The sequence below is a fragment of the Drosophila ficusphila genome, unplaced genomic scaffold (assembly GCF_018152265.1).
Source record: "Drosophila ficusphila isolate 14025-0441.05 unplaced genomic scaffold, ASM1815226v1 contig_47, whole genome shotgun sequence".
NCBI classification, from domain to species: Eukaryota; Metazoa; Arthropoda; class Insecta; order Diptera; family Drosophilidae; genus Drosophila; species Drosophila ficusphila.
The window spans coordinates 73,692-217,870 of NW_025064388.1; the positions used below are offsets into that span (position 1 = coordinate 73,692).

The following is a 144,179-nucleotide window of genomic DNA, read 5'->3' on the forward strand; positions in this document are numbered from 1 at the left end:
TCCGCCGCGGTACCGTTAATTCACGGTCTCTCCTCTTTGCGCGGGTCCGAAGTCCGCAGCCTTGCTGTTGTTGGGTCCAAAGTCTGCAGACTCACCGCAGCATTGAGTCCAAAGTCCTGGGAGCCGTTATTTCCCTATTTCCCACTGCACACAGCGTTCACAGAGTTTTACAACTCCTTACATCTCCCCCTTCCTTCGGAAACTTTTGAAAGCTTCGGGCTCCGGAACTTCCTGGGGAAAACGTCCTCGAATCGCCTCCTTCCCACGTCGACCTCCAACTCCTGAGTGCGGCCAAGGGCCTCTTGGATCTCAGCCGGACAGCCTCAGCCTATTGGACCCTACCTGGTTGTTCAGCATCTCGACTGTGGCATCTTGACCCCCATGGCTCCTTGCGCACACGTCCTTCCTCGAGCCTTGTGGCCGCTGCCACTCCCTCGTCGACCTCCTCCCGCCACGCCTGAGAGCTCCTCTAATCTCAGCACCTAAGTCTCAGCTTATGTAGACTTCCCGTTGTTGGGCTTCTTGACTAGGGCATCTTGATTGTCGAAAACTCCCAGCACGCGACTCCTTCCGATCCTCGTTCGAATTCGAACCGTTTTCCGCGTAGTTTTTCCCCGCGCACAATCGATAACTCGTTTCGATCGATCGTGGCGTTGCCACTCCTCAGGGCTGCAGTCATAACCAGTGTGACCGGCCAGCGATGTTTCCAGTATATTTTGCTCCCATCGATCGCATTATCGATCGACCGCCGTTGTCGTGGCGACCCCATTCCCAATTACAGCTGGCCTCGTTTGTTTGTTTTGGTAAGTTAGAAAATTTTTAAATTCCCATTTTCTTCGTTTTACCATTCTCCTTCTCTTTCAGCCTGTCGCGCTGCCGATGCCTCCTTAATGTTCATGCGCCGGGGCGCCAACCCTGGCCCAGCGCGTCCCGGCAGGCATCTCTCCTGGGCAGCTGACCTTCTCTTCTCCACTTCCACCGCATGCCAGGCCGGCGACGGGGACCACGGCACCAGCGGGGACGCCAGTAGCTGGAGGACCGGCGACAAGCGCCGGAGCCCCCACTTCGCCCCTGGCTGTTCCGCTGGCCGGGGCCTTCCGCCTCGGCCTGAATTGTTGCCGCTGCTGTAGTTGTGCTTGCTGCTGGTTGCTGCTGCTGCTGCTACTGAACTCTCCTGCTGCTGCTGAAGTGTCCGGACTTTTTTTTCTCTGCCACGGCTTGTGTATACATATACCCTCCTCTAACCCGCTTTCGCGCTCCAAAGTACCCTCCTCTGACCCGCTTCTCGCGCTCCTGCGCTCGCGCTCCAAGTACGTGTGTGTGGGAGGCACTGCATCGATACTCCGTATCGTCCTCTCCCTTCCTCGCGAAACACAGGTACAGTGTGCCCCCGCAATGACGGCCGTTACTCATTGTTTCCCCTCAGATGTGCCTGGTTTTAACTCACTAACCCGTCATATTTGGGGGCCAATTTCGCCGCGAAGCCTTCCACTGCTTTTGACATGTGGTGCTCCTTGGCCCAGACCTTATCGCCAATCCTTGGGGTCCATGGTCTCCTCCGCAGGTTGTAATGGCGCGCCTGATCCTGCGCCGCCTTTTCCATATTACGCCTTACTAACTCAAAAATTTCTGACAATTTTTGTGCGTTTTCACTTGGTGTTTGCGTGGCTTTGCAGGTCCCGATCGTGTGTTCATCATATAGCGCCTTCGGGAGTCGGGGTTCTCGACCTTGGGTGACGAATGCTGGCGAGTACCCAGTGGACTCCGCCACACTGGTATTAACCGCCAGCTGTAACTCTGGCCATTTTTCGTCCCACGTCCTTTGGTCGGCCCCTGCAAACTGGGCGATCATCGTCTTCACGGTCCTATTTGCCCTTTCTGTTGGATTTTCCTGGGGTGTATACGGCGCAGTAAACTGGTGTCGCACCCCCAAGTCTTCGAGGAATTTTTTGAAGGACCTACTGGTAAACTGCACCCCGTTATCCGTGATCAGGATTTTCGGGACGCCATACCTCGAGACGATTCTCTCCCTTATCGCCTTTTGCAGCGATTCTGTGGTCGCCTTCCGCATCGGCACCAACTCTGTCCATTTCGAGAATCGGTCCACCAGCACGAGCAGTGGCCTGACAAAATCGGCACACACTGTCGCCCACGGCTCCTCGGGAATCTGCGTCAACATTTTGCCTGCCGCCTGCAGCTGGCTCGGCTTGTACTTCATGCAGCACTCACAGCTACGTACGTAGGCTCTGATGTCCCTATGCATGCCCGGCCAGTGGTACCTCGCAGCCACTCTTGCGATTGTTTTCCTGCTGCCCAAGTGACCGGCTGTTGGCGCGTCGTGGTTTTCCGCTATTACCCTCTGTCTCGATCCTCTGGGTACGCATAGCTTCCACGCGACCACGTCCTCGTTCCCCGCCCTGTGGGGTATGTGGCGATACATTTGATCGCCCTCCAGTCTGCAATCCGGGTATTTCGGTGGGTTTTGCGCCACCTTGCTTCTCATTTCCGCTATCCAGTCGCGTTCCGCAGTCTTCGGGCCTGTCTTTGCCGTCTTAACTCTGCGACATTTCGCTGGCAGTGGCTGTCTCGACAGGGCGTCTGCCACGACATTGAGCTGGCCTTTCCGGTAGGATATTTCGAAGTCATAATGCTGGAGTTCCAACGCCCATCTCACAATCCTTCCCGACGGGCTCTCGATACTGTTGAGCCACTTCAGTGCCATATGATCCGTGACTTTGAAATGATATCCCTCCAGGTACGGTCGCAATTTCCTTATGGTCCATACAATCGCCAAGCATTCCTTTTCAGTTGCGGAGTAATTTCTTTCCGCTCCATTTAGGGAGCGACTTGAATACGAGATTACTCTCTCGCCTTGATCTGAATGCTGCGTGAGTATGGCGCCAAGCCCGTAGTCGCTGGCGTCTGTCTGCAGGACGAACGTTTTCGTGAAGTCTGGGCAGGCCAGGATTGGGTCTGCGACCAGCCTGGCCTTGACCGCCTCGAATGCCTTCTGGTGGTCGTCGGTCCACTCCCATTTCACCTTCTTCCGGAGTAGGACATTAAGTGGCTGGACTAGTGTGGCGAAATCGGGTACAAAGCGTCGGTACCATGATGCCACTCCCAGGTATTGCCTCAGCTCCTTAACGTTGGCTGGGGGTTCCAGCAACGCTATCGCCGCTACCTTCTTCGGATCAGTTCCAATTCCTTAGTCGGTGATGCGATGTCCCAAGTACTGCAGCTCCTTTCTGAAGAACTTGCACTTCTCCACATTCACCTTCAGGTTCGCTGCTCGCAGTCTTCGGAACACTTCCCTCAGGTTTCTTTTATGCTCCTCCAGCGTCCGTCCGATGACGATAATATCGTCCTGGTACGCAAAGGCGTGCGGCATCATCTCAGGCCCTATGACCTGATCGAGCGCCCTTTGGAACGTTGCGGACGCTGAGTGCAGCCCGAATGGCATAACCTTCCACTGGAACAGACCCTTTCCTAGGACGGTGAACGCGGTATATTGCCTGCTCTTCTCTTCCAGCAGTATTTGCCAGTATCCATCCTTTAAGTCCAGGCTGCTAATGTATCGTGCCTCCCTTAATTGATCCAGGATCTTGTGGACGGCTATGTTTGATGCTCCGCTTGACTCTTCTAGGGCTTTCAGCTCCTCCTTCAGGAATTTGGAATGTCCTCTTCCGAAAACTGTTCTGGTGTTTCTACCACTGCCACCGACAGTCTTTCTTCCAGCATCCATATCTTCCCGCATCTCCAACAGAATGCGATTCTTCTGTTGCGGCATTCTTTCGCCCAGTGGTCTTGGCTTCCGCATCTCCGGCATGCCTGGGATGGATTATTCACATACCCCGGCCGTGCGTTACGCTCGTCTGACTCCTCCTGACAGCGCCTGCACGTTGCTGCTGATTCCCTCCTCGTGGCCGGCGCATGGTATCGGGTTTTTGTGACATTTTCTTGCTCGAACCGTTCCCTCTGCTGGTCGAGCTTCTCAAATTCGTCCGCTAGTGCCATCAGGGTATCCAGGTTCTGGCACCTGTAGGGGCGGATAAACAGCCGTAGTGTCGGGGTGCTGTTTTCCTTAATCCGCTCCAAGATTTCGTCCTTGTTCAAGCCCAGGGGTCGCATCAGTGTCTGCATGTCTACCATGTAGTCCTTGAAGCTTTCGCCGTAGTTCTGCTTCCTCTGCCTGACCTGATCTGCGAGTTTGTTCATGAATCCCCTGGGCAAGAAGAACTTCTGGAAGCTCTGGCTAAATCCGACCCAGGTCTCCCAGAACCTGTTGTTGGCGATGAACCATTTGAGCGTTCTGCCCTGAAGCAGTTCCGGCATCGCCCTCGGAATTTGGTTGATGTCTAACCCGAATGTCATGGCCGACCACTCCACTTGTTCGAGGAACTCCAGGGGCTTCTCATTCCCGTCGTAACGGAAACTCCACTCCCTGACTTGTTTTGCGATCTTGGCATAATCCTGTCCGGGTCTGCCATTCTCCGCACGTTGTTCGCGGTTGTCGCTCTTCCTCTCTCTGCTGCTCTCTCGTCGGTCGCGGCTGCTGCTCCTGCCGGCGTTCTGCATGCTGCTCACGTCCAGGCTGCGCACCAGGCCCTCGGCTCCGGTGACTTTCAGGCCGACCGACGGGAACTTGGCGTAATCCCTCTCCAGGGCCGCCAGAATTGCCAGCGCTTCATGATCATGCTCGGAAAGGTCGATGAATTCGGCCAGAGTCCGCCTCATGTCCTCTACAAGGCCCTCTAGCTCGATGCCTAGGGCGCTTGCGATCGCCGGGAAATCGTCCTTTTTAAGGTTGTATAACCAGGACTTCCCCATTCTAAACCTATTTTCTGGTCTCTTTGGTCTGAGTATCACGCTTGGGCGCCAGATGTAACGAACTGCTATTTATGTCTCCGCTCGCTACGTAAACGTGCGGCTAGCTCAGTTGAGTTTGTGTGTTCCCGAGACCAAAGAAGAACGCAGAATTAGGTTAGATTTAGAATATGTGTTGGGTTTATTGCTTGTGGCTTTACAATAACGTATTCGTGGTTCGGGCTCCGATCGCTGATGAATATTACGCCCCCGCTGACGCCGGTAGTGGTTCCCACGTCGACTCCTACGGCGGCACGCCTGTCGTGCGTCCTCTGCCTTGCCGAGTCTTTCGGGCACCGGTCGCGTACTAGGCTCGCTACGAGTCTCTCACAACTTGGCGGATATTGAGCAGAAAACCTTACTGGAGGGCTAAGCAGCGCTGCTGCAGTCAACACTCCACGCTCCACCCTGAAGTCGGTCGGGATTTCGTCGGCTGGGCCTCGGCAGGTCCTCACTCTCGTGTGGACCGACTCCGGGCACCTCGTCGGCTGGCCCTCAGCAGGTTCTCAATCTCTCATGCGAACCGACGCTGGGTACCTCTCGCACAACATCCACTAGATCTTCGTCAGCTGGCCCTCAGCAGGTTCTCAATCTCTCATGCGAACCGACGCTGGGTACCTTTCGCACAACATCCACTTACTCGGACTCCACCAATATCGTCGTTTTCGAGACTCGTAGACGCACCCTACAACTTACCTTGTACCCTCGGGATCTCAGCTTGGCAGTCTCAGCTTATGTAGACGTGACCGTCGTTGGGCTTCTCGACTCGGCGATCTTGATTCCTGGTATCCTGGCACTTGTTGTTCACTTGGGCATTCACTCGCGTTGGTACGGTCTCTTGCACGACTTTCACTTGACTGTCCAGAAATGTGCGCGCTTTCTCCTTTTATACGCCATCCTGGTCCCGCAATTTCCCTTCCTTGGTGGCGTGATCGGGTCCAAAGTGCAGGACAAGTGGCGTGATCAGGTCAAAAGTGCAGGACCAGTCCCGTTAGTTCACGGTCCTTCCCTTTTGTGCTGGTCCAAAGTCCGCCGACTTCACCGTTATACGGGTGCAAAGTCCAGGACTTCACCGTTATAACGGGTACAAAGTCCGCCGCGGTACCGTTAATTCACGGTCTCTCCTCTTTGCGCGGGTCCGAAGTCCGCAGCCTTGCTGTTGTTGGGTCCAAAGTCTGCAGACTCACCGCAGCATTGAGTTCAAAGTCCTGGGAGCCGTTATTTCCCTATTTCCCGCTGCACACAGCGCATCCCGCTGTTGCCATGCAGCTCCGCTGCACTCAAAATTGTAAGGAGTTTTACAACTCCTTACACACGAGGACCGCAGAGTAACTGTTAAGACCAAATCTGGGAAACTTTTGCACAAATCCCACCTCAAAAACTAATACCAAATGCCATGAAAACGTTTTACGCCCACAAAATCCATTATCACAAATAAAATAAGAACAAAAATATAAAACAAAAACAAAAAAAACTAATACATAAAACAAACAAACACAAAAAACAAACAAACTTGTAATACACAAAATTAGAACAATAAGTAATAAATTTTCTCCAAGAATCGCGATCGTTCACATCGCAACAACTCTCCACATCTTCCAATATGATTCACCGGTCGTCCCACTACAACGAGGCGTGGTATGGCGCGTAAATGGAATGTTCAAACTGGCACACGTAATCGATCTGAAGCAAATACAACAGATGATCGACAGGACCACCAATGACGCGCTACTGATCACCGATAACAGAATTGGATCGCTGTTGAACCATTACCTGGAGAAAGCTACAGATGGCATTGCTAAGATGACCACCACACACCGTAGGCCCCGTTCAATCGAGTGGCTAGGGTCTGCCTGGAAGTGGGTCGCTGGGTCACCCGATGCCTCGGACCGGAACACAATCCTTCAGTCACAGGATAACGTGGTCCGAAACAACAACCAGCAAATCAAAATAAACACGAGGCTGTTCGACGCAACGCATGACGCATTGCAAAAACTAGACGACATAATGGCTCGAGTGAACGCCATCGACGGAGACGTTCATGTAGCCATGGTACTGATGCAAAAGGCCATGATCCTCGCGAGCCTGGTCGACGAAATCACGAGGGCTTGCCAACTAGCGAAGACATCAGTGGTAAACACCAACCTGCTGGACCAAAAAGAAGTGGAAACCTTGTTGGCAGAAACGAGCAGCCTACCCTACCAAAATGTATGAGAAGCAGTGGAATTCGCACAGCCATCGATTTTAACCAATGGAACCTCTCTATTATACGTTCTGTCAATGCCCAAGATCGTCAATAAAAAATACCGATTGATGATTCTGTACCCAACAATCAATACTGGGAAGCTGGTGGTATTAGAATTTAATAAATTAGTAATCGATCCCCTAGAAACCTATGCAGTGTTGGGAAACTGCCTCTCCATTAAAAATACGACGGTTTGTCAGGAGAAAGACATTGGACGAGACAAGCTGCATTCCTAGACTGCGAAAAGGAGGCCACGCCCTTTGTGACTACCTAAGAAACGACCAGGAGGTGGTAGAATTGGTGGACGACGGCACCCTGTTCCTGACCAACTTCAACGGTACAATCATCGCGGACTCTGGAAAACTGCTTGGCTCATTTATAAACCAATACGATATTGAGACCGTGAGCATCGGCAGCTATATGTCAACTCGCGATGGCCATGCCGGCCGTTTTAACCAATCGGCCGGGCGTACAAGCTTTCCCTGAAATACGTTCATGACTTTAGCCTTCAAGACTATCGACTTTATCTAATAATTTTTTATTTTCAATTTTAACAGAAGCAGCAATGATCTTCATTGTGGTCGCTCTACTGAATGTCGTGTGGCGGAAGATAACATCTACCAAAGGCATTCCGTCGCATCGGGGCATAGACGACCTGGAAGCATACTGTGCCAGTTCCACCCCCCCCCCCCCGAAAGACCACTGATCTGCAGGACGCAGATATTTGAAGGGGGAGGAATTAACAGTGCAGTTATCTCCCCTACCTACGCCTAGCCGCGGCGATGAGCTAAAAATGCACACACGCATCCGGTTACACCCCCACGTTCACATGCACCCTGCGCCGAGTCAGCGCTCTCAGGTGCCGCCGACGCAGCGTTCCCGTATTCGCTGCCCTGTTGCCCAATATCAGCAAGTTCGAGGCCAGCGACGTTTCTCGGGTGCCGTTGACTTGGCTGGAGCCGCGGCACAACAACAGCCCGCTGAGCCAGCGGTCCGATATCCGCTGCCCCGTTACCCAACACCAGCAAGTTTGGGGCCAGCGACCCAACAACACACAGCGGTCAAGAATTGCAATGCCTGCAATTCGGCCGCTGCCGGTGAGCTGAGGCTTGATAAAGAATGGAACGAGCAGACAGGGGCACTCCTTACTGGACTGGAGAACTGGAGAGTTAATTGACATTATTATTTAGTTACTTTAAGTAATACAAATACAATACATTTATAACGATTATTCAAATCGAATCTCTTAACTTGGGAAAGCGGATCTTAACTTAGGAGAACGGAGCAGAGCTACGAATCTCCAGGCGAGAACCTTCAAGAAACCTGGACATGCTTAGGTAATATCTCAAGTCCTGCACGCGTCGGGATGTGCAGGGACTTAACTAATATATACAGGGTGGGCCATTTTAATTTGACCCATTTGGCAACCCTGTAACTTTTGACAGCGTCGACAGATCGTCAAATGTCATACCACGTTGGAAGCGTCAGTCGAAGACAATTGATACCATGGAACAATACACTCCAAAGGAACGCGCTCAAATTGTTCAGCTCTACATTGAAAATAAATTCTCAATTGTGTTAACCCAACGTGCGTTTCGTAAAATGAATAAAGTTAAAAGTGCTCCAGTTAAAAACACAATTAAGTCTTTGTACGCAAAAATTTATAAACACCGGTAATCTAAGTAATGCCAGTCATGTATCCAGGCAACGAACAAGACGTGAAAATATCGAAGCTGTACGAGCTAGTATTGATGAGACTCCTACGACATCGACTTATCGACGATCTCAGGAATTAGGCATCGCTCGCACTACTCTCCGACGCATAATTCATAGCGATTTGAAGATGTTTGCTTACAAAATTCAAATGGCACATAAGATTAACCCAGCTGTGTATCCAAGACGCCTCAATTTTGCCAATTTTCGAAAAGTGGTGATTTTGACTGGCCCCCAACATCACCAGATTTGACGGCACCAGACTTTTATTTGTGGGGTTATTTGAAATCCAAGGTATACGCTAATAAACCAAAAACCTTAAGTCAACTAAAAGACAACATTAGACGTGCAATAGCCGCCATATCGTCTGAAACATTGACCAAAGTCATGGAAAATGTTGAAAAAAGAATGCATTCGGCTGTCGGAGCTAAAGGTGCCCATTTACGTGATATCATTTTTATACCCTTGCAGAGCAAAGGGTATTATAATTTTGGCCAGAAGTTTGCAACGCAGTGAAGGAGACACCTTAGACCCCATAAAGTATATATATTCAGCATCACCATCTGAATCGAAATACGTCTGTACGTCTGTCCGTCTGTCTGTCTGTCCGTCTGTCCGTCTGTCCGTCTGTCCGTCTGTCCTCCTGTCCGTTTCTGCCCAAACTAGTCTCTCATTTTTAAAGCTATCTTGCTGAAACTTTCCCAAAAGGTGTGTAGCTATTGCACGCAGTATATAAGTCGGAACGGGCAAGATCGGGCGACTATATAGGATAGCTCCCATACAAGGGATTGAAATACAAAATTCTAACGCCGTTGTTTTTGATCAGATCGACTTGATTTCTTCCACATGGCGTTTTCTAGTTACTATTGAATTTCGGGTTAAATTTGATCGAAATCGGATAACTTGATCATATAGCTGCCATAGGAGAGATCAAAAAATATATATAGAATTAATGGAAATTAATTGATAAGGTGATTGTTTTTCATCACACGACTATGATTTTTTGAGTATCAAGTTTTTTAACTAGTCTTGGTTCATAAAAAAATGTTCATTAAAATCGGACAACTATATCATATAGCTGTCATATGAACAATAGTCAAAAATATAAAAAATTAATAGAAAAGTCGTCGTTGCTTCGTTGTTGTTTAGCCTTTGTGTATTCTGTTCGAAATATTTGATGACTGCAAGGGTATATAAGCTTCGGTTTGCCGAAGCTAGCTTCCTTTCTTGTTAATAGTAATTTGTAAAAAATCTCCTTGGACCAAAATAAATGATTTTTGGAATAAAAAAAAAATTGTCCACTTTTTTTGTTTTTGTTTTAAGAATCAAGTGGTCAACTTTAAATGGCCCACCCTGTATTGTATATATATCTATATATATAAAAGCAAGTTGTGTTAGTTACACCACTTATAACTTAAGAACGGCTGAACAGATTTGGCTGAAAATTGGTAGGAAGGTAGCTTAGAGCCCGGAATAGGACTTAGGGTACTTTTTATTCCGTTCGACATACCAAAAATCGCATATAAACTGAGTTATTACCTCATCACACTGACAAGCACACACTACCATAGCATTTTAACTCAATTTTTTTGAAGTGAATTGAAGTTATTTGTAATTTTGGTGAATTGAAGTGAAGTGAAGTTTTTCGTGCTTTTTGTGAATTGAAGTGAAGGGAAGTTTAATTAATAATGCCGCGACCAAGACGATTGAATCTTTCCCGACAAAGCCGTAATGCAAGAAGACTACGGAATACTGCAAATGGAAGGTCTGAAGAAGAACAAAACATTGAACGTGAACAGAACCGCGTTAGTATGGGTCGACTTCGTGCTTCTCAATCAGCAGAGCAAAGAGAGGCAATCCGTAATACGGCTCGGTTGACAATGCAGAATTGTCGAACTTACAACAGAGGTCAAGAAATAGATCATTTGGGACGCAGAAGAAATTTATCAAGTGCTGATTTGAATCGAGCAGCGTTTCAATACGATTGCATCACTGATTACAGCTTGCATCCTAGCGTTTGCATTGGGCAAATGGACGTTGTTTGCGAGTATTGCGGTGCACTGAAGTTTTCCGGAGAAACGCCTGGATTATGCTGCTTTAATTTACATTCTTTTACTCCACCCGGGAGCTTAGAGCCTCTACAATTTCTTGCAGAGGATTTATTATCATAGGTTTTCGATCGTACCGGTGATAAGCCAGTAGCGACTTATCCTAGCGGTGGGGTTGCCACCTGGCGCCATCTAGGAGTGACGAAAGTTTTATTGTTGGGTCCATAGTAACGCGGACGAGGGGGTGTGAGGGTCCGGGGAGCCGAAATTTTGTTACTAATGTTAAGTGAGCGATAGAGCATAGAAGTGGTGGAGATTTGGAAAAAGAGACCGTTTCTTTTTCTCGGGGAGCCTGGGGCTCGACTCGAACCCGGGCCTTCCGGACCGGTGGCCAGCGCTCTACCTGCTGGGCCACCGTCCCCCCAATGCTAAAGTTAAATTGCCATTGTTGACTCTGCCACCTGAGCCATTGTATTCGTTGCTTTGTGGTGAAACACAAGAATCACGCCACTTTCTTGCAAATACCCGAAAATACAATGGTTGTTTCCAAATGACGTCATTTGGGGCAGATATTACCGAAGAACGAGGATTTAATCCGACATTTAAGGTTTTTTTTTTGTTTGTATTACATAGAATATAGTTAAAGAATAACTTACTTTATCTTAGATACAAGGGCAGATTCACCATCGAATTGGATCATTACTACCTTTCGAAGATACACAAAAAAAATTTTTACAAATATATTTCATGGGCAACATGGAAGAACAACTTGATCGACGTCTAGCGATCAATGAAGGGATGAAGCGAGCAATTCTTCAATACTTGCAGTGTCTGCTTCATGAACATCATGCGATGGTCAGGTTGTTTAAGAGTGCTTTAGAGCGCATGCCAAATGATGACTATAAAGTTTGATTTAAGGGGGGGGTAAGGTTTTAAAGGCCAAAAAAAGGGACATGTTTGATTTTTTTTTGCGGCGAAATGAGTAAGTTTATATTATTGAGCTCAATTACATGTTATTGTTTAACTTTTGAAGAGTATTAGAAAAAAAAAATTATTAAAAAATATTAAGAAATACGCCTGTGGCGGTTAATCTTCCGAAGCGCCTAAAGAAAAAGTTGTTTTGCGGTGAACATCATAGGGCGTTAACGGATCATCTTAAAAATAAAATGTGATATGCGTTGTAAAGATAATGAATTTCCCGAGGTAAATTAATTTTTTGTCTATTTTTGGGAGCACTTGAAAGTGAAAAGTGCGATTTTAGCTTAAAAAATTGCTGTTAATTTATTTTTTAAAAATAGAGAAAAATTAAAAATTAAAAAAACTCTTCCTGATTACCTGCGTATTTATGTTGAGAATTTGTGTTAAAAATTTGAAAAGGATCGGTTCAGTAGATTTTGAGTTCTGATGTTCACCGACTTTCAAAATAGCGTCTTCGGCAAAATCGATTCAAAGTATTTTTATACGTGAAAATACGTCCAAATACGGTTGTTTAAAACGCTGTAACTCCGTTAATTTGACTTTAATTGACTCAAAATTTGTACACAATGTTCTCGACGTATTGGCCATTCAGAAAAAAAAAAAAAAAAAAATGTAAAAAAAAAAATTTTTAAAACCTTACCCCCCCCTTAAAGCAGATAAACGACCATCTGGAACACACGAAAGGACATTTAATGCTCCAACAATAGACGAAGTCGCCATCCTGATTGTTGGTGAACAATTTGGAAACCGCGATATTGTGCTTAAACGTCGCGATACTGGGCAACTGCAACAAATATCTGAAACTCATCGATCTTATGACGCGTTGCAATACCCGCTAATGTTTTGGCAAGGAGAAGATGGATATAATTTTAATATTAAAATGATTAATCCATTGAATGGTGAGTATTAGTATCATAATTTATCTCATTTATTTCTAAAAGACACTGATTTTAAATAATGCTTATTAAAAAAAATGGCTAATGTCTGTATTCTTTGCCTTTAAAATTTGCATTTGAAATGGTTAATTATAAAATTTTTAATTTCAGGTGAAAAAACTACAAAGAAAGTTAGCTCAATGAATTATTACGCATATCGTTTGATGATTCGTCAAAATACTGACAACTATTTGCTGCGGTTTCGTCGATTGTTTCAGCAGTACTGCGTTGACATGTATGTAAAAATAGAAACTGAACGTATAACATTCATTAGGTTGAACCAATCCAAACTGCGTTCAGAGGAGTACATCCATTTACGTGATGCAGTTAGTACTGAAGAAAATGCAGCTAATATTGGACGACAAACTATTCTGCCAGCGACGTACATTGGTAGTCCACGTCGGGTGCATGGCATAACGCCCAATGTCATAGCGCCCACGGGCGCTATGACACAAACAATTGTGTCATAGCGCCCGCGGGCGTTCCGTCACTTTTTTGAAAGTGTCATATCGCCCGCGGGCGCTATGTCATTTTTCTTGTGGGCCTTATGACACTATGAGAAGTGCATTAACGCCCGAACCTTATAATAATGAAATACCTGGTATAAATGGGTGCATGTAAGTGCGGATCAGAAGAGATCCAAGAGCCGGGTACAGAGTCAATCGACTCAGGAGGGAGCAGCCCGAACCTAATAGTAATAAAATACCTGGTATAAATAGCCGCCCAGCATAATTTATCGTGAGAATCGAGTGCTCAATAGCGTAAGAAGCGCCGCAGGCAAAATTTTTTTACATAAAAATCGCGCGATTTTTATGTAAAACAATTTTTGCTTGCGCTTTTAAAAAAGTAAACTTAAATACAAAATTGTGTTAACATGTCATTTATTTCATTTAAACATTATTGATAAACTTTGATTTGGCTGTCTACTATTTGCCTGCAATATGGGCAGAGCAATAGAGACTTCGCCGCTTTCATTTTCATCACTTTGTAGCACTCAAAACATATTTTGAAGTGGCTACAAGGTAATAGTACCACATCACGCGGAGTGTCAAGGCAAATTATACATTTAAGAACTTCAACCATTTGACTGAAGTGTAAAGTATTGTCCTCATCTTCATCTTCAGTATTATCTAAGCATGACTGCTCTTCAAATGTGGTGTCCCACCTAATCAAATCATTTTTTTGATTAATTAGGCTGCCAAAAAACTCGTTTTGCAAGTTTTAAGAAATTGAGGGCGTTATGACACAGGTTGCAAATGTCAAAAGGCCCACGGGCGCTGTGACATTTTCGGTGCGGGCGATATGACACTTTTAGAAGTGTCAGAACGCCCGCGGGCGCTATGACACAATTGTTTGTGTCATAGTGCCCGTGGGCGCTATGACACTGGGCGTTATGACATGCACCCGTCCACGTCATATGCATGAATATGCACAAGATGCAATGACATATGTTCGTCATAACGGTCGGCCAGATCTTTTTATTACTTTTATCTGTAATCCAAAATGGATAGAAATTACTCAATTGCTGCTTCCCGGACAAACATCAAATGATAGACCCGACATCACAACACGTATATTCAGGCAAAAAATTCGGTCCCTGAAGAACTTTATTGTTAAACAACGCGTCTTTGGAGATACTCGATGCTGGATGTATTCAATCGAATGGCAAAAGCGAGGCCTGCCGCACGCACACATTCTTATTTGGTTAGTGGAAAGAATTCAACCTGACCAAATAGATGATATTATATGTGCCGAGATTCCTGATTATGAAGTCGATCCAGACCTACATGACGTTATTACTACAAATATGATTCATGGACCATGTGGTGCCATCAATCCCCAATCGCCTTGCATGGTCAATGGTAAGTGCTCTAAACGATATCCACGGAAATTAACGGCGGAGACTGTCACTGGCAGTGATGGTTATCCGCTGTATCGGCGTCGATCACCAGATGACAACGGTCGAATTGTCACAACGAAAGTGAAAAGAATGGATTTCGTTGTCGACAACAGTTGGATTGTTCCATATTCGCCACTTATTTCTAAAACGTTCAAGACACATTGCAACGTTGAATACTGCAATTCAGTTAAGTCCATAAAATATATTTGCAAATATGTCACGAAAGGCGTGATATGGCGGTTTTTGGAAAAAATTACAAAAATAATCAAAAACCTACATTAATAATTAATTTTTGTTTCTGTATTTTGGTACATAGGCGTCGATCAAGTTTTTCTTCCATGTTTCATATCTTAATGATACATCTGCTGAAGATTTCTCGAAGCAATTGCTGACTATCGGCAATGGTCAAGTACCTGTCGATGAATCGAGCGGATTAATATCATTTCCAAATAATTTTTGTAATTTTGTCTCATCAAAAGAGGAACTTATCAACAATGTATTTCCAAACATTATTTCTAACTACAAAAATAAGGAATGGTTGAGTGACAGAGCAATTTTAGCGGCTAAGAATAAAGATGTTGACGACCTGAACAACATAATTCAAAATAAGATCATTGGAACAATGCATTCATTCAAATCTATTGACTGCGTCACAAATGAAGATGAAGCCACCAACTATCCAATTGAATTTTTAAACTCTTTGGACGTGCCTGGCTTACCACCGCATAATTTACGTCTAAAGGTTGGATCCGTAGTAATCATGCTTCGAAACATAAACCAACCAAAACTGTGCAAAAACAAAGTACTATCGAAGCTATAAATCCAACCAAGTTTCTGGGTTTGTGGGCCTTAATGTGGGAGTAGGTTTTTCACCTAAACACTTATATTAACGTGTTGATTCCCAATATTCTAGCTGAAAAACTTTTTCAGATATTTACACAGTCCCAATATTCTAGCTCTTAAAGTTCCCAAGACCTCGACGTTCATACGGACGAACTAGAAAAATAAAAAGATTAAATTTTAAAACTATAATTTTTATTAAAAAGCAATTTGGATACAGAATTATGGAAGCACTAATCTTTTAGAACATGAAGTACTTTTGTAAAAAATGTTTTCTTATCAGGAAAGTCTAATAAAAGTGCAAGGGCACTTTCTACTAGAGTGTAATTAAGCTCGCTTTGTTTTTGTGATATTTGTTGAACTGCCTTTTCCGAACGAACTATTTTCTGTTGCGATTTTAAATGATTTAATTTTCGGTAAGCTTTCGCCCTCATCTGCTTTCGAATTATTTGCTCCAAATTAGCGTGTTTAGCTAAAACACCTTCTTCTATTCGATCTTGAATGTTGGCATCGTCTTTTATTATGTTATTAAGATCCGTTTGAATTCTGCGCAACATATAAATAATGCGCTCAATTTTGTTTACATCATCGATTAATTGCTTTTCTGACAAAAACTTTATTTCATTTCGGATAAGTTTTGTCCTGTTATGAACTTCATCTAGTTTTACCTGTATTTGAGAAACATTTTTTGATTTTTTTATTTTTGTTTGCATGTGTTCTTGAACTGATGCATTTACAAAAATTTGTTCGCGATGCATAACGCAATGTTCGAGATCAAGAACTAGTCTTTCTTGTGCTCGTTTAAGCTGACTATATCTTATGTTCATACGATGTATTTCGGTTTTCATTACACCAATTTCACCATGCACAGATTTTTCTAATTTGATCCATTGAATAGTTTCTTCGACCAATTTATATTTGGTTTCCCACGATAGTGTTTCCCTATGATTATCCATAACCAAATCTTTATGAAGTTCGATTTCGCTTTGAAGCTCTTTAATGGTGTCTTCAAGTTTCAATATTCCAAGCTCTGCGGCCTAAAATAAAAAGGGGTTTTAAAAAATAAATGGGTAAGGGGGGAGTTTACCTTAAGCTTTTGAGTGTGGTCAGACTGCTCGTGCTCGAACTCTGTCTCTTCAAAATCGTGAAACATTCTCTTTTTGTATATTTTGTCATTAAGTAGTTCTAATTTCGATGTAAATTTTTGAATAAATAGCTGTAGGTCCTTGTTTTTTTTTTGGGAGACTTCCAGCTCTTGATCAATTTTAAGCGACTTCTGCTTTATAATGGATAGCTCTGAAAGTATAATTTAAATATAATATCATATAATATTTCTTGGGAAAATAAAGTTTGTAATGATACTGCTATAAACGTATTAAATCAGCAGGCCCGTCGAGAAGGAATTTCGGGACCGGGGGGTACAACTCACGGGCCCCTATATAATAAGAAATATTTTCGAAAATAACGAAAGTTTCAAATATATTTTATTTCTACTACTACTCGAATAATAAAGATCAATATAAAAATTAGAGTGTAATGTGAAATTTTATTTTCTGACAAAAATAAATTGTTGCGAAGTGGACACAATATTCGAGAATGGCGTGAACACAAAAGGCAAGGACTTGTAACATGACGGTTATAAAAAAAGGACTAATTTTCAAGTTATCGTCGCTATCACGGTTAGTTTTTATCCACTTAAATTCGCTTTTCGCGCTTTTGCAGAGGCAAAGGGGTAAAATTGCGCTTTAGCGGCTTTTGCTAAAAATGGTCTAGGATTTTTTTTTTTTTTTAATGGATACCTTGGGGCCTAAACATTGATAAAAAAGTGGCGGAAAGCTTAAATTTTAATTATTTATGTGTTAAAATTGCAATTATTACTGCCGCGAGGCAACCCGTTTTAGAACATTGCCATGTTTTTCTAGCGAAAAACTTTACCGTTGAGAATGTGTTGTGGATGAAGAGTGCTGCAATTGTGTGAAAATTTAAAAACAAAAGAAATTTAACAATTTTACCATGTCAGGCACTGCCAATTTTACTACTGAACGCTGTAAAGGTTGCGAAATGACTCAGAGTGATTTTATAGTACTGAGTGAATACCCAGAAAAGCTATGGCCAGTTGCTTTTTTGCTATTTTTACAAATAAATACTTAGAAATCAAGCTTTCCGCCACTTTTTTATTAATGTTTAGGCCCCAAGGTATCCATTAAAAAAAAAAAAAAAATTCCTAGACCATTTTTAGCAAAAGCCGCTAAAGCGCAATTTTACCGGCAAAGGAATCGATTATTACGCTGAAATCCAACTGCCTTGCTAACTCCGCCTCCAAACATAAAATCGCCAGACCAGTTAGACGCTCTTGTGTAGAACAAGTTCTGTGAAAGTTTTTAACTCGCGATAAAACACTGAAGGAGCGTTCTCCACTAGCGACACTGACAGGGAGAGTACAAAAAATTCTCAAAGCAACACAGACATTTGGGAAAAGATTCTGAAGATTTTTTGAGTACAGAGCGTTCAGCAATGCAAATGGAGGAAGGTTTTTTTCAATATTATCTACATATATATGTTTGAGGTGGACGATTTCATCTTTCAACTCTTCGGAAACATCAGCTACCTACTTCTTCGTGAATTCTACGACAGACGTCTGAAGAGTATCTTCATCCAACGTGGTGAATTTCTATAAAAACGAGAACACTTCGTTCAAATTTTTTACTGCTTTGAATCTTTTTGTCATTCCTGCAATGACCGAATCGATGATGGTGAAGAAAATGGTGGTCTTGAATTTTTCTTCTTCAGAAGTGATGTCGGTTTCTGGACTTGCGTCACCATCATTCAAAAAAACTTTCGCACGTTTTCTTTTTCGAATTGTTGGTAAAGTTTCAGGAATGTTCCACCCTCTTGCAACAAGTTTACATTCACTCAGAATGAGGTCCCATCGATTTCGTATGAACTGCAAATCTGAAAGGAGACCCTTCAGATTGTCAACTTCAACGTCTATAGTAGCTCCTCTTGCTTGAAGGACGACGATATCAAGATACATTCGAACGAATTCATATATTTTTGAATACCGTTGATGTCCCGGAGAGTCTCTGCAGTCAAATTGAGTTCCTTCACTTCGTCAAGTGCTTCTTGTATTCCAGAAAGGTGTTTCGCGAAAGGTTTAACGGCGTCAAGTCTGCACAAGTTGCCTGACGTACACAAATTAGTTGCTTGTGCTGGTCGTTGTCGTAATCAACAAATCGTTGGTTATGGTGTAAGTATCGGGGGATGGGAATTGGGCACTCCACGGCTGTTATTATGTTGTGCTGCTGGGACATAATAAGGCGGGAGAGAGCGATCAAAGAGCTTTCCGAGCAGTGGCCTGCGGCCATATGTAGCGCCCACATGCAGGAGCCGCTTTATTGGCGTCGTTTCGAGCGTCGATCGAAATGGTTACGCTTGGTTACGTGCGAAAAATTCACGCAGAAGGATGACTTAAGATGCGACGATGAACTTCACTTCACTGAAGGTGAAAATGCTTCGTTGCTATAAACGAGGTCCATGAAAAGGTACAAGGACTGAAGTGGAGAGCCGGAGATGATGAGAACGACGAAACACGAGCTTCAAGGGCCTGAGTCGCGCCTCTCCAAACCGCTAGCGGTGGTACTGGGATTGCGGTTATCCAAATCTGTGGAAGACGAGATGACCATTTATATCATTTGGAGAGTTTTTCGGACAGACTTAAAAAACGTTTTGTGCTGGATTCGCTTTGATGCTCGAAAGTTCAATTAATTCGTAGCACTAAAAGTTGGAGAAGTATAAAAGAATTATGAGGTGGCTGCTTGATGGTGGGTGCCCTCGGCTAAAAACGTTTTCGAATAGAGTACTTAATAGGTTCGAGATCCAAGCTTGGACGGCTCTACAAGTTGGTTCGTCGGCCCGGTATTTCAACATAAAAATTAAGACCAGTAGGCCGCCATGAAATATACCACCCATGAAGGCAGCGATTGTTATGCACCATAAGAAGTCAAACAAGAATCATCGGCGGTGGCCCTCAATTCTACAGTATCCTCAACGTTTCACCAAACACAAGTTAGCGTTATTCTACGTTAAGCACCCAAGTCGTTAATGGATCGCTTATTCAAATTTGGCATGATCGCTATGTCCAAATCAAGCTAAACTAAACCCATAAGCAACGATGAAAACCAGCGTGCCGATAATAATAAAAACAGTTGAAAAGTCTTAGGTAAAGAACACACTGGAAAATAACAGATTTGCGATTCTTTGTAATCAGGATGACAACAATAATAATGACGATCTTCACCCACACTAACCGAAACACGCCAGCACCACTGCATCGAACTGGTTAAAAACTTAACTGTCAAAATTGGCGCAAACACATTCTATGTAATGCCTATAATAAGGGGAAATCATAAATGAAATAAAGAAACAAGTCATCAATAAAGACACATAGCGATCTAAAGAAAGCTACCTCGATAATGGATTAATGAAATACTATACTTATCCACTAAAAAGCAGCAAAGGTCTAAGTGGTAATAAAGGGAATAGAACCAGCTGTTACACCGAGCGAGATAAAAGATGCACTCAAAGATAAGGGTTTTGATGCCAAAATGGCTATGAACATAATAAACAGAAACAAAGTACCAATATTCAAAATAGAATTATTACCCGGCAGCATGGCTATAAAAAATTTGAAGTCCATCCAATATATAATCTACAGATCCTACTGCATCGTAGAATAACTGTTGAGGAAACGCAGAAGCGGAATGGCCTTATTCAATGTACAAATTGCCAAGAGTACGGGCATACGAAAGCACACTACGCGCAGTATGTGTTGTTTGCGGATACCTGCATCTCAAAGAGGGGCCATATCCAATCCCTGCAGTAGTGCAATGTGCAATCATTTAAGCCGACAGTTCAATAAGGACAGGGCACTACTCAGTCAGTGAACGCTCTTAAATTCTTCTGAGATGCCTTGTAAGTTGGAGGCAATGCTGGTAACGCTCACAAGTGCAATGACTTCTATATAGAAAACGCTCCAGCAGCTCGTGCGGAATCAACCTCTTCTTCTAGAGTTTATGATTAAACAGAAATCTGTTTAAATGTCCCGCCTAAACATACGTTTCTGGATTGCAAATGGCATTTTTCTCAGCACAGACTCAAACTATCGGAGTTGCTTGCTCAACATGACAAACAACTAAAAAAAAAATTTCCATATAAACGAATAAATATTTTATCAAACAAATCACCTTTATATGCTACAAATTACTTTAAGTCAACAACAATACAAGTTGGAGGAAACGCGGTTGCATCAACCTAACCGCGGTTTACTGCCCACCACGCTTTTTTAAATTAATTATTAGATCACTTCATAGCAGCTGGTGACAACTATACAACTCATTAATTACTCCACAATATAAGCTTGACATTATTTCAACGGCAAGCCTACATATTGGCCAACTGATCCAAAGAAACAACCAGATCTGATTAACTTTGCAATTACAAGAAGGGTTTCCCATACCCAAATGATTGCGGAGAGCTTTGTTAGAACGATCATATTTTCTATATTCCATTAAAACTGTTTGTACAATTATTAACTCAGAAGACAGCATAGATAACTCAGTAGAAGCACAATCATCTGTAATGTCGCTGAATGTAAAGCACTCAAACCTAACAGCAGAACCTAAAAAGTGCACAACAATTAATGTTCAACTGTATATCGTACACATGAAGGAGTTGCTGCGAGAAGAAAAAGCTTCGTCGAGATTTGTAGGCCAGGGGCTCTTTGCTCAAAGGAGAGGTTAAAACTAGCCAAAGACTACGAATGGCCTTTAAAAAAAGAGAAAAAAAACTGCATATAGTCTGAACATATGGCTCTGAACTATAGGCAAACGCCAGCAGCAGTAACATTGAGTTAATTGAAAGATCTCAATCCAAAAAATTAAGAATCAAAACTTATTGTTAGTGTCTAACACGATAAGATCTTCAAAAGCCCGAGATGAGCTAATAAATGTTGCGCTGCTCTTATGGGGCACTTAGATCGACTTAGAATGGCAGTATCACCAGCAAATCTTGAGGTTGTTGTGAGGCTGGTTGGTGTGTAAATTATATACAGCGTTGGTCCAAGTACGTTACCTTGAGCTCCTCCGACTTCAATTGGATGGTATTCAGAGAGGAAATTTTTATATCCGACTGCGAATCGTCTATGCACATGATATGACTCCAGTATTTTATAGATGTTCTGTGAAAGCAATGTTTTAATTTTACTAAACTAAGGTTCCGTGTTTTTCGCGGAAACCATATTTTGGATGGCATTATACGATTCAGGAGCAGCTTCTCAAATATCTTTGATAGGCAGGGCAGAAGACTGGGTGGCCTATATGATAAAGGCTTGGACTTGTCCTTTCCGACTTTATGGATAGTGATGACACTTTTTCCATTGTTGTGGATAATAGCCCCATTTCATCATACTATTGAATAGTTCATTCCATTTTATCATTTTGGGAGAGATTAAATCGTGTCCTGCCGCTTTCTTTTTTCTTAAACCTCAGTCACTCTTAAAGTTTTAAAAAATGTTTGTTTCCATTTTTTTTTTAAATTTTTTTCCTTAAAGACCAATATGTTGAAAATAGTGTGTAAAAATTTTGATCAATTAGAGTCAAACTAACCAAGTTACAGCGTTTTAAACGACCGAATTTCGACGTATTCTTATGTATAAAAGTACTTTGAATCGAATTTCCCGAATTCGTTATTTTGAAAGTCGGTGAACATCAGAACTCTAAATCTACTGAACCAATCCTTTTCAAATTTTTAACACAAATGCTCCACATAAATGCAGGTAATCAGGAAGAGTGTTTTTTTAATTTTTAATTTTTTTTTGTATTTTTAAAAAATTAATTAACAGCGATTTATTGAGCTAAAATTAGAAAAAAAATTTAAATAAAAACTCTTCCTGATTATCTTGAGAAACTCATTATCTTTACAACGCATTTTTTTTACGCACTTTTATTTTTAAGATGATCCGTCAAACGCCCTATGATGTTCACCGCAAAACAACTTTTTTTTTGGCGCTTCGGAAGATTAACCGCCACAGGCTTATTTCTAAATGTTAAAAAAAAATTATTTATTTCGCCGCAAAAAAAAAATTAAACATAGCCTTTTTGTTGGCCTTTAAAACCCCCCTCTTAAGCGGCCGTCCATAAACCTCGTGACGCTCCTAGGGGGTGGGGGGTTCTTCAGAGAGTCACGCTTTGTTGTAAGGAGGTTGTAAGTTGTATTTGTGATGCGTCACATAGGGGGGAGGGGGTCAAAAAAGCCAAAAATTAGCGTCACGAGGTTTATGGACGGCCCCTAAGACAATCTATTTTACTGTGGATGATCGTAGAGATGAAAAGAATTGGGTGAGTGATCCGATGAGACATCCATTAAGTGTTTGTTAAAAGTGAACATGAGCTCTAGGCAATCTTCTTCTGACGGCCAGAGATAAGGCGAAGCATTTTTCGTGGTGCTATTATAGCGTTGTTAAACTATCTTCCTTTGGGGTTGGTGAGTCGAGAGCCCCAATGTGTATGTTTTGCGTTGCAGTCACCAGCCGTAAAATAACGATCGGCTAATAGGTCAAAGAATTGTACAAATTTATCTTCGGAAATGGAAAAGTGTTGTGGGCAGCATACAGCGTATAGGTTTTGGAAACCGCTTTAAGTATCAATCTATATTGATGTAGCTTGCATATACTATAGGCTGTTGCAAATGATGGTAACTCAAAGTGCCTGATGCATTTCTCGATTAGTATACCAGTACTTCCATTCCTTGTCAACAGAATGGTTTAATTCAAAAAATTTATTAATTAAAAATTGTATTATAAAAAATTGTATTATAAAAATTGTGTTATAAAAATTGTATAAGCTCTTTTTTTCATTTTTATTTAGACAACCAGCGGTGGTTTTGTTTTTAAATTTAAATATTTCGTTTTCTTATTGCACTTGAATTTCGAAACCGTTAGCTTAGCGACTGATTACACTGTGCGACAAAAAAATGTTTAAGTTGATTTTTTCTTATTTTTCACTTCTACTAATAAAAAAATAAGAATATAAGTTTTTGGATTTGTTAATATCAATAGCCAATCAGCTTCTACGCACACTCAAATGTCCCAAAAACGCGTGTTTTTGCATATTTCACAGCCTTATATTCACATATTGGGAAAATATTTTTTCACCGTTATAAGCGTTTTATGCAAGTTCAATATCTATTAATTAAAATGTATGAAGCAAATATACCGTTAGGCTTTTATAACAATGCTTTAAAAATTTTTTCTCCCAGCTCTATACTCTGGGCGACTACGTATGAAACTTGTTACGCGAGGATACCTCTGAAAGAGCCAAAAAAAATCTGGAAAAAAATTCACTTTAAAAAAAAATAATAGTTTATTGGAAGTAAAAAAAATAATATTTTGTGTTAATTATTTTCATAATAATAATTTCATAAAATTTATCATAAAAAAAGAAATCCTATCTCTTAGAAGGTGGCATAGATATTTTTGTGCATAATTTATGCATCTTAACCGAAAACAATCAAAAAAGTAACTTAAACAAACATTTCGTTAAATTTTGTCGCACAGTGTTATTTGAGCATTTAGCTTAAATATTAATATGTAATTTGATTTTTCTTCTTTTTGATTTTTTTGTGATTCATCCGTGTACGGTAGTGCTGTTTTTGGAAGTGTATGCACATTAACTGTCCCGCTCTCAAGCTTTTTTTCTTTATTTTTTTGTACTAACAAACTTGAAAGTTCTAAGCGTGCAATTTACACGCTCTTGCGGTACATTTGAATTGCTCGCTTACAAATTTCGATTGACTTTCTCTTGGCACAGTGGGGCGTATTAGCTAATATACGAGTATATACGTATATTTTCTGCTCAAAAAAAAAAACTTGCTGTCAGGTAATTATGCCTAAACAAACCAAACTTATTTGTTGGCTTTGTGGCAAGATGGTGCACACTAAGTACGCTCGATTCACAGGGCGAACAAGTGATGACCTTAGTAAAGGCCTTGGCTTGCAGCTCTGCTGTGAAGCTAATCGCAAAATTGAGAATGAGATGGAATCTTTCATGCGCCAAACTAAAGGGACTGGTCACTAGTATTGGCATAGCTATACTCTCAGCAGCCGTCTTTAGCAACCCCTCAATCACAGTGCAGCGTGTGCGACCAATGCCAATAAAAAGATCTGATTTGTCTGAGGACGGTTCTTAGCCTGTAATTCCACCTAACCAGCTAAGTATACATCTACAAGAGGCTTCTGAGACCTGACTACCGTCCAAATTGTCACTGCAGGTCTACAGCCTGCAGTACCAAAACCTCTTATAGGGATTCCACAAATGAGACAAATATTTGTTTCTCGGCTACTATCTGATCTCACATCATTTGATGTCTCTTCTTATATTCAAGACCAAATAATGATCAGATGCTCGAGTGATTTTTGTCGCGCTTAAATGGAGGAGTTCGTAGCTAAAATAAAAAGAAAGGCTCGGTGGGACTAACATCCATCTGTGCTCCTCCCTCAAAATTCCCTCAAAAACCTAACCACTTATTTTCTAATTAGCTATCAGAATACAAGAGGTTTGCGTATCAAGCTAAACAAATTATTTACTAATAGCTTTTCGTTTGCATCCCAAGTTATTGTGTTCACAGAAACCTGGTTAAAGCCGGAGGTCTTTAGCTCCGAAGTTGTTCCCGGTAATTACACAATATAAAGGCATGACCGTCACTCTAGACGGGGAGGGGGCGTACTTATAGCAGTGGACGCTAACCTCATGTCAGAAGTGGTATTGAAAAAGATTTTTTTCAACTTGGAATTAAAATTTTTGATTGTTTAAAACTGTTCGCCTCTGGCAGGTTAATTTTTATTACCCCATACCTCCTTCGTCCGATCTTACGGACTATTTAAGACACCTATCAGTTATAAAGTCAATTTCGAGTTCTTTGTCTGATATGGATCAGTTAGTATACCTGGAACTAGGTGGTCCTCGGATGATAATTCCAATTCTTTGCAACCCATAGGCCACAATGAATTCATTGACGGTCTACTTGATCTCTGTGTGTAACTCTGTGTTTTGTGCCTTGTCTCAAATCCTAAAAGTGTATTTCTCACGAAAGCAACACCATTTACGCTGGCTAAAGATCCATATCATCCTGATTTAAGAAAATGCTATAACGGCAGTTAAGCGAATTCATTGTTTTCGCAGGGCCAACTTTCTAAGACTAAATGACTGGTCCGATCTCCACTCCTTCAGGACCAATGAGATAACTAACGATCCTACGTAAAAGATCAGTTGCTCTTTAGCGGCTTTTGCTAAAAATGGGCTAGGAATTTTTTTTTTTTAAGGGATACCTTGGGGCCTAAACATTAATAAAAAATTGGCGGAAAGCGTAAATTTAAGTTATGTATGTGTAAAAATAGCAATTATCACTGCCCGTTTTAGAACATTGCCTTGTTTTTCAAGCGAAAAACTTTACCGGAAAGAATGTACATACACAGTGCGTCCATTAAGTTTCGAGACATGAACCATATCTCAGCAAATAGTAGCGCCATCTAGGTATTCGAAGGTGCATTTTAAAGCTTAAACCTTTTTCTATTGACGTGTCAAACTTCATTACATTTGCTTGACAAATAACAAGGATATGACAGTTTTCCCTAAACAGTTTTTGATCTGATGTTGAAATTCCAACATGGAACAAAGAGCAAAGATCATTGCAGAGAAGTCGTTGCAGCCGCCAGAAATGATCCAAACTTTCTGAAATCAATTGTTACTGGCGACGAAACATGGTGCTTTCAGTATGATCCAGAAACTAAGCGCCAAATGGTGTCTGTTGCACGACAATGCGCCGAGTCACAAATCAATCATTGTTCGTCAGTTTTTGGCCCGAAATCAAGTCTGTGTGTTGGACCACCCACCGTATTCACCTGATTTGGCGCCGTGTGACGTCTCCTTGTTTCCAAAGTTGAAGTTGAAGTTGAAAGGATGCTTTTTTGAAGATGTTGAGACCATTAAAACGGCTTCGACATGAGCATTGGAGGCTATTCCACAAAATGAGCTGAAGCACGCATTTGAATCACTATTGAATCGCTGTGAGAAGTGTATTAAAGCGAAGGGAGAATACTTCGAATAATAAATTTGAAAAACTTGAAATATCTTGTTTATTTTGCGATTTATGGAATCAGTCTCGAAACTTAATGGACGCACCGTGTATTGTGGATGAAAAGTGCTGCAATTGTGTGAAAATTTAAAAACAAAAGATATTAAACAATTTCACCATGTCAGACACTGCCAATTTTAATACTGAACGCTGTAAAGGTTGCGAAATGACTCAGAGTGATTTTATGGTACTGAGTGAATATCCAGAAAAGCTATGGCCAGTTGTTTTTTTTGCATTTTTACAAATAAATAATTAGAAATCAAGCTTTCCGCCACTTTTTTATTAATGTTTAGGCCCCAAGGTATCCCTTAAACAAAAAAAAATTCATAGCCCATTTTTAACAAAAGCCGCTAAAGCGCAACTTTACCAAAAATCAGCTGGAAACCCTATCATGTTAAGATTTCAAATGAATAGGAAGTGATTTACAGAGGTTTTTAAAGACATTTGGCTCTAAGGACGTGAGCTTAAAATGATTCGTTATAGTAGACTTATGCTTCATAAATCCGTGTTGGGATGGAGATATGACTCATATACAAAGGCGCTGCGAGTGGGCATTTATAGCTTGTTCGAAAAGCTTTGGAATTGCTGACCATTTAGAAATACCTCTATAATTGCTTGGATCCGACTTGTTTTCCTTTTTGTGAAGGAAAATAACAAATGAATTCTTCTAAACAAGGGGAGACTGTTAAATTAGGGATACGGTAATTAGATTAAGAACTGGTTTTTTCAATGCAATAGCACAGTGTTTAAGAACACACCCAAGAATTCTGTCAGGACCTGGGGAGTAAACTGGTGTAACACTTTGAAGATCCAAAAGTAGGGAGCTTTCGTTCAAAGTGGGACTTAAAAGTAGGTTCAACTTAGGTATGGCAAACCTGTTGAAACCTAGTGAGATGTTCTAGAGGGGGCTAAGCTGAGGCTCAGGTTGCTGATAGCGAACGTTACGAATAAGTGCAAGCTAATGACCGTCTTCAAAATTGTAGCCTCACACACCCCTCTTTCCTCACGACTACCAACCTACTTCCCTCCCCTTTAAGGTGGACTAAGGACTAAGGTGTCATCCAACCCGTGCCGATAGTCATCCTTGTTGAGGGCCCGGACTAACAAATAGCCCAGTCTCTCAGGGAGGGTTCAGGCCAGTGGCGACCACCTGCCCTAAATATGCCTTATCTGGGTATGACGGATCTCTGCCTTGGTGGACCATACATTTTCCGCAACTCCACGAGAACATGAAGAACATGTCGCAAGACACTTCGAGAACCGACTCCTTGACGGAGAGCGACCCCTGGTGAGACCAGCCCACCCAGGAGCGCAGCCACCGCCATCAGGAGTGCATCACGGACGAAGAATGTGGGACAGACCCCACAATGGTCAACTGTTTCAGTCCGGGAACGTGGGCTACCAGGCGGACCATCCCGACCGGTTTTCCCACACCCCGCGGCTGGACAGAAGACCAGGCCTGCCAAGAAGGAGGACGTCCTCCCAGCAAGAGGACAATAAGGAAGCCTAGACGACCCAACAGGAGAGGACTTCCGGGGTCAGAGGTCAAATGGTACCTCAGATACCACCAGTAGGGCATGACCCCTGGCGAGGCACTGAGGAAAGCAAAGGAGCCACGACCACCGGCCCAAAGCAGTGCACCTGCCAGCAAGCGGGCAAAAATCACCCTAACCCCTTTGACGGACTCCCCCAAAAGGTCGAAATCAGAGGGCAACAAAGAGCGGCACCTCCCTCCCGTCCGCCAAGGCCTGATGAGCCATGCACATCGAAAACGGAGGCGACAAGGAGACCCGCCTAAGCCATCTGCTGGGTTACCCATCGTGCCGAAGGCAGAAGAAAAGAGTGCGAAACAGCCACCCTCCACCTCCACAGCCCCTCTCACCGGCACACACACCTCCTATGCGGAGGCCGCTGAAGAGTTAGAATGGCGGTGTACTACCTGAGGACTACCCACATGTGTATCTGGGCCCTGAAGAGCTGTCCGATTTGGAGGCATGGCACACGGCAGTCGCATTTCGAGGTATTCACTTCAGGGTCGGATACCTCTTAATCGACTGTCTGTACCAAGACTCAGCGGACTGGCTGAAGGCCGTGGTACCCCAGCTATGAACTATATGAGGAACTCCTCATTTTGCTAGGGTGCCAGAACAGGCTGGAGTCGGATGCCTGGAAGGTGATTTCCCGGAAGAACGATGGAGGCGGGGCACTCCTCGTTATCGGGATCGACCAGCTCACCCGATACGAGATCGTTTCTAAGGGGCATCAGCTCAATTTTAGATTCGGGACCGTCTCGGTGAGCGGTCTCAGGAGAGCGGCGAAGAAGGCCGCGTCAGACAAAGCGTCCTCTGACCCTACAGTTGGCAAAGTGGAGGTCGAGGATTCCCTTGACGAGCCACAAGAGCCTATGGGATCAGAGAAGAGCTCAATCACGGACATGGATGGGAGGAGTGAGGATGAGGAGCATCCCATGCCCTTTCAGGAGATGGCCCAGGATTCCCCCCTGGACGCCAGCTGTGGGATAGAGGCCGACGTCACACTCACGGAAGGCAGTGAAGGGGAATTCCCGCCCCCTTCACCAACGTTGAAGCATCTGCTCCAATGATGGCTGCATACAGCAGCACAAAGCTAGCCCAGGTGAACTTACACCGGGCCAAGGCGACATCAGCTGTCCAGGCTGTTCACGACTCAACGTCTCAGGCTAGCCCTCATACAGGAGCTTTGGTGTAACCAGGGCATTAAGGCCTGCACACCAAGGAATCAAAGGTAATATGCGACCAACGGGGTGTACACCCAAGAGCATGCATTTTAATAAGGAAATATATAAATGAAAAGGTATTATTCAGAATTTCTAAGCAGTGACTGTGTCACGCTGAGTGGCACAGGCACAATACCAGCAATAGCGTCGACTTACTTTGCTACGGATACAGCATGCCCACCACTGGAAATTATCGGACTTGTGGAGTGCTGCAGGAAGAAGATGATGCCCTTGATCATAGGATGTGATGCTCATGTTCATCATGTGAAATTCTGCAGCTACGAGATACGAAAGCGGTGACGTCATTAATCCGTTAAGGTATCCAGGGGTGCATCAACAAGGACGACGGGAAAGAAGCAGTGCGCAAGTATAAACTCTTTGACGACTTGTGACCTTTATTTAATTTTCTATATAACTTATTTTATTCCAACGCTAACTATATATTATTCCCATTTAAATTGTTTTTTAGTTTTAAGAGAAAAGAATTCAAAAAATATTAATAGTCGAAATAGTGTTTTCAGAGTTAGATTTCAGTAAGAAGAATATTTATGTTGAAGAGATCACACGATTTTGTGTTGCAGAGCTTAGAGATGAAAAGAATTGAATTTGAAAAGTTCAGGGAACAAACCAGAGTTACAGCAGAGACTAGTATCCTATTTTGAGGGAAATAATATAGACCCAGAGGAAACTTAAGAGCTTTCAGAAGACTCATCAGTGTATGAAGAATCACACACACTTATTACTCCTTCAACCATGGCGTTTACACTAAATGACATTAAAGGTTCCCTTTCTGCATTTACTGGAAGCGGTTCCCCCAATATCGATGAATGGCTGACAGATTTTGAACTAAATTCCATTACAGTTGGGTGGACTGATCTTCAAAAATTTATTTGAGGCAGGCAGTTAGTTAAGGGAGCTGCGAAGTTATTCTTAGGCAGCCAACCAGGAATAAATGATTGGAATTCATTGAAAGAAGCCCTAAGAAATGAGTTTGGAGAAAAGCTTACAGCAAAACAGATCCACAAGTTGCTGGAAAACAGGAAGAAGTCTCAAAAAGAGAGTTTAATTGAATATTTCTACAGCATGACTGCTTTGGCTAATCAGTCCAAGTTGGATGAGGAAAGCATCATCGATTACATCATAGAGGGTATTCCAGACTCAAGGCAAAATAAGAGCTGCTTATACCAAGCTTCTAATCTTAAGGAGTTCCGTGAGATACTTAAAATTTATGAGAAGATAAGTGCGAGTCAGAGCAATAAGCAGAAGCCAAGGTTTGAAATTCCATTAAACGAAGCAAATTAAAACGCTGTTTTAAGTGTGGCGTCTCATTTGCTACTGTCAATGAGAACAGACGTGTTTTTATATCGCTCCGCCGTGTAATTAAAAATACATCGTAAATAGCCGAATTCCATTTCGCGAAAAGACGCTGAGGTAACGCATGGGTACATGTACTCGTGTTGCCTATGGAAGTATTTCAAGTTGTGTTTAAATAACGAAAAAAAACAATAATACAGCTGATCATAAACAAAGCCAACGTTTAAGAGCACCAGCTCTGTAACGAAGAGCGATAATGAGCAAGGCTCGGCAACAACAACAAGATGAACGTCGGCTCTCGTCAATTAGGAACAACGCTTACTTTTCCATAAGAGCGGAAGAGTTAGAACCGACAACAACTGCAACACTAAAAGTGAGTACGGAGAGAGCACGCTCGCTCTCTCCCGCCTTATTAGTGGAGTGCCCAATGCCCGTCCCCCGACCCCTACAACATTACCAACGATCTGCTGATAACAACAACGACCAGCACAATGCCATCGTTTAAGACGGTGACATTGACACTAGCGGCGACAACAACCACTACAACAACCACATCAACTGCAGTTTCTGTTTCGTCAGCCCTTACTGACAAGCTAGCCAATACCCAACCCAAAAATAACAAAAATGTTAATGGATCGTCGTTAATTCAAACAGGAATCGATCGGTACGTGCAAATAAAAGAAAATTAAGCCCACAAGCAGCCAAAAAAACAAATGCATCAAAAGTCACGAAGAAAGTTGAAGCCACTGTTCCAAACAATGCGCTAACAAGAAATCGATTTTCTATTTTAAGTGACCCAAAAGAAGATAATACCGCTCAAAAACCTCAGACCAAGCAACTTAGGCCACCACCAATCTTTGTACGCCAGGCAAATTGTTCTGAATTGATCAAAAAAATAACTGACCAAATAGGAGCAAACAATTTCTACGTTAAATCCTTAAAATGTGGTAATATAAATGAAACAAAAATACAAGTGGACAACGAACAAGACTATCGATCTGTTGCCAAACACCTTGACAACGGAAAAATAAATTACTACACCTACCAACTTAAAAGTTGCAAAGGACTACAAGTAGTAATAAAAGGTATCGAAGCAACAGTCCCTATTTATGAGATCATAGCTGGACTTAAAGTAAAGGGCTTTAATGTCAAACAGACTATGAATATATTAAATAAAAACAAAGTTCCGCAGACAATGTTCGAGGTAGAGTTGGAGCCGGAAACTATGAAACTAAAAAATAATGAAGTCAACCCAATACATAAGCTTCAATATCTTCTGCACCTTAGGATCACCGTTGATGAACCCCACAAGCGAAATGGGCCCATGCAGTGTATGAATTGTCAGGAATAGGGTCATACGAAGACTTACTGCACTCTACGTGCAGTCTGCGTTGCCTGCGGAGATGCACACTCAACTGAGGCCTGCCCAATTCTGCCATAAAATGTAGTAATTGTGGGGGAAACCACACTGCAAATTACAGAGGTTGTCCTGTCTTCAAAGAGTTGAAAAGTCGACTAGGCCAACACATAACTTCAGCTCGAAATCCTGTAACCCGAAACAGTTCTCTATTTATATCAACGACCACGATCCCGGGAGTCTCTTTTGTTGTTACTTAACAACGGGACGAACGCCTCAGTATCTAAGGTGACAGTTCAGCAAACCACTGCTGATACAGTGTGGCAACAAACCCTGAACCAGATTTCAGATACTACTGGCCAACATTCGAATGCAAATATACAATTGCCTAATGGCGTAGAAGCAATGTTGGTAACTATAACCAACACAATGGTAGCAATACAGCAAACGCTGCAGAAACTTACGCGCTCTCAAAAATCGGTTTCGATAGTTTCCTTAAAAATATGTTTCTGGAATGCGAATGGCATTTCTCAGCACAAATATGAGCTGTTGCAGTTCCTAGATTGGTATGACATTGACGCCATGCTTATATCAGAGACTAACTAACAAAAACTACTTTCAATGTAACGATGCTTCTCAGGCCGGGATTGACTTCAGTCGTGCCAAAGATCCTTACAAGAAATTTGTAATTTACAGGGGAACTTGTTTATGAAAGGAATTGTCGAGCGCGGGTTTTGGATCAATGGGACTCCGGCTTTGGGCACACTGCGTACGCTCTAGCGGACTCTGCGCTGTTAGCTAGAGGAGAAAGGAGCGGGAGCGGGAGCTCCCACGTGCCTGTGAGGCACCTGGCTGTACCGGAACTAATGCTTGGTACGTAAGAGTAGGGATCGCGTGAGTGTGTCTGGGAGGGCCCAGGAATACTAGTTACGGCTACGGGCACGGGATATGAATACAACAGGTGTACGCTGATGTTCTCTGGATTAACCAGGAAATGTCGTGGCCTCGCCTGAGGGATCGCTAACTACTGGCCGGGATCGAGGTATAAATCCAACAAGGGGCACGCCGACGTTTTCTGTGTCAACCAGGAATGAGGGATCACTAGAATTAGTGTTAGTTTCTAGAAACACTACGAAATCAAGAAATGCACTGGATTTAAACGATCGGAATGTAAGAATTCACTTTATTGTTACTTGTCCTGACTTGTTTCCCTGTTGCTGCACCGATATCTTATTATTTAAGCCGCGGTGACTGTAGCGCCCGTTGGTTCTCGACACGTGTGATTCGGTTTACCTGGTTGCGGAGCGTATGTCTGCTCTCTGCGGCTGACCGGTGGCCGAAAAAGCTCGGGTTGTGGAGCGCACGTCAACTCGCTACGGCAGCCCGCAAAGGAAAAGATCGAGTTACCAGCGTTTGACAGCGTCGCGATCTGGCAAGGTCTTGCGATCTGGCAACGTGTCAACCGTCAGCGTATTGATCGACAGTGCCGTAAATGGCAACGTTATTTAAGTTTTAGATTTAAATCTTATTTATATAATGATTACCCAGGTTTTACTTAGAACTACAATAACAGAATACTTCATTGGTTTTTCTCTTACACGACTAAAGAAATAAAACTAAGAACAATAACAATAAGAATAAGAAAAGAAAGGAAAGAATGTGTGCCTTGTTGAACGAGGCGTCACATCACTTAAATGGCTATTCATTTTATAAAACAAACCATCCTGATGGCAAGGCTCATGGCGGCACTGGCATACTGATCAAGAAACGCATCAGGCATTATGAGATGCCATCATTCGCAACAACCTTTCTACAAGCTACATTAATACACATCGATACCCAAAGCGGTTTCTTAAACCTATCCGCTGTATACTGCCCACCACGCTTCTGCATTTCCGAAGAGGAATTTGTACAGTTCTTTTACCTATTAGGTGACCGTTTTATAGCGGCTGGTGATTACAATGCGAGACATCCCCATTGGGTCTCTCGACTCACCAATCTGAAAAGAAGACATCTGTACAACGCTATAATAACACCAAGAAACAAGCTTGACCTTATCTTTCCAGGTAAGCCTACACATATTGTCCAACATATCCTAATAAGATCTGATGGCTTTTGTCGTCACAAGAAGAGTGCCTAGAGGTCATGATCATGTGGAACACTTATCAGATCTTTCATCGGATCACTCGCCCATTTTATTTCTTCTCTACGACCATCCACAGCTTTCTAAACGAACACATCTTCTAACTTCCAGTAAAACAGATTGGCTTAAATACAGAAAGTATGTAAGTACCCATATTGATGGCTTCCCTAACATGTACCAAAAAGAAGAGATTGACAGCTCAGTTGGAGCACTAGTGTCTGTTATGTCACTAGCTGCTCAACACTCCACACCTATTATATCGGCTTGTAATTAAACTGTTTTATTTAGGTCACCCTAGGGTCAAAATTAGAAATTGAAATTTAATTTTGGTACACACCTTCAGTTCCGATGACAATACAATATAGTAATGTCAATAACATTGTAAATTCATGATGGCGGCCGCAAAATGGCGGATAACGTAGGTTCTATCAATCCCATCAATATGGGTATCAAATGAAAGGTCTCAACAAGTAGAATACAATGACTATATAAAATTAAAATTTAAGATGGCGGCCTCTGCAAAATGGCGGATAACTTAGGTTTTATCAATCCCATCAACATGGGTATCATTGTCACTGTCAAACACATCAGATTAATTCAGATCAATCTGACAACAAACGGGGTAAGCTAAATCTTATATATAAAAATGAATCGCAAAATGTGTTGGTAAGCGCATAACTCAACAACGCCTGGACCGATTTTGATGCAATTTTTTGTGTGTATTCCAGGGGGTTTGAGGATGGTTTAGAATTACAATATGTTAAAATAATATTTATTATTTTATAAAGCAAAACGAGCTAAAGAAAGTGAAGTTGATAGAAACAAAACTGGAGGTTTACCAGCAGAACTGGAAATATTTGTGGGGGCAAAAGTCATGCTACGGTCCAATTTTGACGTTTCGGAGGGATTAGTAAATGGCGCTATAGGCTACATCAACGAAATCGTTTGGCTTCAATTTCGTCGAACTCAGATGTATGCAACAGATGTACCTTCCGTCCGAATTGATTTCGAAAAAGACGGAGTACATCTTATACACCCGAAAGCCATACAGTTTCCAGCTAAGTACAATTACGGGACGGAAGCATGGGCTTCTACAATACATAAAATGCAGGGCAGCACTGTGGATCACGCAGTCGTATACTTAGGTGCGAAACTGTTTGAAGAAGGTCAAGCTTACGTGGCCCTTAGTAGAGTAAGATCTTTGCAGGGACTACGTATAGCGAAGTTGGACTGCAACAAACTAACGGGCAAGAAACCATGCAATAATGAAGCACTAAATGAATTAAACAGAATACGAATTAAAAACTAATAAAAACTTAATCAAATTTGTTAAAAAAAACTTTTTAATTTTTAACCATTTTTATGTTAACCATACATTGCAATGTTTAAGATAAATGTACTTATTATTGGACCTCTGGGGGCGTCGACCGTTTAAATGACTATTACTCGTGGGAACAAAATGGTAAAAAAAAATATAAATAAAAATGCGAAATAAAAACTAAAAACTAGAAAATAAAAAAAGGTAAAAAAATTTTTAAGTTAAACCGTTTTATGTAAAACATGTACTAAATGTACTAAAAGCCTAAAAATAATATAAAATAGATACAGACGTGGGAATTATAAACATATGCTTAGACTAGACTAAAATAAAACCGTGGGGCAAGTCAATTGTGTACAATCGTTGATTAAAATGTTTGTTTGCCCCACGGTTTTATTTTAGTCTAGTCAAAGCATATGTTTATAATTCCCACGTCTGTATCTATTTTATATTATTTTTTAGGCTTTTAGTACATTTAGTACATGTTTTACATAAAACGGTTTAACTTAAAAAATTTTTTTACCTTTTTTATTTTAATTCTAATTCTAGCAGAAGTCGAGCTTTTGGGCATATCAACGAAATATGACAGGGATTCGGAGGGAGTGGCAAGCTCATAGACCGCCTGCCTCGAAGGAGCGACTTAAAACAGCCAACTATCTTCTACGCATAGCCCTGGAAAATAAACATAATCGATTTCAATGCAATCTGTCCCCAAACAGCAGACGATATCCACTGTGGAAAGCTAAACGAAGAGAGGGCAAATGTATTTGCTGTGTATCTAGAAAACGCCTTCAAGCCACTCCATCAACAAATATCTTTGTGCTCCCAACAAACATCACACCAGAGGCTACCCTGCCTACCATATTCAAATCAAGAGAAGTGATAAGACTGATAGAGGCTCAAGAAAAAAAAAAAAGGGGTGTGTCCAGCCTACGCACGACAGAAGTGAAACTTCTAGTATTCCTCTCTCTCTCTCTTGTCATTTCATTATCTCATATTTTCTGTCTTATGTTAGTTTGAAGATTAGAGGTTAATTAATTCAAGGACAAAGCATGCATTTTTGTATCTAATATGATATGTATAGTTCCAAAAATGTTCAGTTTATTTACAAGTATACAATATTACATAAATAATAATATTATAATTAAAAAAAGCCTTTTTAGACGCTTAAATTCAGAGGTCTCGAAATGTGTTGCAGCGCACAGCTGACGACTCTCAAAAGTAAACAAACCGATCGAGAAGAAGAAGAAGACAAATTAAATATTTTAATTTCTAGACAATCAAAAATAGTTAATGCATACTTCAGCTGTAATAAGCTAATACATCAATTAAACTGTTAATATCTGTATGCAACCTGTTCAATTAGAATTTCTTTTGAATTTCGGCTTAAAAATCGTCTTCTCGCTCAAGTAAGCATACATACGCGCTTTCTTGTTCTCACACACGCAACCGCATTCTATTTTTAGATTTTTACGCTCTCAACATTGTGCGAGCGCGCTGAGAGCGAGAAAGGATAGAGGAGGATAGAGGAGAATAGAGTCATCGTGCGTCAGCGGTTAGAAAGGGATGGGGATCCTCGCTTTTTCGTGACGGTCATGAATCGGTTTTACTCCGTCCCCGAAAATCCATAACGCGCCTAAAGAAGTTTTACTTTAAAAAAGCGCCGAAAGAATAGTGGAAACGTTCTTTTTTATTCGGGGTGACCTGCTAATTAAATTAGAAAAGCGAAACACTTTTTTTGTTTTAATACATATAAAAAAGAGCGGCAAATTTGATTCTTTCACGAATAATTAACGGTAAATTCTTGTAAAAAATTTGAGAAAAGTTGAAAAAGTTTAGTTTTAGTGTGTTGTACTGCTAACTTGATATCAACTTAGCAGAACATCAAGGTTTTTTTAAAATAAAAAATCTAAAAATTGAGCGGCAAATTTGATTCTTTCACGAATAATTTACGGATAATTAACGGCAAATTATGAGAAAGAAAAGTTGTTCTGCTAACTTGATGCACATCAGTAAATCTTCTCACCAGGATATTCAACATCATGATTAAATAGGGCTATTATCCACAACAATGGAAAAAGTCTGTCATCACTATGATCCATAAAGCTGGAAAGGACAAGTCCCAGCCTTCATCATATAGGTCAATCAGTCTGCCGTGCCTATCAAAGATATTTGAAAAGCTGCTCCTGAATCGTTTAAAGGAACACCTACAGTCCCATAATGCCATCCCAAGCCACCAATTTGGTTTCCGCGAAAATCACGGAACCATTGAACAAGTAAACCGAATAATTTCCGAAATGCGAAATACATTTGAAAGTCGAGAGTATTGTTCCGCAGTCTTTCTGGATGTCGCCCAGGCCTTTGACCGCGTTTGGTTGGACGGTTTGATTTATAAAATTAAAAATTTGCTACCACAGAACACCCATACAATACTGGAGTTATATCTTGTGCATAGAAGTTTCGCAGTACGATGTAAAGGTTTCCTCTCTGAATACCATCCAATTGAAGCTGGAATACCTCAAGGAAGCGTGCGTACAACGTTGTATATAATCTACACAGCAGACCTTCCGACAACTAGTCTTACAATAACTTCAACATTTGCTGATGATACTACCATTCTAAGTCGATCTAAATGCCCCATGAGAGCAACGCAATATTTATCAGCTCATCTTGGGCTTTTGGAAAAATGGCTTGCAGATTGGCGCATAAAGGTTAACGAGCTATAGTGCCAACACGTTACTTTTACCCTTAATAGACAAACTTGCCCCCCACCATCTCTGAACAACATCCATATTCCACAAACAACGGAAGCAACGTAACTTGATAGACGGCTTACCTGAAGAAGGCACATCGAAGCCAAGAGAACACAACTAAAATTAAAAGCAAGAAGCCTACACTGGTTAATAAATGCTCGCTCTCCGCTTAAATTGGAGTACAAGGTACTGATGTACAATGTAGTTCTCAAACCAATTTGGAAGTATGGCTCCAAGCTATGGGGGAACGCATGCGTTAGTAACCTAGAAGTGATCCAGAGCGCGCAATCAAAGATACTTAGAACAATAACGGGTGCACCGTGGTACATACGAAATGAAAATATTCACAAAGATTTAAACGTGGGATCTGTTAAAGAGGAAATCGACAAAGTAAAAGCAAAGTATACGATCAAGCTACAGGCTCATCCAAACAGGCTGGCGCGGTCTTTAACGTTATAATTGAGTAATTATACTAATTATAGTCCGATATTATATTTGGGTATGTTCGTTATAGAATTCTGTACGACACCAGAAAAGAATTTGTTTACATTTCTTGCCCCACGGTACCGTTTTACAACGTCAAAGGTGAATAAAAATGTTAAAAATTTGATTTTATTGAACAATATTTTCTACACTTTTGGCCATAACTCACGAGAGCATTAAGCTAGAAAATGTCAAATGAGCTAAAATTGTAAGCAGGTCGGAGTAATTTTTCGGTATTTTGTGAAAAAACAAGCAATTTTTTTGAAATTTCAACGGCTAACTAACCCTTTTTTTTTATTTTTTTGCAGTCTTTCGTCACCCCAACACAAAAAATACATCTATATTTTTATAAATGTTGCTGGTATGCTTATGAGATCACATAACACGCCTGTGGGCTTTGGGACAAAAGTATTTATTGTGGCCGAGTTCCTGACAGCGACGAGGGGGCTCTATTTTACCAATTGCGTTAACAACATGCTTAACTCTGTATACATCTTCATTCTTATTGTTGGGCTAAATGTCTAATAGAGCAAATATATTGGTTCCCAAGTTGTAGCTAGTGTTCTTGTTTAATTAAAATAATATCTGTTGAGAAATTTCTTAAATAGGACTTAATGCTTTATAATGTATAAGCTGATAAGAGTTTTAACTGGAGACATATATTCTTCAATAGACTTAACTGTAATTCTTACCCCACCATGTAAAAATTATCTTTTTTAAATCAATAGCTTAGATATGCTAGCATTCTACGTGTATCACTAGATTATGATCCCAAGATAAATGGTGGCAGGCTCATTTATGTTAAATTTAGTTATATTATGCTTATCTGACGAAAAACAACGATGTTATCAGTTTTTCCGTTAATTTCCGTTAGTTCTATATAAATTTTTCTATGGCAGCAGCTGCCAGGCAGCTATATGACATTGTTTCCCGATTTTTATGAAATTTTTCTCTCGATTCAAGTTAAAAAAGTCGGTGTTCTAAAAATCATGCACGTGGAATAAAAACAACGACGTTATCATTTTATTTGCCACTATTTCTATATATATTTTTCGATCTTTCCTATGGCAGCTATGTAATATAGATGTTCAATTTTTATGAAACTTAATTCGCAATTCGATAGAAGTTAAAACACCATCTGAAAAAAATCAAGTCGATATGATCAAAAACAACGGGGTGATATTTTTTTTTCGATCTCTCGTATGGGATGTATCCGATATAGTTTCCCAATCCGACCCGTTCCAACTTATATATTGAGGGCAATAACTACACGACTTTTAATAAAGTTTCAACAAGTTAGCTTTAAAACTGAGAGACAACTTTACATAGAAACAGAATATATCGACGCATTTCCGCGACTGTATCGTATGTAGAAAAATCAAATTTTACAGGAGAAGCTTTTTCTTTATTTTTGTATTTCGGTATTTTTGTGCGATTACAGTATTTCCATGCAAATTTGTATGGACATACGATAATTTCGCGCGCACATTGTAACATACGATAAAATTGAAACTTAATTTATATCGGAACTATGGGGCTTTCAGTTATAATATTTCACAGGGTAGTGGGACATTAGGTGCCTAACAACTTTGCATTAAAATCTCAATTTCGAAAAAAAGCGACATACGATACAGTCGCGGAAATGCGTCGATGTATTGTTTATGGGGTCTGAGGTGCCTCCTTCACTGTGTTGACTGCAATTATAATACTCTCTGCAAGGGTATACAAATTTTTTCGACCATCTCAAGTGACCTCTATTAAGAACACCCATCGGCAAATGGGCTTGCAGTAACATCGAGAAGGCAAATACTTTTGCTACCCATCTCGAAAAAATTTTTAAGGCACACCCAGCAACCCAGCATGGTTTATCTCTTTCACCCGCCAACAACATGGAAACCAACACAAAAGATTGGCATCCTTTTCAAATAGGAGAAGTGTAGAAGTCATTAAAGACCAATCCATAAAGCAAAGCCAGCCTCTGGGACATGATCTAATTACTAATAAAATGATTACTGAATTTCCGAACTGTTTTTGAACAAGTGCTACTCAAACGGATTAGGAAACATCTACTACATAATACCAATGAAATCCCAATGCTCCAATTTGGATTTTGTGAAAAACATAGCACCTTTGAACTCAGAACTAAAGTGCAGCATACACATAGGCGTTAGGTAGAAGACAGAAAAGGAATTATTAATGGATTGCGAGCCGTGGCCCTGGCCCGGTAAGCAGTATTAAGCAGGCGCCCCAGGGCAAGGCTGAAAGCGCAATAGCTAAAAACATTGTGCGCCGGAAGCTGACCCCTTCAGGAAGAGCAGTAAAATGGGGAGATCACCGACAAAGGAGGCAACATCACCTGCAGTAGACCAGGAACAGCCGGAAACGGCGCATGCTGGAGGTCCCACAGAAACTGGGGTCTTCCACTTCAGCGCAATTTCCGAGCAGGGACTGGCTTCGCTTATCTCCGTCCTGGAGACGGCTCCTATGAATCCCAGTGAGCAAATGCCCACTCCTAAGAGGCAACGAGAGAGCCCTAGAGCCAGTAAGCTCTCTGCGCCAAAAAAGGCAGAAACCGAAAAAGCAGCAGCCAAAAAAGCACAGCACAGACGCACTAGTCGTCAAGTGTGGCGAGGGTATGCAGTAGCCGAAGTCTTGAAGTTGGTAAAAAATAACCTAACTTTGCAGCAACACAAAGATTGCGTTAAAGGCATTCGGATGACTGGTAGGGGCGAGCTCCTCATCGAGATGATGAAAACAGCCGATCCAGGCTACAGAAGGCAATGCAGGAGACTCTGTCTGATAAGGTAGAGGGTAAAGAACTGAAGGAGCTAGTCGAGGTGGAGATTAGGGATATAGACGAGTTTTCGTCAAAGGACGACATTATTAAGGCGGTTTTCGCCAATTATGAAGGCGATATTCCACCAGCGGCCATCCTTTTTCAAGGAAGACGTCCGGGGGCACGCTTATAGCCAAGCTGAGCATCCCGCCCGTTTTTGCGGAGAAGATCTTAGCGGACGGAAAAATCCGCATCGATCGGGCGCACAGTAGAGTGCGAAAGACAGTAGAGCCAAAACGACGATATAAGTGCCTCGCATTTGGTCACATGGCCTTGCCCTGCCGTAGCAAGGTCGACTTGTCCAAAGCGTGTTTTAACTGCTCGATCACGTGTCCAAAAGCTGCAGCAAAGAGGCACCCTGCATACTATGCACACATGGCGCAAACTGCAAGCACCACACGCTTAGCAGAAGCTGTCCATCTTACCAGCAGGCTCTTAAAGCAAATGGGAAATGAAAATTCTGCAATTGAATTTGAACCATTGCAGAGCGGCTCAGGACTTGCTTGCACAAACAGTGCGAGCCTTAAAAATAGACCTGGCCATTTTGAGTGAGCCATACGCAAGTAAGCATAATGGCATTTGGTTCCAAAATACCCAAGGTGGTGCAGCAATTTGGAGCTGCAGCCCGAGACCACTGCAGATCCAATGCCGGCTGTCGGGTCATCCAGCCGCAGCAGATAATTAGGTTCTCTTAATGTGCGCTCTTATCTTATCTGCATAATAACCATCGCTCTCTATCTCTATCATTCTATTCGCTTTCTAGTTGCTTGTTGGCTTCTACTCTGAGTCTGAAATTGTCTGATCCGTTGTAATTCTAACTCTTCCTTTCGATCTCGCGGACCATTTTTGTTAATCGCTTCTGCTAAAATAAATTCGCTGCCTTTGCAGAAATCGAACTCTAAATGTTCTTGTTTTTATTTAAATAGCTAATAAAAAAGTTTATTAGCTCAACACCGGCATTTAGGCAAAGGTTTTGTTAGGGCGAAGGTGGGTAGCCTCAGACATTTGGCGGCATTGTCGACGAAATTCTGTAGGACGCTAGAGGATGACACACTATCATCATTGCCGGCGATTTCAACGCCTGGGCAACGGAGTTGCCATAGGGGCCACATACTGTTGGACGCTGTTGCCCTGTCAGGCCTCGCTCTGGCTAACACAGGGTCAGCCAACACTTATGAAAAGGCGGGAATGGGTTCTGTGATCGACATCACGTTTATGAGCCCAACCCTAACCAGAACGTCAGCATGGCAAGTCTCAGACATCTATACCGGTAGTGACCTTCGGGCCACCACCATGGAAATACGAGACGGGCGATTCAAACGCAAAAACACCAATGCGTCCACTGGGTTCCGAGTTTCTACCCTCGACCCGCAAGCCCTGATCTTAATGGCGGAAGACCTCGCTTACGGCGAGCGTAAAAGCGCCTATAAAAACGCTGTATGCATAAAGAAGGCAACTTGGTCAGCATGTGAAGCTTCCATGCAAAGGAGAAGTGCTGGCGGAAATAAGTGCCCACCGGTGTATTGGTGAACCGATGCCATTGCCGAGGCGCGCAGGAAGTGCCACCAGGCACGAAGGCTATATATGCGCTCTCGAGGTAGGCCGAACCTCTTCCCACCAAGTGAAGCACTGCAGCCAAAGCAAGAACCCTCTCCGCTACAAAGTGATAAAATTTCCATGTTGACAAATGCTGCGGAAGTCTTGGCTGAAGTTAGGAGAATCAAAGTCGAAAAGGCCCCTGGCCCAGATATTATTCCTAATAAGGCATTAAAGATCTTAATGACGGAGAGATTAGAGATCTTCGTCAGGCTCTTCAATGCCTGTTTCGCCTAGAAAACGTTCCCTGAAGCATGGAAAATGCAGAGACTGGTACTTTTATCCAAGGGCAACCAAACTGATAACCTTGCGGCTTATAGACCATTCTGCATGCTTGATACAGTAGCAAAAGTATATGAGAGGCTCATCTGCAACCGCATCGAAGTTGCACTTTCCGAGGATCCGGGCTTGTCCCATAATCAATTTGGATTTAGGAAGAACCGCTCCACAGTGGACGCGATCGGGCTGGTGCACAAACTGGCCGCTGAGGCAAATACTACCTTGTGACTACTCTGGACGTGAAAAACGCATTTAATACAGCAAACTGGGTGCGGATACTTTCGGCCCTGAGACGTTTACAGGTCCCCAGCTATCTGGTAGACATAGTCTCAGAGTATCTTAGCAACAGACGGCTTTTATACTATACTGAGGAGGGCCGCCGAAGCTATTCAGTTTCAGCAGATGTTCCTCAGGGCTCGGTGCTGGGCCCTACCCTCTGGAACTGAATGTACGACGGAATTCTCAACCTACAGCTCCCTGAAGGAGCCACGATCGTCGGCTTCGCAGACGATATTACTGTCGTCGCAGTAGCGAAGCACCTAAATGAAGCCGAAGCAGTAACAAATGCGTCTATCGAGCAATCTTCCCATTGGCTATGTGCTAATGGTTTGAAGCTCGCCGAGCACAAGACGGAATCAGTCTTGATTAGCTGCAGGAAGGCGGTAGAAACTAGAGGTGGAGAACTATCGATGGCACTATCGGGACTATCGATGGTTTGCCACTATCGATATGCAATCGATAACGGCGCGCACTCTCGATAGTGGTCAATCGCTATCGTCGATTGTTGTCGATATTTTGGTTTTCCCATGTCTACGTTAAAAGTGTAAAGAAAAGGAAATTGGGCGAATTTGTTACAGAGTTTTATAAATTGTTATTAAAAACATAATGGATCGTTTTCTTCAAATAGGTAAGATATTGTTATTTTGTTGTTATATTGTAATTTTGTATTATAAAGTTAAAAGCCAAATTTTGTGTGACAATAACAAAAGTGCTACGTGAGATGCCATTACTGCTATTACGGTTTGTTGTGAAATACATACGCATATATACATACATTCGTTTCTTTTTCAAAAAGATAAATTCATAAAAATAAAAGTATTCATTTAATTAAAGGAAAACGCCGAACATATATAAATTTATAGAAAGCAGTTAAGGTAAGCCTAAAAAAACAAAATCATATTATTCGAATAATAATTATTTATTCTTTTCAGATAAAGATTGGCAAACCAATGTCATATTTTATAAATAAATACTTTATATATAAATAAATATCATTAGAAACACTAATTAAATTATTTTTTTTGAGTGTACTCTGCACTATCGACAACTATCGACGATAGATTTTCTTTGCTATCGCCGATAGTCAATAGTTTATGAAAACTATCAGGCGCTATCGATGGCGCAGACTATCGATAGTTCTCGCCCTCTAGTAGAAACCGCCCAAATAATAGTGGGTAGGACTGCTATACGGTCCAAGCCCTTCATTAGGTACCTTGGCGTAATGCTGGATCACCGGCTTGCGTATAAAATCCATCTAGAAGTAACGGGCAATAAAGCTGCTAAAGTAGCAACGTCCTTAGCTAGAATGTTAGAAAATGTTAACGGCCAAAACAGCAGAGTAGGCCCTTTCTGGAAAATCTGGTGAAAGCCACAATCATGTATGCGGCACCGATCTGGGCTCCGGCCATGACCTCACCTACATATAACCGCTCATGCAAGGCGGCATACAGACGCACCGCACTCCGAGTGATATGCGGCTTTCGGACCATTTCCGATGATAGTGCATTGTTCCTAGCCGCCATGATGCTCCTAGACCTGCTCGCAAAACAGGCGCAGGAGCTGGCCGGCGAAAATCCTTCGATCGATGAGATTAGAGCCCGCGTGGTCTCAGCGTGGCGAAGCCGATGGAGTGGTAGCTGAAAAGGTAGGTGGACGTATAAGCTACTGCCCGATGTGGAGCGTTGGGCAGAAAGAAAGCACGGACAAGTTGACGCAACTATTGACAGGACATGGGTGCTTTAAATCCTATCTTCATCGGTTTGGGCACGAGACAGACCCGTTCTGCGTTCTGGGGCAATCGAAAACACAGAACATGTTTTCTTTGTCTGTCCGTGATTTGAAGCTATAAGGCATGAGCTCAGCTTAGCAATTGGGAAGCCGTTCATGGTCTCTGACCTGATGGATACGCTACTGGGCTTACAAAACAATTGGGATTCCGTAAGCAAATGACAGTCTCTGTCATGAAAGCCATGCGTCGCGCTGAACGTCAGCGTAATCGTCTTCTAACTAATTTAATTACTAGTTGCGGCTTTTCAGGCCATCTCCCCCTCGCGAAGTAATAGCCAAGGTTAACCCCTGCGGTTGTACCGTGAGAGGGAAACGGAGAGTAGGTTCAGGGTTTTACTGGGTGAAAGACCTAGACTTCGGCTCTTCAAGCTTTCCCCCTATACAAAAAAAAAAAAAGAAATAAAAATAAAAAAAACGGGAGACCAAATGGATCCAGTTGAAGCTAAAAGCTAGTAGCCTCTCCATTAAAACTCGAGAACAAACTGCTCTTTTATAATGCGGTCCCCAAACTAGTCTGTATATGGTTAGGGTAAACGCCAGAAGCAGTAACATTGACTTAATCCAAAAGGCACAATCTAAAATATTAAAAACCATCACTGGAGCACCATGGTACATCCGTAATTGTAATATCGACAAAAATCTGAATGCTCAACTTGTCCAAACTGAAAAAAAAAACAACAACACCACCCGAACCCGTCTCAGGCGAAGAGATCTCCCCACCCAGCATTAAATGTTAGGGCATTAACACAAAAACTTTTTTTGAGCTGTTAAGTTGACCTGTATATCCGTCTGTTTAAGCGTCATATAAAATTAACAGAACCGTGTAAAACAATCCCGACTATGTTGCTCGATCTTCTGGAAATCACTGGCTGTTTGCAGTCAATTCTAGTGCTGGCTCTACCATAAAAATTCTAGTATCGGTAAAGATTTGTCAACAGTTTGTATTTATCGGCGTTTTATGACGCTCCAGCGGGGTTCAGCATCTGTAAGGTCGGCGGGGTTATGGGATGACCAGCGATGATATCCTCGGATTTGCGTTGATGGTCATTTCTGACGAAGGCTGTTTGATCTACGAGACCTTGAAAGTCCCTGAAAGGGCGGATCGTGAGCTGCGTCCTATTATAGCACGCAAGAACCTTGGTATTCCAAATCTAGCCAGGACTCCCTAACGAGTTGCATATCCAACAATGAACTGCTTTGCAATTCTAAACAATTTGCTACTTCTTGACTTGTAGTCCCTTCAGCGGAAAATGCTGAAAGCGCTTTTTGAGGTTCTGAACGATATTTTCTGATAATCAATATTCATTAGAGAGAGTTCCTGCGTTAATACTAAGATAACATATAAATATTTCTATTTTAGAAACTTACGCTTTCGAGTTACTTGAATTTCGTTAAGTTGGTCGCTTCTTTTTTGTGACAAATTAACAAAATGGTTCTGCAACATTATCCAAAATTGTTGATGCTCTCGAATTTGAAGCTCTCCTGTGTGAATAGATTTCTCAAATTGCTTGATCTGAAAAAATATATTTTTAAAGAAAAAGCATTAGATTTTATGCAGAGTTTCTTCTATTATAAGATACTCGCTACTAACTGCCCTGCCATTTGAATTTGTTAAGATATTAGTGATACATAAATATACTCGAATAACTATAATAAAATAAAGAATATTTTGGGTAAAACAATATTTTTGTTTTTATTTTTATACCCGCTACTAGTATTTGTAGAAAATTATGTTATAGAATTTGAATTAAGATCATCAGACAAGTTCATCCAGCCAGAAGTGGCTCAGGGCTTAAAAAGATCATATGAAGAGGTCATCTTGTTCGTGGGCAACTAAGAATCAATAAGAGCCATGCAATCGTTAGCGGGCATGGGGCTCTGCATAGATACCCCTTTATTGCAGACTATTAATTAGGATTTTAACAGATCATTGACTGGCTGTGTTTCACGCAACCAAATTACGCTCCACCAACATTAGCAATTGCAGGAAATGTGGTGAGTCCTGGGTAATCGAAACACTGAAATCCCTCGTTCGTAAATACACCGCCATGATACTGGCATTACTTGAAGATGCTTCCAAAAAATCTTGCCTTCGCCAAAATCAACTGAATTCTTACTGCTAAATATGGGTCATACTGGCCTACATTTTCCCCTCTACGGTCATCCTGGTCAATCTAACCTAACCAAATTCACGTACAACAATAAACAATTTAAAAGAAAAAAGATCAGTAGTGATGACAACGTTTTTCTGGAGATAAAAATATCAATGCTATAACATACAACTAATTATAGTGAATGCTATTACCTATGACTACTTCTTCAGCAAGTACGAGGCCAAACCTTATTTTTAGATCTTAAAACACATAGCACATTTTTATTGACTTGTAAAGTATAGGGATTAATAACTGTTTTGAAAACTTCCAATTATAGAATAGAGGGTAACCTTTATCTTTAAATAAGCTTAAGCCTTATAAATTTAACGATAATTAAATGTATAAGCGGGAACTTTTCAGCAAAAGGTGTTAATGTTAATGTAATTAGAAAATACTAATAAAAAAAAAATTTAAGCATTAAAAGCAGCTGATCCCGAACGGGTCTTACCTTTAAGTCTGTAGGATTTCCAGATGCATTGCCAAATAGTTTTTGCATTTGTTCTACTTTATAATTCACCTTTTCAAACAATTTCATTTTGATTTCAATTTGAATGTGCATCTTTTTTAGATCATTTTCCAAGGTAATGGATTTGTTTTCAGCATTATTTAATTTTGTTTTTGTAGTATCATTATATTTTCTCGCGTTAAAAACCGCACTTCTTAGATTCTCGACCTGAAGCATTGAAGTTGCCAGTTGATTCTGAACTTTTGACAATGATAAATCAACATTTCGACGTCGTTCTTGTGATTTGTTTAACAGTTTCAAACGGTATGAGGTTGCCTTATCAGTAATTAAATAATCCTGAGCCATCTTTAATGTAGCATCCTCATATCGAAACTTTTGGTTTTGATATTTGTCAACTGTGAATTCATGTTTTCTTATTTCAGAAAACAGTCGGGTGCCATCTCGAATTGCTTCTTGCAGATCAGATTCCGTACTATTAAGAAACTCTGGGAGCTCATCTAGCTTGCCTTGCAGCCTAAGAAGTGTTTCGTTCTCATCTTGACCTTAAAGCAATAATACAAAACTAAGGTTAGTATCTCTTCTGATTAAATATATTCTAATATTTCTACGTAAGTTAGATGTAAGTTAGGTGTCGTACACCTGAATCTTAAGAGTTAAGCATACAGATTAAAAATGTATCTATTATCTAAAAATACAGGTAGCACAGCCAATGTTATATCCCTACTCTAATTTTGTATTTACTGCAATCATGTGAAACCTGTTTTCAAAAACTCACAAAGTAATATAATTCTTGATCTTGATGCCAAAATATTTGGTTAACTTCAAAATAACTTTTGGTTTTTTCATAAAAAGGTGCATTTCGGATTTGAAAAAGAAATATATTATATTACAAACAAATGGGTGTAAAATCGATATATATGTACATAAACATTCGTTTTAACAAAAACAGTTAGCGTATCCTGTTTCTTTTATATATGTGGGGTATCGATATATACTATACATCTCACGGAGAGGAACAACCGATGCTCATCACACGCAATCGCAACAAAACAAATAAAACGGAATTTCAAAATGTTACTTTACGACTTGAAATTATACAACGGATTTTGGGACTGATGTACTTGGACTCCAAAGCTGGGTTCTGAGTCCTTTGATGACTGGGAATGAGTGGAAAAATTTTCTCTCGAAAAAAATAGTCCTCTTCGCGGTGGTGCCGCTCCTCTTTCTCTGTCTCGCTGGAATAGAGTTGCGCTCTGATCCTTCCTAGTCTTGCTGATATAAAACTGCTCCAATACCTACGTGACTAGCATCACACTGTATCCAGAAGTATTTTCCAAAGTCTTCCACCGGCACGTAAGGGCTTTTCTAAGCGATTTAAAGGTTTCGTCCAAAAAATTTTGACTTATTTTTCAGGCAATATGTGAGCGGTGCATTTGCTCCGGAGAAATTTTGGATAAAGCAGCGATACCAGCCTGCAGTTCTTTAAAACTGGAAAGCTGTCGGGTGTTTTTAGGAACATCAATTTTATTAATCGCATCGACTTTCTATGGTTCTGTTCGTAAGGCTCCATCGCCTATAATATGCCCCATTTCCAGGTTTCCGCACCAGCGTCGTTAGTTTGTTCCAGGGGCTTTTACTTAGATTAATAACCCCTAAACGCACTCCGGAGACACTGGGAAAAGTCGTTCCTTGACGGTTACTGCGCCTTTCACCAACTGGGTCGTCCTAATCCTTGTTTTTCGTATATAATAATATTTAGTTTCTTTCAGTTCCTCGGAATGTGGTTCTATTCGCTCTTCTTTGGTCATGAGCTCCGGTTCCATTTGCTATAAGTATTCCACATCGACTACTTCTGTGCTAGGCTAAACTATTTCCAGGAATCGATGCCCAGGTATAATTTCTGCTTTAAGGATGGACAAAGAAGAGTCGGTAACCGATGTGCAATCCCATTATAGGAGATGTTGGAATGGGTCTTCCCTACCACTCGGTACTATGTACTTTTTGTAATTGATTGTGACTTCTCCAACCTCAGACCTAATGTTTTTACTACTTGTAGGCAACCTTTTCCAACTAAGCTAACGGATGCTTCAGAATTCAGAAGACCCACGACCTCTAGTCCCTCCAGTCAACATAAATAGTCAGTTGTCGCCTTTCACTGCAGACGTTATGGCGGAACAGATTTTTCTTCGCTGTGCCTTTCGCTGATAACATCTTTTACGTGCACTGGCTATTTTAGGCGAAATACAAGTACTTAGGATCAAGTCCACTTGTATTTGAAATATTTGATTCCGTCAATCCTGGTATCGTAGTTCTCGTAGTGCTATTGGATCGTGTTTTGAAAAGTTTCAAATTTATCATCATTTAATTTAAAGTATCTATTTTATCAATTAACAGGCTGGAACGTGGCTCCACCCACCGTTTTCCTTCCGACACCGTGGACACTTTGGAAGGCTGTCGTTGGGTCCATTGGGTCGCCAGGGTTTTCTCCGGATATTTGATTTTCGAAATCTGATCCCTTATATTTATTTGAATTACAATAGAATCCGGTTATAGTGACTTTCCGAGTTTTCGTCGTTATACCCGGAAGACGCAATAACCAAAAGGAGCAAAAAAAATTTTTTTGTGTTTTTTATGTTTGCTATTTTCGTAATAGGTTTTTGAAAATAAACCAAATTAATTTTTTAATTAAAACGAAAAAATTAATAAATATAATGAGGTCTGCTCATGCAGTGTGACGTCGGCATTGCAATTTGACTTTCTTTCTCTCTCTCTCTCTCTCTCTCTCTCGCAGCAGCATTGTTACGGCGACAGCTAAAACTAACAGAGTGTAGTGACAGTGTAAGAACATTCTTGTCGCTGCAACGCACACAAACTAGGGTGCCGATCACTGATAAATACATACATATATTTTTTTAACAGTGTGTTTTGATACTTAAATTTGGAACTATTGCACTGTATGTTTTTTGGCACAACGTAATATCCGGTTGAAATGTTTAATTTTTTTGAAAAATTTCGTTCTTGTAAGCGGTTTGTCGCTAAAAGCGGAAACGCACTAAGCAGAGACCCTTTCATATAAGTTTGTATGAGGACCAATCAAGTCATCGAATTTTTGTCGCAAAACCCGAACGGACACGATAAGCGGAGTCGTTATTACAGAATTCTACTGTACTTTTATCAGGACAAAGTCCGAAAACGGCATCTCAAGTCGCGACCTCAAGGCCAACATCGTCTGGATATATACCTCAATGGTTTTCTCCGGCTTCTGCTTCCGTTCCCGCAGCCTATACTTCTTCTCGGAATTGGATCGCTGGCGCTGGTACTGTTGTAGAAGCGCATACCTCAAGTAAGGTCACTCCACAGACCTCACTTATATCCAGTACTACTCTTGTCCTTCGACTAAAACATGAAATTTCCTCAGGACTTCCTTCCACGGCACCTGACAGGATCTTTGAAGACGTTCCAGTCGAAATATAAATTCTGATACCGGCATACTTTTGGGACTTCCATCAAAGGTAATTTACCGACTTGTACCACCGTTTCGCGTCTATTGACTCTTGTCATACGCGGATCTTGCCCTGAAAAACTGTCATTTGGCACCCTGCTTGTTCAGGGAGAAGGTTCCGGATATGCTGTTCGCTTTTATTTCGCTCTCCTATGCTCGGAATCCGGTGAGCTTGTCGACCGCTGTCCTCTTTCTGGTTACCAATGCTCAAGGTCAACTGGTTCAAAGGAATCTGATTCTGCGTTCCGACCGGTTTTAACAATCCTTCCAAGTTCCGGTCAATGTTCTGCTGATAGGACGATGGCCCTGGTTGTGGAAGATTTACTCCCGCAGGGAGACGTGCCCCCGATGGCTGCTGCTGACCTTGAGCCAGACGGATCTGAGCCGATGCCCATCTCTTCATCACTTCTCGCTGTCACTCCGACATGCATTGCACAGTGGCCAGTCTGGTATGGAGAAAAAAAATTATATTCTTTCACTCCACCCGGGAGCATAGAGCCTCTACAGTTTTTGTAGAAGATTTCATAATCTTTGATTTTCGATCGTACTGGTGATTAGCCAGGAGCGATTTATCCTAGCGGTGGGGTTGCCACCTGGTGCCATCTAGGAGTGACGAAAGTTCTATTATTGTGCCCATAGTAACGTGGACGAGGGGGTGTGCGGGTCCGGGGACCCGAAACCAGCGCTTTACCTGCTGGTCCACTGACCCCATGGAGAAGGTGGCCAAAAATACTTTCAGTAGAGATATCAACTTGAAATTTTTTTGTAGGTGTATAATAGCGTAGGCATATTATATTTAAAGAACCAGCACCATTAACGCCATAAAGGTCCCTACCATCGTGTTTACAATCAAATCTGTAAAATTCGACTCCCAAATGCACACTACACTTTTTGTTAAGCGTTACTGAGTTGCTTGATTAGCGCGCTTACTTTGCGCGCTATTTTCTCCGCGATTGTGTGGAGCAAAACAAAACTATTAATCGCTTTTAAAGCCTTGTTTTATGGGTAAATAGATGCGCCATGTTTAAAATAAAATTTTTGGCCTATGGCCATTGATATCCTTCATAAATTGCAACATGTCCTGCCACATCTGATGCTTGAACGCCTCGTACTCCAGGGACATCCCCTGGATCCCTCGTCTGCTGTGCTTGAAACTGTGCTCCATTTACCCCACATATTATTTTAGATAGAAAATTCTTCGGGATTGCCCCTGTTCCGCCCGTAAGCTCGCCTTACCCGGACTCTCACTTTGAATTTCCTGAGGAATACGATCTGTTGAGGGCTCCATGCCTTCGGCACGAGATTTGTTTTCCAGATTCTCTTCTCCGCCTCACTGATCCCCTATTCCAAACAAACTCCAAATTAATCCTTAATTTTCATCCAATTTTGTTACCCTACTTGCTTTCATCAAATTTGGTTGCTAACTCTTGTTTTCCAATTCCTGTCTCCTTTTTTTAATCTAGGAGGTGATACTTTTTTGTGGAGTGTTGTGCAGCTAGGGATATCACAAACACTAGTGTTTCAACTGAGCTGTCAATCTCTTCTTTTTGATACATGTTTGGAAGCGATCAATATGGGTACTTACATACTTTCTGTATTTAAGCCAATCTGTTTTACTGAAAGTAAGAAAATTTGTTCGTTTTGAAAGCTGAGGGTGGTCGTAGGGAAAAAGTATAATGGGCGAGTGATCCGATGAAAGATCTGTTAAGTATTCCACATGAACATAACGGCAAAATCATCAGGTCAGGCTTCTTATTAGGATCTGCTGTCCAATATGTAGGCTTACCTGGAGAGATAAGGTCAAGCTTGTTTCTTGGTGTTAGTATAGCGTCTTCTTTGGGGTTGGTGAGTTGAGAGCCCCAATGGGTTGTTTTGCGTTGCAGTCACCAACCGCTTAAAAACGGTCACCTAAAAGGTCAAAGAACTGTACAAATTCATCTTCGGAAATGGAAAAGCGTGGTGGGCAGTATACAGTGGGTAGGTTTAAGAATCCGCTTTGAGTATCGATGTGTATTGAAGAAGCTTGCAAATAGGCTGTTGCGAATGATGGCAACTCATGCCTGATGCTTTTCTTAATCAGCCATGAGCCTTGCCATCAGGATGGTTTTTTTAAACAATGTATAGCCATTAAGGTGAAAATAATAGTTTTTGTTTGTTAGGTGAGTCTCTGATATAAGCATGGCGTCAATGTCATACTGATCTAGGAACTGCGGGAGTTCGTATTTGTGCTGTGAAATGCCGTTCGCATTCCAGAAACATATTTTTAAGGAAACCATCTAAACAGATTTTTGTTTGATTAAGGCAGGTTCTCACCTGGTAGTGCCGAAAAATGGACATTTAAAAAAATAAAAACACCGGTAGCACTCCGGGAGTGCCGGCAGAAGTGAAAACTTCAATATTAACGTTGTGTTTAATTATATGTATAAAAGTACTATAATTTATGAGAGAGGTAGAATACAATGTTTATTTATTGCGCTATCGTACACATATGTATATGGCAATTTATATGTTGTTATTTATAATATTATATCGTTGTTTATATATAACATTAAATTTTACCTCTCAGAAAAATCAACTTCCATCCATAATTTCGACGACTTTTACACCATCGTTATTATTATTAGAATCATCATCGCAAATTTTTACAACTGATACAATTGGTTTATGATAACTGAAGCAGTGGCGTAGCGTGCCTTGTCGGGCCCCGTATAATAAATTTTTGGAGGCCCTTATAAGGAGGTAAAGATTTTACAAAAGAAAAAAATATTGTGAGAAGAAATATTTATTTATCACATTATTTACCCATTTTACAAATAAAAATCAAATTTTAAATATTCACTCTTACACACTTTGGGGGCCCCCGTGGCCCGAAGGCCCCGTATAATTGATACGGCAAATACGGCGGTAGCTACGCCCCTGAACTCATGATACAATTATACAAGGTACAAGGTCGCTCGAGTTTTTTCCCCCTATCGTTCAGTGCGCTCGGGATTTCGAAGTGAGAGGTTGTCCGCTGACGATTTTTTCTCAAAGCGTTAACCCTTGTGTTTGGAGATTTCTCTCTGTTATGTCTATGTAAAGCGGGGATCGGGGCTTAATAAAGCTTTCTCGCTCAGGCGAATTCGGCCGCCGATCTCCCGCCCAGTACTTTAGGTATAGGCATGTAAGAGAAGTTTATTAAATTAAAGTTTAGTTGAAAATCGAACTCCCTCTCGTACGCACTGCGTAACTTTCGTATCGATCTCGTTTTCGTATTTTTACTAATAAACCATCGCAAAAAGTAATAACCACTGCAATCGCAACAGTTTTCGTTAATTCGACAATAAAAACGCTTATTGATTTTTCATGGTGACCCCGACGTGATTAGCAGTTGGTATTATTCTTTTTCGCATTTTTTTTGGTGTGTGATAAACAATTCAAACAACAAACATTTCCGCGTCGGTGTTTCTACAACAATTAAAAAACCAAAAACAATTCTCCGCGTCGGCTTAACATATAAAAGCAAAAGTGCCAATAAATCATCATTTTCGTCGTTGGACTTGTTGCTGCCTTTTCGTCGTTGCCGCTGGAGAAGATTGTTGTTGCTGCCAAGAAGCCCTTTTGTTGCCGCTGGATTTGTTTGATTGCTGCCAAAAGCCTTTTCGTCGTCGCCGCTGGAACTGATTACGCAATTCGCACCCTATATACCCAGGCATATGGATCCGAAAAGGGAAGTCGCTGATCAGACCGAATCGGCCAGCCAGGTATAGAGTGTAAAAAGTTGATTGTGGCGTGTTGTTAAAATTGTGTTCCGCCAATCTTTCAACTTTTTGCATTCGTGTAAAATCGGTAGATAGTGAGCATTCTAACCAAAAAATTTGATTTTCGCATGCACTAACAACTTTGATTCGAATATATATTATATTGATATACCCATATATTTATATTAAACTGAAAGTGAATCGCTTTGGACCTTTAAAAATAAATATTCGTTGACCCAATAAGTGCAAATTAAATCCCCCAATTTGTCGTAGAGAGCACCAATTTAGGGTTAAAAATTAAGGCCGAAAATAAAGTGATTTAAATAGTGCATCCAGTGAACTATTGTGCAAAGAAAATCGCGGAAAAAACCTGTGCGCGCATTTTCATTACCAAATTTGCCGCGCTTTTCCGCCATTTTCCCAAGCCTTAGCGCCATTTCCCGCGCTTCTGCATCCCGCTTATACATATATTCGTTGCCCTTATATATCGGTCAGTGCATCATTTTCCGCTAGTCGGCATTTCCAAAGAGTGAGCCGCCAGCTAAATACAGACATACACACACACGCACTCTCACCCACGCAGCGCTGGCAGTGTTTTTTGATCTCGCTTTCGCGCTTTTCGTTTTCGGTCGCTGGACTATTGCAAGCGTTTTTTGTGTTATCGCTGTGTTTTCGGTATTTGCGCTGAGCGTGTGCTCCTCTACAATTTGTGCGTGGGGCTTATTAGTTCCGTAAGGAATTAATAAATTAATTATTATTCTTGTAAACGACTTTGTTAAATTTGTTCGACAAATCCCCTACACTGCAGACGTTCGGCATATACCACTCGTTTATTTTTTTCATTTGTTTCAATAATAAAAAATATATTAAAATTTGTATTTTAATTTTTTTTTTTTTTTAATAAAAAACTAAATTCCCAGCCTTCGATTGTCAACCAAATTTAATTAAATAACAAATCAAAATGAGCAACAAGGAAATCGAAGCGCTAAAAAATAAACGAGACGGAATTATGCGAAGTATATCCCGTGTAAAGTAGTTTCCTGGCTGGGATATGACTCAGTCTGTCCAGGATCGCTTACAGAAAATTTATATCTGCGGGACTATCGGAAATTTTGATAGAGGGTGAGCCGACGGAGATGGAGGAGTCGGACTCACGGTAGTGTGGATGGCAAAGGCGGGAAAACATGGAGAACAACTGAGGCTGGTCGCCGGTAGCAGTTGCCAGGATAATGGGTAGCGGTTCACTCTCGGGCACAGAGGCTGGGCGCCTGGCTGTGGTCGCCGGAAGCGGCACACACGCGGGAGCAGCGGCAGGACGCCGGGCTGCCGGCGCCGGGGTACCCGCAGGGACGGGGCGTGGCACGCAAGCGGGAGCAGAGGCGTGTCGCCTGGCTGCGATCACCGGGTTCCACGTGAGGAAGGGGCGTGGCACGCAAGCGGGAGCAGAGGCTGTGCGCCTGGCTGCGATCACCGGGTTCCACGTGGGGCAGGGAGAGGGGCGTGGCACGCAAGCGGGAGCAGAGGCTGTGCGCCTGGCTGCGATCACCGGGTTCCACGTGGGGAAAGGGAAGGAGCGGACGGGACCCTGAAATCGGGAAATGGCTGCCGGCTCTAACTACCGGGCACGGGAATGAATATGCAAGCGAGGGTGTTTCAATTTCATATACACGTGTTTTATTTTAATGATAAAAAAAAATGGTCCCTGCCTATACCGCACTCCTGTGTGTTTTAGCACTACTCACTCAGACAGATTTATGGTCAAGCTCGGGGCAGAGATTCGATGGAGTCCTCGGCGATGTTGGAGCGGGGCCTCCTTCGATGGTGATGGTTCCACTCGCGTAGATCACGAAGGGCGGCGCGGGGCCTGCCACGTGTTGGGGCGCGCGGCGTGTATTCGCGGCGGGGTTGCGATGTGCGAGGTGTGCCAGGTGCGCGAGGTGTGCGAGGTGCGCGAGGTGTGCGGGGTGTGCGAAGCGTGCGAGGTGTGCGAGGTGTGATTCACTTTCCCGGTGTACTGTCGAAGGGATCTGGCACGTGGTCCAGAGTACGCAGAGCCGTGTCGAACGGGTGCTGAAGTGCGTGTGGTCGCGACCGATCCTCGAAGATAATTGATCGATTGCCCTCGCCAAAACTCATCAGCAGCCAAAACTAATGCGTTCTGCCGCAGTCCTCTGCCCGCATGATCGGCGCTTTGCATATTCTAATGCGTCGTAACTACTTTGTATCCGCTCTCTCCCGCTTGGCCGCCCTATGCTCGCCCAAGCGGGGCCTGCATTTTCGTAATGTGAGTGCGCTCTGTCGTCCTCTGCTCGGGGATCGATGCTTGCGCTGGCCTCTGCTCGGTGCCTGCGTCGGTCCACGCAATTGCGTCGTAGCTTAGATTTCGGTTGTGCTCTCGTTCTCCACGCCGTCGTACTCTCCCCGATCTTGCTGCCAGTGATGCTCGTTTGATTTGTACTTAGCTTAGACTAAAATACTGGAAAACTTCATGAACTTAATACTAATTCCACGGTCTTAACTCTAAGAAGGAAAAATAAGATAAAAATTGTGGGGCCCAAATTGGGGCGTCACACCCCCCTACTTCGCCGGGCGTAAGGAGATGGTGACCTCGTTTTTGGTGTTTATGTGGACTCCGAAAAGGTAACATTAATTTAGGGACCTGTCTAACTAACCCTGGGTAGTGCGGTATACAAACTGGCTGTGAGACTTAACGTTAGGATTACAAGTTTACTAGGTCTACCCGTTTTCCCCAAACCTGGTTCGTTTGGCGATGTCCTCGGCGCTTTCGGGCTCACTGTCGATGTCTTCCTCGTGGAAGGTCTTGAGATCAGCGAGGCCGGCGGTTCGTCTGCGCCTGGTCTGCGGTGCTCGGTGGGTGTTCGCGGCGGGGGTCGCGGTGCTGGGTCCAGATCGCCTTGCTGGTCGCTCGGCTTGTCCCCTGAAGTTGTGTCGCCCTGTCCGCGAGTGTCGTAGATTCCTCAGTGGTGGCGTTGGCCACGGCTGCCGTTCCTGGTGGTCGTCTAAATGGATTCCTCCGCCTAGCTTCTACGCATGGTGGCGGAAGAACGTTGCGGTGATGGCTCGTAGTGGTCCTCGGGAAAACGACGATGTCCTGGGTCGTGGGTACGGCCGAGTTCTTCTCCGGCAGTACGTCCGTTCGAGTCCTTCGGATTATTGGCGAGCGCATGTCGCTGTGCCGCTGTGGCCTTGAGGCAGGGCTTGCTGAGGTTGGTGGGGCTGGTCGCCGCTGCACCTTCGGGTCTGTGTTCGCTGAGCTGGGCGGGGCTGGTCGCCGCTGCGCCGTGGAGTCTGAGTTCGCTGAGCTTGGCGGGGCTGGTCGCCGCTGCGCCGTGGCGTTCGCTGAGATTGGCGGGGCTGGTCGCCGCTGCGCCGTGGAGTTCGCTGAGATTGGCGGGGCTGGTCGCCGCTGCGCCGTGGAGTTCGCTGAGATTGGCGGGGCTGGTCGCCGCTGCGCCGTGGAGTTCGCTGAGATGGGCGGGGCTGGTCGCCGCTGCGCCGTGGAGTTTGTCGTAGAAGGAGCCCGTCTAGTGGGAAGTAGCTTAATGTTCACCTGGTTTATGTTAAGGGTCGCTTCCGCCTGGCTGAGAAAATCCATTCCCAGAAGTACGTCGTCAATTGCCGTTGGCAGTACCAGGACAGGTATGACTACCTTTCGGCCTCCCAAACCAATGGTAACGCTGAGGGCCTGAGTGACCTCTCTCCTGCTGCCGTCGGCGAGACTGAGCTGGGTGATACCCGCTCGTTGGTTTAGGTCGGTCCTGACCATCCCGGCGACCCTCTCACTGATGAAGGTGCGCGTGGCTCCGGTGTCGATGGTGGCATCGAAAACCTGACCTTCGATGGACACAGGGGCCACTATCCGACTCCCCTCACTTCGGAGAGCGGAATTGATGGCTGTAGAGGAAAGGGTTGGCGCTGTCTTCGCTTGTTCCTTGGTTGGGCGGAGGCGCTCCTCGTTTCCCGCAGGCTTGGTACGGCAGCAATGGATCGTCCGTGTCCCTCGGCGGCCGCAGTCCCAGCAGAACAGAATCCGTGTGTTTCTACATTCTCTGTTAAAATGTCCAGCTTGCGCGCAGTTTCTACACGCAGTCCTGACGTTGATCCTGGGTTCGTCTCTGATGCGGCGATGTGTGACTTCGGTTGTCATGGGTACCAGGGTACCGTTGGGTGCCCGTGGTCTGTCGGTGCGGGGGTCTCCTGGTGCTTGGTTCGCTGAAGCTGGGTTCCACGTAGTGGTTGTTCTTAAAGTCCTCGATGCTGTCATCATTTGCGTATAGCGGCGTTGGTCCCGGTCACGGGTAAATTCGAAGTCCGTCACCAGCTGGGTTAATTTCGCCAGCGATTCAAACTCGTGCCGTCGCGTGAAGAGTTGGTACTCTGGTAGGAGGTTTTCATAAATCCGGTTTAATTCCTGAGTCCTGTCGTAGTGGGCTCGGCGCATCATCAGGCGTAGACTTAGAGAAAAATCCTTGAAGCTCTCTCCCGGTTGTTGGATCCTGGCTCGGATCTCGTCCTCCAGAGTTTGGAAATACCGCGGTGGTAAGAAGAAATCCAGAAACTCCGATCGAAATTCGTCCCACTTGGCTTTCTGTAGTTGGCTGACTCGGAACCAGTCTCCGGCTCGGCCAAGTAGTACACTGGATAGCATCCTCGGCAGCTGGTCCTTCTCGAGCTCGTATGCGTCGATTCTCTCCTCCAGTTGCTCCAGGAAGTAGAGGGGGTCGTTGGCCTCTCCGTCGAAGAAAATGCCCCATTTCCTTAATTTTTCGGCCAGGCCAAACTGCATGGCCCGGTCGCCTCCGACCCGCTGTGAAAATCCTGCCGGGCCGGCCTCGGTGTGTCCAAGCAAGTTCCCGCTGATCCCGGCTGAGGGGACTTGAAGAAGGAGTTGGCCTAGTGGTTCCGTCTTCGGTGACCTGTCCTCCGCGTTGCCGTACGAGGGGTTCGGTGAGGGGTCCCTTGAGTGATCCCGTGATCTGGTCCGGCACATGAGCTCCAGCTCGGGTAAGCGTTCTACCCGCTCCTTGGGTAACTCCGCTTGATCCATGTATGCGGACATCCGCTTCCGTAGGTCCGCCAGGGTGCCTTCCGCAGATAACCCGAACTCCTTGCAGGCCTCCTCGAGTTGCTCCTTTCCGGCCTCGTAGATCCATTGTTTCCCCATGGTGTGTCGGTCGGGAGATCAGGATGACTTAATTAAGTATTCAGGTGACTCGGGAAGATCGGCAGACTTAATTAAGTATCAGCGGAATTCAATCAAAAATATCGAAAATTCATGCAAAGATCTGTGGTTTAACTTAGTGCTAAAATTTCGGCGTGCGGCTAGTACGGGGCGGTTGAAAACAATGTAATGGCGAGTGATGCGTGCGAATGATTCACCCTATGAAAACGAGAATTTTCCTGCGTCTGGACAAGGCAATGCTTCTTCTGGTTATGATAATTCTCCTCGTCGATTATAATTTGTCCCTATGCTAAGATTTTCCTCGATGGTTAAGAATTTTCTGTCTGGACTCGGCGATGCGATGATTGTATTTTTGTTCTCGGAGCAATGATTTTCCTTGTTTCTATGATCTGGCTGGAAGTTTACCAAAATTTTCCTTTTGCACTCAGACACTGGTGACGTTTTAAGTCACGAAGGATGTAATCCTCTAAAGATCCTATTCCCTAGTCCCTGTTCGGGCGCCATCTGTAAAGTAGTTTCCTGGCTGGGATATGACTCAGTCTGTCCAGGATCGCTTACAGAAAATTTATATCTGCGGGACTATCGGAAATTTTGATAGAGGGTGAGCCGACGGAGATGGAGGAGTCGGACTCACGGTAGTGTGGATGGCAAAGGCGGGAAAACATGGAGAACAACTGAGGCTGGTCGCCGGTAGCAGTTGCCAGGATAATGGGTAGCGGTTCACTCTCGGGCACAGAGGCTGGGCGCCTGGCTGTGGTCGCCGGAAGCGGCACACACGCGGGAGCAGCGGCAGGACGCCGGGCTGCCGTCGCCGGGGTACACGCAGGGACGGGGCGTGGCACGCAAGCGGGAGCAGAGGCTTGTCGCCTGGCTGCGATCACCGGGTTCCACGTGAGGAAGGGGCGTGGCACGCAAGCGGGAGCAGAGGCTGTGCGCCTGGCTGCGATCACCGGGTTCCACGTGGGGCAGGGAGAGGGGCGTGGCACGCAAGCGGGAGCAGAGGCTGTGCGCCTGGCTGCGATCACCGGGTTCCACGTGGGGAAAGGGAAGGAGCGGACGGGACCCTGAAATCGGGAAATGGCTGCCGGCTCTAACTACCGGGCACGGGAATGAATATGCAAGCGAGGGTGTTTCAATTTCATATACACGTGTTTTATTTTAATGATAAAAAAAAATGGTCCCTGCCTATACCGCACTCCTGTGTGTTTTAGCACTACTCACTCAGACAGATTTATGGTCAAGCTCGGGGCAGAGATTCGATGGAGTCCTCGGCGATGTTGGAGCGGGGCCTCCTTCGATGGTGATGGTTCCACTCGCGTAGATCACGAAGGGCGGCGCGGGGCCTGCCACGTGTTGGGGCGCGCGGCGTGTATTCGCGGCGGGGTTGCGATGTGCGAGGTGTGCCAGGTGCGCGAGGTGTGCGAGGTGCGCGAGGTGTGCGGGGTGTGCGAAGCGTGCGAGGTGTGCGAGGTGTGATTCACTTTCCCGGTGTACTGTCGAAGGGATCTGGCACGTGGTCCAGAGTACGCAGAGCCGTGTCGAACGGGTGCTGAAGTGCGTGTGGTCGCGACCGATCCTCGAAGATAATTGATCGATTGCCCTCGCCAAAACTCATCAGCAGCCAAAACTAATGCGTTCTGCCGCAGTCCTCTGCCCGCATGATCGGCGCTTTGCATATTCTAATGCGTCGTAACTACTTTGTATCCGCTCTCTCCCGCTTGGCCGCCCTATGCTCGCCCAAGCGGGGCCTGCATTTTCGTAATGTGAGTGCGCTCTGTCGTCCTCTGCTCGGGGATCGATGCTTGCGCTGGCCTCTGCTCGGTGCCTGCGTCGGTCCACGCAATTGCGTCGTAGCTTAGATTTCGGTTGTGCTCTCGTTCTCCACGCCGTCGTACTCTCCCCGATCTTGCTGCCAGTGATGCTCGTTTGATTTGTACTTAGCTTAGACTAAAATACTGGAAAACTTCATGAACTTAATACTAATTCCACGGTCTTAACTCTAAGAAGGAAAAATAAGATAAAAATTGTGGGGCCCAAATTGGGGCGTCACACCCGAACTCAACAATATTTGGCAGAGGGTAGATTATCTTTGAATCCAGTCGAATTAGAATGTCGTTTAGAAATTTTAAGTTCGCACATTGAAAATGCTTCGACAATCCAGAATCAAATCGAAGCGAAAGACCCAGAGGATTTGTTTCGGGAAGAATTGGAAGAGACCGCAGTATTGGCCAAGTCTCTGCTAATTTCTCTGATAAACAAAACCAGGCGTACGAGCGTCGATGAATCCGCTCCACCGGCAAGGCGCACTCTCCAATGCCGCCTGCCGAGCGTGTCTCTTCCAACATTTAGCGGAAAGCACTCCGAATTTAAAAACTTTATAAGCCTTTTCGAAACGTTTGTCGACAAAGATGAGTCTTTGCACGATATTGAGAAATTTAACCATTTAATATCGTGTCTGGCTGGAGACGCTTTAGGCACAGTCAGGGCATTTCAAGTCACCGCGGCCAATTATCCCAAGGCCCTGGCTAGCCTGAAGCGGGTGTACGATAATGATTGTCTGATTTTCTTCGACAATATATCGACACTTTTTAATCTGCCAAAAATGTCCCAGCCATCAGCTACAGCCTTGAGGAACCTGATCGACACAGTCAGAGCTCTATACGATTCGTTGCTGTCCATTGGGGATGACAAACGTATAACGAATGCCATCCTCATTCATCTAATCATGAGCAAAGTCGATGCAGGGACAAAAAGAAAGTGGGAAGAACAGTTGGACTATACTTCGCTTCCGCTTTGGAGCGAATGTGAGTCGGCTCTGGACAGGCGATACCAACACATGGTCGCCGAAGAGGCTTCCAAGCCGAAAAATGTTCAGCCCAGCCAGACTTTTCCGAAGAAGAGTGGAAATAAAAGTTTTTCGCTGATCGCTGCCAGGGACGACCCTTCCCTATGTGTGTTTTGCACATCACCAGAGCATCAAATAGGAAACTGCGCTTCTTTCACAGCTCTAACAGTGCAGCAGAGGTTCGATTTTGCCAAGAAAGTGCCCTTATGCATTAACTGCCTTCGCAAGGGTCACACGGTCAAGAAATGCAAATCGAACAGGTGCAGGGTGTGCAAATCTTCACACCACACTTTGCTGCACATATACTCGCCTAAGACAAATCTCGCGTTGCGGCCTCCTCCTCAGTCCACGCTCATGCAAGAGACTCCATCCACTTCACATGTTTTGCATGCGACTGCTTCGGATAGAGTCATTCTTGCCACAGCTATCGTGAGCGTATTATCGAAAAGTGGTGAATTTGTTGTGGCTCGAGCGTTGCTTGACTCTGGTTCACAAATAAATTTTGTGACCGACGAGCTCGCTCAGAGACTACAAATTAAAAGAGAGGATGTGTGTATGAGCTTGCGGGGCATTGGTCAAACTAATGCCCAAGCAACAAAGAAAATAAATACAATAGTGAAGTCGCGAGTAGGGAGCAGCCAGTTGTCGTCCGATTTTTATATTTTAAAGAATATTTCTGGTTATCATCCGGATCAAGCGGTGAACACCAGCGGGTGGAGGGTGCCTGAAAATATTAAATTGGCAGATCCATTCTTCTTCAAGCCCCAAAAAAATAGACATGCTTATCGGCGCAGATTCATTTTTTGAAATTCTGTCAGTCGGCCAGATAAAGCAGGGGCCTGAACTTCCCATCTTACAAAAAACTGTTCTCGGCTGGATAGTGTCAGGGAGATGTACCTCGGAAACCAAAATTAAGGCAGAAAATTCGGTACATCTCAGCTGCCAGGAAGAAGCGTTGGAGTCAATCGACACAACCCTGCAGAAATTTTGGTCTGTGGAGGACTTGCCGCCTAAGGCTAAAGTCCATACTCCTGAGCAGCAACTTTGTGAGCAACACTTTGAGAAGAATACTCAAAGACTGTCGTCCGGGAGATTTTCGGTTCGTCTGCCGTTCAAATCTGACCCGAATTCTCTTGGTTCTTCGTATGAAGTTGCGAAACGTAGATTTTTGTCGCTGGAAAGGAGATTGTCCAAAGATCCTTCCTTAAAAAAAATGTATCTGGATTTCATGGAGGAATATGCGTCAATGGGCCATATGTCTTCTACTGATAATAGAATTCCAGATGGTCCACACTATTTTATTCCGCACCAATGCGTGCTGCGGCCTCAAAGCACCTCAACCAAGTTGAGAGTGGTGTTCGATGCCTCAAGCCGCACATCGACGCAGGTTGCGTTGAATGATATCTTGATGGTCGGCCCCACTATTCAAGAGGAGCTGTATTCGACGCTACTTCGGTTCAGAATGCACAGGTTCGCCCTTGCAGCGGACATTAAAAAGATGTATCGCCAAGTGATGGTGGACGAAGCTGACCGAAACTATCAGCTCATAGTGTGGAGACGAGATCCTTCTAAGTCTCTGAAGATCTTTAGATTAAATACCGTGACATACGGAACATCGCCAGCACCCTTCATGGCAATCCGGTGTTTAATGCGGCTTGGAGAGATGGCGCAAGCTAAGTATCCAAATGCCGCAAAGGTCATTCAGAATGATTTTTATGTTGACGATTTGTTGACAGGCGCCGGATGCGTTGAGAACCTGCAAAGCCTTCGTGAGGAAGTTTCTCAGGTTTTGCAAGAGGCAGGTTTCGAATTGGCAAAGTGGTTTTCGAACTGCCCAGAGATCTCCGCATCTGACAGCGCTATCATGCCATTATTGGCTGACTCAGATGTGACTAAAACCCTTGGAGTGGTTTGGTTACCTGGTAAAGATTACTTCCAATTCCGGTTGGATGACTCTTTCCAGGATCTTCGTCCGACAAAACGAAACATACTCTCCGTGACTGCGAGACTTTTCGATCCACTGGGCCTGTTGTGTTCTTTGGTCACGAAGGCGAAGATGCTTCTACAGGAGCTGTGGCTTCGAAAATTAGATTGGGACGAGTCGCTACCGATGCAGCTACAAACGTCGTGGGAAGCCTTCAAGGCAACTCTGCTGCAACTGCCCAAAGTTAAGGTATCGCGATTCGTTCATACAGATCCGCAAGTCCCGATTGAAATCCACGGTTTCGCTGACGCTTCCATGCGAGCATATGGAGCGTGCATCTACGTTCGCACTCAAACTGCGGAAGGTTTAAAAGTGTCGTTACTGACTGCCAAATCCAAAGTAGCTCCCCTCAAGACGAAAACTTTGCCTCGCCTTGAGCTGTGTGCAGCTCACCTTCTAGCAGATCTTCTTAATCGTGTAAGGCCATTACTAAATTGCCCTATCAAAAGGTGGTTCTATGGACCGACTCTGAGATCACTCTGCATTGGATCAAAACTCATCCTTCGTCGTTGTCCGTTTTCGTCTCAAACCGAGTAGCTGAGATCCAAGAGTGGTCGGAGAATGCAATTTGGCGACACGTTCCAGCAGATATAGTGTCTCGAGGATGTGACGTCGAAGATCTTTTAACGTCCATTTGGTTCGCTGGGCCGTCATTTTTGCTCGACACAGAAAGTAGTTGGCCTGTAAATCAGCATTTCGAACTTCCTTCAGAAGTTGTGTCGAGTGAGTTACGCAAGTCGGCGTTAACTCTTGTTGTCACACCAGAGCCCAACTACCTGCTTCAGAAAATCGAGTCCTTTTCGTCGCACCTGAAGCTGCTGAGAGTTTTCGTGTGGGTTTTCAGATTTATTCGGAGGTGTAAGAAAGTTTTACAGCCTTTCGAAAAAAGCATTACGCCAAGAGAATTGAATTTTGCGTTCGAGAAAATTGTAGAAGTCATCCAATCTCACGAATTTAGTGACGACATAGGCAAAATTCGGAAAAAGAAACCGGTATCAACGCAGATTCAAAAGCTAAATCCCTTTGTGCAGGAAAAGAAATCAGATTGGTGCTCTTCGACATTATTGCGAGTTGGTGGTCGGTTATTGAATGCTCGTATCCCGTACGAAGCCAAATTTCCGTTGTTGCTAACAAAAGGCTCACAGTTTGTTAAAACCTACGTGTCGTATTTGCACGTTACAAATTGTCACGCTGGTCCTCGAGCTCTTGTGAGTCTCCTGCGAGAGAAAGTCTGGTTGGTCAATGCTCAAGACGTATGTCCCGAACAGTTCGTTCGTGCATGCGCTGCTTTCGATGCAAGCCGCAGCTCTTGACGCAAATTATGGGGAACTTGGCATCAGACAGACTCCGAGCTCTCCGCCCTTTTAATAGCTGTGGCGTCGATTTTTGTGGGCCATTTAGCACAACGTATCGCATCCGTGGTATACCACCGTACAAGTCATATGTGGCCTTGTTTGTGTGTTTTGCGTCCAAAGCGGTCCACTTAGAGTTAGTGTCTGACCTTACCACTGATGCATTTTTATTGGCTTTTCAAAGGTTCGTGAGTCGTCGCGGGATTCCGGAAAAAGTGTGGTGCGACAACGCGACCAACTTCGTCGGCGCGGATCGACATCTGAGAGAGTTCCGGGCCCGTCTGGAGGAGCAGGGGGCGGTATCGAAGCATTCGCGTCAAAAAAAGGATGCGAGTTTGCGTTCATACCGCCCAGAGCACCTCACTTCGGCGGTCTATGGGAAGCAGGTGTGAAGTCTGCAAAGCACCTGTTCCTTAAGACGGTCGGTCACGACCTCTTGACCGCGGATGAGCTCGGAACTCTCCTCGCCAGCGTGGAGGCGGTGCTGAAGGCCCATAGGAGCGCTAAGCAGCGACCCCAGCGACGGCGAAGCTCTCACACCCGGACATCACCTGATCGGCGGCCCGCTGGTCGCACCACCACCCTCAGCACTCCCGGACCAGATCAGCCCGACCTGCTTGCGACGATGGCGCAGTGTCTCGTCGGTCAGGCACAGGTTCTGGCAGCGATGGTCCCGGGAGTACGTCTCCAGCCTGCAGACGAGGAAAAAGTGGTCCAAGGAGGTCCACAACGTCGACGTGGGAGCGCTCGTCGTCGTCGGCGAGGACAATCTGCCGCCCCAGCAGTGGAGGATCGGGCGCGTCGTGGAGGTGCACGTCGGCGCTGATGGCAAGGTCCGAGTGGCGGACGTCAAGACGGCAGACGGGGTCTACAGGCGAGCCATCCATCGGCTGGCTCTTCTTCCGATGTTGTCCTGAAGGACGTCGTCCCTTCAGAGGGGGCGGTGTTTGGAGATTTCTCTCTGTTATGTCTATGTAAAGCGGGGATCGGGGCTTAATAAAGCTTTCTCGCTCAGGCGAATTCGGCCGCCGATCTCCCGTCCAGTACTTTAGGTATAGGCATGTAAGAGAAGTTTATGAAATTAAAGTTTAGTTGAAAATCGAACTCCCTCTCGTACGCACTGCGTAACTTTCGTATCGATCTCGTTTTCGTATTTTTACTAATAAACCATCGCAAAAAGTAATAACCACTGCAATCGCAACAGTTTTCGTTAATTCGACAATAAAAACGCTTATTGATTTTTCACCTTGTGTGCTTATGAAAAATACTTGTTGAAAATATTGCATCAAGCACATACAAGGCGTAACATGTAATATTGCAGAAAAATATTTTGAAATGTGAACAATATGGGAGCGAGTCCTAAAGGGCAGCTTTGGGTAAAAACCAAAAATTACGGAACAATTAATACTCATTGTCATATAACAGTCCTTTTTAAACCCCGAGCACAGCATAAGGGTAAAACGACATCATCTTCTTCTGTTTTTTTCGCACTTACGGGAAAATACCCTCTCACTCGCACTCATTGTAGTAACCAATAGGGGAAAAAAAAAACCGACGAGAACCTGCTGAGGGCCAGCTGACGAAGATCCAGTGAATGTTGTGCGAGAGGTACCCAGCGTCGGTTCGCATGAGAGATTGAGAACCTGCTGAGGGCCAGCCGACGAGAATCCGAGGGAGTTGTGCGAAAGGTGCCCGAAGTCGGTCCACACGAGAGTGAGGACCTGCCGAGGCCCAGCCGACGAAATCCCGACCGACTTCAGGGTGGAGCGTGGAGTGTTGACTGCAGCAGCGCTGCTTAGCCCTCCAGTGAGGTTTTCTGCTCAATATCCGCCAAGTTGTGAGAGACTCGTAGCGAGCCTAGTACGCGACCGGTGCCCGAAAGACTCGGCAAGGCAGAGTACGCGCGACAGGCGTGCCGCCGCAGGAGTCGACGCGGGAGCCATTACCGGCGTCAACGAGGGAGATCGAGTCGTCAGACAGCAGAGCCACGAATCAAATATCAAGCTGTAAATCTACAAGCAATAACCCAGCACACATATTCTAAATCTAACCTAACTCTGCGTTCTTCTTTGGTCTCGGGGTCACGCAACAATAAATTTGGTGGGACGAACACACAAACTCAACTGAGCTAGCCGCACGTTTACGTAGCGAGCGGAGACATAAAAAGCACTTCGTTACATCTGGCGCCCAAGCGTGATACTCAGACCAAAGAAACCAGAAAATGGGTTTAGAATGGGGAAGTCCTGATTATACAACCTTAAAAAGGACGAGCTAGAGGGCCTTGTAGAGGACATGAGGCGGACACTGGCCGAATTCATCGACCATTCCGAGCATGATCATAATGCGCTGGCAATTCTGGCGGCCATGGAGAGGGATTACGCCAAGTACCCATCGGTCGGCCTGAAAGTCACCGGAGCCGAGGGCCTGGTGCGCAGCCTGGACGTGAGCAGCATGCAGAACGCCGGCAGGAGCAGCAGCCGCGACCGACGAGAGAGCAGCAGAGAGAGGAAGAGCGACAACCGCGAACAACGTGCGGAGAATGGCAGACCCGGACAGGATTATGCCAAGATCGCAAAACAAGTCAGGGAGTGGAGTTTCCGTTACGACGGAAATGAGAAGCCCCTGGAGTTCCTCGAACAAGTGGAGTGGTCGGCCATGACATACGGGTTAGACATCAACCAAATTCCGAGGGCGATGCCGGAACTGCTTCAGGGCAGAGCGCTGAAATGGTTCATCGCCAACAACAGGTTCTGGGAGACCTGGGGCGGATTTAGCCAGAGCTTCCAGAAGTTCTTCTTGCCCAGGGGATTCATGAACAAACTCGCAGATCAGGTCAGGCAGAGGAAGCAGAACTACGGCGAAAGCTTCAAGGACTACATGGTAGACATGCAGACACTGATGCGACCCCTGGGCTTGAACAAGGACGAATTCTTGGAGCGGATTAAGGAAAACAGCACCCCGACACTACGGCTGTTTATCCGCCCCTACAGGTGCCAGAACCAGCAGAGGGAACGGTTCGAGCAAGAAAATGTCACAAAAGCCCGATACCATGCGCCGGCCACGAGGAGGGAATCAGCAGCCACGTGCAGGCGCTGTCAGGAGGAGTCAGACGAGCGTAACGCACGGCCGGGGTATGTGAATAATCCATCCCAGGCATGCCGGAGATGCGGAAGCCAAGACCACTGGGCGAAAGAATGCCGCAACAGAAGAATCGCATTCTGTTGGAGATGCGGGAAGATATGGATGCTGGAAGAAAGACTGTCGGTGGCAGTGGTAGAAACACCAGAACAGTTTTCGGAAGAGGACATTCCAAATTCCTGAAGGAGGAGCTGAAAGCCCTAGAAGAGTCAAGCGGAGCATCAAACATAGCCGTCCACAAGATCCTGGATCAATTAAGGGAGGCACGATACATTAGCAGCCTGGACTTAAAGGATGGTTACTGGCAAATACTGCTGGAAGAGAAGAGCAGGCAATATACCGCGTTCACCGTCCTAGGAAAGGGTCTGTTCCAGTGGAAGGTGATGCCATTCGGGCTGCACTCAGCGTCCGCAACGTTCCAAAGGGCGCTCGATCAGGTCATAGGGCCTGAGATGATGCCGCACGCCTTTGCGTACCAGGACGATATTATCGTCATCGGACGGACGCTGGAGGAGCATAAAAGAAACCTGAGGGAAGTGTTCCGAAGACTGCGAGCAGCGAACCTGAAGGTGAATGTGGAGAAGTGCAAGTTCTTCAGAAAGGAGCTGCAGTACTTGGGACATCGCATCACCGACTAAGGAATTGGAACTGATCCGAAGAAGGTAGCGGCGATAGCGTTGCTGGAACCCCCAGCCAACGTTAAGGAGCTGAGGCAATACCTGGGAGTGGCATCATGGTACCGACGCTTTGTACCCGATTTCGCCACACTAGTCCAGCCACTTAATACCCTACTCCGGAAGAAGGTGAAATGGGAGTGGACCGACGACCACCAGAAGGCATTTGAGGCGGTCAAGGCCAGGCTGGTCGCAGACCCAATCCTGGCATGCCCAGACTTCACGAAGACGTTCGTCCTGCAGACAGACGCCAGCGACTACGGGCTTGGCGCCATACTCACGCAGCATTCAGATCAAGGCGAGAGAGTAATTTCATATTCAAGTCGCTCCCTAAATGGAGCGGAAAGAAATTACTCCGCAACTGAAAAGGAATGCTTGGCGATTGTATGGACCATAAGGAAATTGCGACCGTACCTGGAGGGATATCATTTCAAAGTCACGGATCATATGGCACTGAAGTGGCTCAACAGTATCGAGAGCCCGTCAGGAAGGATTGTGAGATGGGCGCTGGAACTCCAGCAGTATGACTTTGAAATATCCTACCGGAAAGGCCAACTTAATGTCGTGGCGGACGCCCTGTCGAGACAGCCATTGCCGACGGAATGCCGCCGAATGAAAGCAGCAAAGCCAGGCCCGAAGACTGCGGAACGCGACTGGATAGCGGAAATAAGAACCAAGGTGGCGCAGAACCCACAAAAATATCCGGATTACAGGCTGGAAGGCGATCAAATGTATCGCCACATACCCCACAGAGCGGGGGAACGAGGACGTGGTTGCGTGGAAGCTATGAGTACCCAGAGAATCGAGACAGAGGGTGATAGCGGAAAACCACGACGCGCCAACAGCCGGTCACTTGGGCAGCAGGAAAACAATCGCAAGAGTGGCTGCTAGGCACCACTGGCCGGGCATGCATAGGGACATCAGAGCCTACGTACGTAGCTGTGAGTGCTGCATGAAGTACAAGCCGAGTCAGCTGCAGGCGGCGGGCAAGATGTTGACGCAGATTTCCGAGGAGCCGTGGGCGACAGTGTGTGCCGATTTCGTCGGGCCACTGCCACGGTCAAAACACGGAAATGCAATGCTGCTCGTGCTGGTGGACCGATTCTCGAAGTGGACCGAGTTGGTGCCGATGCGGAAGGCGACCACAGAATCGCTGCAAAAGGTGATAAGGGAGAGAATCGTCTCGAGATATGGCGTACAGTTTACCAGTAGGTCCTTCAAAAAATTCCTCGAAGAGTTGGGGGTGCGACACCAGTTTACTGCGCCGTATACGGCCCAGGAAAATCCGACAGAAAGGGCAAATAGGACCGTGAAGACGATGATCGCCCAGTTTGCAGGGGCCGACCAAAGGACGTGGGACGAAAAATGGTCAGAGTTACAGCTGGCGGTTAATACCAGTGTGGCGGAGTCCACTGGGTACTCGCCAGCATTCGTCACCCAAGGTCGAGAACCCCGACTCCCGAAGGCGCTATATGATGAACACACGATCGGGACCTGCAAAGCCACGCAAACACCAAGTGAAAACGCACAAAAATTGTCAGAAATTTTTGAGTTAGTAAGGCGTAATATGGAAAAGGCGGCGCAGGATCAGGCGCGCCATTACAACCTGCGGAGGAGACCATGGACCCCAAGGATTGGCGATAAGGTCTTGGCCAAGGAGCACCACCTGTCAAAAGCAGTGGAAGGCTTCGCGGCGAAGTTGGCCCCCAAATATGACGGGCCATTTACGACCGTTGATTTTGTTTCCCCAGTAATATGTTACTTGCGGCACTGCCTGAGTGGCAAGGAGAAAAGGTCTCACATTAGTGAGTTAAAACTAGGCACGTCTAAGGAGAAACAGTAGGTAACGGCCGTCATTGCGGGGGCACACTGTACGTGTGTTTCGCGAGGAAGGGAGAGGACGATACGGAATATCGATGCAGTGCCTCCCACACACACGTACATGGAGCGCGAGCGACAGGAGCGCGAAAATCGGGACAGAGGTGGGTACTTTGGAGCGCGAAAGCGGGTTAGAGGAGGGTATTTATAAACAAGAGCCGTGGGGGAAAAAAAAACGGCCGGAGTTCAGTAGCAGCAGCAGCAGCAACCAGCAGCAAACGCAAAAGCAGTAACAACAACCGCAACAGCAGTAACAACAGCGGCATCAGCAGGAACAATAACCGCAGCGGCAGCAACAACAGCGGCATCAGCAGCAGCACAGTTGCAGCGGCCAGCGGAACAGCCAGGGGCGAAGTGGGGGCGCCGACGCTCGTCGCCGGTCCTCCAGCTACTGGCGTCCCCGCTGGTGCCGTGGTCCCCGTCGCCGGCCTGGCATGCGGTGGAAGTGGAGAAGAGGAGGTCAGCTGCCCAGGAGTTGGCGCCCCGGCGCATGAACATTAAGGAGGCATCGGCAGCGCGACAGGCTGAAAGAGAAGGAGAATGGTAAAACGAAGAAAATGGGAATTTAAAAATTTTCTAACTTACCAAAACAAACAAACGAGGCCAGCTGTAATTGGGAATGGGGTCGCCACGACAACGGCGGTCGATCGATAATGCGATCGATGGGAGCAAAAAATACTGGAAACATCGCTGGCCGGTCACACTGGTTATGACTGCAGCCCTGAGGAGTGGCAACGCCACGATCGATCGAGACGAGTTATCGATTGTGCGCGGGGAAAAACTACGCGGAAAACGGTTCGAATTCGAACGAGGATCGGAAGGAGTCGCGTGCTGGGAGTTTTCGACAATCAAGATGCCCTAGTCAAGAAGCCCAACGACGGGAAGTCTACATAAGCTGAGACTTAGGTGCTGAGATTGGAGGAGCTCTCAGGCGTGGCGGGAGGAGGTCGACGAGGGAATGGCAGCGGCCACAAGGATCGAGGAAGGACGTGTGCGCAAGGAGCCATGGGGGTCAAGACGCCACAGTCGAGATGCTGAACGACCAGGTAGGGTCCAATAGGCTGAGGCTGTCCGGCTGAGATCCAAGAGGCCCTTGGCCGCACTCAGGAGTTGGAGGTCGACGTGGGAAGGAGGCGATTCGAGGACGTTTTCCCCAGGAAGTTCCGGAGCCCGAAGCTTTCAAAAGTTTCCGAAGGAAGGGGGAGATGTAAGGAGTTGTAAAACTCCTTACAATTTTGAGTGCAGCGGAGCTGCATGGCAACAGCGGGATGCGCTGTGTGCAGTGGGAAATAGGGAAATAACGGCTCCCAGGACTTTGGACTCAATGCTGCGGTGAGTCTGCAGACTTTGGACCCAACAACAGCAAGGCTGCGGACTTCGGACCCGCGCAAAGAGGAGAGACCGTGAATTAACGGTACCGCGGCGGACTTTGTACCCGTTATAACGGTGAAGTCCTGGACCTTGCACCCGTATAACGGTGAAGTCGGCGGACTTTGGACCAGCACAAAAGGGCAGGACCGTGAACTAACGGGACTGGTCCTGCACTTTGGACCTGATCACGCCACTTGTCCTGCACTTTGGACCCGATCACGCCACCAAGGAAGGGAAATTGCGGGTCCAGGATGGCGTATAAAAGGAGAAAGCGCGCACATTTCTGGACAGTCAAGTGAAAGTCGTGCAAGAGACCGTACCAACGCGAGTGAATGCCCAAGTGAACAACAAGTGCCAGAATACCAGGAATCAAGATCGCCGAGTCGAGAAGCCCAACGACGGTCATGTCTACATAAGCTGAGTCGGTCCACACGAGAGTGAGGACCTGCCGAGGCCCAGCCGACGAAATCCCGACCGACTTCAGGGTGGAGCGTGGAGTGTTGACTGCAGCAGCGCTGCTTAGCCCTCCAGTAAGGTTTTCTGCTCAATATCCGCCAAGTTGTGAGAGACTCGTAGCGAGCCTAGTACGCGACCGGTGCCCGAAAGACTCGGCAAGGCAGAGGACGCGCGAAAGGCGTGCCGCCGCAGGAATCGACGCGGGAGCCATTACCGGCGTCAACGAGGGAGATCGAGTTGTCAGACAGCAGAGCCACGAATCAAATATCAAGCTGTAAATCTACAAGCAATAAACCCAGCACACATATTCTAAATCTAACCTAACTCTGCGTTCTTCTTTGGTCTCGGGGTCACGCAACAATAAATTTGGTGGGACGAACACACAAACTCAACTGAGCTAGCCGCACGTTTACGTAGCGAGCGGAGACATAAAAAAGCAGTTCGTTACAAATATTTCAATAGCAGACGCCATTTTTCTTGGCCGCAAACTGGACAAGTATCTTGACAGCCTGTCCTGGTTAGCCGGGCAAATTAATTTCGTATTAGCGCACTCTGACAAATTAAAACCGCAGAGTCAACAGCCTGGCAGGTTCCACATTTAAATGTTGCCTTCCTGCAAGTAGTAAATCAATGCCAGCTCACAAATTATATGCAAAGTAACAACCAATAAATATTCAATGACTGTCGCATTAATCTTTAAACACCAGCTTCACTTTGCAGTCAGCAGCCTGTCGCTGGTATAGACCAAAAGCAAAAAAAAAATAGCATGATAAATTAAATACATTATAAATTTGGTCATCACCAATTCAAGCTCCTGGGTGACCTAATTCAGCTCAAACAAGAAAGGAACCTTGTATACCCTTGCAGTCATCAAATATTTCGAACAGAGTACACAAAGGCTAAAGAACATCGAAGCTAGGGCGACTTTTCTATTAATTTACCATATTTTTGACTATTTTTCATATGGCAGCTATATGATAAAGTCTTCCGATTTTGATGAAAATTTATTTGTTATTCAAGAGTCGTTAAAAAACTCTATATTCCAAATACTCAAACCCAAAGAAAACTCTATATTCCATATTTTTGACTATTTTTCATATGGCAGCTATATGATAAAGTCGTCCGATTTTGATGAAAATTTATTTGTTATTCAAGAGTCGTTAAAAAACTCTATATTCCAAATACTCAAACCCAAAGAAAACTCTATATTCCAAAAATCATGATGGGAAAATCAAAATATTGACGATAGCGATTGACCACTATCGAGAGTGCGCGCAGCTATCGATTGCGTATCGATAGTGGCAAACCATCGATAGTCCCAAAAGTGCCATCGATAGTTCTCCACCTCTAGTTAGCATGTAAGAGAAATTTATGAAAGTTAAAATTTGAACTCCCTGTCGTACGCACTGCGTAACTTTCGCCTCGATCTCGTTTTCGTATTTTCGACTAATAAACCATCGCAAAGAATTAACCACTGCAATCGCAAAGTTTTCGTGATTCGGCAATAAAAACGCTTATTGTTTTTTCATGGTGACCCCGACGTGATCTGCAGTTGGTTTTTCTTTTCCTTTCGCAGTTTTTTTGGTGTGTGACAACAATTAAAAAACCAAAAACAATTCTCCGCGTCGGCTTAACATATATAAGCAAAAGTGCCAATAAATAATCATTTTCGTCGTTGGACTTGTTGCTGCCTTTTCGTCGCTGCCGCTGGAGAAGATTTTGTTGTTGCTGCCAAGAACCCCTTTCGTCGCCGCTGGAGAAGATTGATCGGACCACTGATTACGCTTTCGCACCCTATATACCCCTGGCATATGGATACCAAAAGGGAAGTCGCTGATCAGACCGAATCGGCCAGCCAGGTATAGAGTGTAAAAAGTTGAAAGTTAATCTGTGGCGTCTTGTTAAAATTGTGTTCGGCCAATCTTTCAACTTTTTGCATTCGTGTAAAATCGGTAGATAGTGAGCATTCTAACCAAAAAATTTGATTATCGCATGCACTAACAATTTTAATTCGAATATTATACATTCACATAAATATCGATATACCCTTATATTTTATATTGCTATAAATATTGAATTAAAGTGAATCGCTTTGGACCTATAAAATTAAATTCGTCGTTGACCCAATAAGTGCAAATTAATTCCACCAATTTCGTCGTAGTGAGCACCAATTTAGGGTTAAAAATTAAGGCTGAAAATAAAGTGATTTAAATAGTGCAACTAGTGCAACGAGCTTTAACGAATCGTCGTCGCATGCAGACGTGTACTTATTGTGCTCCGGGAAAAAAAGTATTCAATAATATCAAAAAGTGCAGTGACTGGTTTCGAAAATCAACAACAACGCGAAAAGACGCTTTTAGCGATGAAATCGCTAATGTTTATATTGATTAATTAATTAATTAATATAAAACATAACACTTAAAACTCGAACAAGCTCAACCTCGATTGCAATGAGTCTAAACGACGTTCGCACACAACGTCAACGTGAGCAAGACGAGAGACGGCTCTCAGTACAAAGAAACAACGATTACTTCACTTTCAAAGCAACTGAAAGTAATGCAAGCTCAACACAAACACGGTCAATTACCCCAAACTTGACCGAATTCTTAAACGTAGAGAGCGAAAGAGCGCGATCTTGCTCCCCATCGCTTCCATCGATGTCTCTGCAGCCAAAAAACGCAGTAACTAGCACCGCAACTTCTTTGACAACGTCAACCGTAACAACAACAACAACCGCAACTGTAACGACAGCGCGTTTAACGACGTCATCAGTTAGCAGCGCAAACATTAATACTTCTGCCGCTGCGCTGCCCGAAAAAGAGAACAATAACAAGGAAAATATTAAGCCGGCTGTGCAGACTGGTATGGATCGGTACATTCAAATCAAAAGGAAGCTGAGCCCCCTTAACTCTCAACGGAAAATAACCCGTGGCAATGCTAACATAGCTGCAATAGAAACGCCCACGAACTCAATCCGATTTAAAATCTTGGCAGACTATGAGGATGACGCCGAATCTACAGAATTCGAAAAAAGGAAGCCTAAGCCCCCGCCAATTTACATACGAGAAAAAAGTTCCAACGTTCTTGTCAACAAAATTATAGAGCTTATTGGCAAGGACAACTTCCACATAATACCACTCGTAAAGGGCAATATCCAGGAAACAAAAGTTCAAACGAAGTCTGAAGATAATTACAGAGTATTATCGAAATACCTCACCAAAAAAAAAAGAACTTTTACACGTATCAGCTAAAAAGCAGCAAGGGCCTGCAAGTCGTACTTAAGGGCATAGAGCCCGAAGTATCGCCTGCAGAGATAACAAAGGCGCTACAAGAGAAGGGATTTAGCGCCAAGACAGTCTTCAATATCCTTAACAGGGATAGAAAGCCACAGCCACTCTTTAAGGTTGAGCTCGAGCCACAAATTAAGCCCCTAAAGAAATACGAAGGGCATCCTATATACAATCTTCAGTTCCTGCTGCACCGCAGAATTACAGTTGAGGAGCCGCACAAACGCAATGGCCCGGTACAATGTGCGAACTGCCAAGAATATGGCCATACAAGGTCTTACTGTAAACTGCGCCCGGTGTGTGTAGTTTGTGGTGAGCTCCATGACTCCGCACACTGCCCAGCGAGCAAAGATGACCAGAACTCGAAAAAGTGCGGCAACTGCGGTGGAAATCACACTGCTAACTATAGAGGTTGCCCAGTTTATAAGGAGCTGAAAAGTCGCATCCACCAGAGGGGATCTACTGCCCGCACCCAAAATAATCAGTTCATAGCCTTCAGGTCAAACCCTGAAGTCTTCTTCTCGACTGCAGCCAGATCCTCACTAGAACCCATAAACTCTGCCAAAAATGTCACATACGCAAGCGCTTTAAAATCAGGACTGGCTACCCCAGCCCCAAAAATCTCACTGCCGCAATCAGCACACCAAGAACCGAACACGGCTCAGCAGCATCAACCGCCGGAGCAGCCAAAAAGTAACTTTGAGTCTTTGATATGCAGTCTACAACAAAGCCTTACGGAGTTTATGTCGTTTATGCGTACAACTATGCAAGATCTAATGCGAAACCAAAATCTACTTATACAAATGCTGGTTTCACAACAATCCAAATAATGACTTCCCTACGAATATCTACGTGGAACGCTAACGGCGTTTCGCAGCATAAACTCGAGTTAGCGCAATTCCTTCTAGACAATCAAATCGACGTAATGCTGCTTTCAGAAACACATCTTACAAAGAAATACAATTTCCAACTACGAGGATATACATTCTATGGAACAAATCATCCAGATGGTAAAGCACACGGCGGGACTGGAATTTTAATCAGAAGCCGTATTAAGCACCTTTACCATACGAAATTTGCTAAAAACTACATACAGGCCACATCAATAAATATACACCTAAATACTGGCAAGCAACTAACTCTAGCCGCCGTATACTGCCCCCCACGCTTCACCATAGCCGAAGATGAGTTTATGCAGTTTTTCAACTCACTCGGAGACCACTTCATAGCAGCAGGAGACTACAATGCCAAGCACACACACTGGGGATCTCGTCTCGTGACCCCAAAACGAAAGCAGCTCTATAATGCAATTATCAAAGCTAAGAACAAGCTAGACTATGTTTCTTCTGGCACTCCAACATACTGGCCGGCAGACCCATCGATTTAATAGACTTTGCGATTACCAAAAACATTCCTAAAAATATGATAAGCGCCGAAAGCCTTTCGGATTTTTCATCTGACCACTCGCTTGTCCTTTTTACTCTACTCCGACACCCAGGAACATAGGATCACTCATCAAAACTGACCTCACATAAAACCAATTGGGTTAAGTACAGGAAGTATATCAGCTCACACATTGAGCTGAGTCCTCACCTCAGCGACGAAGCCAACGTAGACAGTTTTGTTAATTCACTGGAGTCTGTACTCGTCTCTGCAGCTCGAGTTTCAACACCTCAAACTACAAACACACAATACATTCAAAAGAAGACAAATCTACAAATCGAACAGCTCGTCCTCGAAAAGCGACGCTTACGCCGAGAATGGCAATGTCACAGATCGCCATCTGCTAAGCAACGCTTAAAACAAGCCTCACGTCAACTTGATCAAGCTCTACAGCAAGAAGAAACGTATGTCCACCGCCGCTACATAGAGCAATTGTCAACTAACAGTACAAAACACTCACTATGGAGAGCTCACCCAACTATGAGCTCACCGAAAGAAACCGTGATGCCAATTAGAAATTCCACAGGCGGGTGGGCGCGCAGCGACGCAGACAGAGCCAGCACGTTTGCCAAACACCTTAAAAATGTCTTCCAACCAAATCCTGCCACCAATGCGTTTACTTTGCCGACTCTATCATATGAACCCCAGCCTCAACATGAGCCAATCGAGTTTCGCCCAAACGAAATCGTTAACATCATCAAAAGACAACTGAATCCGAAAAAATCCCCGGGCTGCGACCTCATAACTCCCAAAATGATCATTGAGCTCCCATACTGCGCCGTTTGCCCTCTCACCCAGCTATTTAATGCCATCGCAAAACTTGGCCACTTTCCAGTGAGATGGAAAAAGTCAATTATAATAATGATAGCAAAGCCGGGGAAAGACCACACTATCCCCACGTCGTATAGACCTATAAGCCTACTCTCTTGCCTATCCAAACTCTTTGAAAAATGCCTAATGACTCGGATAAACACATACCTGAGAATCCAGGAAGGAATCCCGTCACACCATTTTGGGTTTCGTGAGAAGCATGGAACAATTGAGCAGGTCAACCGGATAACATCCGAAGTTCGGAACGCGTTCGAAAAACGGGAGTACTGTACTGCCATATTTTTAGATGTCTCTCAAGCATTTGATAGAGTCTGGCTAGAAGGTCTAATGTACAAGATCAAGACAATGCTCCCCTACAGCACCCACAAGATTTTAGAGTCTTACCTTTTCGACAGAAAATTTGTCGTGAGGTGCAACACTGCTATATCTGACGATTACACTGTTGGAGCTGGAGTTCCTCAAGGTAGCGTGCTAGGACCAATTTTATATGTCCTGTACACAGCAGACATCCCGACAAGCACACGTCTAACAACATCCACGTTTGCCGATGACACAGCTATTCTTAGCCGCTCAAAATGCCCGATTCAAGCAACTGCGCAGCTAGCTCTTCATTTGGTCGATGTTGAAAAATGGCTGTCAGATTGGCGAATTAAAGTGAACGAACTAAAATGCAAGCACGTTACGTTCACTCTGAACAGCAAAACTGCCCGCCGATTACATTAAACAACACCCTACTCCCACAAGCAAACGAAGTAACATACCTAGGAGTATATCTCGACAGAAGACTCACATGGCGGCGGCACATTGAAGCCAAAAGAACACACCTAAAGCTAAAAGCCAGCAGCCTTCATTGGCTTATCAACGCTCGGTCATCTCTTAGCCTTGAATATAAAGTCCTGCTGTACAACTCGGTCCTAAAACCTATATGGATGTACGGCTCCCAGTTATGGGGGAACGCCAGCAATAGCAACATTGACATAATTCAAAGAGTTCAGTCGAAGATCTTGAGAACTATCACCGCGACTTAAACATCCTACCAGTCAAAGAAGTGATCGCTGAACAGAAGGCAAAGTACTTAACCAAGCTATCGGTGCACCCTAACCACCTGGCGAGAGGTCTAACAGGGTTGAGCAACCAATCACGCCTTCGTCGCAACGACTTACCCACCCAGCGAACGACCTGAGAGACGCGCAACCAGAATGCAATCTTAGTATACTGTTAGTTAAATTTTAATGTTAAGATTCGCCAACTTATTGTTAGTCTCAAAATTAAGAGTAGATTCAATAAATAAAAGCAAAGCTATAATCAAAAAAAAAAAAAAAAAAAAAATAGTGCAACCAGTTAACTATTGTGCAAAGAAAATCGCGGAAAAACTTGTGCGCGCATTTTTCATTCCCAAATTTGCCGTGCTCTTCCGCCATTTTCCCAAGCCTTAGCGCCATTTCCCGCGCTTCACCAGCATCCCGCTTATATATTCGTTGCCCTTATATATCGGTCAGTGCATCATTTTCCGCTAGTCAGCATTTACCAAAAAGTGAGCCGCCAGCTAAATACAGACATACACACACACGCACTCTCACCCACGCAGCGCTGGCAGTGTTTTTTGATCTCGCTTTCGCGCTTTTCGTTTTCGGTCGCTGGACTATTGCAAGCGTTTTTTGTGTTATCGCTGTGTTTTCGGTATTTGCGCTGAGCGTGTGCTCCTCTACAATTTGTGCGTGGAGTTTATTAGTTCCGGAAGGAATTAATAAATTAATTATTATTATTCTAAACGACTTCGTTAAATTGGTTCGACAAATCCCCTACACTGCAGACGTTCGGCATATACCACTCGTTTATTTTTTTATTTGTTTAAATAATAAAAAATAAATTAAAATTTTTATTTTAATTTTTTTTTTGAATAAAAAATAAATTCCCAGCCTTCGATTCCCAACCAAATTTAATTAAAATAATAAATCACAATGAGCAACAAGGAAATCGAAGCGCTTAAAAATAAACGAGACGGAATTATGCGAAGTATATCCCGAACTCAACAATTTTTGGAAGAGGGTAGATTAGCTCTGAATCCAGTCGAATTAGAATGTCGTTTAGAAATTTTAAGTTCGCACATTGAAAATGCTTCGACAATCCAGAATCAAATCGAAGCGAAAGACCCAGAGGATTTGTTTCGGGAAGAATTGGAAGAGACCGCAGTATTGGCCAAGTCTCTGCTAATTTCTCTGATAAACAAAACCAGGCGTACGAGCGTCGATGAATCCGCTTCTGCCGAGCGTGTCTCTTTAGCGGAAACCACTCCGAGTTAAAAATTTCATAAGCCTTTTTGAAACGTTTGTTGATAAAGATGACACTCTGCACGATATTGAAAAATTTAACCATTTGATATCGTGTCTAGCTGGAGACGCTTTAGGCGCAGTCAGGGCATTTCAAGTGACCGCGGCCAACTATCCCAAGGCCCTGGCTAGCCTGAAGCGGGTGTACGATAATGATTGTCTGATTTTCTTCGACAATATATCGACACTTTTTAATCTGCCAAAAATGTCCCAGCCATCAGCTACAGCCTTGAGAAACCTGATCGACACAGTCAGAGCTCTATACGATTCGTTGCTGTCCATTGGAGATGACAAACGTATAACGAATGCCATCCTCATTCAACTAATCATGAGCAAAGTCGATGCAGGAACAAAAAGAAAATGGGAAGAACAATTAGACTATACTTCGCTTCCGCTTTGGAGCGAATGTGAGTCGGCTCTGGATAGGCGATACCAACACATGATCGCCGAAGAGGCTTCCAAGCCGAAAAATGTTCAGCCCAGCCAGACTTTTCCGAAAAAGAGTGGAAATAAAAGTTTTTCGCTGATCGCTGCCAGGGACGACCCTTCCCTATGTGTGTTTTGCACATCACCAGAGCATCAAATAGGAAACTGCGCTTCTTTCACAGCTCTAACAGTGCAGCAGAGGTTCGATTTTGCCAAGAAAGTGCCCTTATGCATTAACTGCCTTCGCAAGGGTCACACGGTCAAGAAATGCAAATCGAACAGGTGCAGGGTGTGCAAATCTTCACACCACACTTTGCTGCACATATACTCGCCTAAGACAAATCTCGCGTTGCCGCCTCCTCCTCAGCCCACGCTCATGCAAGAGACTCCATCCACTTCACATGTTTTGCATGCGACTGCTTCGGATAGTGTCTTGCCACAGCTATCGTGAACGTATAATCGAAAAGTGGCGAATTTGTTGTGGCTCGAGCGTTGCTTGACTCTGGTTCACAAATAAATTTTGTGACCGACGAGCTCGCTCAGAGACTACAAATTAAAAGAGAGGATGTGTGTATGAGCTTGCGGGGCATTGGTCAATGCGTTGAGAACCTGCAAAGCCTTCGTGATGAAGTTTCTCAGGTTTTTCAAGAGGCAGGTTTCGAATTGGCAAAGTGGTTTTCAAACTGCCCAGAGATCTCCGCATCTGACAGCGCTAACATGCCATTATTGGCTGACTCAGATGTGACTAAAACCCTTGGAGTGGTTTGGTTACCTGGTAAAGATTACTTCCAATTCCGGTTGGATGACTCTTTCCAGGATCTTCGTCCGACAAAACGAAACATACTCTCCGTGACTGCGAGGCTTTTCGATCCACTGGGCCTGTTGTGTCCTTTGGTCACGAAGGCAAAGATGCTTTTACAGGAGCTGTGGCTTCGAAAATTAGATTGGGACGAATCGCTACCGATGCAGCTACAAACGTCGTGGGAAGCCTTCAAGGCAACTCTGCTGCAACTGCCCAAAGTTAAGGTATCGCGATTCGTTCATACAGATCCGCAAGTCCCGATTGAAATCCACGGTTTCGCTGACGCTTCCATGCGAGCATATGGAGCGTGCATCTACGTTCGCACTCAAACTGCTGAAGGTTTAAAAGTGTCATTACTGACTGCCAAATCCAAAGTAGCTGCCCTCAAGACGAAAACTTTGCCTCGCCTTGAGCTGTGTGCAGCTCACCTTCTAGCAGATCTTCTTAATCGTGTAAGGCCATTACTAAATTGCCCTATCAAAAAGGTGGTCCTATGGACCGACTCCGAGATCACTCTGCATTGGATCAAAACTCATCCTTCGTCGTTGTCCGTTTTCGTCTCAAACCGAGTAGCTGAGATCCAAGAGTGGTCGGAGAATGCAATTTGGCGACACGTTCCCACGAAAGTTAACCCAGCGGATATAGGTCTCGAGGATGTGACGTTGAAGATCTTTTAACGTCCATTTGGTTCGCTGGGCCGTCATTTTTACTCGACACAGAAAGTAGTTGGCCTGTAAATCAGCATTTCGAACTCCCTTCAGAAGTTGTGTCGAGTGAGTTACGCAAGTCGGCGTTAACTCTTGTTGTCACACTAGAACCCAACTACTTGCTTCAGAAAATAGAGTCATTTTCGTCGCACCTGAAGCTGCTGAGAGTTTTCGTGTGGGTTCTCCGATTTATTCGGAGGTGTAAAAAAGTTTTACAGCCTTTCGAAAAAAGCATTACGCCAAGAGAATTGAATTTTGCGTTCGAGAAAACTGTAGAAGTCATCCAACCTCACGAATTCAGTGACGACATAGGCAAAATTCGGGAAAAGAAACCGGTATCAACGCAGATTCAAAAGCTAAATCCCTTTGTGCAGGAAAAGAAATCAGATTGGTGCTCTTCGACATTATTGCGAGTTGGTGGTCGGTTATTGAATGCTCGTATCCCGTACGAAGCCAAATTTCCGTTGTTGCTAACAAAAAGCTCACAATTTGTTAAAACCTACGTGTCGTATTTGCACGTTACGAATTGTCACGCTGGTCCTCGAGCTCTTGTGAGTCTCCTGCGAGAGAAAGTCTGGTTGGTCAATGCTCAAGACGTATGTCCCGAACAGTTCGTTCGTGCATGCGCTGCTTTCGATGCAAGCCGCAGCTCTTGACGCAAATTATGGGGAGCTCTCTGAGCTCTCCGCCCTTTCAATATCTGTGGCGTCGATTTTTGTGGACCATTTAGCACAACATATCGCATCCGTGGTAAACCGTACAAGTCATATGTGGCCTTGTTTGTGTGTTTTGCGTCCAAAGCGGTCCACTTAGAGTTAGTGTCTGACCTTACCACTGATGCATTTCTATTGGCTTTCCAAAGGTTCGTGAGTCGTCGCGGGATTCCTGAGACTTCGTCGGCGCGGATCGACACCTGAAAGAGTTCCGGGCCCGTCTGGAGGAGCAGGGGGGCGGTATCGAAGCATTCGCATCAAGAAAAGGATGCGAGTTTGCGTTCATACCGCCCAGAGCACCTCACTTCGGCGGTCTGTGGGAAGCAGGTGTAAAGTCTGCAAAGCACCTGTTCCTTCGGACGGTCGGTCACGACCTCTTGACCCCGGAGGAGCTCGGAACTCTCCTCGCCAGCGTGGAGGCAGTTCTAAATTCGAGGCCCATCGGAGCGTTAAGCAGCGACCCCAGCGACGGCGCAGCCCTCACCCCCGGGCATCTCCTGATCGGCGGCCCGCTGGTCGCACCACCACCGTCAGCACTCCCGGACCAGATCAGCCCGACCTGCTTGCGAATATTGCGCAGTGTCTCGTCGCTCAGGCACAGGTTCTGGCAGCGATGGTCCCGGGAGTACGTCTCCAGCCTGCAGACGAGGCAAAAATGGAACCAGGAGGTCCAAAAGTCGTGGGAGCTCTCGTCGTCGTCGGCGAGGACAACCTGCCGCCTCAGCAGTGGAGGATCGGGCGCGTAATGGAGGTGCACGTCGGCGCTGACGGAAAGGTCCGAGTGGCGGACGTCAAGACAGCAGACGGGGTCTTCAGGCGAGCCATCCATCGGCTGGCTCTTCTTCCGTTGTCCTGAAGGACGTCGTCCCTTCAGAGGGGGCGGTGTTTGGAGATTTCTCTCTGTTATGTTTATGTAAAGCGGGGATCGGGGCGTAATAAAGCTTTCTCGCTCAGGCGAATTCGGCCGCCGCTTTCCCGCTTAGTACTTTAGGTTAGCATGTAAGAGAAATTTATGAAATTAAAGTTTAGTTAAAATTTGAACTCCCTGTCGTACGCACTGCGTAACTTTCGCCTCGATCTCGTTTTCGTATTTTCGACTAATAAACCATCGCAAAGAATTAACCACTGCAATAGCAAAGTTTTCGTAATTCGGCAATAAAAACGCTTATTTCTTTTGTGCTTCGTCCGTCAACAGTAGTTCTGTTGTTAGAAGTGCATGCATATTAACTGACCCGCTCTCCCGCTTTTCTCTTTTGTACTAACATACTCGAAAGTTCTAAGAGTGCAATTTATACGCTCTTGCGGCATATTTGAGGTGCTCGCTTACAAATTTCGATTTGATTTTCTCTCGGCACAGTGGTCCGTAACATAATAAACATGTAATCCTACAATGTCTGCTTAAAAAAAACCTGCCTTCAGGTTATAAAGCCTGAGCAGGCTAAACTTGCTTGTTGGCTTTGTGACAGGATGGTCCACACTAAGTGCGCTGGATTCACAGGGCGGACAAGTGACGATCTTAGTAAAGGCCTTGGTTTGCAGTTCTGCTGCAAACTTGAAGCTTGTCGCGAAGTTGCGAAGGAAATGAAGTCCTTCATGAGCCAAACTAAAGGCGGCCTTAAGGGGCTGATCACTAGTTTTGGCATAGCTAGAGATAGTTTTGCCAGGGCTAATGATCTACTCTTAGAGCTGGACTCGCAGTTTAATAGCCTTAAGCTATTAGATGAGTCCCCGAAGCGTAAAAAGGCTGCTGGTAGTATGCCTGAGGGAATCGTCCCGCAACTTCAAAGCGACCAGCAGAACTCCTCTGCGGATAAGCAGCCGACTTTAGCAGCCCCTTAAATGTTGCTAAGATCGGCAGCTAAAAAGATTCGGACCCCGATTAATCCACATTGGAGTGTATGATATCAATGCCTATAAAAAGTTCCGATTTATCTGAAGGTGGTACTCGACCTGTAACTCCATCTAATCCGCTAAATATTCCCCCAGAAGAGGTTTCTGAGACCGGACTACCGGCCCAAATTGGCACTGCAGGTCCACAGCCTGCAGTAGCAAAACCCCTCATTGTGATTCCACAAACGAAACAAATATTTGTTTCTCGGCTACACCCTTATCTCACATTATTTGATGTTTCGTCTTATATCAAAGACAAAAAAATGTCGATAACATGAAGGTGGAAAAATTTAACTTTTCATATGCTAGGAACATTTCATCTTTCAAGATAAGTGTCCCTCACGAACTTTTTTTACACATATGCTTGAGCGATTTTTGGCCGGCAAAAATGGTGGTTAAGGAGTTCGTAGCAAAAATAAAAAAGAAAGGTCCTACGGGTCCTTCCCCAAAGAAGCTATCAGAATACAAGAGGTTTGCGTAGCAAGCTAACCAAATTGTATACTGATAGATTTTCGTTTGCATCCCAAGTTATTGTGTTTACAGAAACCTGGTTAAAGCCGGAGATCTTTAGCTCCGAAGGTTTTCCCGGTAAGTACATAATATATAGGCATGACCGTCCCTTTAGACGGGGAGGGGGCGTCCTTATTGCAGTGGACGCTAACCTCACGTCAGAAGAGGTTTTGACCTTTGAACTTAAAGTTAAAATTTTTATGCGTAAAACTGTCTGTTGCTGGCAGGCTAATTTTTATTACCTGCTCTTACATATTTCCTTCGTTCGATTCTAAGGACTATTTTAGGCACCTATCTGTTAAAAAGTCAATTTCGAGTTCCTTGTCCGACATGGATCAGTTAGTAGTTCTAGGTGATTTCAATATACCTGGAACTACATGGTCCTCGGATAATAATTCCAATGCTTTACAACCTATAGGCCACCATGAATTCATTGACGCTCTACTTGACATACCTCTGTGTCGAAATTCATTAGATCATTTAATTGATTTGTGCCTTGTCTCAAATCCTGAAAGTGTTTTTCTTTCTAGAGCAACACCACTTACGCTGCCTGAAGATCCCTATCACCCTGCTTTCGAGGTGACTATCGACACTGGTATAACAGTTAAAAATAATGCTATAAAGCCAGCCAAGCGGATTCATTGTTTTCGCAGGGCTAACTTTCTAAGACTTAATCGTCTTATATCTGGCAATGACTGGTCCGATCTCTATTCCTGAAATAATATGGGAGAAGCCATTACAATTTTTTATTCGGCAATCAAATCATTTTTTAGCTCGTGTGTTCCGCTATATATCCCATCAACATCCCATAAACCACCTTGGTTTAGCAAGGAGTTGTCACACCTTCGGAATTTAAAGTCCAGACTTTATAAAAAATATAAGGTTTCAGGTTGTCAGTCTGTTTTTGGAAAATACATAAGAGCTCGGTCAAGCTTTACCGTGCTTAACGCTCAGTGTTACAAAAATTATTTAGTCCGTTGCAAGTCCCAGTTTTTACAGGATCCTAAAGGGTTTTATAATTTTGTTAACACTAAGCGCAGATCATCTTCCTTTCCGCCTTCGCTTTCGTTTGAAAGTATGACGGCTAATACTGATAAGGCAATAGCCGATCTGTTTGCCCAATTCTTTCAAACCACTTACTCCACAGTGTCTCATTCAAATGAGCAGTATTTATACGCCATACCTAAGTCGAACTTAATATTTCGTCCCTCTTTAAACGAAAGCTCCCTTCTTTTGGATCTTGAACGAGTTACACCAGTTTACTCCCCAAGTCCTGACGGGATTCCTGGGTGTGTTCTTAAACGCTGTGCTAATGCATTGTGTAAACCCCTTCTCAAACTATTTACCCTATCCCTACAAACTTGTCAGTTTTCTCTTGTTTGGAAGGAGTCATTTGTTATTCCCCTTCATAAAAAGGGAAACAAGTCGGATGCTAGCAATTATAGAGGTATTTCTAAATTGTCAGCAATTCCAAAGCTTTTTGAGCGAGTAATAACTCCTCACTTGAAACCCCTTGTTAGATCAGTCATATCTCCATGCCAAGACGGATTTATGAAGCGCAGGTTTACTACAACGAATCTTTAAGAGCTCACGTCCTTTATGATAATTGGCTTTAAAAACCATTTTCAAACTGATGTCATTTACACAGACTTCAGTAATGCATTTGACTCTGTAAATCACTTCCTAGTGATTAGCAAACTTGACATAATAGGGTTTCCAGCAGATCTTTTAAGCTGGGTCCTTAGCTATCTCAGTGGCCGAACGCAACCGATACAAGCGATACTTATTAGAACAGAGGATGTCAACGCTCCAACAAGAAAACGTGACTCTCTTGCAGAACTATGACGAAATAGAGAAAAAGGTGGCTCTGCTTATCAACAAGATAATTATGGCCAACGACAACACCGTAGCTGCTACAATGAACGAAGAATACCGCTTTAGCATTAGCATAAGAAATTTAGGCTAATCACGACCGACATAAGTTCGCGAGTTACCAGGGACCTGGGGCTGTCCATTTCGCAGTAGACAACGATTAACCGAATGCAGACAACGGCGAATACCCTACAAGAGCTTAGGAAGAAAAAGAAGACAAAGACGATGACCTTGTAAAATACGAAGAGATCAATTTTTGGCTTCAAAAATTATTACAAGCCTTTAAGAATTAAAAAACGTTATTTTAAACGATGAATGATTAAACGAATCATTTCCTGTAAAATCAATCCATGGAAACAACACCATAAATAAAAATGTAACAGTTCGGCTGATAAGTCCCGGGACTGAGGAAGAAGAACGCCTTTTTTTTTTGAAAATTCTTTTTTATTATTCAAGGTATGATAGTTCCCTTTGCGGGCGATACACCGGCTATAATGATCCTCTAACTTTTCGATCCCATTTTTAAAATATTCTTTGTCATTGTCCTTATTATGATGCACCTTTTTTACAACGATTTTCTTAATACCGAACTTAACTACATTTTGTAACAGGCAAGGGTGGGTTTGTACTCATTGGTACATACATATGCATAGCTTAAGGCTCTCTGAGAGAGCGTAACTGAAAGAATGGTAAATGACTCTGGCAGAAGTATCAAAAGCGATAAGACGTGTGTGAATAAGAAATAAAAGAAAACACAATAAAACCAATTATAACCGAGTTGTATTAAATCCTGGCATTTGTGGCAGCCAGGGGCGGACGCAGAAAAAAATTTTGGGGGGGTCCGATCGAAAAATTGTTGTTGTTTGGGGGGTCCGATAAAAAATTTTTACGTTTACGGGGGTCCGATCAAAAAATTTGTTCCTTTGGGGGGTCCGACCAAAAAAATTTTTAGTTTTTATGGTTGAAAAGCCGTGTGCTGTAAGGAAATTTGAAAAAGTCTGAGATTTTGGGGGGGGGGGTCCGGACCCCCCCAGCTACTTATGTTGGAAGCCCGCGCCATATGCATGAGTATGCTCAAGATGCGATGACGTATGTCCGGAATTACGGGCGCCCGGATTTATTCATCATGTCCACGTGCAATCCTAAATGGCCCGAAATAACCAATCTGTTGCTTCCAGGACAAACATCCAGCGATCGACCTGACATCACTGCACGAGTATTTAAGCAAAAGATCACAGTACTTATGGATTACATTGTGAAGCAGAAGGTTTTTGGCGCAGCTTGTTGTTGAATGTACTCGGTTGAGTGACAGAAGCGTGGCTTAACACATGCGCACATGATCCTACCAGATCATATTGATTCGATTATTTCAGCTAAAATACCAGATAAAAAAATGATCCCGGCTGCATTCCATTGTGACAACGAGCATGATGCATCGACGCGTGCCCGAATGGTACAGCTTCGCGCTGCACAAACCCCACCTCAAGCCCGACAAAATAATAGAGGAAAGCGAACCGCAAATGAAAACTTGAATCGCGCTGCATTATCGTGAAATTGGGGCGAGACAAAGTTCGCCGGGTCCGCTAGTTTCTATATAGATTTTTCGATCTTTCCTATGGCAGCTATATAATATAGTAGTCAGATTTTTATGAAATTTTTTTCTCGATTTAAGAGTATTTAAAAAACTTGATGTTCCAAAAATCATGCTCGTGGGACTAAAAACAACGACATTATAATTTTTTTTTCCATTATTTATATATATAATATATTTTTTGATCTCTTCTAGGCAGCTATAAGTGTATGATAGAGTTATCTGATTTTGATTAAATTTAATCCGAAATTCAATAGCAGTTAGAAAACGCCATCTGGAAGAAATCAAGTCAATCCGATCAAAAATAACGGCGTGAGAATTTTTTATTTCATTCTCTCGGATTGGAGCTATCCGATATAGTCGGCCGATCCGGCTCGTTCCGACTTATATACTGCGTGCAATAACTACACACCATTTGGTAAAGATTCAGCAAGATAGCTTTAAAACTGAGAGACTAGTTTGAAGAGAAACGGACAGACAGACAGACGGACAGACGTACATACGTATTTGGATTCTGATCGTGATGCTGATCAAGAATATATGTACTTTATGTGGTCTGAGGTGTCTCCTTCACTGCTTTTCAAACTTCTGTGTAAAGACGATAGACGGTAAATACCTTATTCCAAATATAGTTTTTATCCTGGCCAAATTAGGGATTGCAGAATATACAGAAAGAATTCATAGAATCAAAAAACAGAGGGATAAATATAACCACAAAAAGTGGTGTAGTAGTTTATTTTTCCGTGGTAAAGGTGTTTAACCACTGATCGATAATCTTGATTATTTTAATTTTTTTTAATGGCTTAACATGGTAACTTTTTTTAGTTTTCTTTATATTTGTACGTATCGCTTTATTTAATGATCCGTTAAAATTTATCGCATTTTTTGGTTGGGTAGGGGCTAGCTTGCCGTTAAGAACTGACGAAACGGAAACTGCAGCTAATGTGGTTGTTGTTGTTTGTTGTCGTCGTACAGAGCATGCGGTCTTACACGTAATCTAGCCCTTCGCAGGGCAAACTTTCTGAGACTTATATCTGGAATATTTATTCGGCAATCAAATCGTTTTTTAACTCGAGTGTTTCGCTACATAACCCGTCAACATCCAATTAACCACCTTGGCTTAGCAAAGAGTTGTCACACCTTAGGAATTTAAAGTTCAGACTTTATAAAACATATAAGGTTTCAGGTTTTCAGCCTGTTTTTGGAAAATACATAAAAGCTAGGTCAAACTTAACGCTCAGTGTTACAAAAATTATTTAGTCCTTTGCGAGTCCCAGTTTTTACGGGATCCTAAAAAGTTTTATAATTTTGTTAACACTAAACGCAGATCATGTTTCTTTTCGCCTTTGCTTTCGTTTGAAAGTATGACGACTAATACTGATCAGGCAATTGCCGATCTGTTGGCCAAATTCTTTCAATTAACTTACTTCACAGTGTCTCATTCAAGTGTGCAATATTAATATTTCGTCCCACTTTAAACGAAAGCTCCCTACTTTTAGTTCTTCAACGTGTTTCACCAGTTTACTCCCCAGGTCCTGACAGGATTCCTGGGTGTGTTCTTAAGCACTGTGCTAATGCATTGTGTAAACCCCTTCTCAAACTATTTACCCTTTCCCTACAAACTTGTCAATTTTCCCTTGTTTGGAAAGAGTCATTTGTTATTCCCCATCATAAAAAGGTAAACAAGTCGGGTGCAAGCAATTATAATAGCTCCTCTCTTGCAGCACCTTTGTAGATCAGTCATATCTCCATGCCAACACGGATTTATGAAGCGCAGGTTTACTACAACGAATCTTTAAGAGCTCACGTCCTTTATGATAATTGGCTTTAAAAACCATTTTCAAACTGATGTCATTTACACAGACTTCAGTAAAGCATTTGACTCTGTAAATCATTTCCTATTGATTAGCAAACTTGACATGATAGGGTTTCCAGCAGATCATTTAAGTTGGATCTTTAGTTATCTCAGTGGCCGGACACAAAGAGTCCTTTTCAAAAATTTCTTATGTAGTCTCCTCAGAGTTACCTCTGATGTACCACAAGGAAGCCACCTGGGACCAGTACTTTTTACCCTGATCATTTAAGATCTTCCATTGGTCATTGCGCATTCCCGCGTACTTAAGTACACAAATGATGTAAAACTGTGTCTTCAATAAGCTGATGTAGTTTTTGCGGGTTAATCCGCATAATGTCACCTATAAGTGGAAAAACCTTGGAAGAATAACGCTTGTTGACGATCTTGGCGTCGTCTTGGACCCTAAACTTAAATTCTTACTTCATATTTAGAACATCTATACTAATATTATAAAGAGGTAAAATTTGTTTGTTTGTTTGTTTGTTTGTTTGTTTGTTTGCAGGGAATAGGTTCCTGAACTACTGGTCCGATTTAAAAAATTCTTTCACCGATAGAAAGCTATATTATCGTGGAGTTAAATAGGCTATAATTTATTTTGAAAAAAATTAGGGATCCGTAAGAAAATTGCAATATTGTCGCATATAAAGTGAGTTGCTACCTCATCACACTGACAAACACGCTCCCATAGCATTTTAACTCAATTTTTGTGTTCACTGTGAAATTGTGAAAAAAAACTGTGAACTGTGAAAATTATGTGGATCGTGCATTTGAGGATAAATTCACCACTCTGTCCATAGTCAAAAATGCTTAGAGGACGACGTGCAAACATTGGCCGCAGACATTCAAGTCAGCAGCCAGTATATTCACAAAACTTAAGCGAAGGAAGACAAATGAGCACATGGAGATCATTGGCATCATTCAATCGCTTGGCATTCCAATATGACCCCACTGCGAACTACAGTGATAATGAAAATTTAGATATTGGACAAATGGCGACTATATACCGATATTGCAGTGCGTTAAAGTTTAAAAGAGAAACGGCTGGATTGTGCTGCGCAAGTGGAGAAGTCAAACTGGAAAAGTGTTAAATAACCATCTTTCTATACTTCCATATATTTGAAAAATGTTGCAACATTGACTTTTATGTTGTTAAATTGTGTTGACCAGCGAAGCGGACACAGGCCCTCTAGTGTTTGATAAAGCTAGGGGAATGCTAGGATTTATTAAACGATGGTCGAAGGAATTTGAGGATCCTTACGTTACCACGACTACGTTTATATCATTGGTCAGGCCAATCCTTGAGTATGGGGCACCTCAACACGGAGTACGCGCTAATCGTATAAAATCAGTCCAAAAAACTTATTAATTTTTGCCCTGCGCCGCCTAAACTCGAATGCAAACCTATTCTCACCCTCCTATTCTAATAGATTGCTCCTTATTAACTTGCCCTCCCTTACTAATCGTAGAACTAATCTTATACGCGGTGAAATTGACAGTCCTTACTTGTTAAGTAGACTTAATTTCTCGGTTCCAAGTGGATTTACTAGAAATGATGTGCCGTTTGTTTTAAATCATTGTAGATCTAATTATAACGTGCATGAGACTTACAGAGTACTTTGTTCTGACTATAACACTGTGCGACAAAATTTAACGAAATGTTTGTTTAAGTTACTTTTTTGATTGTTTTCGGTTAAGATGCATAAATTATGCACAAAAATATCTATGCCACCTTCTAAGTGATCTTTTTTTATGATAAATTTTATGAAATTATTATTTTGAAAATAATTAACACAAAATATTATTTTTTTTTTACTCCCAATAAACTATTATTTTTTTTTTAAGTGAATTTTTTTTCAGATTTTTTTTGGCTTTTTCAGAGGTATCCTCGCGTAACAAGTTCCATACAAAGTCGGCCAGAGTATAGAGCTGGGGAAAAAAATTTTAAAGCATTGTGGTAAAAGCCTAACGGTATATTTGCTTAATACATTTTAATTAATAGATATTGAACTTGCATAAAACGCTTATAACGGTGAAAAAATATTTTCCCAATATGTGATTATAAGGCTCTGAAATATGCAAAAACACGCGTTTTTGGGACATTTGAGTGTGCGTAGAAGCTGATTGGCTATTGATATTAACAAATCCAAAAACTTATATTCTTATTTTGAATAGTAGAAGTGAAAAATAAGAAAAAACCAACTTAAACATTTTTTTGTCGCACAGTGTAATAGACTGTTTTCTTTAGTATCAACTCCCGACTCTCTGCAGCTTCTCAAGCAATCAATACTTACAATCGTTAAATTTAAAATTAAAATTAAATTTTCTGTCGCTTGTAAATATTTTCCTTTTTTTATTTAATATCGCGTCCAAATCGTGCCGTACGATACATGGCTGTCGCCCCTCCGTCGGTTGGGTGGGTAGTGGTCTACATGCAAAAAAAAAAATACCATTTGATAATTTCCATAGGCAAAAGGGCACTCGTACCCATGCCTACCTTAAGCGGCTTTTCGCGAAATAGAATCCGTCAGTCTACTATGTATTTCTAGTCACAATGCGGAGCGATATAAAAACACTTCTGTTGTCGTTAACAGCATTTGCCTCTTGAAGTGAAATTTCAATAATTTCATAATTTTCGGGTCGCCTCAGACGAAAGTTGTATAGCTTTGCAAGAACAATATACAACCGAGAGATACCAATGGCCGGTCCATGCATCGGCAGGACCATTTGCAGCACAGCGACAACATCCAGCACCACATTCTCAACCACCACCACCACCCCAGCTGAATTCCCATCGAACAGCAAATTCCAAAATATATTAAAGTGTCTCGTGCCAACTACCAGCCACTCGGGCCCTAGACTTCCGACAAGGATAACGAGGACATGGAACGATGAAGCCACCATCCGCGGTGGACGGCAAACGCCAGGACCCCAAGTTCCACGTTGGTCGATAACTCCTACCCCTGGTGGGCGGGACCCTGTGCTTCATCACCTTCTGCTACCTCACCCTCAGCGGGGAAACCAGAAGCGCCCTGGTACTTGGCGGAAGAACCGAAGACTCGGAGGAGGGATCGCACCACGGATTGTGTAAGCAGCAGGTCCAGTTATTGGAAACCCAGCCCGCAGATTGGCTGCTAAGGTTCACCCACCATGCCCAAGATTTTAACCCTTCAAGAATAGAATTAATGGATAATTATTGAGGGAATATATTTTACTCATGAAACCGAGATCTATGGATCCGATTTGAAGATAGAACTGCCAAAATTGAAGAAGAAGACATCGTTTCGATCGAACAAACCATGAGTCTCGCTCCTCCGTAAAGCGGATCCGAAAGCTGGCCGAAATGTGTTTGACGCTTTGGCAACACTTTCACTTTTTATTAAGCCCACTAACGTCAATCAAAGCTCAGGCCACACATTGTGGATAGTGTTGGTCCTTTAGTTAGAAAGTGCTTAAGTCGACTAAATACATACATTAATTAAATTAAACAACATAAATTTTTCAGTTCTTGTAACATTTTGGACCTGCTTGTTGAGAACTAGTGAGATGTTCAAGTGGGGGGTTAGCTGAGGCCACCAGACGGGTCGAGTTGACTCACCGTCTTTAAATTGTAGCCTCACACACCCCTCTTCCCCTCACGACTCTGTGTCGCGGTTGCGCTAAGCGGCACAGCAAAAGCCATTTGCTGGGGATGCAACATGCCCACCACCGGAAATCATCGGACTAGTGGAGTGCTACAGAAAAAAGAAGATGCCCCTTATCATAGGATGGGACGCTAATGCACATCACTTGACATGGGGAAGCACCGACGTCGACAACAGAGTTGAGCAGCTCATATTATAAATAGTAACCTAGAAATCGGCAATGTCGGTTCCACACAGACCTTCATTACTATGGTAAGAGAGAAGGTTCTAGACATAACTCTAATGATCAGGTCTCTAGGACCACTTATTAAGAACTGGCATATGTCGTCAGAGGTATCAATGTTGAATCACCGAATCATTAGATTTAAAATAGACTTCAACATTGCTAGGGCGCCCCCAAAAAGAACCCCAAGAAAACTAACTGGGATTGGTTCAGGTTCTCTCTCGAACTCAATCTCTCTAACGAGCCATCAGGTATACCCAGACAATCCTTAGTATTATATCAAGTAGTGGGTAACTTCTGCGAGAAAATAGCCAACGCCTTTGAGGACAGTGCCCTCTTGACAGACAGAAAAAATAAAGAGACGGCCCTTGGTGGAACGCCAGCCTAGCTCCGTAGCTCCACCCGCCGGCTCTTCAGTAGAGAAAAAACGTCGAGGAAAACTGGGGACAATATAGGCAAAGCCTGATGCTCGGGAACAAAGAGATCGGAAAGAACGGAAGACCTATTATGACTTCTGTGAGGCAATCAGAACAGCCCAGGAAGGAGCAAGATTGCACAAGGCTATGGCCAAAACCGCACTAGAAACTAATCTAGCCCTGAAGAAAGGTACCTACACTGCCGATGATAGGGATAAACTAGCATTACTTTTTGAAACACATGTCCCTGGGAGCTCACCCCTAGCGGAGGGTGCGTCCACCCCAGTGGAGGTTGTGTCCACTCTGAGACGTCCTAGACCAAGCGCAAGGGACTGGGCAATCGCCAAGTCTCTAGTCGCTCCAACCATTTAAATCACCAGGTCTGAATGGCATCTCACCATCATTCCTACAGCAGCCTAGCAATTGGACACAACCCAAAGATATCACCAACCCCAAGTCTTTCAGACCTATCAGTTCGACTTCGTTTTGTCTCAAAACATTGGAAAAACTGGTAAACTACCATTTAAGGAGCACAGTTCTCAAAGACTATCCGCTGCAATCCACGCAGCACGCCTACAGAACAAAACATTCAACAGACACAGCACTGTACCAATTATGCCATACTCTTGAAGGGGGAATAGACAACAAAGAAGTTGCAAACTGCGCCGTTTTATATAGAGGGAGACTTTGGCAATGGCTCACTAGAAAAAATATTGATGCAACATCTTGAAAGTGGATTGGAGCCCTGCCAATTGGCAATAGCGCGATGACCGTTGCAACAAGCAGAGGGTGTCCACAAGGTGGAGTTTTATCTCCTCTACTGTGAGCCTACTAGTAGATGAACTACTAAGGAAATTCACTGATAAAAGAATTCAATGTCATGGCTTTGCCGATGACATAGTAATAGTGGCCAGAGGGTAATTCGAAGAAATGCTTTGTGGCACAGTCCAACTCGTACTCCAGATAACGCTTGATTGTTGTAGGGAAGTTGGGCTTAACCTCAACCCCTCTAAAACAGTCATTGTTCCATTTACTAAGAAGTATAAGCTGCAGAGATGAGATAAATCATTCTACTAGGTACTCCCATAGCAATAAGCCGGGATGTTAAGTACCTCGGCTTAACCTTCGACAAGAAACTAACGTTTACAACCCACATGCAAAAGATAGTTGACAAGTGCCTCAGGGCGCACTTCATTTGTTGGAAAATTGCAAGTAAATCATGGGGGACCTCACCCCAAATCATCAGATGGATATACCTTATGATTGTGAGGCCAATACTCACCTATGGTTCAGTAGCTTGAGGTAAAAGAGCGCAGCTGATTACCGCACAAAACCAACCACAAAAGCTGCAACAATTGGCGTGGGTATGAATGACATGAGCAATTGGGAAGTTCTTAGTTCGGCACTGAAAGTTCTCACTCCGCTCCACTGCGTATTAGAGCTACAGCGGAAAGCCACCCTGTTAAGAATCACTTATGAGGGAAGCGGTAGTAGCCGCATCGTCAGCTCTACAGATGCAGTAAAACTACAAGTCGAACTTCCCTTAAGTTCACATCACAGAGACGAAATGACAGTATAAATCATCTTCGAAAAGAATATTTCCGCTCATTTGAGCAACAAGAAGGAATGGACATTACATGGCAAGTCACACCATAGCGTGGTATACGGACAGGGCCCTAACGCTTGTTGCCTTGGAGTAATAGGACCACGAATCAATACCATAAATCTTTAGGCCAATACACCGGCATATTTCAAGCTGAGGTATGTGCCATAGGTGTGCAGAGCTCAAAATGAGGGTTGGGTACACAAACAAGCACATTGCTTTCCTCTCGGACAGACCAGCGAATATTACTGCGCTCTGGGGTAGTAAAACTACCTCAAAGCTGGTTAGAGAAGTAAGGTCATAGTTAAACCTTCTGGGCAGCAACAAGAGGCTGTCGCTAAGATGGATCCCAGGAAATAAGAACATATACGGAAACGAACTAGCCGACAGGCTATCCAAACTAGAAGCAGAAAGTCTCCTTATAGGACCCGAGCCTTATTATGGCATAGGCAGATACACAATCAAAGATTACACTGTGCGACAAAAAAATGTTTAAGTTGATTTTTTCTTATTTTTCACTTCTACTAATAAAAAATAAGAATATAAGTTTGTGGATTTTTTAATATCAATAGCCAATCAGCTTTTACGCACACTCAAATGTCCCAAAAACGCGCGTTTTTGCATATTGCAAAGCCTTATAATCACATATTGGGAAAATATTTTTTTCACCGTTATAAGCGTTCATGCAAGTTCAATATCTATTAATTAAAATGTATTAAGCAAATATACCGTTAGGCTTTTATCACAATGCTTTAAAATTTTTTTCTCCCAGCTCTATACTCTCGCACTCTTGCTCTCAGTACCGGGATCAAAAGCGCAGCTAGAGTAATTTACCATGAAAAAAGAAATCGTATCACTTAAAAGGTGACATAGATATTTTTGTGCATAATTTATGCACCTTAACCGAAAACAATCAAAAAAGTAACTTAAACTAAGATTTTGTTAAATTTTGTCGCACAGTGTTATCTGAGAAAGGAAGAGGTGCACATGAGCATGCCTGCTGGAAGAGCACATCAGGCCAAAGACAAGCCAAACTAAAAAAGGTTCAAGAAACTTATACCAGTAGGAAAGAAATCACTTAGGGTAATTACCGGCATATTAACCGGACATTGTAGACTAAGAAGTCACCTATGTAACATAGGAATTGTTAACAACAAGACGTGCAGATTCTGTGATAACGAGGGTGAAACCTCCCTACACACAATTTCTTACTGCCCAGCTTTAAGCAGACTGAGAAGTAGAACCCTTGGTTTTCAGTCCCCTGCACTTGGGACCTTCGGAAGCATCGACCCAAAAAAGCTTCTTGACTTTATCAGAGGAACAGGGTGGATGGGGAGTTCTAAGCTCAGATAGAGAGTTCAATATATGCAGTTGGGTCGAGGTAGTTAATTCCCCGTAGCGTTAAAGTATATAACGTATTTATTTAATATACGTAAAAATGTATTCAATCTATGCTCAACAAACACATCAAAAAAACAACATCCAGTTTATAATAATCCGACAATCTCTTTAATTTAATTTTTTTTCTCGTCAAGTTTGCCATATAAATCAGTTTGGTCACACTTTCTATAATTTTTGACAGACAATATAGGCAATTTACCAGAACTACTGTAATAAAAAAACTTTGCAATGTCAAAATGATAAAAAATAACAATTAACAAGACAGGAAGCTAATTTCGGCGAGCCAAAGCTTATATACCCCTGCAGTCATCAAATATGTTGAACAAAATACATATTGGAAATGCAATTGGCACGGTATCGCATACCGAACTATCGATAGTAAAGTCTAATGTACCTTCTCTAACGATCGTACTGCCTCCTTCTTCTTCCTTCCACCTCTATCGCCAACGGATGTGTAAAGCTTAATTTCTGTATCAATTATCTCTGTAATAAAACTATTCTACTCAAGCTAAATTACAACAGGTTATGGGCCGCAGCACCCTTCCACTGCGCCAGAAAATAGTTAGCAGAAGATATTGAAGAACGAGTGAGATTAAATGGCAAATTTCAATTTGTGGTGAAATTGCCAACGCGCACATACACACACATACACATGTGCAAAAATTTGAGACTTCTGGAAATGAGACTGAAGGCGTCAAATTGGTGATAGAGAGAAGAACAGTGTTCGTTGCTTGTGTAGCTTCGTGAACCATTTGCTTGTGTAGCAAAAACTAAAAGGAAGAGTATTCGTTGCTTGTGTAGCTTCGTGAACTAGTTGCTTGTGTAGCAAAAACTAAAAGGAAGAGTATTCGTTGCTTGTGTAGCAAAACTAAAAGGAAGGGTATTCGTTGCTTGTGTAGCTTCGTGAACCAGTTGCTTGTGTAGCTCCGTGAACCAGTTGCTTGTGTAGCTTCGTGAACCAGTTGCTTGTGTAGCAAAACTAAACGGAAATTGTAAAGAAAAATGAGTATTGCAAGTATACGCATAGAGCCTTTGGGCAAGGATAATTTCGATACGTGGAAAATACAAATGCAGGCCCTGTTAGTCAAGAACGACTCGTGGAAATATGTGAACGGGACTCATTTAAAACCCGAAACAAATTTCACGCAGTGGATAAACGAAGATGCAAAGGCTAAGTCCGATCTCATTTTGGCCATGTCAACATCGGAACTAAGGCACACAAGAAACTGCGAAACTTCAAACGATGTAAGGAAGAAGCTGCATAGCACTTACCAGTCAACGGGACCAGCCCGTAAAGCCGCACTGTTGAAATCACTGATCCTACTAAAAATGAATGCAGGCGGAGACATGAGAAGCCACATAGATATGTTTTCCGATTTAGTAGACAAAATAAACGAAGTTGATCTCATGAATATTGACGATCTGTTAACCATTTTGATACTGTACAGTATACCTGAGGAATATGAACAGTTTCGAATCGCGATTGAAACGCAGGAAAACTTAATCTCAACGGAGGCACTGAAAATAAAGTTTTTAGACGAATACGAGGCGAGAAACAGAAATCAAAGCGAGTTGACGCCCGGAGCATTATTGGCACACAAGAAGTATAATAACAGCAATCCGCAAGAATCAGGCACTAATAGAAAGTTTAAGTTTAGATGTTACAACTGCAGGTCACCGTGCAGCTGATTGCAGGTCGAAGCCAATAAAGAACCAGAATGATAGCATGTACGTAAACGCAGCTCATCATACAAGCAGTGATTGCAGTAGCTGGTGTCTAGACTCTGGAGCAACGTCACACATGTGCTCACAAGAAAATATGTTCGTGAATCTTGAGCATGCAGAAGGCCCGAAACTCAAACTGGCAAATGATGAGGCCACAGACATAAAAGGATATGGATCCGTGCAGTTCTCGCCAAACAAAAAAGTTCACCGCCAGCCTGAAGAACACGCTCTATGTGCCGGACTTAAGCACCAATCTCTTATCGGTCTCAAAAATATGTGATCACGGCTACAATATTGTTTTCAAGAAGGAGAAAGCTGAAATAATTAGAGCTACAGGAGGAGAAATAGTGTTCACCGTTCCTCGCAAATTGGACTTATACCAGTTAGAAGAAAAACTCGAATGCAGCCAGATCACTGAAGGTAAGCAAAACAGTATCAAAGAATGGCATGAACGTTTCGGCCACCTCAATGAGCCGGACCTAAAAGAACTAATAAGAAAAGGTAAAGTACAAGGAGCCAAAGTAAACCTCAAGGAGACTCTTCCAATTTGCGAAGTATGTATCAAGGGGAAGCAGTCCCAAAAGCCGTTCCCAGTATCAAATTCAAGAGCAGGAGACGTACTAGAATTAGTCCACAGCGACGTATGCGGTCCCATGCGTACAAATAGCCATGGCGGCAGCCGCTACATTTTGACATTCATTGATGATTTCTCAAAATGGTGCGAGCTCTACACGATCAAAAGAAAGTCTGAAGTGTTCCAGAAATTTAAGGAATTCAAAAACTATGTTGAACGGCGAACTGGAAAGAAGATCAAAACAATCAGGTCAGATAACGGTACAGAATACACTAATAATGAGTTCAAAAGTTATCTTGCAGCCCAGGGACTAAAGCACGAGTATTCCGTAGAATATACTCCTCAACAAAATGGTACAGCCGAACGTAAGAACCGGACCCTTGTTGAAATGGCTCGCTGCCTGATGTTGCAGGCCGCACTTCCTCCGAGCTACTGGGCTGAAGCAGTAAACACAGCAAACTACATAAGAAACAGATGTCCTTCAAGAAGCCTATGTGGAGAAACGCCCTTTAAGCTGTGGAACAATCGCGTCCCAATTGTAAGGCATATGCAAAAATTTGGTCAAATTGCATATACACTGGACAAACGATCGAAAAGCAAGTTCAGCTCAAAATCCAAAAAATGTGTATTCGTTGGATACTGCACCGATGCCAAAGCTTACAGGCTGTACGATGTGGAAAGTCAAATGTTAATCAAAAGCCGAGACGTCTTTTCACAAATCTATTTGGGCACGAGTATAAGTTCGAAGAGTTCATTGAACCTCAGATCGATGTCAACATTGAGCCGGTAGCAGAAAATCAACCAGAAAGTGACCAAGATGACAACGAATGTATCCAACCAGAAGATCCCGAGTCAGAGGACAATGAGCCAGACGATAGACAGCCAGTAAAACGTGGTCGTGGAAGGCCAAGGAAGCAGTTAACAGGTAAACCAGGAAGACCCAGATTAATTTACAATCAAATACTTGCAGACCAGATCGACACACCTAATCAGCAGTTTGAGTCCGACCAAGAAGATGTGTTCTGCGAAGCTACTTCACTTGCAACGAACCCAAAGGAACTAACTGCGAGCGCAGCACTCAAAGGTACAAATGCCATTGAATGGAAGGAGGCATTAATAAACGAGTACAGGTCATTGAAAATGAACAATACCTGGGAAGTTGTTGATCGCCAGAAAGAACAAAGGGTTATCGAAACGAAATGGGTCCTTCGAACAAAGTATTTACCTGACGGAAGGGTAAATTGCCGTAAAGCTCGCCTGGTTGCTAAAGGATTCACCCAACGCGAAGGAATTGACTACGATGAGACCTACTCCCCAGTGTCCAGAATGAGCTCGATTCGAATTGTAATAGCACTAGCTGCGGAACTCGGACTGGATCTTCATCAATTTGACTTCAACAGCGCCTATTTGAATGGAGAAATTGAGGAAGAACTTTACATCAGCATTCCACCTGAATTCCAGGAAATCTTGACTGCTAAAGAGAAAGAAATGTATGGACCTGAAAAAGTGTGTAAGCTAAAAAGGCTCTATATGGCTTAAAGCAGAGCGGACGCCAGTGGTATAAAAAGCTAGATAGTAAGCTCAAAGAACTGAACCTTAAGCCACTCGCTGCCGACCAATGCGTGTACCTGAAGAACGAACAAAACGGAATCCTGATCGTATCGCTTTATGTAGATGACCTCATAATTGCGACCAATAACACCCAAATGCTTTTACAGTTGAAGCGCGAATTGTCCAACAAGTTCCAGATGAAAGATTTGGGCAAACTATCGTATTGCTTGGGCATCGAATTTAAACAAAACAAGGACAAAACAGAATTTACCATGGGTCAGCCGAAATATGTTGCAGACATTCTCAAACGGTTCAATATGGAGAATTGTAAGCCCGTAAACACACCGATCAACACGAATGAGAAACTGTCAACCGAAATGTGTCCAAAAACCGAAACCGAGAAAGAAGAAGTTTCCAACGTGCCGTATCAGAGTTTAATAGGAGCCCTAATGTGGTTGGCAGTATCAACGAGCCCTGATATTGCATTTGCAGTAAGTGCCCTGAGTCAATACAATACAAACTTTGGAAAACAACATTGGATTGCTGCGAAAAGGGTATTACGTTACCTAAAGGGTACTCAGGGCTATTGCCTGGTTTACAAACGAAGTGGCAAAGACCTTGTAGGCTACGCCGATGCTGACTGGGCTGCCAACATTGACGATCGCAGATCTTTTTCAGGTTTTGCTTTTAAGTTCGCAGGTGCAGTAATATCCTGGGAATGCCGGAAGGAACGGACGGTTGCATTGTCGAGCACGGAAGCAGAGTATATGGCTCTGTCTGACTCCTCAAAGGAAGCTGTTCATCTCAGAAGCTTTCTACAAGAAATTTTGGGCCAACTGAAGACGACCATCATCTACAATGACAACCAAGGAGCTGGCCAACTTACACGCAACCCCGTATTCCACAAACGCACCAAGCATGTTGACATCCGCCACCATTTCATCCGAGAGCTGGTTGAAGAAGGAACTATTTCAGTAAACTACACTCCAACGACCGAGATGCCAGCAGACATATTGACAAAGGGACTCAGCGCTTCAAAACACAATACCTGCAAGACGGCCTTGGGTATGCGTCTAGTCGATCAACACCTTACCAATTGAGGGGAAGTATTGGAAATGCAATTGGCACGGTATCGCATACCGAACTATCGATAGTAAAGTCTAATGTAATGTCTAATGCCTCCTTCTTCTTCCTTCCACCTCTATCGCCAACGGATGTGTAAAGCTTAATCTCTGTATCAATTATCTCTGTAATAAAACTATTCTACTCAAGCTAAATTACAACAATACATAAAGGCTAAACCACATCGAAGCTATGCCGATCTTTCTATTAATTTATGTATATTTTCGACTATTGTTCATGTGACATGAGTTGTTTAAAAATTTAATATTCTAAAAATGTTTATCCTAAATTTGGTAAAGTTTCAGCAAGATAGCTTTAAAACTGAAAGAGACTTGCTTAAAGAAAACCAGACAGACGGACAAACGGACAGACGTAGAGACGTATTCCGACTCTGCTCGTGATGCTGATCAAAAATATATGTACTTGGGGACTGAGGTGTCTCCTCACTGCATTGCAAACTTCTGACTGAAATTAAAATACCCTTTTGCTCTGCAAAGGTATACAAAGTTAAAAACTTTAAGGGAGGGGGTAAGGTTTTAAAGGCCAAAAAAAGTGCCATGTTTGCTCTTTTTTTGAGGCGAAATGAGTAAGTTTATTTTTTTGAGCTTAATTACATGTTTTTGTTTAACTTTTGAAGAGTATTAGAAAAAAAAAATTATTAAAAAATATTAAGAAATAAGCCTATGGCGGTTAATCTTCCGAAGCGCCTTAAGAAAAAGTTGTTTTGCGGTGAACATCATAGGGCGTTAACGAATCATCTTTAAAATAAAATGTGATATGCGTTGTAAAGATAATAAATTTTCCGAGGTAATCAGGAAGAGTTTTTTTAAATTTATTTTTTGTCTATTTTCAGGAGCACTTGAAAGTGAAAAGTACGATTTCAGCTTAAAAAATCGCTGTTAATTTATTTTTTAAAAATAGAAAAAAATTAAAAATTAAAAAAAACTTTTCCTGATTACCTGCGTATTTATATTGAGAATTTGTGTTAAAAATTTGAAGAGGATCGGCTCAGTAGGTTTTGAGTTCTGATGTTCACCGACTTTCAAAATAACGTCTTCGGCAAAATCGATTCAAAGTATTTTTATACGTGAAAATACGTCCAAATACGGTTGTTTAAAACGCTGTAACTCGACATATTGATCATTCAGACTTAATTAAAAACATAAATTTTGTACTGTTGTACTGCCAGAAAATGTTGTACATTTTCCTGAGTAAGGAACTAAGCATACAATAAGCTAATTTCCTATCTGTTTTTTGTACTGTTATATTCGCAAAAAATGTTGTGAATATATTTGGATATTCTCTCCCACTCTCTCCCTCCCTCGCTCTTTGAAATTTCTCTTTTCTGATGTTCACTATGCTACACAAACAGTTTTTGTGAGTGAATTTTTTTATAACTCCCTTTATTTGTTAATACCACCAACGAAGTTTGAGTTAGTGTCAAAGTTCAGGTCTTGTCTTTCTACCAAGCTTCAAAGGACCCGCCTCTAAAGAAAAATGTACAAATACTGCTATGTAAGATTGATTAGTAATGCACTCAGTATACTCTATACGTCGGAACGGGCCGGATCGGACGACTATATCGGATAACTCCCATACGAAAGATTAAAAAAAAACTTTTACTCCGTCGTTTTTGATCATATCGACTTTTGATTTCTTTCAGAACTTTTCAAATTTTATAAAAATCGGAAAACTATATCGTATAGCTGCCATTAAAAAGATCGAAAAATATATATAATATAATATAATAATTTTTTGTTCAATCTTTCGTATGGGAGCTATCCCATATACAATAAACCCGCGATCCGGCACAGGCGTTAAGTAACAACAACGGGACTAACGCCTCAGTATCTAAGCTGACCGGTCGGCCAACAACTGCTGATACAGTGCGGCAACAAGATTTAAGATACTACTGGCCAACAAACGACTTTAAACATACAATTCAAACAAAATGGCGTAAAAGCAATGCTGGTAACTATAACCAACACAATGGTAGCAATACAGCAAACGCTGCAGAAACATATGCGCTCTCAAAATCTCCTTCTGGAGTTATTAATCAAACAACACTGTTTAGAAGGTTTCCTTAAAAATATGTTTCTGGAATGCGAACGGCATTTCACAGCAAAAATACGAGCTCTCGCTGTTCCTAGATCAGAATGACATTGACGCCATGCTTATATAAGAGACTCACCTAACAAACAAAAATTATTTTCACCTTAATGGCTATACATTTTATAAAACAAAACATCCTGATGGCAAGGCTCCTGGCGCCACTGGCATACTGATCAAGAAACGCATCAGGCAATATAAGTTGCCATCATACGCAACAGCCTATTTACAAGCTACATTAATTCACATCAATACCCAAATTAGTTGATTAAACCTATCCGCTGTATACTGCCCACCACGCTTTTCCATTTCCGAAGATGATTTTGTACAGTTCTTTGATCTAGAGTGCCGGTCACCTACGCTTTATAGCGGCTGTTGACAATGCAAAACACCCCCATTGGGGCTCCCGACTCACCAACCAAGGATGAAAGCTGTACAACGCTGTAATAACACCAAGAAACAAGCTTGACCTTATATCTCAAGGTAAGCCTACATATTGGCTAACAGATCCTAATAAGAAGCCTGACCTGATGGATTTTGCCATCACAATAAGAGTGCCTAGAGGTCATGTTCATGTGGAACACTTAGCAGATCCTTCATCGGATCATTCGCCCATTTTACTTCTTCGCTACGACCATCCATACGACCATTCAAAACGAACCATTCTTCTAACTTCCAGTAAAACAAATTGGCGTAAATACTGAAAGTATGTAAGTATCCATATTGATGGCTTCCCAAACATGTACCAAAAAGAAGAGATTGATAGCTCAGTTGAAGCACTAGTGTCTGTTATGTCACTAGCTGCTCAACACTCCACACCTACTATATGGGCTTGTAATTTTAATTATAATTTTAGCAACAGTCGAGCTTCTGGGCATATCAACGAACTGCTACGCAATAAAAGAAGGCTTCGGAGGAAGTGGCAAGCCCACAGATCGCCTGCCTCGAAGGAGCGGCTTAAAACAGCCAACTATCTTCTACGCACAGCCCCAGAAGATGAAAATAATCGTTCTCAATTATTCTATTATACTTACAGAATCTCTCCCCAAACAGCAGACGATATCCACTGTGGAAAGCAAAATCGAGTATATGTCCACCAATCGAAAGCGAGACGCCATTACATACACAAACAGGAGAGGCTTGCAGCAATGAAGAGAGTGCAAATATATTTGCTGCCCATCTAGTAAACAATAGCTTTGTGCTTCTAACAAACAACACTCCAGATAAGAGTGATAGAGGCTCAAGAAAAAAGGAAGCGCCAGGACATGATTTAATCTCCCCTGAAATGATTATGAAATTGCCGAACTGTGCAGTAAATCTTCTCACAACGATATTCAACAGCATGATGAATTGGGGCTATTATTCACAATAACGGAAAAAGTCTGTCTTCGCTATGACTCTTAAGCCAGACAAGTCCCAGCTTTTAAGTCGATCTAAGTGCCCCATAAGAGCAACCCAATATGTAACACCTCATCTCAGATATGGCTAGAATTATTGGATAAAGATTAACGAGCAAAAGTGCAAACACGTCACCTTTACCCTAAATAAACAAACTTGGCCCCCACCATCTGTAAACAACATTCATATTCTACAAACAAAGGAAGTAACGAATATTGGAGTCCACTTTGATAGACAGCTTACTTTGAGAAGGCACATCGAAGCCAAGAGAACACAATTAAAATTAAAGGCAACAAACCTACAATGGGTTAATGACCGTTCTCTGCTTAAATAAAGTACAAGGTACTTCTGTACGATTCAGTTCTCAAACCAATTTGGAAATATGGCTCGAGCTATTGGGGGACGCAAGCGTTAGTAACCTAGAAGTAATCCAGAGAGTCCAATCAAAGATACTGAGAACTATAGTATAAATGGTGCACCGTGGTGTTTAAACGTGGGATCGGTTAAAGGGGAAATCGACAATGTAAAAGCAAAGTATACGATCAAGCTAAAGGCTCATCCAAATAGGCGGTCTTCTACCTGGAACACTATCCACAAACGACTACGGCGAAGAGATCACCCCACCCAGTTAACTAATTATTTATATGTATTAGGCTAAGATTTGAATACTTGTCGTCAGTCTCATGGAGAGAAAATTCAATAAACACCGTAATAAAAAAAATGTGACAGTTAAGCAACTATCATGTTGCGCACGGTGGGGAAATTATTACTTTAAACTAAAATATATATTTGTGATGCGTTTACGTGGAGAAAGGCGTCTAAAGAGATGTGTAGGTATAGTCTTAGTATCGTTCATATGACAGCAATATGGTATAAGCGTCCGATTTTTATGAAAATTAATTATGTTTTAAAAATTAAGCTTTTTGATGAAAAACAACGATTTTATCATTTTTCCCGTTAATTCTATATAGATTTTTCGATCTTTCCTATGATAGCAATATGATATAGTTGTCCGATTTTTATTAAGTTTTTTTTATCATTAAAAAGGTATTCAAAAAATCGATGTTCTTAAAAACCCGGTCGTGGGATAAAAGACAACAGCGTTATAATTTTTTTGATTATTTATATTTATATTTTTCGATCTTCCCTATGGCAGCTATATGATATAGTTGTCCGATTTGTATGAAACTTTTTTCTCAATATAAAAGTTGTTATTTCCATTAATTCTATATATATTTTTCGATCTCTCCTATGGCAGCTATATAATAGAGTTATCCGATTTTGATAAAATTAAATCCGAAATTCAACAGTAGTTAGAAAACGCCATCTGGAAGAAATCAAGTCGATCCGATCAAAAATAACGGCGTGAGAATTTTTTATTTCATTCTCTCGTATGGGAGCTATCTGATATAGTCGGCCGATCCGGCCGACCCGGCCGATCCGGCCGTTCCGACTTGTATACTGCGTGCAATAACTACACACCTTTTGACAAAGTTTCAGCAAGATAGCTTTAAAACTGAGAGACTAGTTTACATAGAAACCGACAGGAGGACAGACGGACAGACAGACAAACGTACAGACGTACATACATATTTCGATTCAGATGGTGATGCTGATCAAGAATATATATAGTTTATGGTGACTGAGGTGTCTCCTTCACAGTGTTGCAAACTTCTGATTAAAATTGCAAAGGTATAAAAAAAGGTTGTTTTGATCATATCGACTTGGTTTCTTTCAGATAGTGTTTTTTAACTACTATCGGATTTTGAATTTCATTTCATAAAAATCGGACAACTATATCGTATAACTGCCATAGGAAAGATCAAAAATATATGGAAATAGTCGCAAAAAAATGATAACGACTTTCTTTTTATCCCTCGAGCATGATTTTTAGAACACCGAGTTTTTTAGATATCCTTGAATCGAGGAAAAAAATATCATAAAAATATGAAAAATCATCATAAATATGGAAAATTCGACTTAGCTTCGATACACATATTTCATGACTGCGAGGATCTATAAGCTTCGGCTCGCCGAAGCTAGCTTCGTTTATTGTTTTCCGTTAATTTTCGTTAATTCTATAAAGATTTTTCAATCTTTCCTATGGCACCTATATGATATAGTTATCCGACTTTGATAAAATTGAATTCCAAATTCGATAGTACTTAAAAAACACCATTTGGAAGAAATCAAGTGGATTTGATGAAAAACAACGGTGTGAACATTTTTTTTTCGGTCTCTCGAATGGGAACTATCCGATATAGTCGCGCGATTCGGCCTACTCCGACTTATATACTGCGTGCAATAGCTACACAACTTTTGGTAAAGTTTCAATATGATAGCTTTAAAACTGAGAGACTAGTTTATATAGAAACAGACTGTTGGATAGACGGACAAACATACGGACGTATTACGATTTAGAACGTGAATATCAAGAATATAAATACTTTATGGAGTCTGAGGTGTCTCTTTCACTGAGTTGCGAATGCAAGGATATTATGAAAAGTTATTTTATAATACATATAATGTATTTATTAAAGGGATAACTGTTAGGATATGGAAGGGATAACTTATTTTGTTATTAATCACATAATAGAAACATAAATTTTAGTATGGTACATGATTATATACTTATCAAAATACGTACAATCCCGTCTTAATAGATAAGTATCGTCAGCCAAACGTTGTTTGAATGATTCCAGTTTTTTATTTAGTTCCATTTCCTTTCCAATTTGTTTTTTAACAGATTCTATTCCGGCCAAATTAAGTTTTATTGACTCCCTGTATTTTCTAAAAAGAGACCACTTTAAAAATAAATGTTATAAGCCTTTACCGATTCTTACCCTATTGTATCCTGAACTTGAAATAAAATGTTGTCTCTCAACTGAATTGCAATAATCACTTCACTCCATGCTTGTGTAAGACGTTTATGTTCATTTTGTAAAACCTCTAGGTCTGTATTAGCGTTAGCTATGCTCATATTTAAGATATTGACAATTTCTTTCATTGCAGCTTCTTCTTCACAAATTGAAAATTTCTCCGACTCTCTTTTTTTAACTTCCATGTCAAGGCGGTAAAAGAGTATATCCGACTTTCGCTTTTCTTGAGACAGCTGCTTTTGTAGCTGTTCATCTCTGCTCACAATGCGTTTAGCATTTTTTACTTCATTCTCTACTTCGTAAGTCCATTTTTTAATATTACTGCCCAAGCTTTGTAAATCTTCTAGTTCAGCCATTCTTTCATGATATATCGTTTTTTTAGAATTGGTGAGCTTAATTTTTTCTTCGTATTCTTGTTTTAAATTTTTTGAAATAAATTCTTCTATTTCACGAGATTTCAAGTGCTTTTCAATTACCGAAGATATTTCTTTAATTTGTTCTTCCTGGGATGCCATTTTTTGCTGCATTTCATACAAAGCCAACCCTTGCTCTTCCCGGCGGTGCTCTTTTAGTTTGACGTTGTACTTTATTTCGGCAATTTCATTTTCCAAGTCTTGTTTAGTCCTTAACAAATGATCCTTTAGAGACTCTTGAAACTTGCACAAGAGCGGATGATTTGGGGGAAGAAGAGCCAGTTGCTCTGGCTCTGGCGCCGAGCCAGAATCCAGCTCCGAAATATTCGCAAAATCACACGAATCGATATCCTCTGTGTAAGACATTTTTATAAATAAACTTTAATTAAAAAAAAATATATATATATTTCTCCTTTAGTAAAGTGAGGTGTTTATTTTCTGAATGCTAGAAATATTTGACAAAAATAATAAAATGGTTGCTATGGATGATTTTACATACATAAGCTGTTCAGAATCATAAGGGTAAACTACCCTTTTTATGTTAATTAATGCCACAAATACAAAATAAACAAGAAAGGAAGCTAGATTCGGCAAGCCGAAGTTTATGTACCCTTGCAGTCCTCAAATATGTCGAACGAAATACATAATTTATGTAGGGGAGAGTGGGGATAGGTGAACCACGGGGATAGATGAACCACTAGTAATATTTCACCTTCTATCAGGATTGTGTGCACCATCTTCATATGTGTTGTTTATCCAGTCGGAATCTTAACATCACACGTACGCGTGATCGCGTCAATCAACTGCTGTCATTTCTATCACTAATCAAAGTTTTTGTGCGCCTTTCGCAGCTATTTGCGACCTGACGTTTTCTTGGGAAAAATTTATTGTGCTCCGCCTGTAGCATTGAACTCTAGAAAATTTTTTGTTAACTTAAGGGTAAGTTTCGGTACATTACACCTTTAAAAAAAAAAAACATATTAAAATTTCAAATCGATATCTCAAATAGTTTTTGAGTTATAGCAATTTTAAGAGCAGCCGCTCTCATAACAGTGCAAGCGATCATTTTATCTTTAAACGCGTTTTTCTCGAAACAGCATTTTCCGAATTTGCTGCAGTGATAACTCAAAAACTAATGATCCGATCACTATCAAATTTTTACATGTTCTAAATATAGTTCTCCCTACAATGACCTATCGATTTTTTTATCTGATCAAAAACCGAATTTTGGCAGGCCAAAAACGACCAAAATTTTTGGTAAAATTCGATTTTTTTTTAAACACCGCCATTTTGTCAATTTTGATATTTTTTATTTATCGTAGGTCATTGTATAGACAATATCATCTAGTTTAACGAGAATTTTTCATTTTTTGATTTTATCTACGGAGAGGGCCGGAATCACTGCAGCAGTTGAGGCACTTTTTTTTAGCGCCGTTGGAGATCGGCTCTAACTGAAAAAATATTTAATTTTTTTCTTTAAAAATTTTACTGTATATTCTTCAAACATGTATAAATATATTCTGAAAATTTTAAAATAATTGATCAAGTAGTTTTTTAAATAAAAATTCCCAAAAATCACCTGCTAGTGTGACACTAAATAGACGCAAATTATGTTATTTTCACGTATATCTCACGCATTTCAAAATATTCCATTAGCCTGAAAGGTGGTTCAACTATGTTTGTGGGGTGGTTCAAGTATCCCCACGGGTGGGACCAAAAATTTAAAATGCTCATAAAGTTAAAAAAAACGTGACATATTATTTTCACAAAATACTTTAAATGCAAAGAAATGAATGCTCTTTTAGATTCCTATAAACAGCAGATCCTAACGTCGAATTGTTCAGACATAATAATGTTCAACAAAAAAAGTGGTTCACCTATCCCCACTCTCCCTATTTATGACGATTTTTCTATTAATTTTCTATATTTTCGGCGATTGTTCATATGACAGGTATAAAGTACAGTCATCCGATTTAAATGAAATTTGATTCGAAGTTCAAGAGAAAACCCTATATTCTACAAATTATGCGTATCTGACCGAAAAACAACGATATAATCACTTTTATACCCTTGCAGAGCAAACGGGTATTATAATTTCAGTCAGACAGTAGTGGTACTAGTAGTGGTCAACCTCTGAACATACAAGTCGTGTTACACCAGCATAAAGCCCCGCTTAGCAAATCACCAAAAACCTTATAAGCAAATCTTTAAACGAAAAAAATTCAAGAACAATAGAAAGAACGAAAAATTCAAACCAACAACAATACACAAGTGACATCCAAGCTTGGCTTGAGGCCACGCAAAACCATGGAAGAACCACCGGAAAAATTCTCCAAAACTTACAACTCCAGACTTGGTGAACCGAAGTTTGTTGTTGTCAAAAGAAAAGACAACCAATCACTTGAAAAAATTTCTATATTTATCATTAAAAAATCTGTGGACTACGCATGCGGAGGGGAAGTTGAGTCTTTAAAAAACTAAAAGACGGGTCAATTTTTATTAAAACTAAAAACAATATACAGATAAAAAAAATCTCCTAAGATTGACAAAAATTGCAGATATGGACGTAACAGCAGTCGAACACAAGACTCTTAACTTTTCAAAAGGAATAATTTATTGCAATGAATTACGATATGTCGACGAAGCAACAATACTTAAGAGCTAAAATCTCAGAAGGTTACCAAAGTTAGAAAACCAATGAAAAAAAATTATAACAAGACGAACCTTGCTGACAACGCTCTGATAGAAACCGGCCTAGTCGTGATAATTTGCAACCACCAAACTGCCAGAAACGATAAGAGTTGCCTATGAATCTGTTCGCGTTAAAGATTACATACCTCTTCCACTTCGCTGCAAAAAAATGTCTCCGACTTGGACACCCAACAATCGTGTGTAAAAGTGTAGAGACATGTTCAAATTGTTCAGAAACAAAGCACACAGATATAGGAGATACATGCTCTAACGAAAAGAATTGTATCAACTGCAAAAATACAATAACTCAGAAATCGATTCCCGACACGGCCCCCTTGACCGCAAGTGCCCAAGTTTTCTTAAACAGCAGGAACTTACAGCTATTAAAATTAAAGAAAAAGTTTACCATAAAACTGCACAAAGTATATACTTTGAACGACACGGCTACCAAATAAGAGGAACCTACGCCAGAATACTAACAAACGGCACTACTCCGAACACAAAAACGCTACAACTCCAATCACAACAAACTAACAATCATCAAACACAACAAACTCACAATCATCAAACACAAACTCAATAAAAAATTTATTGCAATATCAAAACACTTACATCGCACCTGCACGAATCTGTTTAACCCCTAAAACTAACGTAAGACCTAAAAACTTAAGTACTCGCTACCCTACCTAAAGTTAAACCCACTAAAAGATACTTATATATCTACAGAATGTCCCTCATTATAATCCAATGGAATATGAAAGGTTATATAAATAACTACAACAACCTACTTATCTTGATCAAAAAACACTCGTCTCACATAATTTCACTATAAGAAGCAACTTACTACACTTAATACCACACATTCAATCCAAACTAAATTTAAACGTATTTTCAACATACATCTCTCCAAACTCAACGGTCGCAAGTCAGTCACTCAAAAACACACTATTTTGTCAACAAACACCCTCACTACTCAGAGGAGATTTTAATGGTTGGCACACATCCTGGCGTTCACCCACATCAAACTAACGAGGAAAAATAGTACAAAGACTCATTGATAACACACAACTAATTATTCTTAACGACAAATCTCCCACACACTTCTCAACACACAATACATACACACATATTGACCTCACTCTCTGCACACCATCACTTGCTCCTCACACTAAGTGGGAAATACTCAATGACCAATGAAGAAGAGGATTATTACTAACAAAAAATAAAAAACATATCCATATCCCGATCAGGTATTTGGGCGGCGTTCTTACTGGTGGGTAATTTTGCCAGCTTAGCATATCCATTTAATTACACTGTCTTACAAAGATTTTGCAACGGGGACGGGGTATTTTTTTTGGATTAGGGGTGACGAAAGACTACAAAAAAAATTAAAAAAAGGGTTAGTTAGTTGTAGAAATTTCGCAGTAGAAGCAATTTTCCATTTTTTCCATTTTTCAAAAAATGACTCCGACTTTCTTACAAGTATTAGCTAAAATTTTTATCCGATTTTCGTTTTTTTTCTTAAAACTGCAACTGTATTGAATTTCTTTGGTCGAATGAAAGTTCTGATGACGGAGCTTGTTCAGTAACCTCGAAAACGTAGGTAAAATAATTTTGAAGCGTATAATACTTTAACTTAATCTACAACAAAACAGCTAACTGTTTCGGTTGATAAATGAAACAATAACGCAATTTTTCACCTTTATGCAAAAACGAACGTTAAAATTGAATAATTATTCGTAGTGAGATTTATGGGGATGTTGGTAATAGAATTCTCTACGACACCAAAAAGGAATTTTTTTACATTTCTTGCTAAAAATGCGATTTTATTGAACAAAATTTCCTACACTTTTGGCCATAACTCATGATAGCAATAATCTAGAAAACGTCAAATAGACTTAAAAGTTGCGTAATAGTATTACCTTTAAAACAAAGTAATGATAAACTCTATCGGATAAAAAATGTAGCTAATACTTGTAAGAAAGTCGGAGTCATTTTTTGAAAAATGGGAAAAATGGAAAATTGCCTCTACTGTGAAATTTCTACAACTAACTAACCCTTTTTTAATTTTTTTTGTAGTCTTTCGTCACCCCCAACCCAAAAAAAACATCCCATCCCCGTTGCAACAAATTTTTTGAATTTTGTAAGACTGTGTTATCGATGGTCCTCGCTGTCCCCTTTTTTGTTGTCTTCAAAACATTTAAAATCAACCGAATCAAAGCTTTTATTTTAATATGTCAATAAATAATTGCGAATTTAACGCAGCGGACTGTTACTTACAAAATTAAAACATATATGTAGTAACCCGTAAGTCCCTCTCAATAAAGACAGGTGGTTGTTAATGTTAAATACCAACTTTATTAACAATTTTCAGTCATTAACTACGTCGCTTCCGCTCTTCACAATCGGTCAATTGTAACAGAAGGCCAAACCTTCTGCGAACTGTCGAAGCCGTTGACCTTTTCCTTCTTCTACTCCTTGGTCATCCTGAGTAAATGTCATCTTCAGTTGAGAGCTGCTTAACGATGAGTTTAAATATATCTCAAGGTGGCTTGCGCTTATTGGTATTTTCCTGACGTGCGATGCATTTCTTGTGAGAGTCCTACCCTCTGCCCTAACTTTTACTATGTTTCTGTCTTTTTCAAGAACCTCGAATTTGGTATCTTTAAAATTCGGAGTCAACTTACTAGGAAAACTAAATTTTTTAAGAGTTCTTTATCCCCTCCGTTTATAACGGTCTTCTTGCCTTTTCCTTTTAATATAAAATCATTGTCCCTTTCAGACTCAGCCGAACCTGTTCATCAATATCACTTATGCATGGAACTTTATCGCGGATAACTCTGTTAAACATAAGTTGGGTCGGGGCTACTTCTGTTGTGCCATGTGGAGTAACGTTATGCATAAGTACAAATTTCTGGATTTCTTCCTTATAATTTTTCGAATTAGAGTGTGCTATCTCTAACTGTTTGACCAAAGACCTATTCATGTTCTCAACTTCTCCATTAGCCTGGGGCCAATAGGGTGGACTCTTGACCGGTTCTATACCGCAAGTGCAGTATTCCTCGAATTCTTGACTTATATACTGCCGTCCATTTACAGTTTTTAAGTGTTAAGTGCAACCTAATCTACAGAATATTTCCATCATTACTTCAATTAAGCTTGTGACGAAATTGAGCGTAAAAATTTGAGCACCATACCTTCTGTCAAAAAAGTACCGTGACTGGATTAATTAAAACGCCTGTGCTAAACCGATTTCGGAAATTTTTTTTTTGTTATGTTGGTAACACTGTTCTGCATTACTAAGTAAAGTTTGATCGCGATTTGTGAAGTAGTTTGTTTACAGTCGCTGGTTACGCCAGTCTATGTTCTGATTGCTTGCCGAATTTTATAATGAACAACTATATTGAACAAAGAATTTGTCTTAAATTTTGTGTTGCGAACAAAATTTCTTGTACTGACGCATTAAAAATGTTGCAGAAGGCTTATGGTGATGCAGTTTTATCGAGAACACGTGCTTTTGAGTGGTACAAAGCATTCCAAGAGGGTCGTGAGATTGTCGAAGACATGCCTCGTTCGGGACGACCATCCACCTCTCTCACCGACACTAACATCGATGCAGTGAAGGAATTTATTTTTGAAAATCATCATGTCAGCTTACGAGAGATAGCACAAGTCCTGAACATCTCTCACGAGTCAATTCGTACCATTTTGACTGACCGTTTGGGTATGAAACGAGTCGCTGCACGGCTTGTTCCAACGCGCCGCCGCATCGAGCTACCATTGTCAACGAATACAAGGTCAAAAACTCGATAAATACCATCGAACAAGCTCCGTATTCGCCAGATTTAGCTCCGTGCGACTTCTTTTTGTTTCCTCGACTCAAGTTGCCGCATCGTGGAACCCGTTTTAGCACCATTGAAGACATTAAACAAAATTCGGCACGGGAGTTGAAGGCTATCCCGGAAAACGCTTATAAAAAATGTTTCGAAGACTGGAAGAATCGCTGGCATATGTGTATTGCCTCTAATGGGGACTACTTTGAAGGCGACAAAATAAATTTGGATGAATAAATAGAAAATGTGAGTGTTATTAACCCAGTCCCGGTACTTTTTTGACAGAAGGTATAGCGGGAGTAATAGGCAATAAACACTACAACAAACTCATTGCTTGGTAGGGGCCCCAGTATGCCTGATGCTGCACAAATCCATGAGCCTGTTGAAATTGGGTTCCTATCCATTGATGCTAGCTTAGGGAATTGGGAGACCAAAAGATAATCTCTGCAGTGTTTGACATAGTTCTCTGCAACACATTCAATTACGGCCCACCATACTTACGGCTCAAGTACTTGATTCTGAAGTGATTGAGGAATAACAATTCGGTTACCTCGCAAAAGGAGGGGTCATATAGTCGAGAACTCATATCAAAATGGGTACAGCAGTTTTGGGGATCCTGGTTTCCATGAGTCGCACTCTAGACTGGCCTTCGCATCGATAATTTCTTCGCTTTTACCGAATGCTTTGCAATTTCCGAGATAGTCATCGATTGGGGAATAATGTTTTCGATCACCCGTAATATGCTATAATCCATTTCTCTTTCACCAGAGTCGGATGATGATATCTGGCAAAGTCGGGATAGAGCGTCACAGACATGCTCTTTTCCCGATTTGTAGACACAACTTAAAAATTAAACTTTTGTAGCCGTAGTAACCATCTCTCTATTTGCGTAGGACGTCTCGATGTCGGTTTGAAAATGGACTCCAATGGTTTTTGACCTGTAACTAGCTCGAAATGATGTCCTGCTAGATAAAAGTAAAATTTTTCAACAGCCCAAACTAGAGCCAGACTTTCTTTTTCCGTTTGAGAATAACGTTTCTCAACATTCAACAAAGCTCTACTAGGTGCTTCAAAAACGTAAATTACTTCAAGTAATTGTTCAGAAGCATATCCTCGAAATTGTTTCTGTGAATGTGATCTAACGTTAAAGACTGTTGAAGGATTTTTGTTAATCTTTGTCCAATCTGGTTGGCTAATAAGGTTAAAATTCGATCCATAGTCAATAATAAGAGCAATTTCGTGGCCCCTATTTGGCAGTTTATGAGTTCTTCTTCTGCGTCGCTACAGATCTTAAAATAATTCGCACATTCCCTCTTCCGGTTGGGATCATCGCTCTCATCTTCCACACATCGGATATAATTTCGGCGTCTCTTCATATTTTCGTGTTTCGGCAGAGCATATTGTCTTGTTCGGAATTGTCGTGCAAAATTACCTTTCATTGAACATTTAGCTACTTGAGCCGGACAAGAGAAATCCGTATGTGCAATGCTCATTCGACCACATCTCGAACACTCCAGGTTCGGCTTTGTTTTCCAATCAGTAATTTCATTGATTGAATCGCTAGTGGTAGGTTTCGTCACCATGGCTTCAGATTGTTTATTCACTTGTTCCCCGACCTGTCAAGCTTCAATAGCTTCGTTTAAGGAGTATTCTTAACTCAAAAAATTATTTTTTAGTTTTAGCGGCGCCCACGAATTAATTAGTTTGCCTTTTAGGTAGATTTCCTCGATTTCCGCTTTAGATTGACCGAAGGAACATTTATAATTGTTGTCTTAGTCGTAAAAAAAACTTTGAGAAATTCTCTGACTCAAGTGGTGATATGCTCCGAAATAGATGCCATTCAAACGTTGAATTTTGTTTTCTGCATTAAGTTTCTCGGCCAAAGCAGTAAAGACGTAAATTTCTCGGTCTTTGTTATCCGGTAACGAGAACGCGATAGCTTGCAATTGAACGCCACCTATGTAAAGAAGTTTGGTTCTCTTTATTTTGGGTGACTCAATCTGTTCAGCCTCCATCGAGATGGTGAACGCTCTATACCATTTCTCCCATTCATTTCGGAGAACCGTCTTCTCAATGGCCGCACATAACAACAAACAACATTTACATATTTTAGATTTAAAACTCTGGGCTTGCTTTTACGCAGCCTCTTTTTTTTATTTTTGACTTACATTATTACAAAGCCAATTTAGTATCTAGCTTACGCAAGTTCAAACTTTTCCGCACAGCTTTTACTAATTTTTTCCTTGGGCTTGTCTACACGCAGCCTGTTTCGACTTGTTTTTATATGCAGTCGATTTATTATACCTTTCGCCCAGCCTTTTTTATGCACGTCTCTACCTGCGTACATAATTACACATGTATAAGTTAAAAATAATTTTTATTAGTTTTATTTATTCAACTTTCTTTATTTAAAATTTGCCACTGATTTACTTAAACCAATTCTACCCTGAGCTAAGCTATTGTTCTGCTGTTGGTGGCGGCAGCGCTGCTGCTGATCCTTGCAACTTTTTTTCGCATCCGGTGGAACTTTGAATTTCGTGGAGGTGTTTTCAGTTTGCCTTCGCGATTTCGGACTTCTGAGTTTTTTGACCACTTGACTTATGCTGAGTTAACTCTTCCCCTCTTAATTTCTTCTTGTCCTCATGTATTGTAGATCTTTAAAAGTATGGTACGTCGTTGAGTGGGAATTGTGGTAGGTCACGTCGAATCGGCTGTATTTGCTGTGCGCGGGTTGTTTGATTTGGTGTTACTTGATGGGGAATATGGCTCACTTGTAGGATGACATTTTTATTTTTCTTCCGTAGTGCGTGAAGACTAAGACTGATGAGAATAGCCACTAAAAACATTGCCACGAGTGTAAACCTGTTGATATTCGTCTTCGTATGCAGGTGCTGCAGCTGGTCAATATTTTTGATGTGAAGAGCTTTTAGTGATTCCAAAGATAACACCTTTATGCGGTTGACCTCTTCCGGTGTCATCTGTATTGTCGGAATTTCGGATTTCAAGATAGTTGTTTCTACGTTGTCAAAGTGTTGATCATTAAGATAAGATAAGCTCCTTTGATGTGCTCCGTAGTGCGGTTCCAAGATACGCTGCCATTAAAGTTGTTAAGTAAGATGATGCCGTCGCCAACCTCTTCTATGTCATTTAAATGTTCGGCATTACTGAAGTTGCAAAAAGCCTCTTGGCCCCTAACTAATTTTGGTATACAATCGGTATTACTTAGATTAATAATCTTATTTTTATTACATACTAGCGGACCCGGCGAACTTTGTCTCGCCCGCTCGGTGGTGAATTTGCCCTTGAATCTGAATGTTGGGATGCAATTTTAAAAAAAAGGAAGTTGTTCATTTTGTTAAAAGAGAGACGCCATTACCGTATAACTTGGATTGTAGCCTGGTTGATGAACAACCTGGGCTCCAAATGACGTCATTTGAAAGCATCCGTTATATTTTTGTGCAAGCTTTAGGAACCTGTTTGATTGGGCTGAATTTCCATATACAGTCGAATCCTGATAATTCGTACCCCGCTAAATCGAAAATCGCGATAATTCGTAAAAAATTCTGTTCCTTTGAAAAAAAATCCCTTGAAAAAAATCTCGATAAATCGAATTCTCGTCTAATTCGTAAAAAAAGTGATCCCCCTTGCCATTTCGAATTATCGGGACTCGACTGTAGTAGCGAATACAATGGCTCTGGTGGATGAGCCAAAACGGGCAATTTAATTTTGCCACCTGCACAGCATAAGCCGCGGGTTTCCAATCGAAACTTCAGTGCATTGTAATGCTGACATACGACAGATAATGAACCAATAACAACGCAGCTATGAGCTTTGTAGGGTGTTTCAGAATTGTGTTCGAATGCAGCGCAATTCAAGTTTTCATTTGCGGTTCGTCTTCCTCTATTATTTTGTCGGGCTTGAGGTGGGGTTTGTGCAGCGCGAAGCTGTGCCATTCGGGCACGTACCAATGGTGTCAATTTGACTTGGCCGCTGGCGCAACACAATCCAGGGGCTTCATTTCTGAACTTAAACGCATTGCAATGTGGACACACAATATTCATTAGTCCAATAGCAACGATTTGCTCTGAACTGTAATTAATTGCCATATTATAACAGAATGCAGGTCTATAGGGATTAAACACGACATTTCTATGTTGATTTCGATTCCGTTGAAGTTCATTTCGCGCTTCGCGTTGCTTATGAGTTTGAGTTGCTCTTATATGTATATCTTTGACTTGCCGTATTTCTATGTTCCAACAACGTCGTCTTCCAAACTTGACTTTATAATTTCTGTACAAAAAATCGATCCAGCCGTTTAGGAGAAGTTCAATGACTGACACCAAAATCACAAAAAAACTTTACTTCACTTCAATTCACCAAAACCACAAAAATTGAGTTAAAGTACTATGGTAGCGTGTGTTTGTCAGTGTGATGAGGTAGTAACTCACTTTATATGCGATTTTTGGTATGTCGAACGGGATAAAAAGTATCCTATAACCTTTTTCTAGTTCTAAGCTATCTCCATTCCAATTTTCAGCCGAATCGGTCAAGCCGTTTTCATGTGATGCGATTGCGCACATTTTTTGTCTCCATTTTTATTTTATTACATATCATGATATTAATAAAACTCTTTTCAATTATTGGGTATATCTTAAATATTTTTTATTATCGTTAACTCATCATAGCTCAAGATCACCGAATTAACTATATTCAATCTAGCCCACTGTATTGCGTTCCGCATGTTAGTAATTTCTTCTTTGATAAGTCTAATCTGGTTTTTAAAGCTAATGGCGATTTCGTTACTGAAATATTGGGTTGGCAAGAAAGTCATGTCGTTTTTTCAATATTTTTAAAGATGATTAATTTATATCAGGTGTTACGAACTGCTATTTGGGTGGGCAGTGCCGCTAGCTCAGCGATCTCTTTGGGCCAAGTTCTCCCCAATGCCCGCAGTCCGACAACATAAAATCGATTGCTCGATGTCCCACAACACTGAATTACTACGATCTCTAACAAAAATGTAAACAAACCAAAAACGTAAACATTCAAATACAAGGCGGCGGAAATTTGGATCTTTGGTGGCCATCGGTGTTCTTGGCCACTGCGTACCCACCCAACCTAGGATGCCTGGTAAGTGTTATCATCGCATCCCCCATAATGGTCAACAAGTCACTCCAGGCGACTAACTTAACTCCATCTCCCCCACAGAAAAAGGTCTAGCCACTCATCGTTACAAACTGGCTTTTAATAATTGAAGTAAGTACTGATATTTAACATTTCGCATCTAGTTCATTTCAATCTAAATCTCTTTGCTCATTAGACCTCGAAATCAACAATCAACCGCCGGATAAATATTTAGCGGTCAAAGCTAAATCTACAACAAAGGAATGGACACTCACCGACAAAACGTTCTGCCACCCTTGTATCGGCAGAACTCACTTGGTTGATACGACTGAAATTGTGGTCACCTAATCCTGAGGAGCTCCAAGGGAAAAGAAGGGACACCGAAGGTATGGGAGATTTACACAGGCTATTCCTTTATCCTAATTAATGCGACCTTTTTCTATTTCTAGGCAAACCGTCGGTCAAATGAGAATCTTTGGAATAATTCGCAACTAAATTGGACAATCAAGTATTTTAATTCTTAATGACTACACATCTCATTAATTTATCTTCTCAGTTTCAGGAAGTGGTGGCTGGGCTCAGCCCACCAGAGTATTGCATCACAAGGAACTTGGAGACGTATAGAGACTGGGTGGCCAACCTCGTGGTATCAGCCGTTCGCGACGGAAATTGGCCACTAATTTGGAAGCACCCCAACACGGAACGGACTCACCGGAGGATTTGGTCGTTGATGGCGGGTCATGTAAGCCTATGTAAGCCAATAAGAGAACATCCAAAATTGGTTCTCCTCCGAATGTATGTATATTCTCCTCGAAACAAATTGTGCCTCTTCCAGAAATACTATATTTTCCAATAAACGATTTGTGCCTCCTCCAGAAATATGGTGTTCTTCAAAAATTAAACGTGTTGCTCAAAAAAATGGGGCTTCTCCAGAATATGGCAATCTTCAAAAAAGGTTATGTTTCCTTCAATGGCGGGTTTTCGGTCTCCTCAAAGAAACTCCCGAGGCCCTCTATATTGGGACCCCGGCTTCCTTCACGAATTTACAGAAAATTAACTTTCGGTCCCGCCACGTCAGTCACGTCGATCGCTCCGGGCACTATTCAACGGTGATCCGTTTAATCACGCCATGTTCCCTACCATCTTCCCCAGGCTCTCTCGAAGATGGGTCAACGGACATCCCCAAGGCCATCTAAGAGAAATCCCAATCGGAATATTCTACATATAAGATACGTAAGTAGAAAACTTGACCATGGCCCAAAAGGTGGCGCTGCCCTAACCATCGCTACTTGATCTAGCCTATCGATAGGTCCTCCTGGAATCGACTCCAACTGCAACATCAACCAAGGATTTCGAGAGGTGCTACAACGAGGTTTGGCGGAGCGATGAAATGCTTGGTAGCTATGGAGGAGACCAGGAATCCGAGCAGTTCGTACGGCGCCCTACGCGGGGCCCACGCTTGTCGGGAAGTATATGGATCTATCTCTGTGCGCTCGTATCTTTTGTGTATCCTTTCCATTTTACAGGCGGATGTTTTTGGCGTGGTACACCGCCAGACTGCGACTCGGGACTGACGAACGTGGCACCATTCCTTGGTTCGACCGGTGAGGAAAATATGGAAGTGCCTTGCTAACTTCCGCCGTGGACGCTTGTGATCCTCGTCTGGAAAGTCGCCAGCCCTGTGGTCCTCGATGCGCCAGGTTTGGCCATTTCCATCCGGCCCCCTGTACCGCTCGGCTTCCGGAGGATAACTTGGACTGGTGTCGGCCCAATCCGTCGATATGTCCACTATTCGCTTTGACTTCGGCGGGACCAATGAAGGTGGTGGACACGGTCTGCTTCCCTTTGGAATGGCGTCCTGCCTGTGATGCAACGACGACTTGGATTCCGCTGCTGCTGGCTGTTGCTGCCGACCCGTTTGTTCTCTGACCGCGGGAGAAAGCCTTGGATCTGCTGGCCTGAGAGCGTCGTTCAAGAGCTTCATCATCTCCAGGAAGCCTTCACGGATTTCATCCCGTAGCGACTGACTCACTCCCGCCTCCTGCGCCTTTCGGTACGTCTCAGCCGCCTGCGCGATCGCCACATTCGCTGCCGACTTCTCCTCCGAAGCGAGCCATGACTTGGCCGAGTTCTCATCGCCTAGCTCCAGCAGTTGCTCGCGCTCTACTCCAGCAGCACCCCCTACGTCCGTTGGCCGAGGAGCATCTTCATCTCCTCCAGGAGGACCCATCGACCTCATCTGGTGGTGGTGCTTACTCCCAAGATCCCTATCTTTCGACATGCTTCACTACGACAAATATTTCTTATCCTAATACCACAAAAAATATAAATAACAAGAAATATCGCCACTACAAAAATTAATATTAAAAGTATGAACAAATAAATAATGAAATAAATAATGAGATAAATAATGGAACAAATAGTGAAACAAATAATGGAACAAATAATGAAATAAATAATGAGATAAATAATGGAACAAATAACGAAATAAATAAATGATCCAAAGGCAAAATAAATAATGCAATAAATAAAAGAATAATAAATAACAGAATAAACAAAGAAATTATCAAACACCCAACAAAAATTAACGCCTGAAATAAATAATAATAAATAACTAGAAATCCCCACTAACTATTAAACTCTTCGAGCCACCAGATAACTAAATTCTCTTTCAATCTTTCATTTCAGCTAATACTGTGGGGAGATGGAATTATTTGTCGCCGGTGGACCTTCGACCATTGTACGCTACGCCTCACTCAAAAATCTTCGAAATTTCCGCCCCTCTCGCAGCTGCTCGTCAACTGGTCTAGCTATCACTTTAAGTGATAGCTGCCAGTTAAGGACTCCAGCCGCTCCTGGACTGCTGTTGGTTTTCCTCCTCATCTGCAGTTTTTTATCGCAAATCGAGGGACTCGTGCATCGCGTGTGGTACCACGGGCCACGAGTACCAATTAAGTTGGCAAACCGACAGGAAATTGGAAACCCACAGGAGGAAGAAAACCCAGGAATCCACCCTCGAATCCAGACAACCAAAAACAACAATATAAATAAATTAATTAATTTTACAACTGTCCGATAACAAAAAAAATATAAATAATTAAATTTTACAAAAAATAAACGCAAAGAAAATGACTGTTTTTATATCACAGATGTTTATTCGGAAACCGAGAGCAATTGGCCAGAATACTTCCAGACAAGCCTCTTGGCCTCCTCAACTAATCCTTAGTTCGCAAGTCCCCCATCCCGATGCAATTGCAACTTCCTTGCAAGCCACCGTTCCGAAGGACTGGCCAACTAAGCCTCGCGTCCTCCTCAGCTTTTCCTTAGTTCGTCAGTCCTTCATTCCGATGCAATTGCAACTTCCTTGCAAGCCACCGTTCCGAAGGACTGACCAACTAAGTCCGCTCCTCGCAAGACGTCGTCGCCTCGACCATGTATATATTTTTTTTTTTTTAATTTGGGCGCCACTATGTTACGAACTGCTATTTGGGTGGGCAGTGCCGCTAGCTCAGCGATCTCTTTGGGCCAAGTTCTCCCCAATGCCCGCAGTCCGACAACATAAAATCGATTGCTCGATGTCTCACAACACTGAATTACTACGATCTCTAACAAAAATGTAAACAAACCAAAAACGTAAACATTCAAATACAAGGCGGCGGAAATTTGGATCTTTGGTGGCCATCGGTGTTCTTGGCCACTGCGTACCCACCCAACCTAGGATGCCTGGTAAGTGTTATCACCGCATCCCCCATAATGGTCAAAAAGTCACTCCAGGCGACTAACTTAACTCCATCTCCCCCCACAGAAAAAGGTCTAGCCACTCATCGTTACAAACTGGCTTTTAATAATTGAAGTAAGTACTGATATTTAACATTTCGCATCTAGTTCATTTCAATCTAAATCTCTTTGCTCATTAGACCTCGAAATCAACAATCAACCGCCGGATAAATATTTAGCGGTCAAAGCTAAATCTACAACAAAGGAATGGACACTCACCGACAAAACGTTCTGCCACCCTTGTATCGGCAGAACTCACTTGGTTGATAGGGCTGAAATTGTGGTCACCTAATCCTGAGGAGCTCCAAGGGAAAAGAAGGGACACCGAAGGTATGGGAGATTTACACAGGCTATTCCTTTATCCTAATTAATGCGACCTTTTTCTATTTCTAGGCAAACCGTCGGTCAAATGAGAATCTTTGGAATAATTCGCAACTAAATTGGACAATCAAGTATTTTAATTCTTAATGACTACACATCTCATTAATTTATCTTCTCAGTTTCAGGAAGTGGTGGCTGGGCTCAGCCCACCAGAGTATTGCATCACAAGGAACTTGGAGACGTATAGAGACTGGGTGGCCAACCTCGTGGTATCAGCCGTTCGCGACGGAAATTGGCCACTAATTTGGAAGCACCCCAACACGGAACGGACTCACCGGAGGATTTGGTCGTTGATGGCGGTTCATGTAAGCCTATGTAAGCCAATAAGAGAACATCCAAAATTGGTTCTCCTCCGAATGTATGTATATTCTCCTCGAAACAAATTGTGCCTCTTCCAGAAATACTATATTTTCCAATAAACGATTTGTGCCTCCTCCAGAAATATGGTGTTCTTCAAAAATTAAACGTGTTGCTCAAAAAAATGGGGCTTCTCCAGAATATGGCAATCTTCAAAAAAGGTTATGTTTCCTTCAATGGCGCCCTCTATATTGGGACCCCGGCTTCCTTCACGAATTTACAGAAAATTAACTTTCGGTCCCGCCACGTCAGTCACGTCGATCGCTCCGGGCACTATTCAACGGTGATCCGTTTAATCACGCCATGTTCCCTACCATCTTCCCCAGGCTCTCTCGAAGATGGGTCAACGGACATCCCCAAGGCCATCTAAGAGAAATCCCAATCGGAATATTCTACATATTAGATACGTAAGTAGAAAACTTGACCATGGCCCAAAAGGTGGCGCTGCCCTAACCATCGCTACTTGATCTAGCCTATCGATAGGTCCTCCTGGAATCGACTCCAACTGCAACACAGGACCTATAACACTGTGCGACAAAATTTAACAAAATCTATGTTTAAGTTACTTTTTTTGATTGTTTTCGGTTAAGGTGCATAAATTACGCACAAAAATATCAATGCCACCTTTTAAGTGATACGATTTCTTTTTTCATGGTAAATTTTATGAAATTATTATTATGAAAATAATTAACACAAAATATTATAATATTTTTTTTTTACCTTCAATAAACAATTATTTTTTTAAAAGTGAATTTTTTTCAAGATTTTTTTTGAATTTTTTCAGAGGTATCCTCGCGTAACAAGTTTCATACGTAGTCGCCCAGAGTATAGAGCTGGGAGAAAATTTTTTTAAAGGATTGTGATAAAAGCCTTACGGTATATTTGCTTAATACATTTTAATTAATAGATATTGAACTTGCATGAACGCTTATAACGGTGAAAAAATATTTTCCCAATATGTGATTATAAAGCTGTGAAATATGCAAAAACGCGCGTTTTTGGGACATTTGAGTGTGCGTAAAAGCTGATTGGCTATTGATATTAAAAAATCCACAAACTTATATTCTTATTTTGATTAGTAGAAGTGAAAAAAAAAAAAAAATCAACTTAATCATTTTTTTGTCGCACAGTGTTATTAATCAATTATGTATTGGCAGGCAGCCGCATAATTCCGCGCTCGAAGAACTTTTGGTCTTTTCCAGCAAAGAATCGAGACAAGTGGTTTTCGACAGCCTCATCTGAATCAAAGTTTTTACCATTCAAAGAGTTTTGAAGAGAGCGAAACAAATGGTAGTCTGACGGTGCTAAGTCCGGACTATAAGGTGGATGTGGTAGCACTTTCCAATTCAGCTCCGTTAATTTTTGCCGAGTGACCGAAGATGTGTAGGGCCTAGCGTTGTCATGGTGAAAGACTATACCCTTGCGATTAGCTAGTGCCGGCTCCTTTTCTTTATTTTTTTTCGCCAAATTGGATAGCTGGCGACACATCTGAAATGATGGTTTCATTCCGTCCCAGCAGCTCAAAGTGCACTACACCCTTCCAATTACACCAAACAGACAGCATAATTTTCCTCTGATGGATATCGGCCTTTGATGTGGCTTGGGCTGGCTCATCTTTCTTGCTCTATGATCTTTTTCGTTGGGCATTATTGTAAACAACCCACTTTTCGTCGCCAGTAATGATCCGCTTCAAAAAAGGATCGTTATTAATCCGTTGCAGCAGAGAATAGCAGATGTTGATACGCTTAGTTAGGTGAATTTTCTTTAAGTTATGCGGAACCCAAACATCGAGCTTGCTTACGTAGCCAAGTTTCTTCAAATGGTTTTCAACCGTTGTATGCGACACACTGAGCTTCTCTGACATCTCCCGCGTTGAATAACGCCGGTTTTCATCCAGCAACGCCTGAATTTGTTCGTCAAAAACGGCTGATGGTCGACCAGAACGTGGGGCGTCTTTAACTCCAAAATCTCCAAGCCTGAATTTGGCAAACCAGCGCTGACATTGGTGATCACTCATGGCATCTTTACCATACACTTCGCACAATTTTTCGCGAGCTTCGACCGCTTTTTATCCTTTTCGGAAGTAAAAAAGCAAAATATGCCGAAAATGCTCACTTTGGTCCTCCATGTTTAATTTGCTATAGCTTCCACAAATGTTATCGAATAATTACCAAATTTTCGTCGATAGTACCTAAGACAATAAGGTTTAAAACGATACTAAAAAGTGTAACCCTGGTGCTCGATTAGTCGTAAATAAATTAGATTAAAAACGATTACTAAAAAATACGACATGACTTTCTTGCCTGCTTAATAATTGTCTTTCCTGATTGAATTTGTTATGTCATCGGATATTCGGGTTAGTTTATTAAGCCTCTCTTCTAACTGTCTATTTATGATTAATTGCTGATTATTGTTTCAAACTAAATTGTCAATTTTTTGTTCTAGCATTACTAAATCATCGTGGTCAGGGTTCCCCGCCACATATTTCCAAGCTGATCCTCTCCAATTTATGGACCTTTTTTGCCTATGAGTGAATGAACCTGTTATTGCATAAAGTGTGGTAAAGGCTTGTTCTATTTCATGATGTAGTGTGTGATATATATTGTTTGTTTTTAGTACATTTTCAGTGTGTTGGGATAATTTGTCAAGTATATTTTATATTTGTTTTAAGTCTACTATATGGGCTATTGTTGTCGTGGCGACCTGCAATTTGCCTATTCCCTTGTTAATGGTTATGGTTTGGGCATCAGTGTAATTAGTGATTTCCATAAAACACAGACCCGTCTTCAATATCGTTGTAAATAACCTGGAAACATTGGAATCATTGGTTTTTATACCCTTGGAGAGCAAGGGGGGTATTATAATTTCAGTCAGAAGTTTGCAACGCAGTGAAGGAGACACCTCAGACCCCATAAAGTATATATCTTGATCAGCATCACGAGCAGAATCGGAAAGCGTCTGTACGTCTGTCCGTCTGTCCGTTTCTACGCAAACTAGTCTCTCAGTTTTAAAGCTATCTTGCTATCTTTACCAAATGGTGTGTAGTTATTTCACGCAGTATATAAGTCGGAACGGGCCGGATCGGCCGACTATATCAGATAGCTCCCATACGAGAGAATGAAATAAAATATTCTCACGCCGTTATTTTTGATCGGATCGACTTGATTTCTTCCAGATGGCGTTTTCTAACTACTGTTGAATTTCGGATTAAATTTGATCAAATTTGATAACTCTATCATATAGCTGCCATAGGAGAGATCGAAAAATATACATAGAATTAATGGAAATTAATTGATAACTTCGTTGTTTTTTATCACACGACCATGATTTTTTGAGTATAAAGTTTTTTAGCTAGCTTTGAATTATAAAAAATATAGCTGCCAAAGGAAGGATCTAAAAATATATGTAGAAATAATGGAAAAAATTATAGCGTCGTTGTTTTTTATCAGATAAGCATGATTTTTGGAATATAAAGTTTTCTAAGGACTCTTGAATTACGAATTAAATTTCATCAAAATGGGACAACTATATCATATAGCTGCCATATAAAAATATGGAAAATTAATAGAAAAATTGTCATAGCTTCGATGCTGTTTACCCTTTATGTATTTTGTTTGACATATTTGATGACTGCAAGGGTATATAAGCTTCGGCTTGCCGAAGCTAGCTTCCTTTCTTGTTAATATTACTTTTATAAACTATTTTCCCTCATTCTGTTAGTATAGTTGTACCTTTATCCATTTTTACAGTGTCTTTCTTAATTTGGACCCCAACCTTGTGTTTTGATTAATAAAAATTTCTTGACCAACCGTGTAGTCTGTATTGGATTTCTATTTTGATTATGGTTTTGCAAGTCTAATAATTTTTTATTTTTGATTTGATCAATATTGTCCTGTCTTGTTTTGTTGTAAAGTTCTGGGTCCGTTGTTATATTTCTGCCGAAGAATACGTCTAGTGGTTTTTTTTGTTACACAGAGTGTATCGAAAAATTATATCCGTAAACCGCTCTATTCAGCAGTTCTTCGAAATCTTTATGCTCTTGTTTAGTTTTCAAGCATCTCATTAACTAGGGCAAGGTGTAATGGAATCTTTCAATTTGCCCATTAACGGATTTCTTATGTATATGGTGGGACTTAATAAATTTCAATATTTAATTGATCTCGAAGCATGAAGGTAATCGATTCGGAATTAAGTTATTTCTCGTTGTACATTACAACGCATTTTGGAACGCCATAATAAAACAAAATAATATTAATGAATTATATGCCCTGGATATATTGAGTTTCTTTAAGTTCCGGATTTAGTTTGTGTCTATCATATTTTTGTTTTTTACATACCCTACATTGTTTAATTAAGTTTGTTATTTTTTGCTTCATTTTGGGAAAATAGAACTTTTCGGAAATTTGTGTTTTATTTTCTGTCATGCCACGATGGGCCCTGTTGTGTTTTTTCAAAATTTCTTCGAGGGGAGGAACTTTCTGAGCTATGTTGGGTAGATTCTACGGACCTTATTGAGTTAATTTGACTTGGTCTTGACAAAGCGTCGGCCACTACATTGCTTTTGCCAGGTTTGTACAATAACTCATAATCATATTCTTCGAGATAAGCCTTCAATCTTTTAACTTTGGAATTTCCGTTCCAACTACTAAGTGAGTACGTCAATGGTCAGTGTAGATTTTAATTTTTGCTCTACCGTACAGGTTGTTTTTAAGAGCTTTTAGAGCCCAAACTATGGATAACATCTCTTTTTGGTTAGTGGCGTAATTCTCTTCTGCTTTAGTAAGCGTTCTAGAGAGAAACGAAATCGGTCTATTCCCTTGGGATAACACAGCGCATATTGCGAAGTCGGAGGCATCTGTAGTTAATTGGAATTCTTTATTGAAATCTGGGAAACTTAAAATGACGTCATCAGACACTAGTAAGTTTTTTAGTTTATTGAAGGCTTCTATTGCTTCTTGATTCATGTTTATTATTTTTTTCTTTGAGTCTCGCTTGGACACTCGTCCGTCTTCCCCTCTTAAAAGAGAGCTAAGAGGTTTTGCCAACTTAGCGAAGTCTCTTATAAATCTTCTATAGTACCCGGCTAGGCCGGGGAACGCCCTCAAGTCTCTTAGGGTTTTCGGTTGAGGATAATTAACTATTGCTAAAACTTTGTTTGGGTTTGTTTCGACACCCTTGTCAGAAATTACGAAACCTAGGAACTCTACTTTGTTTTTGTAGAACTCACATTTATCTAATTGACATTTAATATTTGCTTGTTGCAGAGTTTTGAAAATTGTGTCTAGATTCTTCGTATGGGATTCTCTATCTTTACTGAAAATTACTATGTCGTCAATATAAATGAAACATATTTTACCAATGTGGTCTCTTAATATGTCATCGAGAGCAGGTTGGAAAATAGAAGGTGCATTTTTTAAACCAAATGGGAGTCGTGTAAACTCGTATTTTCCGTTATTAACGGAGAAGGCTGTTTTTGGTATGTCAGCAGTTTTTAATGGAATCTGATGGAATCCGCTTTAAAGATCGAGAACGGAGAAGAGGTTGTTATTACCCAGCTGAGCTAGTACCTCATTTAATTCGGGTTTCGGGTATTTATCTGCAATAGTGGATTTGTTAAGTTTTCGATAGTCAATAACCATGCTATACTTTTTTTCTTCAGAGGCGTCTAATTTCTTGGGAACAAATCACACAGGTGAATTGTATGGCGATCTAGATGGTCGTATTATGCCATCGTTTAAGAATTCCCTGACTTGTTTATTGACTTCATCTTTCAAAGACATGGGGAATTGATAAAATTTTGATTATATTGGGGAGTCGGTAGATGTCCTAATTTCTGCCTCTACATTAGTTGCATACGTGAGCTTTTCATTAGGGTCGGCAAAAAGTTTTGGGTATTTTTGCAAAAGGTATGTTAATTCTGTTTTTTGTGTGTCGTCTAAATGGTCTGTTCTTGGTACTATTATGGTGTTTACTGCTTCATATGTTTTCTTTTTGAGGGGTATTCTCTTCACTTTGACAACCATTTCGTTCTGAGAGATGTTAAATAATATCTCTAAGTCACGGATACTATCGTTTCCTAGAATGGCATCGAATGACTTCAGCGTAGGCAACAAAAAAATTTTACGGTGCAATCTGGATGATTGAACAAATTTGCAAATTTATGGTGGGTTATCTGGACACTACCTCCTACGGATACTGCTTTAAAAGGAGTTAAATTTGGTTTTGGATTGGGTACGAATTTTGGCGGGATATAATTCTTATTAGATCCAATGTCTAAAAGAATTCTGAGTGTATGGCTACTCCCCCCACTTTGCATTCAAAGTATGACAGAGAGGAGTCGTTTATTCTAAAAAATTAAGGTAGGTGTCAGTGTATTGTGCTGGTGGCCGTGTGTAGAAATGCACATTTATTCCCAAGTAAATAAAGCCATTTATAGTTTGCGGATTTATTGATTAAACAAAATTAGGTCTTTAATTAACTAAACAAAATTAGGCCTGACCTTCCGGTCTCAGCCGTAAATCTTCAATGCTCTCTTATTTTGAGTTAGCATTCGTCAAACTCGGGACTGCGCAGCTACGCCGTCGGAAACGCCGGCAGCGGAGCAGTCCGCGCTCATATACATATCAGGCTGCCCAACAGAAGTTGCGCAAGCCGTTGAGTGAGAGAGTGTAATACGCTGGCATATTATAATTCGGTCGCGCATGCCAGACATGCCGACTCAGCACTTTGGCTGCCCATTGAATTCTTGTGTGGGTTAACAAACTCCGCACTTGAAATGCTGGGAACATTTGGTTTTTAGGGAACTGCTACTTTGTATTTATCTATACTAATATTATAAAGAGGTAAAATTTGTTTGTTTGTTTGTTTGTTTGTTTGTTTGCAGCGAATAGGCTCCGGAACTACTGGTCCGATTTAAAAAATTCTTTCACCGATAGAAAGCTATATTATCGTGGAGTTAAATAGGCTATAATTTATTTTGAAAAAAATTAGGGATCCGTATGAAAATTGCAATATTGTCGCATATAAAGTGAGTTGCTACCTCATCACACTGACAAACACGCTCCCATAGCATTTTAACTCAATTTTTGTGTTCACTATGAAATTGTGAAAAAAAAGAATTTTTATTCAATTTAAGTTGAACTGTGAAAATTATGTGGATGGTGCATTTGAGGATAAATTCACCACTCTGTCCATAGTCCAAAATGCTTAGAGGACGACGTGCTAACATTGGCCGCAGACATCCAAGCCAGCAACAAGTATATTCACAAAACTTAAGCGAAGAAAGACAAATGAGCACATGGAGATCATTGGCATCATTCAATCGCTTGGCATTCCAATATGACTGCGAACTACAGTGATATATGAAAATTTAGATATTGGACCAATGGCGACTATATACCGATATTGCAGTGCGTTAAAGTTTAAAAGAGAAACGGCTGGATTGTGCTGCGCAAGTGGAGAAGTCAAACTGGAAAAGTGTTAAATAACCATCTTTCTATACTTCCATATATTTGAAAAATGTTGCAACATTGACTTTTATGTTGTTAAATTGTGTTGACCAGCGAAGCGGACACAGGACCTCTAGTTTAATACATAAAGGGTACAGTGGGTACCCGATATGTGAGCATATTACATCTCCCTCCTTTTGAAAAATAACGTAATTTATGGAGTTATTTTGATAATTAATATGTTATATGTGTAATATGTATTATATATGTATGTTTATAAAAATTAGGAATTAATATTTTTATATGTGTTTTTTTTTTTTTTTTTTTTTTGTGTTTTGGTTAATATAGTAAATGTTGGAAAAGTTAGTGAAATCAAAATTTATGCGAAGATGTCTTATTATTATATATTTTGTTTTCGTTTTTGTATTCCTATATTCCTTATAATAGGGGAGAAATATATATTTTTTTTGTAGTTAATTTTTTTTTTTTTTTTTTTTAGTGAATATGTAATATTATTTTTATCTTATGAATGGCCATCCTACAAAATCTACTGTCTGTTTTTTGTTTTTTGTATTTAAAATTGTTATATTTTTATTAGGTTCTATCTTTTCTACTTTATAGGGTCCTGTATATTTAAAGTCTAGCTTATGGCCCGTTTCATTTTTTAATAAAACTTGGTCTCCTATTTTTAATTCGAAATCTAAGCTATTTTTATCGTATCTATCTTTTTGTTTTTGTTTATTAATTTCTAGCATTATTCTGGCTCTTTTATATAGTGGTTCTATTCTATCTATGCTATTGAAATTTTTTGGTAAGTTTGGAGTTTTTCCAAACACTAATTCGTATGGACAATAATCATGTGCCATAGAGGGGGTTGTGTTAAAGCAATATACGAAGTATTGTAGCCATACATCCCAATCTGTTTTATCAACTGAGATATATGAGCGTATGAACTCGTAAAGTGTTCTGTGGCTTCGCTCCACTGTTCCGACAGTCTGGTGATGGTGTGCAGTAGAATTTATGTTTTTGATATTTAAGTTTTTACATAAATCTTCAATTATTGAATTTTTATATTCTGTTCCCATGTCCGTAATGAACGTCTTCATTGGACCGTACTTCAGAATGAAATCTTCAAATATAGCTTTGGCTATTGTTTTTGCACTTTTATTTGGAATTGGTATTGCTACAAGGTATTTAGTTAAATCGCAAATTAGGGTGACTGCGTATTCATTCCCTTGTTCAGACTTGGGCAATGGACCGATCGTGTCCACGATTACCCTGTCGAAAGCAGTTTGTGGTGTTTCGGTAATAGTTAATGGGGTCTTTGTATGCGTGGTTATTTTCGCTTTTTGGCATTTTAGACATTTTCGTATGTACTCTTTAATATATCGAGCCATACCTTTCCAAAAGTAATGTCTTTTGACTTTGGCAAAAGTTTTGGTAATGCCAGTATGACCTCCTTGAATTGGTTCATCATGGTATGTAGACATTATAGCTTCTTTTTCTTTTTCAGAATTTATTTTGGTCACCGGGTTGAGTAGCGCTACTCTTAATGATTTTAATGTTTTATTGCCCATTTTCTTGAAATTATCTAATGAAACATGTTCAGAGATATTTTCCCACGGTGCCACTTTGAGTTGGCTGATTTTATGTATACCGGCTTGCGTTTCAAGCCTTTGGAAAAACTGACCTAAGTACCTATATAAATCGCTAACATCATATCTTGCAGTAATTTTTTTTCCATGTTTAAAAAGACATAGCGTATTTTTTACTTGCAAGATCACTACTTTACGTACTTCGTCATTGTTTATGACTCCGTATACGTTGGGCTTTGAAGCTTTTTCTTTAGATTGCCTAGGCAAGTCTATTTCTTTTTCTCCTGCGCAGGATTTCTGTCTACTTTGGTATCTTGTAGTGACTTTATTTATATTTCTGGTTATGTCCTGTAGTTCTTTGATGGTTATTCTTGATAACGCATCGGCTACATAATTGTCTTTTCCCTTCAAATATTCAACTGTAAAGTTGTATTCTTCTAATTCTAGCCTCATGCGTGTCAGTTTGGCACTTGGGTTAGTCATTGAGAACAAGTATGTTAAAGGTCTGTGATCTGTTTTGATAGTGAAATGTTTGCCATAAATATATGGTCGAAAATGTAATATTGCCCTGTGTATTGCAGCTAGTTCCTGCTCGGTAGTACACTTATTACTTTCTCCCTTGGTAAAGGCTCTTGATGCATATGCAATTGGAAGTTGGAGTCCGTTATGGTTTTGAGTTAAAGCCGCTCCACATGCTTGCTTACTAGCATCCGTAATTATACAAAATTCTTTACTAAAATCGGGATATTGTAGCAAGGTTGGTTCCATGAGTTTTGTTTTTAAGTATTCGAACGCGTTTTGGCATTCAGCTGTCCATTCAAAAGGAACATTCTATTTACATAATTTTTAAACCAAAAGGTAATCGCGTGAAGCGATACGAGCCATTGCTCATTGAAAATGAAGTTATATCTCTTGAGCCTTTTTCTAGTTCTATTTGGTGAAATCCTGACATTAAATCAAGACATGAAAAGTATTTTGCTCGACCTAGTTGATCTAAAATATCATCAATTCTAGGGAGTGGAAATTTATCGGACAGTAATTTTTTATTGATCTGACGATAGTCAATTACTAGTCGCCACTTCTTTTCTTCGGAACCTGGAGTTGATTTTTTAGGAACAAGTAATAATGGGCTATTATATTCAGATAGAGGGTTCGACAATCCCGTCGGTGATTAAATTTCCGACTTGCTTCTGGATTTCGTTCACCTGACTATGTGGACTTCTATAATTTTTTATGTATACGGGTTCATCATCTTTTAATCTCAGTTTTTGTTTGTAGAAATTATTCGTGCTGATTGGTTCGGTTTCTAATCCCAATATGTCGTTATATTTTTTACATAAGTTTGAAAGTTGTGATTTGAATTGTGGGGGGAAATTTTTTGACAATTGAGATAATACAGACTGTTCTCTAGTTTCTTTGTTTCCTTCGACCACCTCGTAGTTCAAAAGTGATTCATATGCTAAATTATTCGCACTGACCACTTTATCTACATCTGTTGTATTCAGTAGTCTTATGAAGGCATTTTCTGTTGTAGCTATGGTACTTGCTACATAAATTCCTTGCTCAATTTCTTGAGTTGGAATTAATACACTGTTCTCTTTTGAATTTAATTTTATTTTTCTAATGACTTGTGATCTTGCTGGCAAAAGAAATGAGTTATTGCCAGAACTTTATGCTATTGAAACGTAAATTGGAAATTTCAAATTATTTGGTCTTATTATAAGCCAATCCTCAGATGGCTGAAAGTCTAGTTGACAGTTGTATTTTTTAATGAAGTCAATTCCTAATATGCCATCACAAGGGACGGCTAGGTGTAAGTCTACGATATGAAAATCGTGTGGAATTATGTATTTCGTAGTCTGTATTTCAATTGATGTTAAGCCTTTGGATTTAGTAATCTCTTGGCTTATTCCCCGTATATCTATTATGTTATTATATTGTATGTTTTGAAATATATCGGAATTTTCTTTTACTATAGAGATTTCGGCACCTGTGTCTACCAAAAAGACAAGTTCTTTTCCAGTAGCCACATGGGTGAATGAGACAAATATATTTTGGCTGAGATTAATAGTATGAACTGTTACATTTTCTACTGTTGAGTATTTAAAGGGGCTTGAGAGTTTCCCGAACTCTCATTGGCTAATCTTACATTATTTGTATTGTTGTTATTGTAGCCTCTGTTCGAGATGCCACGGCCCCTTGAGTTTCCTCTGTAGTGGCCGCGATTATTATTATTGTTGTAGTAACTATAATTGTTACTACGACCACGGAAATTACCTCTATAATTTCCGCGTCCGCGGTATCCGCCGCGCTGTGTATAGTTATTATAGAACAGGACCGAGTTTGGTTGTCCAGTTGCTTCTGTGCAACTGTTTACGAATTTTGAAACGGCGTCATTCATAGTGTTGAAATTGCCGGCTTGCATTATAAGTTTGACCTTATCAATCGTGCAGTTTTTGGTCATTGCTTTTACTGCTTGCTGTGTGGAATAACTTCTGGCCAGCTCTAGTGTTAAGCCGTCTGTTATGTACGCACTTTCTAAAGCCTTCGTCATCTGCTCAACCTCTGATGTATATTGATTGGCAGTTTTATTGCGTTGCTGTAGATTCATCAGCTTTGCTAACAATACTTCTACAGTCTCGCCCTTGACGTTACTTTTTAATTTGGCAATTACTTCATTTATTGTTGTTTCGTTTCCGATAAGATTTCTGGCTACACCCTTTAGCTTTGTCTTTATTATAGAGACAGCTAGGTTTTCGTGTTCGCCTTTTATTGAGTCTATTATATTTAATGCATCAATGAAACTAGTTAAATTTTCTGCTTTACCATCGAAAACTGGTACAAGCTTTGATGCAGTGTTAATGAAGTCAATATTTGTTTGTGCCATTTTGAAGTCGTTGTTTTCACTTATGTCTGCGCTTGAGTCTGAATCGGTGTCTGTTGTGTTATCTATGTTTGATAATAAAACAGCTGGGATAGTGAGATTATTTAAATCTTCATCCTTTATTTTTGCGTTTACTTCCTCTGATTCTATTTGGTCGACGCCAGTTGTCTCTTCCAATGTTAATTCTTCATCGGTTTCAACTGTTATGGCGGTATTAAGAGTACTGGGTACAGAGATATTTAAATTGAATTTTTCTTTTATTGATGTTAAATTTTTTCTGAGTCTCTTCAAAAATTTTGACACTTTTGACCAATGATCGTTATTTAATTTTTCTCGCTGCCCATGTATTAGTATACGCGCCTCGTTAAAGCAGTTTACTAATATTCCTGTATGTTTTTTAATAGTGCTCCCTTGAATTGGTCTATTTTGAGAAAGAGATTTGTAGGATTTATTGAATTCATTTTTTATTTTATTCAATTTCGCATACAAACCGTTCCATTCCATAGTAATCTTATCTGTGTAATTTAACCATAAGGATAGTGGTTTCACCGAGTAGAGGATGGTAATCTACGACCTCCTTTACTGAGACGTATGGCAAAGTATTTAGAACTAAACCCTTTATTTTTTTATTGATAGTAACTAAAGGGCTGAATTCCAAGTTGAACTTTTCCATATAGTAATTTTCGAATTCAAAAATGGGAATAAAGGTTTTATGACAATGAAGAACGGTTAATGCACGGATTCTAAATTCCGGATCTTTAATAATTATTTCCTCGAGATAACTATCTAATTCTATAGTATTAAATTCCATCATTTGTTTTTTTTTTTTTTTTTTTTAGAAAAATGATTTTTTATTTGTTTAAAGATTATTATTAGGTGAACAGAACGTCCGAAAAGTAAACTTTCTGAATACTCTCTTGGATATTAATATTTTGAGAATAGACAATCAATTATTCAATGACTTGATATGGAATTTAACACTCTAGCCCTTTTTTAGATCTTATCTAGATCGTTTGCTCTGCTTAAATACTTCTTTTTTAAACATTTATTGTGCAACTTGTATATTTTGTAAAAAAAATTTGCGCACATTATGACAACTATTATTATTAACAGTATATGCACCCAATATATTTCAATGTTGTTAGATTCTACTTTGTTAATAACGTTAGCAGTGGAGTCCACTGACTTAACATCTACAACTCCCATTTTGGGTGGATATACTACTAATTTGTAGGTATTACTAAAATTTTCTGTTGAGAATTTATTTATTTTATTGTTATTCATTCATTCAATTGTATATATGTAAGTATTATTTTTCTTGATATCCCGGTCTAGCTTTCTATTTGATTTAAGGGGCCATTAAAAAAAACTGATCAAAATAAAGTCAACAAAAGAAATTTTGTATTTATAACAAGAATTTAGGAATTCAAGTTTAATTAATCAAATAAATGTAATAAAATGTAAAAAAAAATATCTGCTGACATAATCGCATAAATTTCGCTTCGATATTCAGAGTGAGAAAAAATTTTTGTGTTAGTTTTCATATAACTGATTTACAATATTTTGCTCTATATAAATCAATATCAGTTATATGTTGTTAGTATATAGCCTAACAGTGGTTAGTGTTTAGAAGTTTTACAGCTAGCACTTTCGCGCAGCCCGCTGTGGTTTTATTTTACTTAAACTAAAGGCAACTCAGGCTTTGCCATTGCCTTTGTTGCGTTTCTTCGCATCAGAGCGAAGTTTTCTTGCCGCCTCGGGCCCTTTTTTCCTGTGTTGACTTCTGTTGGCGTGCCCTGTACTCAGCTATTGTGAGGGGGCGTGGTCCATCGTTGGGACACAACTCGAGGGCCTCTTCTAGAGTTGGCGCGTCCCTTTGCACAACAGGTGCAGGTGTCTCCCACGAGGGTGCAGAGGGCGGATTGCCTTCCGCACTCATACGTTCCTACGTTGGCGTAGAAGGATTTGTCATTCCTTCCACACTTTTTTGTTTCTAACAACGTTCCTGCGTTGGTGTAGTCGGCGGTTTGCCTACCACACTTTACTTTCCTACGTTGGCGTAGAAGGATTTGTCATTCCTTCCACACTTTTTCTCGTTCTGCTTCTTGTTTATTCCTCTTGGGTTTTTGTTGGTCATTTCACTGATGATTTTAATTTTTGTATGTACATATTTTTTTTTTTTATTTATATTTTTGTGTGTTGTTCGGCCCTTTGGACTCAGGCGGCGCCGGTGCTGGTCATCGCACAGGCTGATTTTTTGTTTTAATTTTTCCTTTGTATTGAATATTGTTTGTTAGCTGTTTTGGATTCGCAGCTTTTATATGTTTTTAAAAGAATTCACATCACTTTTTGTCTTTTGTCTTTTACTTTCAATGCGAAGATTGCAATTTCTATGTCAGGGGCGCCATGTAGAAATGCACATTTATTCCCAAGTAAATAAAGCCATTTATAGTTTGCGGATTTATTGATTAAACAAAATTAGGTCTTTAATTAACTAAACAAAATTAGGCCTGACCTTCCGGTCTCAGCCGTATATCTTCAATGCTCTCTTATTTTGAGTTAGCATTCGTCAAACACGGGACTGCGCAGCTACGCCGTCGGAGACGCCGGCAGCGGAGCAGTGCGCGCTCATGGCATTCTACACCTTGGGTGTTATAAATTTTTTTTTCTTCCCGCCCTGTTCTAATGGGAATGGTGCTCTTTTGCCCGACTCCAGTTGAGGCCTGTTTATGTAATTAACCCTTTTAGTTTGAATACTTTGGTCTACTTTTACCGGTTCAGGGGGCTTTACAGCGAACAGACGAGGTGGAGCTACTGGATATGGATGGCGGTATTGATTGAATGTGTTCTGTTGCATCGTATTATTTGGTTGGTAACCTGAGCTATTAAATGGTAATAATTGTAAAATCAAATCGGTTGTTGTGTTACTCTCCGTGGAGGAATCGGTAGAGGCATCTGGGTCGGATAAAATATGGTTTGTCGGTATGTTACATTGTTGGGAAGTACTGGCATCGTAAGTGGTGTCTGGATTGGCCTCTGAAATTGTCTTTGGTCTGAATTCCGAAATGAGGGATTATGTGGTCTGCTAGTGGCATATTTTGTCCTGAACGTCTGGTTTTCCAATTTGAGACACAAGTGTAAGGCTTGTGCCAAGTCTGTTGGTTCTTTTATACCAAGAAGTCGTGGTAAGTTGCCACGTAGACCCCTTATAAATGTATCTAATGCTCTATCTTTATAAGATTTGGTCATGGCTATTTCTGTCTGTTTGCTCAAAATCATGCAACTAACTCTGTTTAAAATGAAAGAAAGGTGATTATAAATGCACTGGTAAAAGTCTTCTACCGTTTGTTGTCCGTTCTGCGTCATAGTGGTCAGTTGATATTCCAAAGTACTGAGGTCTCGTTTGTCTGCGAAATGAAGTGTTAGGCATCTAGCTATCGGTTCCCAGTTTAAGGGTTCAGTATAAGAATCAAGGACCTGGTCCGCATGTCTGGTTATCTTGCCGCGGATTGTTTGTAGGATACCGAAGTACTTATGTAGGTGTACAATGTACACTGTACATACCGTTTGTGTCTGCATATGCCTCTAGAATTGTGTTCACACTCTTCTTCCACGAGCTAAACTCATCTAGTTCCCCCGAAAATTCTTTCAGGCATTTCACGATATCTTGTACCCTATCCAAGTCAGAAACGTTAGCGTGATGTTCTGGGTATATTGTACAGGCTGCAGCTTCAGAAAATTCACTAGTTTTAGTGTTAAAGTTCATTTGTTCGATTAATGCTGGCAACCGTTGAGCTATCAATTGGTCAATAAGTGACTCGTCTACATTGCCCTCGGCGTTTCTATTGTTCAAAAGCCCTGCCTGCCTGTTTGCAGCTCTCTGCTGTGGTATTTGTGCTTCTTCTACGGAGTGCAACATTGCAGGTCTTGTTAAGTTGTTTGGATTGGCCATAGTTAATAAGTGAGCAGGGAAAATTATGTGGTTGAATTGGGATAAGCTAGTGTTTTGTTAGTGCAATATGCTTAAATAATAATAATGAGATACATTTTTTTTTAAGTTTATTTCTTATCTTTTGGCAAAACGCGCATGTACATGTAAATAAAGAAATGCTGCGTGTAAGAGCTATCGAATATGAATTGCGAAAATAAATGTATTATTTCTGATGTTAAAAAGTATTAAAAATATAAAATATTAAAAAGTGAAGTTAGTTTATTTAATTATAGGTACTTTTTACTTGAACTTCCGAAATGAATTTATGAATTTAATAATAATTACATACTCTTACATTTGTTTTATTTATCTGATCAGTGAATTCTCTGCTATTTTGTTTCACTTAAATTAATTTAATTTGAATTTTCCTGATATTAGATTTTGTTTTACCCAAATTTATCTATTTTGGCTTAC

General features: G+C 41.9%; 1 protein-coding gene across 4 annotated transcripts; it reads right to left on the minus strand.

Annotated features, from left to right (window-relative positions):
• Positions 1–15,695: 15,695 nt before the first annotated feature.
• LOC108093518 (coiled-coil domain-containing protein 40) lies at positions 15,696–112,106 on the minus strand. Of its 4 annotated transcripts, none has more exons than XM_043208427.1 (6): positions 111,236–112,106; positions 111,040–111,182; positions 48,212–48,771; positions 46,979–47,123; positions 16,610–16,818; positions 15,696–16,559 (listed from the first exon to the last, which is right to left on the minus strand). In XM_043208427.1, the coding sequence occupies exons 1-6, from the start codon at positions 112,048–112,050 to the stop codon at positions 15,756–15,758; spliced, it is 2,676 nt and encodes an 891-aa protein (XP_043064362.1). In that variant the 5' UTR covers positions 112,051–112,106; the 3' UTR covers positions 15,696–15,755. The 4 variants fall into 4 exon arrangements, with proteins under 4 accessions (XP_043064362.1, XP_043064363.1, XP_043064365.1 ...); XM_043208428.1 differs by having other exon boundaries at positions 16,431–16,552; XM_043208429.1 differs by lacking the exons at positions 15,696–16,559; positions 16,610–16,818 and adding an exon at positions 46,584–46,928.
• Positions 112,107–144,179: the final 32,073 nt, after the last annotated feature.

Excerpts from the sequence above, each read along its gene's own strand:
- LOC108093518 (XM_043208427.1), bottom strand. The coding sequence starts at position 112,050 with ATGTCTTACACAGAGGATATCGATTCGTGTGATTTTGCGAATATTTCG. Across the intron at positions 111,183-111,235 it reads CAAGTTCAGGATACAATAGG|AAAATACAGGGAGTCAATAA; the intron begins GTAAGAATCGGT and ends GTCTCTTTTTAG. Across the intron at positions 48,772-111,039 it reads TTATCTATTAAGACGGGATT|GTCAAGATGAGAACGAAACA; the intron begins GTACGTATTTTG and ends TATTGCTTTAAG.